The following is a 144,179-nucleotide window of genomic DNA, read 5'->3' as shown; positions in this document are numbered from 1 at the left end:
ATAATACCTAAGGCCAAAAAAATAATGCCATTACAAAACCTGTTATTTCCTTACCTGTAATGCTAATAATTTTAAAATGCTTGCGACATCATTATCTTCTAAATTTTCCTGGGAGAATATTTCATAAAGGGGGCCTTCATCTGGGTATTTCTCACTGTATGTAAACTTGAGGGTAGTCTGGACAGCTAAAAGCACAAAATAAGAGTTTGATATTAATGCCTTAAAATGTGAATGAGGTACAGAGAAATCAACGTCTTTGTTGAGTCAGTAATCAATTTATAACGTGTCAATAAAAACAAGGTTACAGAAAAACAAGAGTTAAAGAAAAACAAGAGTTGTACTCTTTTAAAAGCCTCTTTACAATGAACAAAAGGCACTGAGTATAACATAGAAAAAGCACTGTCTCAGGCTCACTTTTAGGCCGCCATGAAAGCCAGTTCCCAGGCAGAAGACTTGGCCTTACCCTTGGGGTCTGTACTACCATCCTCACAATGCCAGCACAGGTTGCTAATGGGTTTCTAGATGACAGGTTGTGTGAGAAACTTTTAACCTGACCCATCTATGTATTCTCACTCACTCTTTTAGCCTGCGCCAATTCACAGATCTTGCACTTGCATAGGAGTGAGGTTCTTACAGGCACAGTGTGAGGTATCTATCTTTGCAGTCTAGCCTGGTGAGTTCCCAGTTCCACCAAGCTGCTTGCAACTAAGCAGGTGTACTAAACATTTTCTGTCAAAATTTATTAGCTGCAATAATCCTTTGTCTAGAGTTAGCATTTCTTGTAACTCGCATTTATTAAATCAAAACCTCCTGATGTTGATGATTTTAACTCAATCTAAATTTTTCTCCATGGGCAGGGAAGACACTTTAAAATTTGCCAGTTTGATATTTTGTTTTAATTTTTTGTGTATGATGTCAACAAAGAATTTTAGGAGTCAATGGATACAAAAGAGATTACAGTGTTTCTTTGGCATTTTTCATTTTTTTAACCTTTTTAATTTTATTGCTAAAAAAAGGTTTTAAAAAGATTTTATTGATTCTACTATGTGACATAATAGACATTCACTATAAAAAATTTGGAATACACTAAGGTAAAAATAAAATCAATAATCTATCATAAAGAAGAGATCACTATTACCATTTTGGTATATTTAAAGTATAAAAGTATTTTTTAAAAGATACTTTAAAGTATCTTTATGCATATATTTACATTTTTAACAAAATACTATAATTGCATGTTGCATTTGAGATTTTATACACATAAATATATAAATATGTATAAACAGATTATAAGTAACTGTATCCAACATCCTTGTGATTCAGATTTCAGTATTATCCCTCCCTCCCTCCCTCCCTCCCTCCTTCCTCTCTTTCTTTCTTTCTTTCTTTTTTAAGGTTTTATTTATTGATTCTAGAGAGAGGAGAGAAAGAGAGAAAGGGAGGCAGGAGCAGGAAGCATCAACTCATAGTAGTTGCTTCTCATTTGTGCCTTGACCAGGCAAGCCCAAGGTTTAGAACTGAGGGCCTCAGCATTCCAGGTCGATGTTTTATCCATTGCACCACCACAAGTCAGGCTACTTCTATATTAACCTAATTTTCAATTATATAAAATAGATTTAGTTATCAAATATTACCACTAAAATTTGTATGACATGGCTGAATTTTAGTTGACTAGTTTAACAGGAAGAAAATATCAGCTTACATTACATCTTTATCAAATTACAATATTAATTGAACTAAAGGTAGAAATGAACTTCAGATACTCCCTCCTACCTTCAACATCTGCCAAGTTTAAATTAATTTTTTTAATTTTAATTTATTAGTTTTATATCTGCTTTATTTAAATTCTTTATTTGCCTTAGTTCTATAATTGTCTAACTGGTTTTACTTGGTTTGATACATATATATTTAAATAACAATATCCATCCTAAAGAGAGAAAAACATGTAGATAGATGTTTATCCAGAATAATTTATAACAGCAAAAATCTAGTAAATAATCTAAAGTCCAAAGATGAAAAACAGTCATAGAAAAATAAGTCACTCAACTAAATACTACACAACCACTGAAATAAATAATATACTCGTGCTAAGTGTTGCTTTGGTCAAAAAAATCTCTTACCTTTTCTCGATCTGCTATATTGTTAATGTTTCTGTTTCACTTTTAAAAATGAAACCTATTGTGTAAGAATATATCTCACTGACTGTCTATTTCCCTAGAAGTCACGGTTACATAGTACACCAACCAGAAACATTCACACTAGTCCTAACTCCTTAGCTCCTGCACACCTGCAGTGCTACCACAGAATTACTGTAGCCTAAGTCACTAGAGTCCTAACTCCTTAGCTCCTGCACACCTGCAGTGCTACCACAGAATTACTGTAGCCTAAGTCACTAGAGTCCTAACTCCTTAGCTCCTCCACACCTGCAGTGCTACCACAGAATTACTGTAGCCTAAGTCACTAGAGTCCTAACTCCTTAGCTCCTCCACACCTGCAGTGCTACCACAGAATTACTGTAGCCTAAGTCACTAGAGTCCTAACTCCTTAGCTCCTGCACACCTGCAGTGCTACCACAGAATTACTGTAGCCTAAGTAGAATTCCTGAAAGAGAGGCTTAGAAAAACTGTAAGTATTTTTTACTAGACTTACTTTCATCATTTTCTCCAGCCTCAGATGTCACAGTAATGGTGAAGCTGGGAGGATTTTCTGATAATACTGCAAGAAAACAGACACAGAGGTTAAGTTATTAAGATGCTCTAAGGTAGATGCTTTTCCTCATTAGCCAAATATCACTACCCACTCAGGGAAACGGATCCCTAGGACTGAATTTCCATTTCCACAATTACAGACTAAATGAACATTCAAATGATAAAACACAGCCACCAATTTTCTATTTAAATCTCGGGTCGTCTTTAATCTGGAAAGAAATACTTATAATAGATAGCCTCCTAGAGTTTTATCAAGTCAATTAAAATAATTAAGTTACTTATCTTTAATTTAAAATATCCACCTATATATGGAAAATTACATTCTAAAAAAGTTCCCAAATGAAATGAAACCAAGTTTGATGTTTCTAATTAGAAACTACCCAATAAATATTCAGTATTTGCACTAATTTTTATACTGATATATTTGAAAATACAATTCAGAATCTCAATGCCAAAAATAAAATTTACATAAATAAGAAAGCTTTATGTATCATTTTATACCCTGATGTCTGATATGCTATTATTTGTTTATTATCTATTCCCCCATAAGAACACTATAAAACTCAATGCTGGCCTCTAAGGTATATCTTTTTTTAATTTTTATTTATTTATTTTTATTTTTTACAGAGACAGAGAGTGAGTCAGAGAGAGGGATAGACAGGGACAGACAGGAATGGAGAGAGATGAGAAGCATCAATCATCAGTTTTTCATTGCGCGTTGCAACACCTTAGTTGTTCATTGATTGCTCTCTCACATGTGCCTTGACCGCGGGCCTTCAGTAGACCAAGTAACCCCTTGCTGGAGCCAGCGACCTTGGGTTCAAGCTGGTGGGCTTTCCTCTCAAACCAGATGAACCTGCACTCATGCTGGCGACCACAGGGTCTCGAACCCAGGTCCTCTGCATCCCAGTCCGATGCTCCATCTACTGCGCCACCACCTGATCAGGCAATGCTGGCCTCTAGATAGTGCCTGGCATTATCTAGAAACTCAGTAAAAGAGATAAACCAATGGAATCAAAGAAGAAAAACAAAAACTAAGAAAACCTTCACTCAGAACCATTAGAAGAATAAACAAGGAAAAGTAAGCCACTATGAAGTTGCTGAGTAGCTGTGTAAAGCCTCGGCCTCACACAGGCCTGGAAAGCACTGGCCCATGTCAGGGTGACGTCAGGTCAGCAGGCTCTTTCTGAAACGAAAGAGCTGGGAGACCTCTGAACAAGTCACTATGGGAACTACTCAGCTCCTCCTCCTCTGGAACTTCTGAGGCCTTCATAAATATTCATTATCAATAAAAGTTTTGAGGTCTATGCCTTCATTTTAATTGAAGTTTAAAAGTACTTAGAACAACTATGAACCTCTATGATTACTTGAAAGGTGTTTGTCAGAAAGATAAAAGACCCACTGGACTTGTATTTAATGGCCTCAGGCAGAAGAGCCCAAGCTGAAAAAGTCCCTGAATGGAAATTACAATAAAGCTTTTATGATTGGCCTTACCTTATTTTTAAACAAACGTGTATAAAATATATTTAATGTATTTCATTCCTGTTTCTTTTTATGACCAATGTTAGCATTTACATGTCATGAAATGTAAACATTGCAACTATAGAAAGAAGGGTTCAATCCAATGACATTCCAACTTACTACCATTTTCTAGGACTTCATGAGGCTCTAAGTTAGGGATCACCTGGCGCCAATAACAACCGCTAGCATTTATTGAGCATAACTTTGTGTCTGTGTTGTGCGATGCATTTACATAAAGATCTGTTAATTCTCATACCCAAACTATAATTTTACAGTTACTATATTTCACCAAACTTAAAAGACCATCAAATATGAGATGCAGCCTATTTTATGAACCACTAAGAAAAAAAAGGCTGCTGGCCCTAGCCGGTTGGCTCAGTGGTAGAGCATTGGCCTGGCGTGCGGGAGTCCTGGGTTCGATTCCCGGCCAGGGCACACAGGAGAGGCGCCCATCTGCTTCTCCACCTCCCCCCCTCCTTCCTCTCTGTCTCTCTCTTCCCCTCCCACAGCTGAGGCTCCATTGGAGCAAAGTTTGCCCGGGCGCTGAGGATGGCTCTGTGGCCTCTGCCTCAGGCGCTGGAATGGCTCTGATTGCGGCAGAGCGATGCCCCAGGATGGGCAGAGCATCACCCCTTGGTGGGCGTGCTGGGTGGATCCCGGTCGGGCGCATGCGGGAATCTGACTGCCTCCCCGTTTCCAACTTCGGAAAAAGAAAGAAAGAATAAAAAAAGGCTGCAATAAACTATGATATATAATCAACTGTAAGACAAATTCATATTGCACAGATGTTAAAATGTAAAAATATGTCTTAGAATCAATTAAATATAGTATCATCCCAAATAAGATGTGGAAACTGAGATAAAAAGAGCTTTTAAATAATTTTCCCAAGGCTATACAAGTAATAACTGGTAGAAGTGAAGAGTTTCATTAAAAAAAAAACAACTCTTTTTTCTAGCTAAGAAATTCCAGGGAAATTATTTGAGTTAGGCTGTGAATTAAGGCATATTAGTAAACAGAGATGGAGAAAGGAATGTAGGAAAGTAACACAGTAGCAAGGGTGTAATGGTAGAAAAGCTTAAGGAATAAACAGAATAAGAAATTACTCGGCCCTGGCTGGCTGGCTCAGTGGAAGAGCGTTGGCCCGGTGTATATGGACATCCTGGGTTCGATTCCCAGTCAGGGCACACAGAAGCAGCCATCTGCTTCTCTCACTCTCCCTCTTCTCTCCCTCTTCACCTCCCACAGCCAGTGGCTTGATTGGTTTGAGCATCAGCCTTAGGTGCTGAGGATAGCTCAGATGGTCCCACCATGGTCATCAGGTGCTGAGGATAGCTCGGGTGATTTGAGCACTGGCCCCAGATGGGGGTTGCCCGTGTGGATTCTGGTTGGGGCACATGCGGGAGTCCTCACTACCTCCTATCCTCTCACTTAAGAAAAAAAAAAAAGAAAGAAAAAAGAAATTACTCCATTTGGTGGAAGTATGTGTAAGTGAGGTGAGTGAAGAAACTATGTAGTTGAAAACATAGTTGAAAGTTGTGAACAGTAATACGTTTGGTTTTTTTGTGTTTGTTTTCTAGCAGCAGTTTTATGGTCTGAATTGTATTTCTAAATATAGGATGATAAATGTAGCAACAGTGCATAAAATGGAAGGAGAGAAACGAGACTAGAGGCAGGATGAAACTAGATAGCTATTGAAATTGTCCTAGCAAAGATAATGAGGTTCTGAACTGGGTTGGCAGTGATGAGAATAGCAGGGGCATGGTGATGAATGACATTTTGAATCTGCAGGCAGGTATTAGTGGAGCCACTAACCAAAACAAGAAATACAAAAGAAAACTCAAATATGGTATACATTTGAAGGACACAGAATAGTTTCAGTTGGAAGTATTGAGTATGCAAACAGAAATGAGTAAATGGAGCTAAAGAGAATTGGGCTTGAATTTAATTTGGGATCATCCACAGAGGTGATAGCTCAAGCCATTAGACTAGAGGAGATCAACAGAGAGAAAATGGAGAGAGAAATAAGGACCAACACCAGCTTTTAAAGAATCCTAAATTTGGAGAAAAAAGTTAGGGGAGGAAATAAGGTCAGAGATTAAAAGAAAGCAGCAGCCATAAGAGGTAAAAACAAACTCAAGACTATTTTATTTGTGATCCACCTCAACTATCAAGATCAGGTCTGACACGACAGCGTCTACAGTGTGCACCTACAAATGTGTCTGCAATGAGTATGTCTGCGCAGCTATGTGGAGAGAAAATGGACAAGAACCCTTGGCCTGTAAGATCATGCCTGAATTCCTAACAGGGCCTTTGTGATCTAGTGCCTTCTCACTTGTCAAGTCTTGTTTTCCACAACTCCCACTTCTTACTTTATATTCTAGCAATACCAAGCCACCTGCCCACTGAACACATTTCTCTCCCTCAGAGTCATGCTTCTGCACATGCTGTGTTCCTGCCCCACGTCTCATTCATTTGTTAACTCATCTCCACTCAGTTCTCTGAAACAACTCACCTTTCCCTATGATCCAGCTGCATCCTACACACAGCTGCATGCAATAATCATCACATTGTGTTGTAAGCCATTTATCCAGTGTCTTTTCCCAATAGACTGGGCTTCTAACCATTGCAGATGGTAAATATTCGGTAAATGAAGATATGGGAATGGTAGAACATCTTTACTGCCTGACCTTGAGAACCAGAGAGAATAAGGAGTCAAGATGAACAAGAAAGAAGTTGATAAACCATTAATTCATAAGAATTCCTGATGAAAGGCATGTTCGGTAAAAGTATGGGAATGAAAGAATTGAAAGGCTACCAAGTTTATGGACAGAAAGAGGAATTTCAGAAGTCAAAATTTTAAAAATGGCATTCCCAAGGTGTGGTTATGTCCTCATCATTTAAACACAGTGGAATACAAAACTGTTCATTGATAAAGACAAGGAATTATGAAGCCAAATTAGAAGAATCAGAAACTAATATACCAAATTTCCGGTGAAGAGGATCTTATATTTCTAGCATTTATAAAGTGTTCCTATGTACATTATCATTATCACTCATTAAACAAATATGGAAACTGAGAGTTGGAGAGGTTATATGATTTGTCTAAGGACACAGAGCTAATAATACCCACTACACTAAGCAGCCATTACAGAGAAAAAATTATGAACCAAGAACAACAACAAATCAAGATACTGGAGAAAACTGCTAGTATTACCCCAAATCCACTCCCCCCTTCTTCCAGCCATACCATTTTTAATTGAGCACACTGACCACCCAGAATAAAAACTACATTTCCCAGCCTTCCCTTCAGTTAGGTCTCACCAAATGACTAAGTTCCAACCAATGAGATGGAAGCAAGTAAGTAGTTTGACATTTTCCAGGAAATTTCCGTAAGAAACAGCTGTCTTTTACCTTTTTCCCCCCCTTTAACTATTCTACTGCCTGACAAGGGAATGCTGCCAGCTTGACCATGAGGGTGACAGAGAACTAAGAAGCGTGGAGTCCCTGAGGAATTTCTGGACGAGAGCTACACAACTATCTCTGATTAATGCAAAGCATAAACTTTTACCTTTTTAAACCACTATTATTGGAAAAGGGTAATATTCCAAAGCTTGGAGATGACTAAAATAGGGATGGGAAAGTTACTTAGTTGGTCTTATAAAGATGAATGATTCCTATATTCTGATGAAGGAATAATCCCAGTTACGATGCATTACTGTTGGAGGAAGTAGAAGAAAGATTAGCCTTCCTAAAGATACCAGACTTCCATCATTAAAAGTGGATCAAATACTTTTGAGAAAAAGAGTAAGGTTGTAAGGCACAGTGGAATGAACCAATGGAGGGGTACGCTGTTAGGTGATATGGGGGCAGACGGACAGAATTAATGATTTTTCCAAAAACAGAGAAAATGGAGGTAGTAGCTGAAAGGTACACTAAAGGGATACAAGGTTTTCACAAAGAACCAGACAGTCTATATTAAATAATCCAATTGCTTCTTAGGAAATGTCTTAGAAAAACTGCTTTCACAAGATGACCTTTGCCCTATCTGTAAAATGCAATTATAAATGTGAAGGCTCACGATGCTACCTAGAGGTAACACAGCAAATACAGGATTATGTACTCCTCTTTGTAAGATGAAACAGAATTAAGGGAACCTGATTTTAGTTAGTCCAAAGCCAACCAATTTATTCTAACACAACTCTCCGTAGCCAGAGATTTTTATACAAAATGCAAATAATCACTTTCTACTACCTTAGCAGCACCTTGTCAAGTGAAGCACTATTAAAGGAGAATGTGTTATCAGGAGAGTCTGTTTATATTTTGGAAGACTGGTTCTTAGAAGGATTCGATCAATGTTCAGTCAAGCTACAGATCAGGTAAAAAAAGAAGAAACTGTATTATGATTTGTTATAATTCACCACAATCGCAACACTAGATCAAAAGTTCTTTGCATATAGTTAAGCAAACAATTCTGAGGTTAAGCTAGGTCTGTATGGGTAGACTACAGGACGGACGAATTGTGCCTCTTCAGCATCCTTGTTAATAATGATGCGCTTTAACAAGGCTTTTCCGTCAAGCCCTCAGCCATATCCACCCCAAAAAGTATACTGTACTTACTTCCTTCATCAATAGCATTGAGCAGCTACCAAAATATGACAAATCTAATATTAAGTGTGATTCAAAATGTAGTTAGAAAACTACCAATTTGTGTTCCTTGGCTAACTAACACAAACAATCTCTCTTTCTTAAACCTGGCACAAAAATATCAAAGCATAAAATCATCAACACAAAAACAGGCTGAAAAACAGTAAACCTTGCAAATCCTGAAGAATTTAAAAGATTGAACATAAAAATATTTTATTCCAAAGTCTTATGCCACTCCCTGAGAGGTTTCATAAACAACATGATTAATGAGTAAGGCAGAGTTCTTGAAGAACTATAAATTAGGACATTGCAATTGAATTTACTCATCATAAAGCTTGTAAGAACGCTGACAGGACTTAAGAGACTGACGGGCTCAGCTGATACAGCAGAATACTCCCATGCATCAATTCCTAAATTGTCTTTTATTACCCTGATTCAGAATCCTCAAGCATTCTTGCCTCTGACAAGAATTACATACACTGAACTATATCAGGGCCTAGTACAATAAAAAAAACCCACCAGATTGCTGTAGGGTTAAAAATGTATCACTTTTTATAAGTGCTTATATGCACAGTATTTAATGAGGGATACCTTATGTCCGAAGAAATGAAAAGAATAGCACATCTTATGCTTTCTTAACTATGCCTACACAGTGTTCATGCCTGTTACATTTCTAATGTACTGGGAATGACCATATGTCACAATTAATAAAATATCCAACAACTGACCCTATATTCTATTTTATTTAGACTTTGACATATAAGCAAGGATAGAAAAGGGAGCCAGACTCCATACACACTCACCCAGTTAATGACACTCTCAAACCCCTCTTCACTCATCCCCTTAACATCCTCACAGCACAGCTGTACTGCTGGTGAGAGAGAACATGAACAGGACTGGAGCTATACAGGGAGAGCTGAGAGACATCTGCCTGTTGGCAAAGCAGAACAAAGTTTGCTACCATTGCAAGCAGTGGTCAAAAGTGGAGCTAAGAAAACTACACTGAACAATGTAAGGGAGTGGGGTTGGAGTTTGAGTTTATGTGTTAAAATAACATACCTTACACTCTGAATTCTGACAGTCAATGATGGATGACACTCAAAGGAAGGTATAAGGAACAGTAAACCCACAAATATAAGCTCTACTCACTCTTAGTGGCTTTACTTTATCACTTCTCAAAAACTGAGTGTAATGTGGGAGAAGCCATATTACTAGGGCTATTCTGCATTTTAAGAATCATCTGAAGCACTGCTTAATAGAAAGTAATGATCTTCCTTTAAGTAATGAATTTCTCAATATTTTACATTAGTCCAACCTGCCAAGTTATCGTCTCTTCATCCTCATCCCAGCTGGAGTTAGATCCCATGACCCACATGTCTGAAGATGAAGGAACAGGAAAGGAGTTCCAGACCTAACAATTAACTCTTAGTACCGGTCCTGCCAGGTAATTCGCTGCCCCCCCCCCCCCACCCAAGCAAACCACCTGCCTCTCCTGGGCCTCCATTGCCTTGTTTGCAGCGAGAGGAGTCCCGGCTGGATAATGTCTAATGTCCTTTCCTGTCTGACAACCTGTAAATCTACAGTGGAACTGAACTTTGGGCTACATCATTCACTGGGCATTCTGCAAAATGCCAGGAAATAAGAGATTTTAAAAGAAGAAGAAAAGAAAAATGACACACTTCAGGGACAATACTACCTTCAAACTGATTCTGGGTAAACGCCACTCTGAATCCCATAAACTTTAAAACATCATCCGTAGGGAAACACTCTTCTACCCGAAGAAGGGTGAAAATGTGAACACTCACACCCTGGCGGCTCTGGGAAGATCACTCCCACGTGGAGCACGCTTTCGTGTCATTTCCACCTCCAGCTGCTGGAAGTTACACAGAAATCAAAGTGCCCCGCCTCAAATCCAGGCCTGACCCTCTCCAGGGACCTCGCCAGCCTCGCCCGGACTGTTAGCTTTCAGTGAACAAGCGGGTAAAAACAGTGGAGTTGCTCTAAGTGCCTCAACACTTCGGGAGAACTTGAGGAGAGTGTGGCGGGCGAGGTGGCCAAGCGACCTCGCCGTCCCTTCTCCGTCGTGGCCCGGGAGACCGGGGGCTGCGGCGGCTCCGGCCCACCCCACCCCATCCCGGGACGGCTGCGGGCCCGCGGCCGCGGCAGTCACCTGTAAAGGAGTCAGGGTAGATGGACTCCAGAGCCTCCAGCTCATTGCGCTGCTCTTCGCCGTAATCTGTCATCGTGGCCCTCGCCGCTGCCCATGGATCGCCCAGACACCCAGGCGGCGCGCTGCAGCCGCCGAGCCGGGAGAGCGGGCAGCGGCCGGACGGGCGCAGGCGCAGAGTCCCGGTTGGGAGGCCCGGGGCCCAACGCCAGGCCGGGCCTGCAGAGCAACAGCCCGGAGCCGGCCTCCGCCTGCTCCTTACTTCCGCGTTCGACTCGTGGGGCCTGGCCGGCGGGGCACTGAGCAGCCGCCTGTCCCACGCCCGCAGGGGATTGGGAGGGATGGTGAAGGCTCCCGATCTGGCATTCGTCACAGACACCTAGGCGCGGTCCCTGGGCTTTGCAGGGCCTGAGCCTGAGAAGCTCCTCCGCGCGGCATCGGCGCTCGATGTGTCAGGGCTGTACGTCTTCCCGGGTTCCGGGGCGGGAGGGAGTCCTTGGTGCAGGCTTGAGCACGCGTCCGGGAGCTCCGTGGTTCCTGGCTGCGGGTTTCCCGCTGGGGACCAGCTGGCCTGGTGGGGCGGACAGACGCACACTGTATAGTGGGCTAATGGTTGGGTGCAGGTGCTTTGTACGTTTCTCTAATCTCCAGGATCCTTCTGTCCCGCGGGAGCTGGGAGGGACGCCCAGAGCACGGTAGGGCCCAGTGGGCAGAACGCAGAATCTCTACTGGTGGGTCCCACGAGTCCGGAAGGTTCGACCCGACTCCTGAATAGCTACTCGGAGTGAATTGGAGGAGAAATCGTCCCCAAGTTCGGAGACCTGGGTTCTGTATTCAGATTCCTAGGCTTCACTTTCAAATTTGTGAAATCAACACGGCTGGACATGGATTTAAAGACGTCTGTGATTGGGTATTTCTATGAATTGATGAAGGAGGTGTAAATAACAGCTTTGGTAACCATTGTAAGAGTATCACTACCCCTGAAAATGTCCAGAGCCATTGAGTTGGGAGAAAAAAAACTAAGGAATATATTTAAAATATATACATCTGTCATCTCCAAGTTCATCGCATCAATTACAAGGAAAATTTATAAAGAATTATAATGGCAAAAGCTAAGCAAATGGCTAAACATGTTACTTAGAAGAATATTAAAGAACTATGTTTATAATAAAGGGAGGTGGTTAAGTCAAAACGGGAAATAAAAATATTCCAACATTAGAAGATTTTTCACTTTTTTATATTTTTGTTTTGTTTTCTGTATTAAGGCTGGTTTTACATGTGTAGTGGGGAAACAATTTTTAATAAAGAGGCCCCCCCAAATAAAGACAATAAATAAAGTCCTTAATGACACTGAAATTTTCTCTTTCATCTCATTGTTCTAAAACAATGTCACATGGACCAGAAAGTGGTGAGATAGTGATCAAATTCTGGGTCTATTTGGAAAGTAGAGCAGTCAGGATTTTTTTTATTATTATTATTCATTTTAGAGAGGAGAGGGGGAGAGAGAGAGAGAGAGAGAGAAAAGGGGGAGGAGCTGGAAGCATCAACTCCCATATGTGCCTTGACCAGGCAAGCCTAGGGTTTTGAATGGCGACCTCAGCATTTCCAGGTCGATGCTTTATCCACTGCACCACCACAGGTCAGGTGAGCAGTCAGGATTTGATTTGAGTTGTAAGAGAGGAGTCAAGGATGGTTTTTGGCTGAAGTGAGGGAGGAAGGACTCAAAGGGCTGATTGAGAAAGTTTGGAAAAGTAGCAAACCCCAGCTGTAAACCCCTTATCAGTTCCCTGAAATAACTTGCCACATAGGCAAGAACAATGGGGATACATGAATAGTCAAGGACAAAGGGTTCAAACCTCCTCTCATACCCCCTCCCTTCCTGGAGACACAGAAGTCAGGTAGGTCTGCAAACAAAGAAGTCAGAGAAATCAGGCACTTGTCACATGAAAGCTGAAGCTGTAAAGGTATATAAGATGTAAGAACTCTAACTGGGAAGCTTGTGTTTTTGGTGCTACTAACTTCATGTGCTCTGCCAGCTACTAATAAATCCTTCTTCCTCCATCAAGTTGTCTGGGCGTTTTTTATCCATTTGCAGCTAATTCCTGCTATAGAAGAACTAACTCGAAAGATGTCTTTGGACCAAAATGATAGATGAGGATAAGAGAATGAGATTGGCAAGTGTTGGAGACCGAAAGCCAACAGGGTCTTTGCAGTTTAGATTTTTGGAGGGACAGAGGTGTGGGGAACTGGCTGTCAGCTGACAGTCTGCCCATCCCCCACCTCACTTGCCTGATTAAGTTGCTACGGCTAAGCTTTTCCCCACAACTTCTGACTGACTGTTGAGGTTGGTAAAGGTGATTTACATGCCCTTCCACACACCTCCATGTTAGCTGTGATGCTGGTTTATATTCATCCTACCCCCCCACCCATGTCCCCCAGAAAGACTGGAGGCAAGTTTCTTTTATCCTTTGTTTTGTGAAGTTAAGATGTTATGTATGGTGGGGGTTTTCTGCACTTGGTAAAATTCTTGGGTTGCCTTGGAAATGTGATCAGAGACCTCTGATTTGCTAATGGCCCACTTTGCCCTATAAATGAAACAAGAAGCAGGTGTAAAGCCTGCACTGTTCTAGCCCTCAGCATTGCAGAGCCCTCCCGAGCCCATCCTTTCACTTTAAGCATATTTTCTTAATTCCACGCAGTTCCCACTCAGGATCTGGAATTACTAGCCGTGCTGGTTTGCAGCAGACAAGGAAATCAATAACACCTTTAAATTAAAATAAAGTTTTCTAACTGATAATAACCTATCAAAGTAGATGCAGCAAAGCAACCTATTTAAGGTATACATTAGAAAAGGGAGGTTGATATTGGTTGTAAAATTTAATCCAGAAAATGAAGTACTCCTTTGTTTGCTTTGCTATTTTATTAATAGAATTTTGGTAAAACATTCTTTTCAACCCTGTTATATGTACACTGTAAAGCCTTCATATTTGAGAATGCTATGTTGTCACGTTTTTTTTTGTTTTTTAATTTTTTTATTTATTCATTTTTAGAGAGGAGAGAGAGACAGAGAGAGAGAGGAGAGAGACAGAAAGAGGAGAGAGAGAGACAGGGGGGAGGAGCTGGAAGCATCAACTCCCATATGTGCCTTGACCAGGCAAGCCCAGGGTTTTGAACCGGCGACCTCAGCATTTCCAGGTCGATGCTTTATCCACTGCGCCACCACAGGTCAGGCCTTGTCATGTTTTTTAATATTGAAGTTAATGCCTTAAAAGAGTTCCAGTGTGAATGTAATTGAGAACACACCCCAAATTTTTGTCATACCTACATAGGCATCATTAAGCAATTTTTAGTTGATCTCTCATGTATTTGGACAGTGACAGAAACCCTTCACAGAACATAGGCAAGTCCTCAACTTCCTGAAAATTGGATAATTTTTATGAGGTAAATGGTAATTTTTTATTTTATTTTATTTATTCATTTTTAGAGAGGAGAGAGAGAGGGAGAGAGAGAGATAGAGAGAGAGAGAGAGGAGGGGGGAGGAGCTGGAAGCATTAACTCCCATATGTGCCTTGACCAGGCAAGCCCAGGGTTTCAAACCGGCGACCTCAGCATTTCCAGGTCGACGCTTTATCCACTGCGCCACCACAGGTCAGGCTAAATGGTAATTTTTTAATGTTTCAGTTTTAATTTATAATTAAAGATGTTATAGGACAAGTATGATTCAATCCCTGCGTGTAGGCAAACAGTGTAGTGAGAATAACCATTGTGGAATCTGGAGCCAGAAGTGAGAAGCCCAGCCTTAGCCATTTACAAGCTATATAAGTTTGCAAAATCATTCTGATAGCCTGCAGTGATGTATATGAAAGCACATTTAAAATTTTAAAATACAGTATCAATGTTATTAAAAATAGATATAATATACTGAACCATTTTAGTTCTCTGTTGCTATTCTCTGCTCATCTTTATTTATTGCTAAAGAAAAATGTTCCTGACCCTGGCTGGTTGGCTCAGTGGTAGAATGTCGGCCTGACATGTGGAAGTCCTGGGTTCATTCCCGGCCAGGGCACACAGTAGAAACGACCATCTGCTTCTCCACCCTTCCCCACCCCCTCTCTCTTCCCCTCCTAAAACCATGGCTCAAATGGCCCTGGGTGCTGAGGATGGCTCCATGGCCTCACCTCGGGTCCAGAAATGGCTCAGTTGCCATGCAGCGGCCCCAGATGGGCAGAGCATCACCTGGTAGGGGGTTTGCCGGGTGGATCCAAATTGGGGTGCATACAGGAGTCTGTCTCTGCCTCCCTGCATCTCACTTAATAAAGAAAGAAAGAAAAATGTTCCCAAGAGATTTATATTAGATTGCATTCATCAAAGTTTCTTCCGCAGGTAATGCAAACTAATACTATTTTCTAATATTATCAGTCTTTAAAAAATATTTTAATGTTTAGTTTTACTTCTCTGTGCCTATGAGTTTTCTAAGCCATCTCACTACTCTCACAGGTACAGAATTGAGAATTCCATATTTAAAGGTTAATCTGAATTCTCAAACAGTTTATGTGGCTAATGTTTTTTTTAATCAAGTGTCTTAAAGACTCGTCAGCAGTTACAAATACAGCCATGTAAAATTCTAATTCCATACGCTCTTAATTATCACTTTTTCCAGCCTACTAGCCTTCCATTCTTCCTCTCTTCTCTCCTACACTTGGATTCAACACAGCAGCTAAAGTGATCCTGCGACAATGTAAATCAGGTCATGTCACTTCTTTGCTCATAACTGCCCCTGCCCTAATCTCAGATTACAGTTTTACAATATAAATTCTATAGTACCTGGCTCACTGGCCCTCACCAGCTCTTGTTACTACTTTGACTTTGTTGTCTCTATTTCTCTGTGGCCTATTCTCTGCTCCAACCACACTAGCTTCCTTGCTGTTCCTCAAATACACAAGGCAGGTTCTCCTAAGATCTTCGCACTCTTGGTCGTTTCTTCCTGCAGTGCTCTTCCTCTCATACCCACGTCCTACCTTCAACTCCTTCAAGTCTTTCCTCAAGTGTAACTGTCAGAGACTTCCCCTGATATCCTACATAAAATTACAGCACCGTTTCTCAGTACTACTACCTATCTCTTTTACCTTATTTAACTTTCTTTTGGCACCTTAAAATTGCCTTGGAATTATTTATGTTCTCATTCTCTCTCTCTCTCTCTCTCTCTCTCTCTCTCTCTCTCTCTCACACACACACACACACACACACACACACTCACGCATCTCTGCTTTGGATTTGAAAGAGACTGAGTGGGGAGGGAGAAAAGATAACAGAGGAGCAAAAGAAAGAAGAAGATGGGTGGCGCAGTGGGATAAAGCATCGACCTGGGACGCTGAGGTAGCCTGTTCGATACCCTGGGCTTGCCTGATCAAGGCACATATGGGAGTTGATGCTTCCTGCTCCTCCCCTTTCTCTCTCTCTCTCCTCTCTGAAAATTGAATAAATAAAATCTTAAAAAAAATTTAAGTTAAATCACTCTTTTGGCTTCTTGCAAGAAAAATTAGTGAGGCATTGAATTAGGGATACCCCTAAGGGTAAGCAGAGTCCTGGGCATACACTTTTTGTGGTGTGCCTGTCTATATAAGCAACTTCCTTGAAAGATGTATTTTTAAAATGTATGGGCCCATGTAAGATATAGTGACTTACTGATGAAGATTTAGAATAACAGACAAAGAGAGGTATTTAGGCATGTGTTTATTATTATAGTTATTTTAAAAGAACAAGTAGCGGTCCTGGCCGCCGGTTGGCTCAGTGGTAGAGCGTCGGCCTGGCGTGTAGGAGTCTTAGGTTTGATTCCCAGCCAGGGCACACAGGAGAAGCGCCCATCTGCTTCTCCACTCCTTCCCTTCTCTTTCCTCTCTGTCTCTCTCTTCCCCTCCCACAGCCAAGGCTCCATTGGAGCAAAGTTGGCCCAGGTGCTGAGGATGGCTCTATGGCCTCTGTCTCAAGCGCTAGAATGGCTCTGGTTGCAACAGAGCAATGCCCCAGAGGGGCAGAGCACTGCCCCCTGGTGGGCATGCCGGGTGGATCCTGGCCGGGAGTCTGACTGCCTCCCCATTTCCAACTTCAGAAAAATACAAAAAAAACCCCTCTGTAAACCTACTTTTGCCCCACCCTGTATATAGCTCTTCTTGCCTCTGCAGTATCCTGAAACCATTTATGTAATGCTGGTCACATGGTTACTCATTAACCTCCATCATCCCTCATGCTTTTCCTGTGTGAAACATGAAGACTGGCTTCCAATGGTTTTCTCAAAGGATGTACCCTCTTGTTGATGACCACAAATGTAAGTCTTACCCAAAGTATACAGGAAAATGGGAATGATCATTTGTCTTTATTCACCTTAAACTTACTATATTATCTTCCAACCCAGTCTTGTCACCATTGTTTTAGGCCAGGCATGGCCAACATATGGCCCGCAGGCTGGATCCGGCCCATGTAATGAGTTTATGTGGCCTGCGATTAAATTTTTAACATTCTCTGCTACTTTAAAATCTCAGCTACTCAGAAGTGGAAGCATCTTTGATTATTGGAAATCGAAATAGTTAAGAGGATAGTGATACACGGGAAAGAATTCCACATGTGACTAATCTAGAGTTAACTGCCAATAATTGGTCTAATGGATTTGCAATACTTCCTTATTTTTTTTAAAAATTCCACTATAAAGATTTACAACTTTTGTACTCATCTGTACTCGATATGACCTGTTTGATGTTTAGCGGCAATGTGAAACCCACATTCTTTTAGGCGGAGTCAAACCGTTATTTTTGTGGTCAAGTGTGCTGAATCACGTGGCATTGTAGCATAGGCAATAGCTGCAGTTGATAACTGAAAACGTATCCAGGCTGTTTGTAAAACGAAATAATTGTTTTATTTGCGATATAACCCCTTCAAGCTCAGTCTATTAATTAAGTATTGTTTCAATTGATTGCAATACAGTCTGGATATTTATACGGTATGTAATTATATTTTTATTTAAAAATATTTTAATTAAAATAATATTGTATATTAAACTTTTTTCATTCACTTACATTTATTCATAAACAAATTACATGATAGAACTTTGTTTACTTAAATGAATCGTTTTTGTATTTAACATTTTTTAATTTTAATATTTCCTTGGGCCTGTAAAAAAAGTTTTCTTTCTAATCTGGCCCAGGGGTAAAAACTGTTGGCCAAGCCTGCTTTAGGCTATCATCACTGAGTCCCTAGAATGGGATCTTTCGTTTTGGCTGTAATGATGTGACCAGCATTACATAAATGGTATTAGGATACTTACTACAAAGGCACAAAGAACTATCTACAAGGTGGGGCAAAAGTAGATTTATAGTTGTTTGTATATAAAATAATACAATAATAAATAATGATACAAAAATAAACTGTTTCAGGTACTCATAACTGTAAATCTACTTTAGCCCCACCCTGTAGTTTCCGTAGAAACGACAAAGAGCCAAGGCATTGTGAATAGTAAGGGCACTGCTGCTTGTTCTTTTTAAATAATTGAGGGAGCTATGAAATTAAGAGGAGGAACAGTGGTTTTTGCCACCAGCTGGGACAGGCGAGTGGCTCCATTCGGAGGCAAACTGCGCGGGACCAACCTGGGAGAGCACAGCCTGGGGGAGCTGCTTGATCAGAGGCGGGAGAGGACAGCAGTCTGAAGCGCCAGTTGTAAACCTGGGCGGACATACTAGACGCGCCACCCAGCCGACTTCCTAATCAGAGTCTGGCAGCCCGTGCGGCTGCCCACACCGGTTCTAGTGTTGCGACACACTGAGCAAGGGACCTGCCGCCACCCCGCGGGCTCGGGTGCTGTAGACGGTGTTGGCAGCCCTAGTCAGCACATCCAAGGCTCGCCAAGCTCTGGGAAGGCGGTCAGAGCGCCGGGAAAGGAAGAGACTGGCCCAAGCGGGCCGGTCCTAGAAGATTCCGAGAATGAGTCAAAACGCGGAACACCCTGAGACCGACAGGCACTACTGAAGTACATACTAAATTTTATTATTTTAGCTCTTCCAGCAATTACTTGGATGGTTTTTTCTTTAGACTTTATCGTCCCCATAAAATATAGATCTCATAGGATCTATTAAATCATTATTGGAGGGAGATTACTCTTTTGTACGCAGCTTTCGCAAGTTCGAATTATCTCGAAGTGAAAGACAGGCAGGCATAAACTTATCAATAAAAAGCCGATTACTCTTCATATATTAAGTATATAGAATCAATAAAGTACTACATAGATCCAGGTGAACCACCTCCCTTTGGCGTTTGTTTTCTCACATTTCCAGTGTGTAAAGCCAGTATCTAAGGCCAGGGCCACTATCACAGCTGCCCGGCCCATGCAGGTTCGCATTGGATTCGGACAGTCGGTAAAGAAACAGCGGAGCCAAAAACTGATGGGCCATAGTCTTTAATTCTAGCTTGCACCCGGCGGGCAAGTAAAAATACACACTGGGCTCCAAAACCCAGTCACACTCAGTGCTCACAAAGCCACTGACTTATTCGAGTTTCCTAAATCAAAGGTTTCTAGCTCACCAGACTTATTCACCTCTGTTCCCCATCTCCTTCCTTATCCCAAATACAAACTCTACACAAATTGGCATCTCACTCAGCACTCCACCATCTTGGCTGCTTCTCCTGGCCTCCTCCACGTGGCCTTTCTCTGCTCTCCTCTGCTCTCTCTTCTAATGATAATCTCAGGAACCAAGAGAGCAAACTCCCGTTTTGCCCCCACTTTATACTGTAGCTTCACAACCTCTAATCCAATATACAAAGTAGGGAAGTCTCTAATACAAAGTCACCTCTCTGAGGCATGATTGGATTGTACCACCTCACATCAAAAAGGGTGGGAAAGGCTTAATCCCAAAACCAAGCCCCAGGCTACAAGGATTCTCAACACACATTAATATCACCTGGGCGACGGCCTCCATCTTTAACAAAGTGAGCATAATACATTTTATCTGCCCAACACAGTGGAATATGTCCACATTATGAAATAGTCTATAATATTCTGTTGATGTCACTGACTGGCAACTATAGAAGAAAAATACATTAAAATATTTTTATTTGTAGTTTAGGCTAAAACATCTATGAAAATATGTAAAATATATATTCAGCTGTTCTCTGTGCGGTAGATCATCCTAAAATATTAGGCAGCATTGTGTTTTATATGTTTATAAAATATTATTGTAAAGCCAGCAGCCAGGGCCACTATCACAACCGCCTGGCTCATGCAGGTTCACATTGGATTCGGACAGTCGGTAAAGAAACAACGGAGCCAAGAATTGGTGGGCCATTACCTTTAATCCTAGCTTGCACCCGGCGGGCAAGTAAAAATACACACTGGGCTCCAAAACCCACTCACATTCAGTGCTCACAAAGCCACTGACTTATCCGAGTTTCCTAGAATCAAAGGTTTCTAGCTCACCAGCCTTATTCTCCTCAGTTCCCCATCTCCTTCTTTATCCCAGATACAAACACTACACAAACTGGCATCTCACTCAGCACTCCGCCATCTTGGCTGCTTCTCCTGGCCTACTTCACGTGGCCTTTCTCTGCTCTCTGCTCTGCTCTCTCCTCTAATGATAATCTCAGGAACCAAGAGCCCAAGCTCCCTTTCTGCCCCCATTTTATAGTGTAGCTTCACAACCTTTAATCCAATATACAAAACAGGGAAGTCTCTAATACAAAGTCACTTCTCTGAGGCATGATTGGATTGTACCACCCCACATCAAAAAGGGTGGGAAAGGCTTAATCCCAAAACCAAGCCCCAGGCTACAAGGATTCTGCCTGCCTTTAGTCCTCCCCAACACACATTAATATCACCTGGGCGATGGTTTCCTCGTGGGCAGTGTAATCTAACAAAGTGAGCATAATACATTTTATCTGCCCAACAATTATAGATATATGTATTTATTTTCTAGGAGCAACATTTTTTTCTAGGGCAGAGCATTAGTGCATATAGAGTCAGTCATAGAATGCTCGTCCTAGAAATTACCTTGAGGTCTTAATTCAGAGGGTGTCATTCACGACAGGCTTGTGGGGTCAGAAACTCCTGAAATGTGTTGGTATGTATTTCCTATTACCGTTCTAACAATTCCCATAAATCTAGTGGCTTAAAACAATGCACATTTATTGTCTCGTAGTATATATTTCTTCCTGTTCTGACCCACATCAGACAGGTCCCACTGGGTGTAAGTCACGGTGGCAGCAGAGCTGTGCTCCTTCTGGCAGCTGCAGGGGAGAATCTGTTTCTTTGATTTGGCTCATGACCCCCTCCTTCTTCAGGGCCAGTGTAAAGCCAGGAGGCACGGCCAGGGCCACTATCACAGCAGCCTGGCCCATGCAGGTTCGCATTGGATTCGGACAGTCAGTAAAGAAACCATGGAGCCAAAAACTGGTGGGCCATAGCCTTTAATCCTACCTTGCACCCGGCGGGCAAGTAAAAATACACACTGGGCTCCAAAACCCAGTCACACTCAGTGCTCACAAAGCCACTGACTTATCCGAGTTTTCTAGAATCAAAGGTTTCTAGCTCACCAGCCTTATTCTCCTCAGTTCCCCATCTCCTTCCTTATCTCAGATACAAACTCTACACAAACTGGCATCTCACTCAGCACTCCACCATCTTGGCTGCTTCTCCTGGCCTACTCCACGTGGCCTCCTCCCGCTGCTGGCTCTACTCTCTCTGCTCTCTCATGCTAACCTCAGGAACCAAGCGCCAAGTCCCGTTCTGCCCCCATTTTATAGTGTAGCTTCACAACCTTTAATCCAATATACAAAATAGGGTAGTCTCTAATACAAAGTCACTTCTCTGAGGCATGATTGGATTGTACCACCCCACATCAAAAAGGGTGGGAAAGGCTTAATCCCAAAACCAAGCCTCAGGCTACAACAATTCTCAACACACATTAATATCACCTGGGCAACGGCCTCTTTAACAAAGTGAGCATAATACATTTTATCTGCCCAACAATCCACCCCTATGCTCACTTTACTACCCACCAATTTACATCACCAGCATCCCCGTGCAAGGAAACTAGCACATTACACAAGTTACAACAGCAAAAATCATACAGTTTCAACAATTACAAAGGTACACTTCACCAGTCTCTGAGCACTTTGCCCAAAGCGCAAAATGTCCTCGGCCTATGGGAAAAGTTTCCCGGGGCAGGGGAGTGCTTCCAGCAAAGCCACCCCCCACCCCCATCAGGGTATTTCACATTGTCCAAAATCCGTAATTCGTTAAGTCCATACAACAAAGGAGCCAATGCCCACTCCGGTCGTAGTCCAGGAAACCAGTCCACGCACATGGGGCGTCAGCCACCCCCCTCATTCCTGCCATCCTCGCAGGTCTTACACTGTCCCAAAGAGGGGCACGTGGCAATGGCAGTCAGCATTTCCATCTCTGCTCCGGATAGCATGTCCAGCCCTATGTCCCCAAATCGCAAACCTACCGGGGCCATAGTAGGTGCTCCTTCCAGCTGGGCTTCCATCTTCTGGGGACTGCAGATCACAACTCCAGCCCAATTCTCCTCATCCTCCAAAGAGGAACTGAAAACACCAACTCCTGCTGCCAGGCTCAAACCCCGGGCTGCCGCCGCCTTCTGCTCCGCAGACCTTGCAGCTCCGGACCCGGCCTCAGCTTCAGCCTCAGCCCTGGCCTCCTGCCGCTGCTGGCTCTCCACAACATCCAGGGCAATCTGCAACTCACGAACCTCTGAATCCTCCTCCAGCGTTTGCTCCATTTCCAGGCGAATCACGAACACCTGGTTGGCCTCCTCCTCCAGCATTTCCTCCAGCTCCAGGGTCAGCATCGGTTTCTCCTGCGTTTCCTCCATCTCCTTCCGCTGCTCGGTTTGCAGGTCCCGGGCAGCCTCTTCCACAGAGCTCTCAGTTTCCTCACGCATGGCTGTAAAAATCAGCCAGCCTATGGTCCCCAAAAGGACAGCCATGGGGAACCCTAACACTAGCCAGTCCTCTACTCCACCGCTCAAAGGCTCCTTGCCGATCTGTAACGAATCCTGCCACAGACTACGCTGTAAAGCCAGAAGCCAGGGCTAGAGCCACTATCACAGCAGCCGCCTGGCCAGTGCAGGTTCGCATTGGATTCGGACAGTCGGTAAAGAAACCATGGAGCCAAAAACTGGTGGGCCATAGCCTTTAATCCTACCTTGCACCCGGCGGGCAAGTAAAAATACACACTGGGCTCCAAAACCCAGTCACACTCAGTGCTCACAAAGCCACTGACTTATCCGAGTTTCCTAGAATCAAAGGTTTCTAGCTCACCAGACTTATTCTCCTCAGTTCCCCATTTCTCCTTTCTTATCCCAAATACAAACTCTACACAAACTGGCATCTCACTCAGCACTCCGCCATCTTGGCTGCTTCTCCTGGCCTTCTCCACGTGGCCTCCTCCCGCTGTTGGCTCTATTCTCTCTGCTCTCTCATGCTAACCTCAGGAACCAAGAGCGCAAACTCCCACTCCGTTCCCATTTTATAGTGTAGAAATCCAAACCCTTAATCCAATATACATAATGGGGAAGTCTCTAATACAAAATCACTTCTATGAGGCATGATAGGATTGTACCACCTCACACCAAAAAGGGTGGGACAGGCTTAATCCCAAAACCAAGCCTCAGGCTACAACAATTCTCAACACACATTAATATCACCTGGGCAACAGCCTCTTTAACAAAGTGAGCATAATACATTTTATCTGCCCAACATACGCCAAATGTAAAGCCAGGAGGCACGGCCAGGGCCACTATCACAGCAGCCTGGCCCATGCAGGTTCGCATTGGATTCGGACAGTCGGTAAAGAAACCATGGAGCCAAAAACTGGTGGGCCATAGCCTTTAATCCTACCTTGCACCCGGCGGGTAAGTAAAAATACACACTGGGCTCCAAAACCCAGTCACACTCAGTGCTCACAAAGCCACTGACTTATCCGAGTTTCCTAGAATCAAAGGTTTCTAGCTCACCAGCCTTATTCTCCTCAGTTCCCCATCTCCTTCTTTATCCCAGATACAAACACTACACAAACTGGCATCTCACTCAGCACTCCGCCATCTTGGCTGCTTTTCCTGGCCTACTCCACATGGCCTCCTCCCGCTGCTGGCTCTACTCTCTCTGCTCTCTCATGCTAACCTCAGGAACCAAGCGCCAAGTCCCGTTCTGCCCCCATTTTATAGTGTAGCTTCACAACCTTTAATCCAATATACAAAATAGGGTAGTCTCTAATACAAAGTCACTTCTCTGAGGCATGATTGGATTGTACCACCCCACATCAAAAAGGGTAGGAAAGGCTTAATCCCAAAACCAAGCCTCAGGCTACAACAATTCTCAACACACATTAATATCACCTGGGCAACGGCCTCTTTAACAAAGTGAGCATAATACATTTTATCTGCCCAACAGCCAGTAATAGCTAATTTCTCAGGCATCACCCCCACTGTCTTTGACACTCCTGTTGCCACTTTGCCTACTCTCTGACACTGATTGTTGGTCAAATAAGTTTGTAAACATGATATATATGTTTGCTCGCTTGTGACTTATAATGGGTGTGGGGGACAGGCTATAAGCAGGCCAGGTTGTTGTAGCCTGAGGTTTGGTTTTGGGACTAAGCTTTTCCCCACACCCTTGACTGATTGTATGATCTGGGTGGTGCACTATCATGAGAAATCCAATTATGCCTTGGATAAGTGACTTTGTATCGGAGACTTCCTTGTTTGTATATTGGATTAAGGGATTTTGGTTTTCTACACTATAAAGTGGGACAGACCAGGAGCTCAGACACACAGTTCCTGCTATCACAATTGCAGGGGCTCCCCTGATCCCTTGCCCTTCATGGGAAGAGCTGGTTTTCTGCTTTTCCCTTGTCTTCTTTTGTGGTTTGCCTGTCTTGGTGAGACACCAATAAATAGGATGGCCCCCCATCCTCTGACTCCGCCATTTCTTTATCGTCTGCCCGAATCCAATGGGAACCTGCATGTGAATGGTCACGATGATGGCTCCTGGCCTTACACTGATTCTTCCTGAGACTTTCTTATACGGACTCTCCTGATTATATCGGGCCCACCCGGACAATATCCCCATCTCAAGAGCCTTAAACTTCACATCTGCAATATCTCCTTTGCCATATGTTGGTCAAATAAGTTTGTAAACATGATATATATGCTTGCTCGCTTGTGACTTATAATGGGTGTGGGGGACAGGCTATAAGCAGGCCAGGTTGTTGTAGCCTGAGGTTTGGTTTTGGGACTAAGCTTTTCCCCACACCCTTGACTGATTGTATGATCTGGGTGGTGCACTCTCATGAGGAATCCAATTATGCCTTGGATAAGTGACTTTGTATCGGAGACTTCCTTGTTTGTATATTGGATTAAGGGATTTTGGTTTTCTACACTATAAAGTGGGACAGACCAGGAGCTCGGACACACAGTTCCTGCTATCACAATTGCAGGGGCTCCCCTGATCCCTTGCCCTTCATGGGAAGAGCTGGTTTTCTGCTTTTCCCTTGTCTTCTTTTGTGGTTTGCCTGTCTTGGTGAGACACCAACAAATAGGATGGCCCCCCATCCTCTGACTCCGCCATTTCTTTATCGTCTGCCTGAATCCAATGGGAACCTGCATGTGAATGGTCACGATGGCGGCTCCTGGCCTTACACCATAGAAATTATAAAGTAACAGTTACAAGTTCCAGGGACTGGAACATGAACATCTTCAGGGACGCCATCATGGTATGCAAACTCTGAGGTATGTGAGCCTGTGTCTGTGTGCGTGATTTTTCAGGATATTTCCTCGAAATAGGTTTGCCCAGAATGGCTCTTCAAAGGGGTCCATGACTCAAAATAGTTTAATCTACCACTCCCACAATTTACTCGCCCTCCCCATCTCTTGTAAGAAATCATTAAAGTCCTAGAGAGATTGATTTGTACAAGAGCATATGAATGACAAGAGAGTGTGATTGCCTGATCTTCATTTCAACCCTCCATAACCATGGTATATTGGAAACAAAGGGATGGATTATAGAGGTGTTCTGCCGCTCCCTGAATAAGAACAAGAATATCTGAGGTTCCTGGTCAAGCCTGTAGTCTGTGGCTAATGGAATCAGTGCTACTGGCTGTTGAGTAGCTCAGATCCAAACTTGTGCCTCGGTGAGCATGGAAAAGTCACTTTGCTAAGAAGCACAGTGCCCTGAAGGTGAATGAACCCTTGTATATGCAGATACAATGGAAGTGGAAAAAGAGGGACTCAGATGTGATATGGCATCTGATTGCTGGAACTCGGGATAGTTTAGTTATTCATTGAGAAGGGTAGGAGAATCCTCTTAACACTTATAAGGCCCTGGAGATTCTATAGTCTGCCTCCTGTTGGCTGTATTGCAGCAGAGTACAGGATCAGACCTCAGACTATAAGGACTGCATTCTGGCTCCATTACTTATAGGTATGTGACTTTTGGCAAATAGCTTGACTTCTCTGTATCTCAGTTACCTCCTCAGTAAAATGGGGGAACTCATTTTTGAGGGGTCAGATAGGCCTAGATTCCATGTTTCACCAGTTATCTAAAGAAATATATCAATAAGAAAACACTGCATTTGTATAAGACTTTACACAAAATTCCTTCACATTCTCAATATTACCTAATCTCATGTCAGAAATTCATTTTATAATATGTGAATCTGCTCATCAGTTTGTTATCAGCAGTAAGCGGGATGATTTGTTTAAAGTAACTGGCATATAGTAAACACCATATTATTTTTGCTACTACTACTATCAGCGCTACAGGCGGGTGCAGCCACCTGTCTGGACCACTGGGGCACAGCGGAGGACACAATACTTGAAACCCATTTCTTACTGAAGTTTGGGTGAACTGAGCTAAAGAAGTTTGGTTGTACTTGGTGGTTAGTATAGAAAAATAATTCAAGCGTGCGGAGGACCCGGGTTCGATTCCCGGCCAGGGCACATAGGAGAAGCGCCCATTTGCTTCTCCACCCCTCCGCCGCGCCTTCCTCTCTGTCTCTCTCTTCCCCTCCCGCAGCAAGGCTCCATTGGAGCAAAAGATGGCCCGGGCGCTGGGGATGGCTCTGTGGCCTCTGCCCCAGGCGCTAGAGTGGCTCTGGTCGCAATATGGCGACACCCAGGAGGGTCGCAACATGGCGACGCCCAGGATGGGCAGAGCATCGCCCCCTGGTGGGCAGAGCGTCGCCCCCTGGTGGGCAGAGCGTCGCCCCCTGGTAGGCGTGCCGGGTGGATCCCGGTCGGGCGCATGCGGGAGTCTGTCTGACTGTCTCTCCCTATTTCCAGCTTCAGAAAAATGAAAAAAAAAAAAAAAAAGAAAAATAATTCAAGTCCAGACTAATATAATTTGTCTCTGGAAATGCCATCCATTGATCTTTGGTCCAGGGGGTCACAGTTACAGTCCTGTGCCCCGTAGCTAGCTCAAGGGGCCAGTTGTGTAGCTGTCTACTCTGAGGACAGCCTGCTCTTTCATGACCAGACCTATATATTTTTAAAAAAATTTATTTATTGAATTTTAGAGAGAAGAGAGAAAGGGGAAGGAGTGGAAGAGTGGGAAGCATCAACTCATAGTAGTTGCTTCTTGTATGTGCTTTGAACCAGGGTTTTGAACCAGCAACCTTAGTGCTCCAGGTCAATGCTTTATCCACTACACCAACACAGCAGACCTAAATTTTGGTAGACTTGTTTAGAAGCTAAAATTGTATCTCTATACTCTATATTTTGAGGTTAACAAACAGCTACCTAATATTATAGTTAAAAGACCTTTGGTTTGCCCTGATATTTCAAAGTCTTAAAGTAAATGTGATTTCCTTTTGTGCTAAAAAACAGAATGCAAGAAAATACTTGTAAAATCACATTGTTGTTTTTTATTATAATAATGCATTAGCATTTAAAAAAAATGGAATTGGAGATTGGGAACTGAGAAAGGAGGCAAAGAAGATGATGAATATAAGTTTTTTATTCTGTGATTTGAAAACAAAGAATGCTGACTAAAACATGTCTGAACACTGGGGTGGTGTTTGTCTCCTGGAAGGAGGAAACTTAATTGTGGTGGGGCGATGAGGGAACTGACAGAGCTGAAGTTAAGAAATGAGCAAGTCTGTATGTATGCCAGCCACAGAATTTGATGTAGTAGACAAAAGAATTTGGGAGCACAATATAAGGTTGTATTAGTGCTTAATTGATTTTAATTGTATGTCTTAAAATTACAGTAATTATTTAAACATGAAGAGGAGAAAGTACAGTGTTTTTAATAGAAAAAATTGTCTCGCCTGACCAGGTGGTGGTGCAGTGGATAGAGCATCGGACTGGAATGCAGAGGACCCAGGTTTGAGACCCCGAGGTCGCCAGCTTGAGCGCGGGTTCATCAGGTTTGAGCAAAAGCCCACCAGCTTGAACCCAAGGTCGCTGGCTCCAGCAAGGGGTTACTCGGTCTGCTGAAGGCCCACGGGTCAAGGCACATATGAGAAAGCAATCAATGAATGACTAAGGTGTTGCAAGCGCAATGAAAAACTAATGATTGATGCTTCTCATCTCTCTCCGTTCCTGTCTGTCTGTCCCTGTCTATCCCTCTCTCTGATTCACTCTCTGTCTCTGTAAAAAATAAATAAATAAATAAATAAAAATAAAAAAAAATTGTCTTACTGGTTGTGGAACAAAAGAGTACTCTGGACAAAAAGAAAAGGCTACACATTTATTTTTTATTTTTTTATTTTTTAATTACAGTTTACATTCAATGTTATTTTGTGTTAGTTTCAGCATAGTGGTTAGACAATCATAGGTGTTACAAAGTGATCCCCTGATATTCTCAGTACCCACCTGGCACCATACATAGTTATTACAATATTATTGACTCTATTCCTTATGCTGACTTTGACATCCCTGTTACTATTTTGTGACTACCAATTTGTACTTCTTAATCTCTACACCTTTTTCACCCAGCTCCCCCACCCCCATTTTCCAGTAACCATAATTCTGATCTTTGTGTCTGTAAATCTGTTAAAGAGTTTAATATATTTAAAGTGGATGTATACAATAAAATCTCAAGAATGTGTCCCATCCTTTATTCTTCACAGATGGCATAAAACGATATGAAGCCATGGGGAGGAGCCAAGGAATACTAAGAATTTTTTTCTACAAAACTATAGTGGAAGGTCATGATTAAATGGTTCAAAATTTAAATTGTGTATTTCATATTCTGAAAGAGTTTCCTGCAGAAAGGGCTATCGGAATCTAGTGGAAAGAAAGTTTCCTGGTGTTAGTATTGTATCTAAACAACTCCTCTTTCTGAAGATATAGTATTAACTTCATACACTTTGATTTTTGTTGTTACAACTGAAAATCTTACTAATGAGTATTTACTGTGGTATATTCCCTGAAAACAAATAGAACAACTCTGAGCATGATGAAAAGTGTTCATTTAACTAGTGTGTCTCAACATAAAGGAGTTTAAAATTTTTTCAGATAAATGGAACCATAGAATTTTAGAGCTAGAAGAGACCATAGAGAACACAGTGGATGTGACCTGTATTTACATAGCTCATTTATACCAGAGCCAAACAAGGACCCTAGTTACCTTCTATACTTATGTCTATTGTTTTAAGATCCCTCTTGTAATGTTAAAGAAGTACTGTACATAGAGTTAGGTGACAGAGCAGTATAACTTCCCTTGGTCACTTGTAAAAATATCAGTACATTAATATTCTTTCAAAAATGGAATGCCAGCAAATGTCTCTAGAGAAAACTCAGAATCAAATTCAAGGATATTTTTCTTCAAGTAGAAACAACCTGGGCCTATTACTGTTCCAGAAAATATATGTTTTGACCTATATACATATAAACATAAACATAAAAATCTTACTAGTTTTAGAAGGAACCTTAAGAATTTATCTACTCATTTCCTTGCCTTCCAGCAGGTAAGGTCTATTATCCTTATTTTATAGAAAGATTAACTGAGTTGCCCAACAAGTAATGGGGAGGCAGGAATAGGACCCCTATCCTGGCAAAGTACTACATGCAATATGAGTCTCTCATTAGTTAAAAAAATATTGGTTTCCTTAAAATTATTTTTTATTTGTTTTTGTTAAGTTCGAGGAACCCATAATTTCACACAAAATAGACTCTTCCATTATTATGTAAAATTAGATTACCAGGCAGTTGATTTTTGGACAAGTTGTCAGGTCTTCCTGAAAGTGAATCTTGAGTGTGACCAGGCAGTGGCACAGTAGATAGAGCATTGGACTGGGATGCAGAGGACCCAGGTTGGAAACTCCAAGGTTGCAGCTTGAGCACGGGCCCACAAGCTTGAGTGCAGGGTCGCTGGCTTGAGCGTGGGATCCATAAGACATGATCCCGCGGTCGCTGGCTTGAGCCCAAGGTTGCTGGCTTGAGCTAGGGGTCACTCGCTCTGCTGGAGCCCTCCAGTCAAGGCACATATAAGAAAGCAATCAATGAACAACTAAGGTGCCACAACAAAGAATTGATGTTTCACATCTTCTCCCTTCCTATCTTTCTGTCCCTATCTGTCCTTCTCTCTGTCTCTGTCTCTGTCATAGAAAGAAAGAAAGAAAGAAAGAAAGAAAGAAAGAAAGAAAGAAAGAAAGAAAGAAAGAAAAAAGAAAATGAATCTTGAAAGTTAGCTTGACTATTGGCAATTGGTCCACGCCCAGTAAGCAATCACTGTTTTGCTTTAAAAAATAAAAGCCGTGCTTTTGCTTATTTTGACCAGTGAACCAGTTGTTTAAGTGAATGTGGCAAAAAAATCAGGCACCAGACAGGACATATATCAGAAATAGTCAAGATAAATTAGAAAACTGTCAAATATTAGAAGTACAAAGGCATGCAGAGAAAAGTCAGGCAGGTCTCCCCTTTTGGAGTTCTAGGTAATGAATATACAAATATAGGTGACAGTTGTGCTTCCCTAAGTGGATTTTGAGTGCAAAGGTGCAAGTTGATAATAAAAAAGCACAGATGGTGTCTCTCTAGTGGAGCACAGTGGCGAAGCTTTATAAGCATAGCTATAAAAATGCTCCTAGTATGGAAGTGCGGCAAATAACATTTATGATACTAATGATGATATATCAATGCATCATCTTCCGCTGGTGATGGAAAGGTGACTCAAGACCTTCCTCAATGGGCTCTCCCTTACATGTCACCAGTTTAGTAAAAGCACTTTATCCTGGTTTCCAATAGGTCAGACATGTAAGCTTGGAGGAAGAAGCAGTAAAATGATTCTGCATATAGAGGTAGAGAAAAAAGAAAACCAGAAGTTAGAGACAGGGAAATAGCAATGCAAGACATGAAGTGCAGCCCTGGCTGGTTGGCTTAGCAGTAGATCATTGGTCTGGTGTGTGGATGTCATGGGTTTGATTCCTGGTCAGGGCACACAGGAGAAGTGACCATCTGCTTCTCTACCCCTACTCAACCCCTTTCTCATTCTTTCTCTCTCCTCTCCCTTCCCACAGCCAGGGCTCAATTGGTTCATGTGCATTGGCCCGGGGCACTGAGGATGCCTGGAGCCTCTGCCTCAAGCACCAAAAATAGCTTGGTTGTGAGCATGGCCCAAGATGGGCAGAGTATCGGTCCCCAATAGGGGTTGCCAGGTGGATCCCAGTCGAAGCACATGCAGGAGTCTATCTCCACTCCTCTCACTTGTAAAAAGAGGAAAAATAAATAAGATATGGGGTGCAAAGAAGAAGAAGAAGAAGGGAGAAGGTAACATTTATTAGCCTTATTTTATGAAAGGCAATGTGCTGAGCATTTTGCTTACATTACCACATTTAAGCCTCACAACAGCTCTGTGAGGCAGCTACTTTAACTACTGGGTAGTTAAAGTAACAGAACAAGATTCAAATGTTGTTGTAATTCCAGATTTCATATTGTTTTAATAAGACTGGTATAGGCATTATTAGACCATCAATGAAATTTCAAAAAAAAAGAGATAGGCACAATTATCAAACAAATTGATTTTGGAAATAGTATTTTGGGTGGACTTAATGTAAACAAATAGAAGAGAAAGAAAAAGATGACGAAATTACATTGGCACTCCATCATCATAAGAATTAAGTATGTGTTAAGCAACCTGAATTGCGCAAGGTGCTATAATCAAGGTTTTAATTCAATACCTCCTGACTTGCTTTCCTCATTAGCCTCATCCACCTGGTCTCCCAGGAAGCTATAGTGACCTTGCAAGTCTCCACCCATACAGAGAAGACTGGGTGTTGAGATATCTTTCCAGTCCTGACACGAAGGAATACGGATGTGTCTGACATCTTCATTTCCAGGAATGAAGCCAAACAGTTTCTTTATGCGCTGCATGATGAGGAGGCGTGAGTGTTGCTCTGCAGCTTGTTCAAAGAGCTCCCTCTCGTTGCAGAGGTGGTTGGTCCAGTAGCAGTGCTGCAGAGAGGTAAGGGGAGAGCAGCACCTCACCAAGCTGTAGGAGACTAGAGCAGCGATGGTTGCCAAGGTGACCAAAATCCAGCCCAGCATCTTCACGTAGTTATTTAAAAGGAAAACATAAAACATCAATGCATTGCATATTCAACAAACAGCTATAATAGAAGGGATTCTTACAAAACTAAGAACTGAACTGTGGGCAAGATATTTGAGGGTTTTTTTTAGTTATTAACATATTAACAAGGTATTAATCATTTGATATGGATATGGGTGTGATGGAGGTATGGGCCCAACCATTTCAACTTGGTTTTTGGATTGCAAAGGATTTTGAGCAGTTAACTTGGAATGGATTCTAAGTGTTACCCTTGGATTAGCAGGCACTATAACCCACCAGTTACCCTTGCATGAAGGTGAGTAAGGTATGTTTTTTGCTTTTGGCTCAACCTTACTTTTCGACCATCAGGTACAGGCCTATGCATTTTCTGGGGCCTTAATAAGTATTTGATAATGACAGTAATGAAAATGATGATATGATAGACAATAATGATAGCCTCCTAAGGTGTTTTCAATAATATGGCAACAAGTATTTATTGATATTTCTTCCTGAGTTGCTCTTTCCTTTAATTTTGTGACTAACGAAGAAAGTCAGTGAGCAGATTCTTACATCCCTAGATGTATAACACCTTCTTGTTTCTCTTTCCATTTCCTTCCCCTTCAAATAGTCATTTACTGACTAGTTTTATGGCTTGTTTTTGAAATATACTTTGAAAGGAAAATGAACTTGATTTTATTTCTAACTATTTAGTTTTCACCATTAAAGGCTGTTTTCTACTCTTACAATCCTTTTTTTAAAATTATTCTTTTCCCCCCAATATTTAGCGGTTGTTGTGTAAAGTGAAGGGAAGCCAGCAGTAGGCAGCCATAGTCAGGAGGAGAAGGCCTCTCCCACGGTTTGTGATTCACAAACAGACCTGAAATTACCAGCAGGTGTACAGAGTAGAGCTGCTCTCTGCTGTACTAAAACCTACAGTAATTCTCAGCATGATTAAACTTAATAGAGGTTAGCAGGGGAGGAAAGGCCATTTCAGCTGCCCATGAATTCATCAACTATCATTTACTGAGCCCCAGGTTTACCTCTACCATGTGCTATGTGTGGTGCTTGGTTGTGGGACTCAGATGTGCATAATTGTAGACACATTCATTCTTTCCGAGGTCTTTAAGCCTTAAAGAGAGAGATAAAAAAGCAAGTCAAGCCCTGGCCGGTTGGCTCAGCAGTAGAGCTTCGGCCTGGCGTGCGGGGGACCCGGGTTCGATTCCCGGCCAGGGCACATAGGAGAAGCGCCCATTTGCTTCTCCACCCCCCCTTCCTTCTCTCTCTTCCCCTCCTGCAGCCGAGGCTCCATTGGAGCAAAGATGGCCTGGGCGCTGGGGATGGCTCCTTGGCCTCTGCCCCAGGCGCTAGAGTGGCTCTGGTCATGGCAGAGCAACGCCCCGGAGGGGTAGAGCATTGCCCCCTGGTGGGCAGAGCATCGCCCCTGGTGGGTGTGCCCGGTGGATCCTAGTCGGGCGCATGCGGGAGTCTGTCTGACTGTCTCTCCCCGTTTCCAGCTTCAGAAAAATACAAAAAAAAAAAAAAAGTCAAGTCATATGGTAAAATATAATAATTCTTGATACGTGTAAACATAGGACCTAAGAGAACACAATGGAAGAGAAATGAGCTTGTTTGAAGAAGAAGAAGAATATCAGGGAATACTTCTCAGAGGAGGTAGCTCACACTTGTATAAGGTCTACTGGAAAGTTCTGTCCGTTTTTGGAATAAAACAAAATACAAATTTTTCTTACCGTCAATAAACTTTATTAAATAATATAATTACCATTATTATTAATGATTTCTTGCCAGCGTGAGGGCAATTTGTATATCCCATTTTTGAAAAATGTTTTATCTTTTTGTTGCGAAAAATTGAACCAGTGCTTGTTTGATATCTTCTTCATTTTTGAATTTTTTGCCCTTCAAAAAATTTTGTAAGGACAAAAACAAGTGACAGTCGGAGGGTGCTAAGTCCAGGGAATATGGTGGATGTGACAGACATGCTTCTGTAGCATTTCTTCCTTATTGAAATTTGTAAAAATTACAGTAGCTGTAAATGAACTTTATTAGTAGCCATGGGTACACTATCACTTCACACATAAGACTAACGTGAATCAATTTTGTTCTAGTTAATTTGCTACGTCAGTATGTATACATTAAGTGATAAAAATAGAGAGGCACACATGCACCAAATAAACATGTGCTTACGTGTCGAAACTTGTTGTGATAGAAACGGACAGAACTTTCCGGTAGACCTTATATTATTAAAGAGGAGTTCAACAGATGCAGGAAGGTGAGGAGAGTTCCAGTAAGGGAATAAGACAGAAAAATAAGAGCATAAAACGGTGGGAAAACCTCAAAAATTTGGATTCACACTATCCGAGGAGTCATGTGAGAAAGTGGTAGGGGCCAGATGTTGAAGGACCCCGTATGTCACGCCAAGAATTTAGATTTGTACTTAGGCTGGTAAGATATCATTAAAGGACATTATGTGGGGCATGCAGGAGAAGGCTCATCTGAAATTACATCCAGAAAACGAATTTTGACCTGTGTGTAGAAGGTGGATTAAAATGGAATGAAACAAAGGTTAGGAAGATATTTTAGAAAGAGGTGTGGGTAGAGAAGGAACTTGAATTTGATCTTGTGGTCAACCCAGAATAGTTCAGTTGAAAGATATTGTATATTTCTCAAATGAGACTGATGTTTAAGATAGTTGCAGAAGGTGGCCTGGCAAAATGGGAACAGCATCATCTCTGAATATCTCAAGTACTCATCGATTATCTCTATGAACTTATGAAAGTTACATAAACTCTTTGAGCTTTGGTTTCCTCATCTGTAAAATTAGGTTGATTATACTTGTCTCTTAAGACATGAGGATTTGAATTAAGATATGAATTATATAGTATGTGATGAACATCTAAAAAAATATTGGTTTTGTTGTCACTAAATTAAAAACCCACTGTCTGAGAGCACTCAGAAATGTAAAATCATCTATCTTTTCACGGAAAGCTGTTATTATTAAATGAAACATTTTATTTTAACTAAAGAAAATGCCACCATTGTGTATTACATCTTAGTTTTTCTTACGCAAGGAAATTTTCTAAAGTTAAAAATTCCCCATTGATTATTTGACTTCACCTTTTTTTGGTGTGTGTGACAAAGACAGAGAGAGACAGAGAGAGGGATACATAGGGACAGACAGACAAGAAGGGAGAGATGAAAAGCATCAATTCTTCTTGTGGCACTTTAGATGTTCATTGATTGTTTTCTCATATGTGCCTTTGGTGGGGGGTGCTACAGCAGAGTGAGTGACCCCTTGCTCAAGCCAGCGACCTTGGGCTTTAAGCCAGTGATCCTGTGGTCAAGCCAGATGAGCCTACACTCAAGCCGGTGACCTCGACGTTTCAAACCTGGGTCATCTGCGTCCTAGTTTGACGCTCTATCCACTGCGCCACCGCCTGGTCAGGCTCACTTATATTTTAATATTCACAAAGTACCTCTGACTGAGATTTAGCAGCAGTATAAAAAGATTGAGACAAAGCCTATCTTAATGGGGTTTTTTATTTTGCTTAATCTGGACCATATGCAATGATGCAGTATTCTGTGTGTTGATAGAAATTTTTTTATTTTTAGCTGAACATCATTAGTACTTCTAAATTTTGATAACGGAAAAGTGATAGGTCAAAAATGTCTTTACAATAAGTAGTTTAAGAATAATATTTTTACTCTATTGCAGCGGTTTGAAATTTTGTGGGTTTTTCCCCTAAATCCCTTGAAAAATTTGATGAAAGCCAATGACTCTCTACCAAACTGCATTTTTACACTTTTTATATTAAATACAGAAGCACATTAGGTTCAGGCCTTCCTCTCACCTCTCTCATCCCACTCCTCACACAAACCTGTCTAAGGACAATAAATTTAAAACCATCATTGGAGTTTATTTTTCACTATATTTAAGCTTCCCATCATTTTAGATAATATTTTAATTTATAAGAATGCATATTTAGGAATACATATGTAGCAAGATGAAATATAGTAATATGGTTATAATAATTTAAATAATAATATCTAAAATTTATTGTTTTTGTAGATATAGATAGTGGACACAGTACTGAACACTTTAGCTATATTATTAGTTCATCTATTCCTCATAGCAGCCCTCTGCGGTAGAACCCACTAATATCCCCATTTTACAGCTGATAAAAGTGAAACTTGGAGAAGTTACACTACTCACTTAAGGTTTTGCAGGTTAGTAAACAGCAAAGCAAGACTTAAACCCAGGTCTGTGATCCCAAAGCCCAATATCCTAAGCGTATTTCTACAGCTGCTCGGTAGAAATCACTTGGATAAATGGCATCTGGTTTGTGTTCTATAATCAGACAATATGAGAAGCAGCAGAAATGGGAACTGTTTCCGGTGACCGTAACTAACGTGGGAGAGGATAACAGAAACATCAAAATAAAAAGCAGGCACTTACTTGTGACTGGTATCTGTGCAGTAGAGCTACTTCATCTCTTACCAGGATCAAGTCAGACGTAGCTGATTGGCAACATGGAAACCCAGCTAAGATTTCTTCCCGTTTGCTGCCACTGATGTTGTCAAACACGGGGTAATGGTCCACGGATACAAATTCACTTGCAGCACATTCGTAGTAGGTGCCTGTCATCAGGGTCGCCGCCAGCCAGGTCAGTGGAGCGACGAGTGCCCTCCCGGTGATGCTGAGGAGCCGAAGGCAAGCCAGCCTGCGCTCCAGGAGGCCGATTCTGCGGCGCGGACCGGCACAGCTGCAGCAGTATTCACTGGACATTGTCCATGTTTGGCTTCTCAGAGCGTAGCCAGCAACCAGAAGGATCAAGGCAGGAATGACTAGGAAAGCAGAACCATAATAGAAATTTTTCCCAACCTGACAGGGACATCTGAATGTGAAAGAGGAGAACAGCTGTTGCCCACCAATAGTCAAAGCAGCAATTAAAGAATTGATCAATGTTCCACTTCTCTGTAGAGAAGACACAATATTGTTGAGATCTGGGCCCATCATTCAGAAGCTCTTCCACAAATCAGCTTATAGCCCTTTCTGATCATTAGACTCCTCCAGCTATAACCATTTTATGGGATCTTACTGGTTTAACTGGTTGTGTCTGCCGACCCAATATCCTTACATGTTGAAAGGATTCTAGCATCTTTCCTTGTGCACCTTGGGAGTCCTGACCTAATAAATGCACTTCGGATTACAGCTGGAAGAAATTGAAAGCGAGGTTCATTTGGTATGAGTGACAGGGAAAACTTCTTCAGTGTACCTTCCTACTAAAGAGAGGATGGTTGCTTGCAAAGCAAACTGCTGCCATCATTCCGTGTGCTGCTTTGTGTCACACAAAATGCTCAGCACCAGTAGATAGAGCATTGGAAACAAAACAGAGATTTGTTACCATAAAATTGTGGCATAAGAATAATGAGAACTATTGAAAACTAAGGTGATCCTAAATTTAGGGCTGTCTGGAGTGTCTATAACCCAAGAGTTCTGCCAGAAGACCCCAAAAGCTTTCCCAGAAAGAGAAGAAAGAGGCTTGGATACCCCTAAAGTCAAATCACAACAAAAGCATTCCAACTTTGCAAAAAAAAAAATCTATTTGTATTGAAAGAATCTAATATAATAATATGTTGCTTTATAAAGTTGCAAATTTGTATATCTTTTTCTATGAAATTGTGATATTTGGGTATTAATAAAGTTATATATTTATAAAGAAGAAATAAAATGATCAAATATGTAAGATGTTTTTTATTTTTTAATCAGCAAATATTTTTTGTATACCTTCTATATAAAAGCCACTGGACTAGGCTTGGTTGGGCTTATAAAAGGTGAATAAGATATATATTTCTGTTTTCAAAGAAATTCTAAACTGGGCATGTTTAAATTCATAATTAGTGACTCAAAACATAATGATGAGAAATTCACATAAAGTGCAATACAAAAAGGCAGAGAAATATAATATTTTAAAAACCAATTAAAGAAAATAGAGGACAAATTAAGGTTCTGTTTAATAGAAGTTCCAGAAAAAAAAAATGAAGAAATAGACAGAGAAGCAATATTTGAAGAGGAATAACAGAATTCTGTAGAATCAAAGAATGTTCCCACATCAGAAAAGTGTTAGATGTTATGAACAGTGTAAAGATAAATCCACATAGCCTGACCAGATGGTGGCGCAGTGGATAGCACATCGGGTAGAACTGGGATGCAGAAGACTCAGATTTGAAACCCTGAAGTCACTGGCTTGAGTGCAAGCTCACCAGATTGAGCATGGGGTCACTGGCTTGAGCATGATATCACAGACATGACCCTATGGTCACTGGCTTGAGCCCAAAGGTCACTGGCTTGAGCAAGGGGTCACTAGCTCTGCTGGAGCCCCCTGGTCAAGGCACATATGAGAAAGCAGTCAGTGAACAACTAAGGTGCCACAATGAAGAATTGATGTTTCTCATCTCTCTCCCTTCCTGTCTGTCTGCCCCATCTGTCCCTCTCTCTGTTTCTCTCCGTCTTTGTCACACACACACACACATACACACACACACACACACACAAGATAAATCCATATATAGACACAGCTGTGTCTATTGCTGTGATGTCTACTTTCCCATTATAGCCAGAGAGTTGAGTCATTGTGACAGAGTTTGTATGGCCATAAAGCCTAAAATATTGACTATCCAGCCCTTATTTCAAGTCTTCATAGCTCTGCTATAGAGCCATGAAAACAAACTAATTAGACTGGCAGCTATGGCTATGTATGGATCTTGACAAATAACTTTGAAGGAAAAATTCAAGCTGTAGGAAATGTGTAATAGGATACACTGTAAAGGTTTAAGATAAAATAATATTACATATTCTTATGGTTAAAAACATAAAATTTAAAGGCATGCATAAGAATGATAAATATAATTCTGGGTAGTGGTGACCACTGAGGAGGAAAGAACAGGATTAAAGAGGGTGCAGGATATTTCAACTGTGTCAGTATTACTTTATTTCATAAAACAAAGTCTGAAGTGTACAGAGCAACATATTCAGTAGAGCTTGGTAGTAAGTACCGCATCTTCCTTACATTTATAATTTTATATTTAAAAAATCAGGGTAATAGAGTATATGGGGAGTAAGGAAGTAGAGAAGGAAACTGTGGATCATTCTTTTGAAGAACTAGGTAAGAAAGGTTGGAGCACTGATTGAGTAGAAGTCACTGTTGGGTGTCAAAATCCTGCTGTAAAAGAGTATGTTGATGACAAATTCTCAATTTCTTATTGTTGTTTACCATCGGAAGAAATAAGGACTTCATGGGCAGTACAAGTATATAACTTGCCAATGATTGTGAATGATTACATCTATAAGTGATCAATTTTCTATTGGGTTTTATAGACAAATGGTCTTCATGTTAAAGATAGCTTGCTGTCACCTGTCTAGCCAACATATAAAATGTCTGTTGAACAGGTACCCACCAGCTCATTCACTGAGAGCATGCTGGCACATGGGTGAGGGAAGTCAGGTCTGAGAGCCAGCTCTGTCTCAGGGGGGGTGAGGGTGCCAAGCAAATCAACACGTTTTATGTAAAGAAATTTGGGTAGCCTGACCTGTAGTGGCTCAGTGGATAAAGCATTGACTGGAAATGCTGAGGTCGCCGGTTCGAAACCCTGGGCTTGCCTGGTCAAGGCACATATGGGAGTTGATACTTCCAGCTCCTCCCCCCTTCTCTCTCTCTGTCTCTCTCTCCTCTCTCTCCCTCTCTGTCTCTCTCACCTCTCTAAAAATGAAGAAATAAAAAAAAAAAAAAAGAAATTTGGGTAAAATAAACACCAAAAGCAGCCTTAAATAGAAAAAAAAATCACAAACTAATAAGCTGCTAGGCAGATGTTGTGGCAGCTGAGAGTTTGTGTACGGTCTCAGATGGTGATCTTCCGACCAACAGGTTAGTAGATGTCCTCCTCTTTAACCGTCTCCTCAAGTCTCTACTCAGCTGCCAGGTACCTCCCAAAGGACGAGTACAGGCAAGTGTCCCAGTTTACCATTTACTTGGGTTGATTGACAAGGCAGTGCAGATATGACCAGACTAAACAATGCATTATATTTCCAACCCCAGCTGCGAATTCAGTCTTAGGATGCCAAAAGAACTCTTTAATAAAAGAGGAAAAATTTCTTTTCTGTGTTATTTTAAAATGGCTTTTCTTTCTAGTTTGCTGCCAGGGCAGACATTATAGATTATCTATGTGTTTGAAGCAACCTCTGTGTGTTATTCTATTTAAGTGAAGGGTGGCTTCACATAAAAAGAAGCTTGGGGGACTCAAGGTTCACTTTGGTCCCAAGAGCTGCTGAAGGCAACTGGATGTCCCAGAGCCATGCCTATGGCTGTGCTTGTGCCGATGGTGCTTTGTGCAGTAAGTAGTCCTGGCAGGGCCCTGTCCTCATTCTGGAGGTAGAGCTGACTTCCTCTGAAGTACCCATGATGCTCTGAATTCTCATGGTGGCCCTGATGTCATCATACCACAGTCTTTAGAGTTTGGTAAAAATTGATTCCTGTACTATCTCTCTCCTTCTGTCAAGTACATGGTATTTTTCTATGTTTTTTTAGGAATCTCCAATGCAAAACTCAGAATTGCCCCCAAACTGGGCCCAGCAATATGTTGTTACCATGCCCTACTAGCTTTTGTGAATCTAAACCCTAAAATATTTTTTGTAACATAAAGTGTGTGCAGTAAAAAAAAAATTTTTTTTATTTGGAGTCACTAAATTTAGCCCAAATCCCTCTTTGTTGTCTATTATCTAGCTAACATGGAAAAAAAATTCTTAACCTCTCTGACATGTAGATTCCTATCCTAAAACATGGTAATGATTATAGTACTGACTCCTTTTACCAACTAGTTGAATTAAAATCAGAAAAAGAAAACCATGTTGTAAACTGTAAAACTGTAAAGTTTATATAAATATAAGGTGCTATTAAACTGCTTCTGCAAAACCCCCCACACGCTACAACCCAGCAAAACTAATTTTCCTGAGAATGAGGTCATAGAACACAGAACCTTAAATATTGTAGAAACCTATTCAATAGATTCAACTTCAAAAATAATCTATAGTAATTATTGTTTATATAGTGCATTATAATATGCTTCATAGCATATATTATCTCTTTGATATTCACAATTATTCTGTGAGGTGGATATTATTATTACCATTTTGCAGATGTGGAAACTGAGCCAGAGAGCAATAAAATGGCTTTCCCAAGTCACACAGCCAGTAAACGGTAGATCTGCCGCTTAGCATAAGCCTCCCAAATCCTCCTAGGTCTTTCAACTACACCACATTCTTCAACGTCGTCAGTAGTCTGTCACTTTATAGCAAGAATTTTCCAGAACACATAGGGATAATTGACTCAAACTGTAAGAAGTAGGAAACGACTTTCTTTAATTAAGTTTTATGCTACTATTCTTGGAAACATTTTGATCCTCCACACCCTGCAGTTGTCAAGATGAGAGGGATTCTTGTTTCAACTTTAAATATCTATACTTCTGTATAAAGAGAGCTTTCAATAGCCAACATCTCAGAGACTATCAAAAGAAAGCTAAGGGCTTTCTCTATCTGCCAGAATCATCATACATTATTAAACTATATAGAATACCCATTTTGAGCAATAATTTTATAAGAAAATATCAGCAACCAAAATTCTAGCACTTCTTCAAACTACTGGTTCTAAATAAAATGTTACCAGATATAGTTGAATTTTTTAATCACACAAGATGGTGTCTGTGATGTCAATTTTGGGGGGGATAATGTGATACCCATTAGAGTTGATGTGGTCTGTACCCAGGATTTTGTGCCTAGAGATTGCTGATCCTGTCTTGAGTTCATATAACAATCAATACAAAGACTGAATAATGCTAACATTTAGATCTATCTTGGATTATGAAGCTTTCTGTTTGTGATTTTAAAACAATGCCTTGGCAGGAGAGCAAAACACCACTCTTGTACTCCCTTGGGCTAAAGAATTTTCAGTAGATGGTGCTTCCGTCTGACTTCCCACTCTCAGCTTTTATGCCTCTAGATTACAGCTCATCTTCATAAAGAAAGCAGTACTTACTTGCTCTGCGGCGAGGTACGTGGCTACGCACAGTCCTGGTTGTGACTGTCCTCTTCAGTTTAGCAAAGAGCAAAAGCAGTGGAGTGCACAAGTTGCACTCGTGTCTCAAAGCTTGCAAACACAAAACAAAGCCAAGGGAAAGAAAGCGAAAATTTCATTCTTCTATCAAGCACTATGTCTCGCCCTGCACACAGAAGACCAGAATACCAGAAAATAGTAAGATCTTTTTATAAACATGTTCTCAAGTGTTTTAAGTGATTCCTAATTTATTTTGAAAGGTAATGCTGTAAGTAGAGTTTTTCAGTGGCTCAAGGGAGTGTTTAGTGAAATGAATCCTAAATGACACCTCTGGGAATAGTTACAACCTCTTACTCACTGTAACAGAATAATCATTTCTTTATTCATATCCCATGGTCTTCTTTGCTGACTGGTTATAGCTGAAGTGTCAAATTTTTCTTGTCTCGGACAGAAAATATGAAAAGATTAAGCAATTCTTTGTATTTTCCACATGTAATTTGTTGCATTTCATACTTCATGAAATAGAAAATGAAAAGCATAGAAAATAGTTGATTATATATTAAAGTAAATAGAAATATATCATATAAAACTCAGTATTAAAAGATTGCCTTCAAAAATATATTCCTTAGTCTTAAGTGTAAGGGGTTATTATTGTAATTTGGTATGTGCTATTATATTTTCTATATATTTATAGTACAGAGTTATTTGTTTAAATAAACTCAATTATTTACAGATTAGATTGGGATATTCTTCTTTAATCCTCTCTTATTATAGTTTTAGGCTTTCAGAAGATACATATGTAAAAGCTCATTATTAAATTTAAAGCTCTGTTAATTATTTCAGGAGACTAATAAGCCTTGCATAAAATTTAGTAATTTCAGCCGTGGGTACTAAAAGTTGTATGACTAACCCATTCACACTCCAGTTGGATATACCTACAGATGTCCCTCTGGCATGCTAAGATCTTGATTTATTTTTAAGCGGGTCTCTCAAATGCTAAAAATAAAAACTGTACACAGTTTATATTATATCTAAGTCACTTGATAAAAATGCATATTTATCTTGATATAGCCAAAAACTCCTGAACTAGTTAATGGTGTTTTGTTTTTCATACATGAAAATACTTGTTTTAAAAATTGATATAAGTTATTTTGACCTTTCTTGTAATAAGTTATATGAACTTGAGACCTTACTGGACCGGTAGTTCAAGGTACAGCCTTTGGCCATGAAGCAGAATGGAGAAAATTGGCCTTTATGGGTATATTGCATTAAAAAGTCACCTGGAAGTGAAATATAGTTAGTATTAACCCATCAAAATGAGAGAGAGAGAGAAAAGAAAATTCCATCATTTCAGCTTGACCTTAATTATAAATGGACATAGTGCTGGGGCTGTGGCATATAGATAGCGTATAATTTTATCTCCTTTTAAATTCTTTTGTTTTATTGCTAGTGATAACACCGTGTTATCATCATCACCTCTCTCTCTCTCTCCTTCACCTTTGCTTATTTCTATGTTGTGGTATTGGCACGTAGCAGTAATTTATTTTCTGCTGTGGCTCCTTATATATTAGGCAGATATTTCATATATAGGCATTCATATATTTATGATTAAGTTCTTGGAAAACTGAAATAAGAACAAAACTAAAATTCAACACATGATGACCTTTCCTTGATTTAACAATATTTTTATTTAAATCACTTCCTTTAGATTCTTCGTTTCCTGGTAGAAATACTAATGCATTTGTTACTTTCTTATACCTGAATTAAATATAATAGTGTCCTTAATGTAATATCAATTAATACATATGATGTATATTCTACATACATTTATGACATTTTGATTTATATTTTTCAACATAGATTATGTCTATATGTGTTATATAATATTTAGAATCTATTCATTTAAAACTTATTTAGTGATAATATACATAAATATTCTATTTGATTAAAAAATTGTCATGCTATAGACCTATACATAATAGCGAGGACTCAGGTGGTATTAGACCAATTTTGGAAGTATTTGGATCAAAATTATATAACATTTTATAAATGTCCCTTTGTTAAATAAATAATAAATAATTTTATTGGTTTGTTGACCCTTTCTGCCCATAATTAAAAAAAGATATTGGACCTGGCCGGTTGGCTCAGTGGTAGAGCGTCGGCCTGGTGTGCAGAAGTCCCAGGTTCGATTCCCGGCCAGGACACACAGGAGAAGCGCCCATCTCCTTCTCCACCCCTCCCCCTCTCCTTCCTCTCTGTCTCTCTCTTCCCCTCCCGCAGCCCAGCCGAGGCTCCATTGGAGCAAAGATGGCCCGGGTGCTGGGGATAGCTCCTTGGCCTCTGCCCCAGGCGCTAGAGTGGCTCTGGTATTGACAGAGCGGCGCCCGGGAGGGGCAGAGCATCGCCCCCTGGTGGGCAGAGCGTTGCCCCTGGTGGGTGTGCCGGGTGGATCCCGGTCGGGCGCATGCGGGAGTCTGTCTGACTGTCTCTCCCCGTTTCCAGCTTCAGAAAAATACCAAAAGAAAAGAAAAGATATTAAGTACATATTATCAGGCTTTGTTTTTCTGTATATGTCAGGCTATCCAAGATACCTAAGCATAGAGGTAAGGGCACCCCTTCTAACCTGGAATCCACATTTGACTTTCCATAAAAATACAAGATTATGCACAGAATAAGATAATTTTCAACAGTGACAATCCTTCCTACCTCCCTGACCGACCCACCTCTACTGCAAACGTGCCTTCTTCTGTGCACGCAGCGGTGACTGCTGTCTAAGGGGAACCTACAATCCCAGGCTCTGCCACCTGCTGGCTCACTGGGCAACTCACTCGTTCCTCCTGAGGCCCCATTTCCTCTTCTGCAGGACTGAGAACATTGGGATAATGTCTCCTGTCCTTTCTTAGATAGTATTCAATGATAGATGCAAAACAGAGACTTTTTAAAATGGATTGATTGCACTTTGTGTTTTCTGTTTCCTATAGTTCAACATACATATTTATGTGAAGCCAACTCTTAATTATCCTCAGTTTTAGTTTTAATTTTTAATTTACTCTGAAAACAAGACATATTTTGGATCTCTGTAAGGAAAGTGCAAGTTCTTCTGTTTTTTTTTTCTCTAAATATAAAGAAAAAAATCATGAATCTACTGCTACAGTTGGGTTTATCCCAATGGTCCTCCTGGCAGATCTGGAACCCATTAGGGAGTATGCAGACTCATGAGAAGTCTCACCAGCCGTTTCTTCCAACTGAAAGCATGGGCAGCATATACCAAAGGCCATTCCAGAACAATAAGAATTTATATTAGCAATTAATATTTCTTTAGAAACTTCCTCCATGAAAATATGCTGGAAGTTATATAACACAAATGAATGCATAGAAAGAGGTTCTCATGTTAAGAAATTAATTTGATTTCATAGCTCTTTCCCACCCTTCCAGTAAGGTATTCAAATGTGAGTTCAATGGAGGGTGGAAGAGTAACACGTGATCTGGAAAGCTGCATCCGACTAAAAGATAGTCTATTGTTTGTAACTGCCTATAACGTGATCTATCCATTTTTTGTCCAGAATAAAGATCTCTTTGTCCTCACCTATGGAGCTCTGGTTGCCCAACTGTGTAAGGATTATGAAAAAGATGAAGATGTGAATACATATTTGGATAAAATGTAAGTAGAAGTCTTTCATTCCTGTGGAATGAGAATTGTTTCTTAACATCCTTTGTACATTGTCCACCTCTAATGATTTCTCTTGCTCCATTTCACCAGTACTTCTATTTTAATAAATAACATCTTAAAGAAAAGATATAATTTCTGCCAGATGACATCTGAGTTGTCATAAAGTAATAGGAAGGGACTTCTTTTCCCAAGAATATTAAGCGTGGAATGTTTTCTTTGTAGTTGGAAATCATTTCTTTGCTAGTTGCTTATAAAGAAGGTGGTAAAATGAAATTTTTCTTTTAACATGATGGCTCATCAAATTTGATTCTTTACATTAATTAGTCTTCTGTTCTAACTTAACTCCTTCTTATATAAATATATGCTTACATAAGCATAGACTGTCTGTGGAAGGATATAAAAGCTGAGAGAATGAAGAGAGAGGGGATTATGGGTAAAAGGCTGATTTCCTTTTCCCTAATTATTGTTTGAATGCTCTTACAGTTACTACACTTTACTTAAAAATGTAGGAGAAACCCACTTCTTCCTTTAAAATAAAGTTCATTCTACTTGTCTTTATCAATGGAGATTCCTTCTGTGCAAATTCAGCCTTTAAATTTCTCAGAATAATTATATGGATATCAGATTTTTGTCCAATGATAAAATATCTGTCAACATTTTTAAAACTCTTAATATGGATCCTAAAAAGAACAATAATAAAAAAATCTGTATTAGTTAGAAGATTTTTATTAGGTTGAATGGGAAATTCAGCCTAGTTGAGTTGAGCATTTTAGAGCTTTTTAAAAGGGTTCATTGTATTTTCATTTGGAATACAGAAAGAAACATAAAATAAATATTAAAATTTTGTTTTATTTTGTTTTTTTTTCTTTGTTTGTTTTTTAGGTGATGGGGGGAGATAGTGAGGCAGACTTTCACATGCACCCTGACCAGGACTCACCCAACAACCCATCAGGGACCGATGCTGAAATACCGAGCTATTTTCAGTGCCTAAGGCTAACGTGCTCAGACCAACTGAGCTAACCTCAGCACCCAGACCCATGCTCGAACCAATCGAGCCACTGGCTGCTGCAGGAGAAGAGGGAGGGGGAGAGGAGCAGATGGTCACTTCTCCTGTCTGCCCTGACCTGGAATTGAACTTGGGACATTCATACCCTGGGCCAACGCTCTATCCACTGAGCCACCAGGCAGGGCCTAAAGTTGTTGTGTGTTTTTTTAACCCTTGGTTTTCTCCCTGTCTACCTGTTTATTCTTCTATTAGAAAGTTCTTTTTAATTGTCCTGTATTTATTTTGATCCATGTTTATTTGTTTTTTATTTCCTTGATTTCTTCTTATTAGTCAGGGGTGCATCCTCAGCTAAATTGTCTGTAAAAGTAAGAGCTGCTTAAACTATTTTACACTTAGGTCATACTTAAACATGTCATTAGCATTTCCAGAAGTTACACCATTTTATTTAGCTTATGTTAAATTTGCACTCTAGAACATCTGTACAAATGAAGTAATTCACTCATTTGACTAAAAAAAAAATACTTCTGCTTAGCTACTATTTGAGGACACATTTTAACAAATATAAATGAAATATTAGTTAAAGAATAAAATTTGAGAGGCTGCCGAAATGACTTGCCTTAAGAAAAACAATAATTCACATTTGGCTATCTTTAATAGCTTCTGCTGAGAGCATCTTACATTTTTAATTTGATATATAAATAAACAAAATATCTACTTTGCAGGAGCATACCCTTTGACCAAAGCAATATATATTTGAGCAAAACACTGACCATAATATTCTGGCTTCCCATCACTGTTCCCAGTGGCCAAGCCTGTATATATGCATAAAAATTAGAAAACACAAGAAAATGTTTTTTTTAATCCTGTTATAACTATTTCTGTAAAGTATGTATGTATGTATGTATGTATTTATTTATTTATTTTTTGTATTTTTCTGAAGCTGGAAACGGGGAGAGACAGTCAGACAGACTCCCGCATGCGCCCGACCAGGATCCACCCGGCACGCCCACCAGGGGCAATGCTCTGCCCACCAGGGGGCGATGCTCTGCCCCTCCGGGGCGTCGCTCTGTCGCGACCAGAGCCACTCTAGCGCCTGGGGCAGAGGCCAAGGAACCATCCCCAGCGCCCGGACCATCTTTGCTCCAATGGAGCCTTGGCTGCGGGAGGGGAAGAGAGAGACAGAGAGGAAGGAGGGGGGGGTGGAGAAGCAAATGGGTGCTTCTCCTATGTGCCCTGGCTGGGAATCGAACCTGGGTCCCCCGCACGCCAGGCCGACGCTCTACCGCTGAGCCAACCGGCCAGGGCCTGTATTTATTTTTTTAAAGTCTATTCTGTGTGAACTTCCTGTTTAGAATCACAAAACATTTTTCCTGAAAGACAAGTAAGCTAAATTGAATGTTGCTATCCGCTCAGAAGTATAAGTAGAATATCTCACTGCTTAATGAGTAAATGAGCACTCTGACATCAAATCTGTCTCCCCACAACCTCCCAGTCTCCAAATTACACCCTCCCCCAAGCTTTTAGACCCTGTGGAGTGAACATTGCCTCTACAAACTGTGGTGTGTTTATCTTGTTGGGTCTTCTGTTGTTCCGTTCAAATTGTTTCACTTGTCTACTTACATGTTGCTGTGAAATGAAAAGACCAATTTAGTGTTAGCGGTCTGGCAAAGGCAGGCTTATTCTTTTTTATTTCCACCATTAAGTTCATACTTTCTCAACTAGATTGAAAGTTCTTCGGTTGATCTTGTTGAGAGTGTCCGCTCAGCCATGTTAGCCACAGACTCAGGTCACATCTCAATAAAGTGTTTTCACAGTTATGCTTCTTCAAGTACTACTCACACTATTTGTTGTAAGGTAGAGCTGATATAGATGCTTTCTCCCAAGTCCCATAGATTCAGTTTCCCTGAAATGAAAAGTTAGTTTTCTAAATTTGGCTCTTTTTTCTTTTCACTAAAATTCAGAGTTCTAACTATTGGCATCTACACTGGCAACAAAAATTATTTCTCTATTCCCCTCATCCTCTCCTCCCAGAGACCATCCCAGATGTGCCTGCCCTCCTACCATGGTAACTCTGCTGAGAGAAAAGGAGCATCCAGATACCACACCTGTAGCAGACAAGTTAGCTACATCCTCATTCTGTTTCTGTCAACAGCTAATAATGAGGAAGTTACTTGCTAATGAGAATTATTGGGCCACAAACACCAACCAAACTTCTTTACCTTTAGTGTGCACTATCAAGTTTGGCTCAGCCTTGACTCCTCCAATTCCTTTGTTTGTAGACTAGTTAATATTCCCTGGATATGTTGTTGTTTAAATGTTATTTCCAGACCACGTTCTTTTCTTCGCCCACAGGGGATATGGCATTGGAACACGGCTGGTGGAAGACTTCTTGGCTCGATCTTGTGTGAGACGATGCCGCAGTTATTCAGAAATTACAGACATAATTGCCCAGGTAAGGACATCTTTAGCTCTGTCAATGTGTTTCGTAAATCTTTGATTCATCCTGAGTATGGTGGTTTTCTGCTCTGATCGAACAGCTTCCATCTATCTATTGTTACGTGCTAAGAAAGAGGATTCTGATCAAAAAGCATTTTATTTCAACACAGAGATAATAAAGCTATTGTGAACAGAGAGAAATGCTTCCAGGCATTTAAGCATCTATTGATTTTTCTGACCAGATGGTATGTGTGGAGTGTATGTCCCACACTGGGGAAAATTGTTTTGAGAAGGTCAACAGAAGGGAAGTATATATAGTAGGGCAACCTTATAACATACATGCCCCCAAACAATTACTTAATGTAACTCATTTTTAGCACACAGAAGAAGATAATCTTTGGCTGCCTAAGAGAATATTGTTGTTGTAGCCGTTTCATTTCAGGAGCAAAGGTTTCCCAATAGAAAAATAAAGCTTCTTATAAATGTATGTGCTCTAAGAACTCTCACAGCCCAAATATCCAAGAGACAACTTGGAATCATCATCTGGGACTAGCTCAAATTTCTGATATAAGATGAGACTGGAAAATGCATCTTTAGCCAGAATTCCTTTCATCCGCAGGCCCATGGTTGTTAACTAAGTGTTGTTCATTTGTGAGAGACGTAGGAGGTATGTGTGGGTATGAGATATTTATGAGGTCCAGGTATGCTGCCTCCAGGTTCTCACAGCCGACCGATTTAGTTAGACTCAGTCTTCTTTCTTCTAGTGACCCTTAATGCTTTTATACATTGCCATAGTGGTTCTTCACATTAGTAGCAATATTAATAGTTCTACATAGCAGTTTGTGATTTTAAATGCAGATTTACATGTTTTTTTGTCCCATCTTTACAGTATTCCTGTGCAGATGCTGAAGTTGGGGTTCTTATCCTCATTTTTTAGATAAGAAAACTGACTTCCAGAAAGAGTATGATAAAAATAAATACTAGTAGATGTGGGAAAATTGTACATTAAAAAAATCCAAATGAAAGATTTTCTTACTTATTGTTATTCTTACTTTTATTATTTCATGGCTAGCGAATCACGTGGTTTGAAATAAGATCTAGGTTTTCTAGTCGTAACGTAGTGAGTTTACCACACTACTAAACAAGCTAAAATTTTTTTTCTCTTTTTGTATTTTCAGACTATAACTAAGACCTTGAAGCAATAATTTGAAAAATGAAATAGTTTTTCACTAATCTATCCTATGGGTAATTCTATAAGAGTATTCACTATTTTAATGGAAAGTAAATATTAAAAAATATAAATGTAGATGGCTGTGTCCTATTTCTGTAAAAAACGCCATTCAGATTTTGATGAGGATTGTGTTGAATCTCTATAGATTGTTTTTGGTATTGTGGAAATTTAAAAAATATTGTTACTAAATCCATGAACTCAGGATATCATCCCGTTTGTGTCTAATTTCTTCCATCAGTGTTTCATAATTTTCAGTGTATAAATCTTTTACTTCCTTAAATTTATTCCTAGGTATTTTATATTGTTTCCTTTAAAAAAAATTTTTTTGGATAGTTTTTTGTTAGTGTGTAGGGCACAACTGATTTTTGTTTCTTGATTTGGTATCCTACAACTTTTCTGAAATCGTTTCTTAGTTTTAACAGTGTGTGTGTGTGTATGTGTGTAGTCTTTAGGGTTTTCTACATCTAAGATCATATCATCTGCCAAAAGATATAATTTTACATCTTTCTTTCTGGTATGGGCACCTTTTGTTTCCTTTTCCTGCCTAGTTGATCTGGCTAGCACTCCCAGCACTGTAGTGAGGAGTGAAGCTTTCCATTTTTTCAGCATTGAATATAGCATTGGAGAAAGGACGGTTTCTTTAACAAATGGATCTGGGGAAACTGGACACCCATAAATAAAAGAATGGAATTTGAACATTTTTTATATTACAATATGCACAAAAATCAACTCAAAATGGATCCAAAACTTCCACTCTTACACAATTTTTCTTCTTACCAAGGAAGAGGCTATTCTGTCAGCCTCACCCTTCTCTGTGCAGGGGGGTTGTCTCCTGGTTTTACACTGTCCTTCAAAAGCCTAATTTCCTTCCTCCCTCTTAATAATTTTCACTTCTCCAGAAAAATGTTCTTTTACATGTGGGAATGATATCACCCAACACAGGATTTTAATACAGATAAAAGGGCAGGCTTTAGTTATGCCTTCACCCACTGATGCTTAGCTTGTAATTAGCAGCTTTCATGAAAAGATTTGGCCTTTGGCAGCATTAGCTCATTAATCCTGTAGAGGAGGCAGGTGTCAAATTTTAAGAGTCGATTTCATAGAGAAGGGGACACGGGCAGAGGAAGTTTACTGTGGTCACATCCTGCTGTGGAACATAGCAGAGTCAGGAATAGTAATTAATGGTTGTGACTGTTGACTAGCAGCCCTCTCAGACCAAGCACTTACACTGAACACTATCATCTTCCTTCTTGAGTGCTTCGTATCTATATCCTGTGGCTTCCACAGAACCATGATCTCTGTCCTGGTTCCAGAGAAGGGAAGAGAGGGTGGAATTAGAGTAAGAAGAAGAAACCCGTGTTCGGATGAGTGAAGTGAGTTGTCTAAGAGCTAGTTAGTGAAGGACTGCACCTAGGAATGTCTCCTGACCTCATACTGTGCTCTCCACTCCTCTGCCTCTGGAGGAGGACATTCTGTAAATTCACATAGTAATAACATTCGCCTCTCATGTTTTCCCTCAATTTTCTTTTTGCTAAAGAGAAGGTAACTGTCACCAAGCCGCTGACCATTTTTTTCCCACTGGCTTTAGACCTCAAATTGCGCCATCTAGTGGTTTGAAAATAAATCCCATGACAAAGGCCAAATCATTCGTCAAAAAAACAGTTTTATACAAAAAAAGAGATGATAAGCTAATTCTAAAGTCATATTCCTGCAACATGAAAAAGTACCCATTTTTAATTTATTTTATTTTTGAATTACCGTTCACATTTAATATTATTTTCTTTTAGTTTCAGGTATACAACATAGTGGTTAGACAATCATATACTTTACAAAGTGCCCCCAATATTTCAAGTACCCACCTGGCAAAAAGGTATTTATTACTAAATTGTGATTTTATCATATACAAGTCTACTTTCTGTGGTGATTACCTCAAAACATAACAAATTTTAAATAAGACATAAATTTAAATTGCTAGCACTATGACATATTAAAAATGTTAGTACTATAGTGATTTTCTGAAGAAAAGCTCAAAGTAATTCCCACATATTATCTCTTTTTTCTTCACAAAAGACCGTATATTATTAGGCGCCTTTTACTGATGATATAATTGAGACTTTGATGACATCACTATAGAAACATTAGAAAAGCAAGCTTAGATTTTTATCTTCTGACATGATTCCAGTGCTTTTTAAAAAGAAATAATAATTATTATTATTTAAAATATACCTTTGAAGATTTTCTTCTATAATGGTCATTGTTTTGAGAGAAATGTAAATGTAGAATTTTCAGTAGAGTCACCAGCTTGAGCGTGGGATCATAGACATGACCCTATGGTCTCTGGCTTGAGCAGGGTTCACTGGCTCAGCTGGAGCCCCCCCCACCATGGTCAGGGCACATATGAGAAGCAATCAATGAACAACTAAAGTGATGCAACTATGAGTTGACGCTTCTCATCTCTCTCCATTCCTGTTTCTTTCTTGCTCCCAAATAAATAAATAAATAAACAAATAATATAATAATCAAAATGATCATAAAGTTTAGGTTTGACGAGAACCTTTAAAATGTTGCCTTTTAAAAGTAATTTAATCACAAGGAGCTCTGATCCTCATCAGCTTCAGAGCAGTAGTCTAACCAAATTCAATGTGGTAGAGATGAAAAGATAACAGTCTACATCCTGCTCAGCCACATTCCCCCTGTGTGACCCTGAAAAAAGTCATTGAACCTGACTGAATCTCAGTTTCCATATTTGTCAATTGACACCTCTTTCTGCTGAAGTTCTCCTGAATTTCAGGTATTGCTTTTTCTTGCTCAACTCTGGACACTGAACTATAATTATAAATAGTTGAGTCACCTGGTTGTAGCTTCCAAAGTCTTGTTCAAAACTTTCAGACGTTCCAGTTACTGACAGTGTTAACAACTGGTCAGCCGAACACGGACTCTTCATCAAAGCTGGGAAAGCTCCTTCTTGGCAGGCCGATGTCATTATGACGGTTGTTCGGAGTGGTATTGAGGGCTTTATAATATTTCAGTATAAACATCACATCATTGGTATTTTTACAGTAGAATGAAATTTTAAGATAGAGAAAAATATCATATAAAGTATATTTAAAATATAAAAGTACTTTTAAAACTTGAAATTTTGTTCTTTAGGTTAACCAGTTGGAAAACAATATATTGTACATATTGGAAATTCTGGAAAGCAAAAATGAGATTTTTTTGGACAGTATAAATTAAAACTTTAGCTTAATTGATACTACAATCAATGCCTATTTTGGTGAGTGATATAAAATCAATAAAATAATTCAAAGGAAATGTTTAAAAAAGGCAAAGAAATGAAAACGCTTAAAGCAGGAAAGGAAACCTAAATGGTGAATGTTGTAAGCGTGGACTCTGGAGCAAAGGACTGAGGAATATAATCCAGGGAGGAATCTAAGTGACAGAGGGATTTCTTAAAACTGGAGGAATCATTCTTATTTATAAAGTGCTCCATTTAAGATCAGAGTTAAGTCTATAAATGCTGCGGACCAGCGCGGCTAGTAATTCTGGGTCCTGAGGGAGAACGGTGCGGAATTGAGAAAATAGACTCATGGAGAAAAGAGGATGGGATCGGGAGGCCTCTTCAGTGCTGATGGCAATATCAGAGAGAGTGAGCCCCAGGTCTTTGCTTTATTATACAGTGGTACCTTGAGATATGAACAGACCAACATACAAATTTTTTTAAGATACGAGCTGCGACTTAGTCCGTATTTTTGTTCAAGATCCGAGCAAAATTCCAAGATACAAGTTGTGATTCGGGAAGCTGTGGCTAGTTGGTGCATTGGCACACTGGTCCAGTATCGGCAGTTTGATATACGTACTAGTTGACTGACTTATGAGCTCAGTTACAGAACGAATTAAATTTGTATCTCAAGGTACCACTGTATAGCATAAACAATTAAAACCTTTAATCCAATATACAAATAGGGAAGTCTCTGAATACAAAGCCACTTATCTGAGGCATAAATTGGATTCCTCCTAAGAGTGCACCACCCTACATCATGCAACAGTCAAGGGTGTGGAGAAAAGCTTAGTGTTGAAAAGATCTTAGTATTAAAAGGGTGGGAAAGGCTTAGTGTTAAAACTAAACCTTAGGCTATAATGACTTTGCCAGCCCACAGCCCGTCTCCCACATATAAAGAAGGATTCCAGCAAATTATACTGGTCATATTTCTTTTGTCCTAATTCTAATCTGAATGTACAAAACTGCCATAGCTGAATTTAATAGAAGTGATTCAAATATATTGAAGCCTAAAACCCCCGAGCCACTTTAAAGGATTGGCAGCTCCATGGCCATAGACTTGCAAGCTCCATACAGGTTCGTACTCGGAAGCGCTGTTTTAATGCCTCACCCTGGTCATTCCTATCTGATTTTATGAGACATTTTCAGAGGGGTGTGCTGCCTCCTTTGAGAATCAGTGAGCGTCTGGTCAGAAGACAGAAACCACACGATCATTTTAACAAGCAAGGTTTAATATAAAAAAAATTATTAACTATTTATGGGGGATTAGCTACTAAGAAAGAAAAAAGTGTTTAAAGAATACCCTAGTGCCGAGAGACAGTACCCAAAGAAGGAACACATTTTGCAGGGTTCCTTATCCAATGCTGGTGTTCGAATGTCTCTGAAGAAGGTATGCTTGTAGCCTGCGGAAGTTGGAAAAGACCTCTTGATTCCCAGACTAAGACTGACGGGCAGGGAATTATGGATCAAAACGAATAAGCAGGAAACCCTCACTAGAGTGTAAACAGAGGCGGATTAAGGTCGGTTGAGGCCCCGGACACACAAAAATATTGGGCCCCTTAAAAAAAAAAGAGAGATAGGGAAAAATAAAAATACATGTTAACCATATTTTTAAATACATAAAAAATATTAGATACTTTTAATATTAAAATTGCACATATGAGACCAAACTAGGTGTTGTTAGAAAAAAGTGTCAGGTCGAGGTTTTGTGGCGCCCTTCAGAAGTTGGGGCCCAGGGCGCGGGTCCAGTGCGCCCATCTGGTTCGCCCGCCGTTGAATCCGCCTCTGAGTGTAAGTGGCTGAGGCTAGCAGAGAGGGAACCATGGATTGGAACTGGCCAGCTGGGCAGTAAGTTCCACGGGGTATCCTATGCACTGCCAGCCATTTCCAGCAGGAGTAAATCAAGAAAAGGAGCTCTAGAGCCAGAAAAAGAAGTACCTTCCTTCTGCTCTAGCTCTATGGAGACTTCTAACAGCAAGGGAGAAACATTTGCAAGATCTAGCTTCCGTGTTCGAAGCAAGGCAATGTTTGGAGTTTGGAGCTGATAGGCAATAACCCACCAATCAACTCAGAGGCCTGAGCTGTCCTGATTTTTGTACATTTCTATGGCCGTTTTGTATTTTGGTGGCCTTGTGTTTGACCCTATCTAAACAGCTTGCCTACACAGGAACTAATCTCACCTCTAAGTGCAATTTAGAATTCCAAGGAAGTGAGGTGCAAGGCAAACGGCAGGTTGGCACTTAAGCTACCACCCAGTGAAAGGTGTACTGAGAGCTTGAGTTCAGTCTTATAGCCTGTGCAGTGGCCTTACAGGTTTTACACTGATGAGGTCCACTTTCTGAAATGTTCATCGATCTTAATGTGAAACTTAGTTTGCATTGTCAGAGACAGAAATTTCAGTGTCGAGATGCCCAAGTGAACATGAAAAGACAACCTTGGAAAGGTAAGGGAGCTCACGATTAACCTTCCTTAGAAAATCTTTATTATGATGATAGACCAACCTTAGACTGCATTTTAGGTTTTAATGCAGTGACGGGATTTGGCTAGTTCGCACCAGTTCAGCAGAACCGATAGCTAATTTTTTTTATTTTTTACAGAGACAGAGAGTGAGTCAGAGAGAGGGACAGACAGGGACAAACAGGAACGGAGAGAGATGAGAAGCATCAATCATTAGTTTTTCATTGCACGTTGCAACAGCTTAGTTGTTCATTGATTGCTCTCTCACATGTGCCTTGACCGCAGGCCTTCAGCAAACCGAGTAACCCCTTGCTGGAGCCAGCGACCCTGGGTTCAAGCTGGTGGGTTTTTTCCTCAAACCAGATGAGTCCGCACTCAAGCTGGTGACCTCGGGGTCCCGAACCCGGGTCCTCTGCATCGCAGTCCGACACTTTATCCACTGCACCACCGCCTGGTCAGGCCCGATACCTAATTTTTGTTGAGTTTGGTGAACTGGTTGTTTAAATGACACTTGTAATCTGAGTTCTCTAAAGTGGGCGCCTGGGCAGCTGCCGAATGTGGAAATTTCAAATTTACCTTCTTTACTCTTTTAAAGTTCATCTGCCCAACAGCATATTCTAAATACCCGTAGTAATGGTCATTCTGTCCATAGGTGAAAAAAATCGCCAGTGAGGACACCAATCAAGAAGCAATATAAGCCCTGGCTGGTTGGCTCAGTGGTAGAGCATCGGCCTGGAGTGCGGGGGACCCGGGTTCGATTCCCGGCCAGGGCACACAGGAGAAGCGCCCATTTGCTTCTCCACCCCCCCCTCCTTCCTCTCTGTCTTTCTCTTCCCCTCCCGCAGCCAAGGCTCCATTGGAGCAAAGATGGCCCGGGCTCTGGGGATGGCTCCTTGGCCTCTGTCCCAGGCGCTAGAGTGGCTCTGGTCGCGGCAGAGCGAGGTCCCGGAGGGCCAGAGCATCGCCCCCTGGTGGGCAGAGCGTCACCCCCTGGTGGGCGTGCCTGGTGGATCCCGGTCGGGCGCATGCGGGAGTCTGTCTGACTGTCTCTCCCCGTTTCCAGCTTCAGAAAAATACCAAAAACCCCCCCCCAAAAAACCAAAAACAAAACAAACAAACAAACAAAAAAGAAGCAATATAAAAATATCTTAAATAACAGTTTTATTGTTTTCTCTCAGGTACTATTTAATATTTTTTCATTAATATTTTAAAATTTTCTTATAACAATCTAGTTTTGTGTACCTCTTTTATTGTTCTTATTTAAGTATTAAATGCATGAAATAATAAACTACTTTTTCCTATGTCATTTTTTTATACTTAAAACGATCATTAGGGCAGAGAATCAGTTGTTAAAAGTACAGTATTTGCCCTGGCCGGTTGGCTCAGCGGTAGAGCGTCGGCCTAGCGTGCGGAGGACCCGGGTTCGATTCCGGCCAGGGCACACAGGAGAAGCGCCCATTTGCTTCTCCACCCCTCCGCCGCGCTTTCCTCTCTGTCTCTCTCTTCCCCTCCCGCAGCCGAGGCTCCATTGGAGCAAAGATGGCCCGGGCACTGGGGATGGCTCTGTGGCCTCTGCCCCAGGCGCTAGAGTGGCTCTGGTCGCAACATGGCGACGCCCAGGATGGGCAGAGCGTCGCCCCTGGTGGGCGTGCCGGGTGGATCCCGGTCGGGCGCATGCGGGAGTCTGGCTATCTCTCCCTGTTTCCAGCTTCAGAAAAATGAAAAAAAAAAAAAAAAAAAGTACAGTATTTGAATCCTATCTGGTGTTAATGTTTTAATCAGTCTGTAAAATACAATTTTATTATGCCTTGTGCCTATTGATCTTCCAAAAATTTGCTGGTGACCATCTTTTTCTGTATCTATTTCTTTTTTTGGTAATAGTTTTTTTTTAATTGATTTTAGTTTATTGTGTTTACATAGATTCAAGTGTCTCTTTGAATACCCCCCCCCCCCGGACCCCTGTGTTCCCCTCAACATCCTCCTTGCTCCACTCCCCACAACGCCCTCCCCCCTTCCCTCCAGGATTTGCTTTCCTGCTCTCTATAACGCTGTGTTATGTATATATAATTTCATTAATCTCTTTCCCTTCTCTGATCCCATCTCTCATCCACTTTCCCTCTGTCCACTTTCCCTCTGGTCCCTTTGATCCTGCCTCTATTCTGTTCTTCAGTTCACATTGTTCATTGGATTCTTCAAATGAGTGAGATCATATGATATCTTTCTTTCTCTGCCTGGCTTATTTCACTTAGCCTGATAGTTTCCAGGTCCATCCATGTTGTTGCAAAAGGTAAGATTTCCTTCTTTTTCATGGCCACATACTATTCCATTGTGTATATGAACCACTGCTTTTTAATCCACTTGTCCACTGATGGATACTTGGGCTGTTTCCAGATCTTGGCTATTGTGAACAATGCTGCCATAAACATGGGGGTGCATTTCTTCTTTTGAATCAGTGATTTGGTGTTCTTAGGATATATTCCTAAAAGTGGGATGGTGGGTCAGAAGGCAGTTCCATTTTTAACTTTTTGAGGAATCTCCATACTGTTTTCCACAGTGGCTGCACCAGTCCACATTCCCTTCAGCAGTGCAGGAGGGTTCCCTTTTCTCCGCACCCTCTCCAGCACTTATTATGTGCTGTTTTGTTAATGAGTGCCATTCTGACTGGTGTGAGGTGATATCTCATTGTGGTTTTAATTTGCATTTCTCTAATGATTAGTGATGTTGAACACTTTTTTATTTGCCTATTGGCCATCATATGTCTTCTTTGGAGAAGTGTCTATTCATTTCTTTTGCCCATTTTTGATTGGATTGTTTATCTTCCTAGTGTGTTGATATATTTATATCAAAGTTCTTTTGGTTATTAATCCCTTGTCAGATGTATTGTTGAATATGTTCTCCCATTGTGTGGTATGTCCTTTTATTTTGTTCATATTGTCTTTAGCTGTGCAAAACCTTATTAGTTTGATATAGTCCCATTTGTTTATTCTGTCCTTTATTTCCCTCACGCATGGAGATAAATCAGCAAATATATTGCTGTGAGAGATGTCGGAGAGCTTACTATGTTTTCTTCTAAGATGCTTATGGTTTCACAGCTTACATTTAAGTCTTTTAGCCATTGTGAGTTTATTTTTGTGAATGGTGTAAGTTGGTGGTCTAGTTTCATACTTTTGCAGGTAGCTGTCCAATTTTCCCAACACCATTTGTGAAAGAGACTGTCTTTACTCCATTGTATGCTCTTACCTCCTTTGTCAAATATTAATAGTCCATAAAGGTGTGGGTTTATTTCTGGGTTCTCTGTTCTGTTCCATTGATCTATTGCCTGTTCTTATGCCAGTACCAAGCTGTTTTGACTACAATGGCCTTGTGGTATAACTTGATATCAGGAAGTGTGATACCACCCACTTTATTCTTCTTTTTTCAAGATTGCTGAGGCTATTCATGTTCTTTTTTGGTTCCACATATATTTTTGGAATATTTGTTCTATATCTTTGAAGTATGCCATTGGTATTTTAATAAGAATTGCATTGAATTTATAGATTGCTTTGGGTAATATGGACATTTTAATTATGTGTATTCTTTCTATCCATGAACACGGTATATGCTTCCACTTGTTTGTATCTTCCTTGATTTCTTTTATCAATGTTTTATAATTTTTCGAGTACAAGTCTTTAACCTCCTTGGTTAAATTTACTCCCAGGTACTTTATTTTTTGTTGCAATACTGAAGGGGATTGTTTTCTTAATTTCTCTTTCAGACAGTTCATTGTTGATGTATAAAAATGCCTCTGATGTCTGAATATTAATGTTATATCCTGCCACCTTGCTGAATTTATTTATCAGGTCCAGTAGTTTTTTGACTGAGACTTTAGGGTTTTCTATGTACAGTATCGTATCATCAGCAAATAATGATAGTTTTACTTCTTCTTTTCCAATTTGGATGCCTTTTATTTCTTCTTCTTGTCTGATTGCTGTGGCTAGGACTTCCAGGACTATGTTGAATAAGACTGGTGAAAGGGGTCATCCCTGCCTTGTTCCTGATCTTAAGGGGATTGCTTTTAATTTTTGCTCATTGAGTATGATGTTGGCTGTGGGTTTGTCATAGATGGCATTTATCATGTTGAGGTATGTAAGATGGCCACAGAGTAGGCAGACATTCCAACTCCCACCTCCCAGAGCCAAAGTGGATTACAACTTAATTTTGAGAACAGTCATCTTGTAAGACCAACTTTGGACTAAACTAAAAGAATTCTGTATCTATTTCTATTCCCCATCTAACTAGAGCAAAAATGTTTTTTACAAATAATGGGAATAATGTATAGTTTTTTTGAGCCATGGAAATACACACAACTTTTATTTAATACTCTATAGTATTATCCAGTAAAAGTATCTCATTTCTGGGAAATTTTATTTTCCCATCACATCTGTCAACTTTTCAAAAGGAGAATAATTCCAGGCATTCTTATGGTTTGGCTCACTGTGCCATAGCAAACCAGAACATTGTGGACATATGTTACATGTTATTGAAGTGAATTTTGAAAATGTTTGAAGATTTATCCATCTACACACTGTTGCTTTTCCTATTATTTCCAGAAGAGGGCAGTAGTCCACATTCATCTCCAAATTAAAGATTCCTACTTTTTCCTTCCCACTTTAACTCCCACCACCTGCAGCACTCTTATTTCAAGCAGTATTTACTACATTAAACGTCCAAACGTATCCACTTGTTCACAGTAACAAATGCGCAATAACAAGATTTGGACTGCAGTAGAACTCTGAACAGGAACATATCTGATTCTTATTAAATAACAGCAAATTCATCTTGATAATTTTATTGAAACCCTTTATTTTTCCACTGTTTTTTTCTTTCTTAATTAAATGAGAGGTGGGAAGACAGACAGACTCCCACATGTATCCCAACCTACATCCACCTGGCAAGACCCCTACAGGGCAATGCTTTACCCATCTGGGATCACAGCTCTGTTGCTCAGCAACCAAGCTATCCTAGTGCATGAGGTGAGGCCATGGAGTCATCCTCAGTTTCTAGGGCCAACTTGCTCGAACTTTTCGAGCCATGGCTGTGGGAGAGGAAAAGAGTGAGCGAGAAGGGGGAGAGGGTGGAGAAGCAGATGTTCACTTCTCCTGTGTGCCCTGACACACACACAACATCTACATTCAGGCCGATGCTCTACCACTAAGCCAACTGGTCAAGGCCTATTTTTTCCAGTATTTATATGATTGTAGAAAGTCTCAAGAGAGGAGGAAGATTCATTCTTACTACACTAAAGTCAACTGTGATTACAAAATATAAGCATTAAATAGGAATCACATTATTAGATATCACATTTCCCTTAACCTAATAGGCATATATCTCTTCCAGTTTATTACAAGGGTGAATAGAAAATACAATTATACCTCTTTCTGATCTAAGATCCAAAAAAGTCTTTTTAGTTACACAGAACTGTATTTCATGGTTTCCAAACACATTTATAATAACTGTTTTATTAAGAGAAGTTAATTAGAGATCAAATTAAACTTTTCCATTTATTATAATTAATATATGAAATATATTATGAAATTTATCCTGAAGCCAAATTACATTAGCTAAACTCCTTTAGGCTGCTGGTCTTTGGGTTATGTCAGGTCATAGGGGTTTATTGTAAAGGTATTTTGGGAAGCAAGGTGTTGCGTAAACATCTGTGTTTAGGTTTGCTCGCTTTTATTTTGCACTGGCGTGGGGGGGCAGCGCCATGTGTGTGTGGTCTACAGAAGGCTGTGGTGCTTGCCCTCAGGGTGGCAGATTGCAAGTTGCGGGTTGCCTTCCTGCTTGGGAGGGGCCGTTGTCTGCTAGTGTTCACTGGAGAAAGGTTGTTTTCCCAACCTGTTTTTCGGGAGAGTCTAGAGAGAGAGAAGGAATGCTGAGGGGCTTGGGAGCCCTGAGATTTTGGCCCTGCCTGTTTAGCTGGGGAGTGCTGAGGTTGGTGGGGGTCCTGTCAGTCCAAAGGGTGAGTCTGGAGAGGGAGTCTGGGTTGTGGAACTGGAGACGGGGTCCGGGCTTGGGAGCCCTGAGCGAGAAGGAAGTGGTTTTCCCTGCATGTTTGCTGGTCCACTATTAAGGGACTTTAATGAACGGAATGGCCAACCATTTTCTGGCTCCACTGTTCTTTACCATCTGCCTGAATCCAATGAGAAGCTGCGTGACCATGGTGGTGGCCACTGGCCTTACACAAGGCTTCATGGAAGAAGAGAAATTAGGAAATTCTTCAGTGTATCTTGTCATCTCAGGGGCAGGCATTTGTGGTCCCCTACCTACTTCAGTCCTTTATCATTTTGGTGACTTGGCTATTCTCTGCTTATTTTGCTTATGCAACGACTTGCTAATATATTCTTTAATAATTTTTTTAAGTTGTTCAATTACAGTTGACATATAATATATTCGTTTTAGGTATAGAACATAGTGGTTAGATGTTGATATACCTAATGAAGGGATCATCCCAGTAAGTCTGGTACCATCTGACACCATACCGTTCGTAGTTATTAGAATATCATTGACTATATTCTCAGTGCTGTACTTTATATCCCAGTGACTGTTTTAATCACTGGCAGTTTGTACACTTAATCCCTTCCCCTTTCTGTCCTTTTTCTTTTCTCCACCTCAGCTCTTCAGCTGCCTCAGTTTCTCTGCCTTGTGGCTCCTGCTTGCTTTCTTTTCTCCATGTATTTTTGTCCTCTGTCCCATCATCCAATCTGTGACGCTCTCTGTGTCTCATATGTAAATTTCCAAAAAGATAGTCTCTGTCTAACCTGTCCAGTCAATCAGTAGCTCTCTGTGGGACAGAGTTTTCATGCTACGCCAGCTCAAGGCCTGTAGCCAACCTATGGACTGATCGCTGGGGCTCTCAGGCGCCCCTTCTAGTTCATCAGCTGTGGCCAGAACAGCAGGGTAACAAGACATAGAACGTGACTATTGTAAAAAATCCTTCACATAGGAGATTTGGGGATGACAGACTTTCTGAGATCTTCTAAAACAGGGCAAAATAATTGTTACAGGCCTTGTTCTATCTGTCTAGAAAATTAGTAACAGTAATTTATGAGTCCTACTTTCCCTACGAGCCCTCTGCTCACGGTATTCATCTTATTGATGCTGGTATTTGTTTTCCTTTACCCGAGAGGCTAGAATTCCTGTATAGACTAGTGTAGCAGGATCCGTTTTACATGCTAATTGTAAGGCATTAAAGTAGAAAGAATTGTCTTTGCATTTTGCAGATAATAATCAAGAAAGCAAATCTTTCAAACATATGTTTCCCATAGGAAGCATTCTAAGGGAAACCACATATTTTATAGCATGAGCAAGAGTGGGACAGACATTTCTCAGAACAGTAAACTCAGACAGACGCTTTGGTGGTAAGGGAGATAACCAAATTTTCCTAGGAAAAATGTACCGTGGTAGACAGTATTAGATTTTCTTTTGAATTTCTTATAAAGAAATCAATCAGAAAAATTTGCTCTGCTCCTCCAATCCTAGGGGGCTTTTGCTTTTGTTTCTCCTTTTCTAAGTCTTTTTCAGTCCAGGACTTGATTTGACACGTGAACAGGAAAGCTGCCCAGGTCAGTGGAACGAGCACCAGCGTTCCATTTGGAGACACCAGCCTGTCTGAGGTCTTTCTCTTTCTCTTAAGAACAAAACAAACAGTTCTGCTCCTTATAATTCTGTAGTTTGTCCCCCCCCCATTTCTTTTTTTCTAATTTTATTTGGCTTTTTTCATTTTCTAAACCTGTACATTTTAAAAAGAAATACTTTCCCTAAAAATCATTATATTTCACAGTTTTGAGTATTAACCTAAATGTAATGCACCCAGTACAATGCACAGCACTTGAGTTATATCGACAGCATAATTCTATACACAAAACAGGAGGCAGTTTTGGTTGTTTTTTTTTTTTTTTGTTTTTGTCCATTTAATGATCCTTCTTTTCTCAGACAAAAATTTAAATCTCAGTTTTAAAATTGACCATTTGCTCCCCCCTCCTCCATGCACACACAGACACACACACACACCCTTCCCTCTGAAACACAACTTACTTTAAGGGATAGACTAAGAAATGCAGCCTGAATGTCAAAAAATAGAGGGACACCTGGACCCTGTTCACCACTGGGCAATTTCTGCCCTGTGTTAAATTCTCTCTACCGTGCAAAACCGGCTTTTGCTAAAGATCCTCTCAACACGTGACTCATTCGTGCTGCTTTCAGTGCATTAGAGCTGGAAACATGTCACTGCCAAGCCTCGCTGTTGGCACCTGCAGATGACCATGTGCCTTCTTTCGCCTTCTGGGACCCGGAGAGGAGGTTCTGTGAGCCCCCACAGATACTAATGGAGGATGACTTCCACTTAGTTCAAATCTACACCACCTCAGGCAGCTCAGTGCTGTACCCAAGATATCTGCTAGAAAATCCCTACAGAGCAGGGTGGGGAGTGGGGAGAGGGGTTAGGGTGACCACCACTTACTTCACCTAGTCAGTCAATAGTGTGACTGGGTTAGTTACAAAGATCCCTCAGTCCTAAAATATTTCCTATTTTGTCACTCTCTTTTTTTTTTCATGAATTTTTATCTTTATTTTTTTTGGTTTTGTTTTTTAAGATTTTTATTTATTCATTATAGAGAGGAGAGAGAGAGAGAGAGAGAAGGGGGGAGGAGCTGGAAGCATCAACTCCCATATGTGCCTTGACCAGGCAAGCCCAGGGTTTTGAACCGGCAACCTCAGCATTTCCAGGTTGACGCTTTATCCACTGCGCCACCACAGGTCAGGCTCTTGTCACTCTCTTGTAGGAAAATAATTTGCAAATAGATGTTTGAGGATTTAGCCATTATTGTATATGCTTCCCACCCTCACCCAGAGACGAAAGCAGGAAACTGAGGTTCTAAAATGGTAGAGTCCTCAGAATCTAGGTTGGATTTGGGAGCCAGGCACTCCTAGCCATGTGACTCCCACAAGGAGCTGAAGGGGTGGGAAGAAGCCAAGGAAAAGGCTCAGCCATTCGTCTGAAGGGTCCCGGCAGACCTGTGAATACAAATGCACAACCAAGAGAATAGCAACTGGGACCAGGTCACAGAGAGCAGTTCTCAGCACAAAGGAGGCAGGGTTAGATGCAAGGGTTAAAGCACTATCCTGCCTTATTCTCAACAACTTCTTAGGATGACTGCTTCCTTTAATCCCTCAATGAACAATGGATACTAATCAGATAAAGCCTAACAGAGAACATTTCTCTTTGCTATTCATTAGCGTTTTCCAAAGGTTAACTCACAATTTAGTGATAGGAGCCTACTGAACTGTTTCCATGTTTTCCAACATATGATATCAAAATAAGTGGGAGCCCTTGGTAAGCAGGGATTGAATTCCACAGAAGTCACAGCACAACACCACACAGCATTCCAAGGCGTTGGCCTCACAGCTGGCTGAATGGCAGGCCAGTTTCCTACTTAGTAGCATTTGTTTTTTTGAAGCGGGTAATAAGAGAGTGGCAGAATTAAAAGGAAAAAATCATCCTTTATACTTATAAAATTCTCAATATTTAAGAAATGATGACTATTAACAGCAAAAACAATTTATACAATATTTTGAGAATTCTTACCATTTGGGCTAAAATTATGCCAGATAGATTATTAAAAATAAGAAACTCGTTTAAACAAACAACCATTTAGGTTTAATTCTCTCTTCTGAACAGGCGAGAACTGCCTTATATAAACACCCACACACTTGAACCATTCCCCCTGGTGCCTCTGGGACAGAGAGAGGAAAGCGTAGGAAGTTTTCTTTTGTGGAAAAGTGTGTATGCTTAGCCACAGGGCCTGGGAATGTCACATCAATTACTTACGGCAGAGTTCCACTATGAAGAAAAGGCATGTGCAGGAAAATTACCCTTAAACTTTTATTATGACTACATTTGTATAACATCATTGTTCCTCTTGCAGAAAAGTATCTCCAAAGGTTCAAGTCACCTCTCCTTATGTTCATTTTGCACTTCTTATGATTGGGATTTAGAGAAAGTCTGACTTCAAGGAGATGTCTTTTCAGTGTGTGTGTGTGTGTGTGTGAGAGAGAGAGAGAGAGAGACAGACAGACAGGAAGGGAGAGAAATGAGAAGCATCAATTCTTCATTGAGGCAGCTTAGTTGTTCATTGATTGCTTTCTCATGTGTGCCTTGACCCGAGGGCTACAGCAGACCAAGTGACCCCTTGTTCAAGCCAGTGACCTTGGGCTCAAGCTGGTGAGCCTTGGAGATGAGCCTGGCTCATGCCAGTGACCTCGGGGTCTCGAACCTGGGTATCTCCGCATCCCAATCTGATGCTCTATCCACTGCGCCACCACTAGGTCAGGCAAGGAGGTGTCTTGTCTTCTTGGCACTATGATGTTCCAGGAGAAACTTTGTTCCTATTGCTTAATTTTTTTTTTTGTATGAAACTAATCTTGCCCTGGCCAGTTGGCTCAGTGGTAGAGCGTCGGCCTGGCGTGCAGGAGTCCCAGGTTCGATTCCCAGCCAGGGCACACAGGAGAAGCACCCATCTGCTTCTCCACCCTTCCCCCTCTCCTTTCTCTCTGTCTCTCTTCCCCTCTTGCAGCCAAGGCTCTGTGGCCTCTGCCTCAGGCGCTGGAATGGCTCTGGTCGCAATGGAGCGACGCCCCAGATGGGCAGAGCGTCGCCCCCTGGTGGGCATGCCTGGTGGATCCCGGTTGGGTGCATGTGGGAGTCTGACTGCCTCCCCGTTTCCAACTTCAAAAAAATACAAAAAAAAGAAACTCAGGAGATACTGACTTAAAAATAAATCTAAGTGGATTTGTTGACAAAAGAATGTCCAGCCTATAGTAAAGTCTTACAAGAGTTTATTTAAGCCAAATTTTGAGGCTATGCCCACCCAGAAGCAAAACTCAACAGACTGAGAAAATGCTCTGGAGGATGGGAGTTTTTTTTGTTTTGTTTTGTTTTTTTGTGTTTTTTTTTGGAGGATGGGAGTTTTGCAGATGATTTTATACATTAGACTCAAAGAAGGAGGCATAAAGAGGGTTACATGGAATTCATTGGTGGTAGATTAAGAAGATGGGAGGAAAGCAAATTGGGGAAATATCTAGAATTGGACAAAAACCAAAATGGAGTAACACATACTTTTTTTACATTGGTGGGTACAGGATAGTTAATGATTAACATTGTCAGCACATGGAGATGGTATGTGGGAACAAGATAACAATGAGAGGTTCTGTGTTCCCGAGCTCTGGGGCCTACCGTTGTAGGAGAAGAAAATGACTGACATTTCAAAGGCACCTTACCCTAGACGCATAAGAACAGTGGTGAGAGCTCACGTAAAGTCAAGACTGACCTGTGCTATGGAAGCCACAGGCCTGGATGGGATGACCGTGTAGCCTGCCCTGTTAGGAGTTTGTTTTCAGAACAACTTGTGTGCTTTCTTTCTGTCACTGAGCTTGTCAGGCCTGCCATGTGGCCCCCTTGGCAGTTTTATTATATAACCCCCTTTTCATTCATAGATTTAAAATAGCAATCACTCTGGGAGCATTTTATTACTGTAACTTTTTAAAATATTTTTTGTGGTTGTTTAATTGCTTATTTTTAAAAAATTATTTTTATTTATTTATTCATTTTAGAGAAGAGAGAGAGAGAGAGAGAAGGGGGGGGGAGGAGCAGGAAGCATCACTCCCATATGTGCCTTGACCAGGCAGGCCCAGGGTTTTGAACTGGTGACCTCAGCGTTCCAGGTCAATGCTTGATCCACTGCGCCACCACAGGTCAGGCTACTGTAACTTTTTATAATAAAATGTCTTACGAGGAGATGAAAACTATTGAGGAAATATTCTGGGAAATAAAACCCCAAAGGATTCAGAAGCAAGATCTGTCTGGGCCTAAGGGTTCAGAGACACCTTGGAAAGGCCAGCCAAACTCTGGGTCATCCTGCTTGTGGGTCATCCTCATTCTCAGTTTGTGTCAGAAGTGAGATTTGTCCAGACTTTCCCTGACCTCATAGTCTCTGTCTGGGATAATGGTTATTAATCCTGCGCCATACAATAACCTGAAGGTTTCCCCCACAAAGTCCTGGTGCCCAGATCCTACTTTTAACCAATTAAATCACGGTCTCTGAGGATAAGGTCCACCGCAAGAACTTTCCAAATGCTCCCCACGTGATCTTAATGGGTAGCCATTGTTCTACAGCAGAGGGCTTCAAACTGCACTCCTTGGCGCTGCGGGATGATTGCTGTGGATGTCGTGCAGCACGCAAGGGCCACCACTCCTCCAGGCCTCAGTCCAGGCTCCCCAGAGTTACCGCTCATTTTACCTCTTTCCAGTGTCTCCAAGAAAATAAAGTGTCATTGAAAAAAAAGTAGAAAACACTAGAGAGATATAGTAAAGAATAGTCTTGATTGAAACCGAGCCCACCCTACCAGCGGCTGGGATGATTAGCTCAGCTCTGGAGCAGGGGTAGGGAGCGAAGATGTGCTTGTCTGCCAGAAGACTCACTTCAAAGAAGATAAATACTGATTAAACACTCGTTAGTAACTGCACATGTCTTTAACTGCTTGACTTCATATCCAGGGTCAGTGAGATCCACCCACAGTTAGCCAATTATTTAAGGAAACAAACCTTTTAAAGATGTTTATTACTATCCCTCATATTCCCTCCATGACACAAACAAAGGACCAACAAAACCCCAGGGAGAAATAATCTTGTGCTGATTCCATCAGCAACCATTGTTATCATAGAAGTCCATTCCGAGTAGGAATTCCATGTTGTCACAATGCAATTAATAACTAGGTTAAGTATTCTACCAAAGGATGCATATATTTTGAAGTATTGTTCTTAAACATAATTACTTAATGTCACCTGCATTTAGACTTTTCTTATTTTTCTATTCCTTGGAATGATCCAGAGAATGTGATTGGGTAAATTAATTAATTCATTTTAATCTCAGTTTTCACTACAATTTAAAAGTTTTAAAGATTTTTCTTGAGCATTGGTGTGGCTGCAGGAGCAGGACATCTGAAATTAGGAATGATAGCTAGTCATATGGACAGATGAAAATGTGGGCACTGAAAGATACAGAAATTAAAGTTTGGGGCTAGTATAAATAGTTGATAAACTTTCTATTGCTGAAAATTCCTTCTTCATCACTATCATTTTTATCTCAGGAAATAAAATAATAAAAAATAAAACAAGGCCCTGGCTGGTTGGCTCAGTGGTGGAGCATCGGCCTGGCGTGCAGGAGTCTTGGGTTCAATTCCCGGCCAGTACACACAGGAGAAGCACCCGTCTGCTTCTCCACCCCTCCGCCTCTCCTTCCTCTCTGTCTCTCTCTTCCCCTCCCGCAGCCAAGGCTCCATTGGAGCAAAGTTGGCCCGGGCGCTGAGAATGGCTCCATGGCCTCTGCCTCAGGCGCTAGAATGGCTCTGGTCACAACAGAGCAACGCCCCAGTTGGGCAGAGTATCGCCCCCTGGTGGGCGTGCCAGGTGGATCCCGGTCGGGTGTGTGTGGGAGTCTGTCTGCCTCCGCATTTCCAACTTCAGAAAAATACAAACAAACAAATAAATAAAATAAAGAAATAAAACTGATTAATGAACTAGAAGTATACTTTGAGCATAACTGTCCCCAAAATCTAGAAATCCAAGGTGAAAAAGCTGTGTGGGATGGGAAAGAGCTCAGGGGCCGAGACAGAGGCCCGGGAACTTGGTTGGAGACAGACATCGCTTCCCAGAAGTACAGCAGGAAGCCAGTTGACTGATAATTCATGTGCTATTTGCTATAAGATTCAGGACAACAGTTGAAGAGAACTCTGAGATGTACCAATTCACCGCACTGATTTTAAAAATGAAGAAACGTGGTTTTTTATGGTTAAGTGAATATTTGAGAATACACCAACAGAAGTTGAATCAGATAAATTCAGGTGCAAATTTAGTCACTATCTTTTACCTGTGGCTTAACCTTAACCTTTTTTTTCCCTTTCTTTTTTTTTTTTTGTGACAGAATCAGAGAGAGAGATAGAGAAAGGGACAGATAGAGGACAGACAGGAAGGGAGAGAGATGAGAAGCATCACATCTTCATTGCAGCTCCTTAGCTGTTCATTGATTGCTTCCTCAAAAGTGTCTTGACCAAGAGCAGGGGCTACAACAAAGCAAGTGACCCCTTGCTCAAGCCAGCAACCTTGGACTTCAAGCCAACAACCTTTTGGCTCAAGCCAGCGACCACGAGGTCATGTCTATGATCCCATGGTCAAGCTGGATGAGCCCATGCTCAAGTAAGGCAAACTTGGGGTTTCGAACCTGGGTCCTCTGCATCCCAGTCTGACTTCTATCCACTGTGCCACCACCTGGACAGGCAACCTTAACCTTTTTGAACTTTAGTGTTATTTATAAAAATAAAAAAGAGTAATATCTCCTTTCCAGTATACTTGTGAGTTTTAAATATGTCAGATGTAAAGTATCAAGCATGTAATAGATTGTCATAAACATTAATTCTTCTTTTCTTCAGTGGAAAAGTAAAATTTAGAATATGAACTCTTCTACAGCTAGACAAGTGTTTTTTTTTCATAGCTCAATTTTAACAAATAAATAAACATTAAGCAGATTTCCTTCCAGTTTCAAATATGACATTTTATATTTGTATTAAGTATGTTCCAACCCACAAAATGGATTAAACTAACCTAATGCTTTCAATCAAAACCCTACTCCTGCCTGACCTGTGGTGGCACAGTGGATAAAGTGTTGACTTGGAATGCTGAGGTCACTGGTTCAAAACCCTGGGCTTGCCTGGTCAAGGTACATATGGGAGTCGAGACTTCCTGCTCCTCCCCCCTTCCTCTCTCTCCCCTCTCTGAAATGAATAAATAAAATATTTAAAAAAACACACAAAAAGAAACCTCTACTCCTGGCCCTGGCCAGTTTGCTCAGTGTTATAGCGTTGGCCGGGCATGTGGAAGTCCCAGGTTTGATTCCCAGTCAGGGCACACAGAAGAAGTGCCCATCTGCTTCTCCACCCCTCCCCCTCTCCTTCCTCTCTATCTCTCTCTTCCCCTCCCACAGCCAAGTATTCATTGGAGCAAAAGTTGGCCCGGGCGCTGAGGATGGCTCTGTGGCCTCTGCCTCAGGCACTAGAATGGCTCCCGTGGCAACAGAATGACGCCTCTTGGTGGGCATGCCTGGTGGATTCCCATTGGAAGCATGCAGGAGTCTGTCTGGCTGCCTCCCTGCTTCTAACTTCAGAAAAGTACAAAAAAAAAACAAAAAAAAAACCACACCCTAAATCCTACTCCTAAAGGAATAACTCCGAAGCCACTGGCACTTGCCTCACTTACCAGTAATGTGGCCTCCTTCTTGGGTTACTCTCAGTGCTTAAGCTCAGCCTCAGCAGCTCAGCTTGCCCTTTCACTTTTCCTAAAATTTCATTATGGTTCAGAACACATTTTGGGGTTTGTTAAGGCTTAGCCAGAAGCCACTGCTAGAAATACCTGCTGTTGGCTTCTCAAGGCAGCCTGGCTCCCGTGGGAATGCTGGGCAATGATGTGATTGCCTGGAATATATAACCATCAAGGCAGCAACCACATAGAGGGGAACAATCGTTATTCTTGCAGCTTTTGCATACGAGGTGCATATACAGACCTACTGCTCCTCATTACTTCTCTCATGGCTGAGAGGCTGCAAATATAAAAAAATCAGGGATTAACTGACTCTGTTTTGGTTGCATTGGAGAGCAAAAGGAAAGGAGAGTGTAGGAATAGGTGGAACAAGAATTATTACAAAATTAACTGAGTTTTTAAAAATTATTATTAGTGAGGATCCAATAGGAAGATAGCAGTGGCTTAGTTCTGAATCCAAAACCGTGAGGATTCTTGAAAGTCATACATCAGCCCTAGCCAGTTGGCTCAGTGGTAGAGTGTTGGCCAGGAGTGTGGATGTCCTGGGTTCGATTCCCAGTCAGGGCACACAGGAGAAGTGACCATCTGCTTCTTTGTCCCACTCCCTCCTCTCTCTCTCTTCCCCTCCTACAGCTATGGCTCAATTGGTTCCAGTGAGTTGGACTTGGGCGCCAAGGATGGCTCTGTAACCTTTGCCTCAGGTGCTAAAAAAAATGGCTCCACTGCTGAGCAATGGAGCAATGGCCCCACATGGACAAAGCATCACCCCCTAGGGCTTGCCCCATGGATCCTGGTCCGGGCACAGGTGGGGAGTCTGGCTCTCTGCCTTCTCTTCTCTCATTGAATTGAAAGAAAGAAAGAAAGAAAGAAAGAAAGAAAGAAAGAAAGAAAGAAGGAAGGAAGGAAGGAAGGAAGGAAGGAAGGAAGGAAGGAAGGAAGGAAGGAAGAAAAAAAGAAAGCAAGCAAGCAAGCCTGACCTGTGGTGGCGCAGTGGATAAAGCGTCGACCTGGAATGCTGAGGTCGCTGGTTCAAAACCCTGGGATTACCTGGTCAAGGCACATATGGGAGTTGATGCTTCCTGCTCCTCCCCTTTTCTCTCTCTCTCTCTCTCTCTCTCTCTCTCTCTCTCTTCTCCTTCTCTCCTCTCTAAAAATGAATAAATAAAGTCTTAAAAAAAAAGAAAGAAAATCATACAGAGCAACAACAACAAAAAAGGAGAAATTAACAAACTCTCTTTTCTTGAAACAAAAGAAAATGTTTGTAATTTAAAGATAAAGAATCCTGTGAGAATATAGGCAAAAACATTATGTTAGTAATAAATCAGGATGGCATTGGCATTCAGTTTTTCCTTAGCAACTTTCAATTTAAAGAGACAATAGAGGAACCCTTAAAATATATTCAAGTAGAGAAAGTATGAAACAACTAAGATGTCCTACAAATATAGAACAAGCCAAGAATTGGAATATGTAAGAATTTAGGGAATAGCATTCATTTTTTTTCACTTTTTATTTCTTTTTAGATTTTATTTATTCATTTTTAGAAAGAGGAGAGAGAAACAGAGAAGAGAGAGAGAGAGAGAGAGAGAGAAAAGGGGGGAGGAGCAGGAAGCATCAACTCCCATAGGCCTTGACAAGGCAATTCTAGGTCAATGCTTTATCCACTGTGCCACCACAGGTCAGGTGGGAATAGTAGTTTGAGAACCTTTACTGAGAATGATACTGGAGGATAATTTTCAGGCAAGCAGGAGCTGATTGCCAAAACCTTAGCAAAATAACTGAAGCAATTGTATACTTTATTTTATTGCATAACTATTACAAAAAATTTCAAGCATACACAAATATAAAAAGAGTATGTAATAAATTCCACGTACCTACTACTATTTCAGGGGTCGGGAACTTTTTGGCTGAGAGAGCCATGAACGCCACATATTTTAAAATGTAATTCCGTGAGAGCCATACAATGACCTGTGTACGTTACACATTATCCAATAAAAATTTGGTGTTGTCCCAAAGGACAGCTGTGATTGGCTCCAGCCACCCGCAACCATGAACATGAGTGGTAGAAAATGAATGGATTGTAATACATGAGAATGTTTTATATTTTTAACGTTATTTTTTTTATTAAAGATTTGTCTGTGAGCCAGATGCAGCCATCAAAAGAGCCATATCTGTCTTGTGAGCCATAGGTTCCCGACCCCTGTACTATTCAGTTTCACTGAGTATCATTATTTTGCCTACCTTGTTTCATCTTTCAGCTTTCACCCCTTCTTTTGTGCTGACACATTTTAAGACAATTCTATATTATGTCAATTCACATATAAATATTTCAATATGCATGCCTATCTGGTTAAGACTTTGTTAAAAAATATAAACCATTATGCTATTATCATATATAACAAAATGAATAATTCCTTAAAATCATCTAAAACCTATTTAACACCCATTCATATTATCCTAAATATCTCAAAGATACCTTGTTACAGTTGGTGGGTTCAAACAAGACACAAATTAGGCCCACAGGTTGCTTCTGATTGTTGCCTTTTATGTCTCTTTTATTCTCCTTTTTTATAATGTCATTAGTCTGTGGAAAATTGAGTCATATGTCAAATAGAATGTCCTATATTCTAGATTTACTTGATTGCATCTTTATTGTGTGAATTAGCTTATTTTCTTTTGCCCATGTTTCTTGTAAACTAGTAGTTAGGTCTAAATACTTGATTAGAGTCTTATTTAATTTAATTTTTTATTCTTAGAAAACTATTGCACAGGTGGTACTGTGGACTTACTCTGGCATTGCGTCACATTGGGACACACATGATTTCCAGTTGTCTTATTTTTAGAGATGCCAAGATCGATGAGTGGTTCCAAGTTGCATAGTTCTCATCCCATCTTGTTTTCACCTAATAGTTTAGAACTCACTATTTATTGTCTAGACCCATTGTGTCATTAGGGGTTGCATGGTTATTTTCTAGTTCTGAAAAGCTCTACAAACAATAAAAAAAATGTAAGAATCAGTAAAGTAGAAAGGTGTAAAGATATGCATAAAGCATTAGTATTTTCATGTACTCAACATCACTTAGAAACCATAATGGAAAAAAATAAACCTTTTACAATAGCAGTAAATAATACTTAAAAAATACATGAAGTTGCATAACTTTCATGATAAGAACTTTAAAATATTCCTAAAGGACAAAAGGTACCTTGAATAAGTGGGAAAATAAAGAGGAAAGCATCTCATGTCCTTAGATAGGTGGATATCTGATTCAGTAGGTCTAAGGTGGAGCCCAATATTCCCACTCTCTTCAGGCCTGCTTCCCCAGCATAACCTACTTTCTGCTTTAGAGCAGTTGTTCTCAAGATGTGATCCCTGGGCCAGCGCAACACCATTACCTGAGAACTTGTTAGAAATGCAAATTGCCTTGCCACACCCCAGCCCTACCAAAAAGGACACACTAGTGGTGGGGCTCAGCACTATGTGTTAACAAGCCCTCCAGATGATTTTGACTTGATCTAAAGTTAGAGAATCACTGCTCTGGTGCTTCTCAAATTTAAGTTGCATGGGAATCACCTAACATCTTGTCAAACTGCAGACTTGAATCACCAGGTCAGGAATAGGGTCTGATTCCGCATTTCTAACTAGCTCCATTGTGTTGCTAATACTGATGGTCTGAAGACAACACTTTGAGGAGCAACACTAGATGACCGATCTGTTTCTAGCTTACTGAAGGCCACTCTATCCCATGTCCTCTATTATCATTTTGTCTTAGGTTTTAATAACAAAATATGTCACTCCTCTCAGTTGTTTCATTTAAAACAGAATTTAACCCATAGAAATGTGTTTATTTCAAACCAACTTTAACCAGAAATAATTAAAATGAATCTTGGGCTTTGATGGAGCTGTCTTAGAGAGGTACCTTTTCAGCATCTATCAAATCATGCCATAGAAGCTGTGGTGGGATCCAGCCGGTTCGCACTGGTTTGGCAGAACTGATACCTAAGTTTTGTTGAGTTAGGTGACCTGGTTGTTAAACTGGCACTTGTGATCAGGGTTCTCTCTAAGGTGGGCGTCTGGGCAGCCGCCCAATGTGGAAACCACAAATTGACATTCCTTACTCTTCTTTAACGTTCATCTGTGCAACAGCACATTCTAAGTGCCTGTAGTAACGTTCATTCCGTCCATAGTTGAAAAAAATTTGATGAAACTATGCTTGTAATATTAATTTATTCATTTCATAAAACTCATTATACCTTTGATGAAATACTACATTTTTATTCCCTCACGTTTCTTACTTGAGTAAAAAAATATATAACATGTAAAGAGAAAAAGTGCCAAACAACCAGGGGGTAACAACTTGTATTGTTCTTTTGTCAGGTAATATTTAATGTTCTTTCATTAATATTTTAAAACTCTTTCTTATAACATAATCTAGTTTTGTGTAACTACTTTATTGTTCTTATTTAAATATTAAATTCATGAAATAATAAAGAACCTTTTGGTATATCATTTTTGTATACTTAAAATGGTCATTAGGGCAGAGAACTGGTTGTTTAATTATTTGAATCCCACCACTGCATAGAGGATATAGTGCTAACTGGAACCTAGAGAGGAAAAAATATTAAGAAAAAGCCTATGAATAAGGAGAATCTTTATATAAATCCACATATAAATTCAATTTATTAAAAAAGAGAAATTGCTCTCTTTTAATATATTCTCATTTTAATGTGTTACTGTTCAGTCTGTCTATTGCTTCATAGAGCCTCAAAAGTTAAGTTCATTGTTTCCTGGGTCAAGGATTTAGACAGGACATAGTGGGAACTGCTGTGTAATGTCTGCAGCCCCGGATGGAGCGACTCAAAGTCTAGATGCCTGGAATGGCTTCACTAGGAACAGAGTTCTGGGGTCTTTGTTCTCGCTGTCAGTTAGATTTCCTGGTTCTTCTCCATTTCATGTCTACTGGAATGTCCCAAATGGCTCTTCACTCACATGTCTGGCACTTTAAGCTAGGGTGACTGGAGCAGATTGGGTGGGCCAAACCTCACTACTCTCTCTCTCTCTCTCTCTCTCTCTTTCAGAGCTGGCAGGGGGTCTTAGAGTAATTGGAATTCTTACATGGTGACTTGCTCCCACCAGGCTGAGCATTGCAAGAGACCAAGGCATAAGCTATAACACTTTTACAATTTGGCTTCACTTCTGCTACATTCTATTGGTTTGTTAAGGCCAGATTCAAGGGCAGGAAAATAAGACACCATTTCTCAGTTGGAGTCCTTGATCTATATTTAGTTCACCATGGTTAGGTTTTATTAAAATAAAACCCACATGTACCAAAGATGCATGGAAGTTGGTTTGAGTAGAGTTAATGTAAACGCAAAAAATGCTAGCAGTAAAACCTTCTTAAAAAGTTCATACTGGCTCAAGAGAGCCCATGGTAGCATCACTTTCAAATACTGCACTCAGTGACTCCGCCTTGGTATCTTGAAATTACACTATAAAAACATAAACACTTTAACTCAAGGCTTTTTTTGTGTGTGATGCTGTTGTTAAATATTTATCATACCACTGTTTGAAACTCAAATAATATTTCAAATATTGCAACCTCACTGTCCCCACCTTCCACCCTCCCATCATCTATACACACACACACACACACACACACACACACTCTCTCTCTCTCTCTCTCTCTCTCTCTACCTGACCCTGAACCTCCACGTTCCCAAGGATATATGTTCCAGGCCCTAAACATATAGGGTGTTTCCCACAATTTGGAATAATATTTCATGGTAATAAGGAGTTCATTCCCAGAATTTCCCAACTAAGAGAAAAGAACTCTTGGTGATATAAGTTGTGAGCCACAGTATAAATATATACCTCTTCCTTAAACATCAACCCCATTCAGAGATTTGGTGGAATTTGTACCATATATATGTGTGTGTGTGTGTGTGTGTGTGTGTGTATACATACATACAGTGGTACCTTGAGATACGAACAGACCAACATACATTTATTTATTTATTTATTTATTTATTTATTTATTTATTTATTTATTTATTTTTAAGATACGAGCTGTGACCTGGTCTGTATTTTTGTTCAAAATCTGAGCGAAATTATGAGATATGAGTCATGGTTCAGGAAGCTGCAGCTAGTTGGCGCGTTGGCGCATGGGTCCAGTTTGATATACGAGTTGACTGATTTACAAACTCGGATACAGAACGAAATTAAATTTGTATCTCAAGGTACCACTGTGTGTGTGTGTGTGTGTGTGTGTGTGTGTGTACACACACACAAATGTGGATTTATTATGTTGTAGAATGGAAAATTTGCACTATCTCTGATAAACAAAACTTGAAAAAATTTTCCCATGAGCATTGCTTTGGGCAATTTCCCTAGATCTCCTGTCAGGGCTGACTGACCCATTCAGCACAGTAGGCACTGTGCTTAGGGCCCATGATACTTGTAGGGGCCCACAAAATTGTTTTAAATTTCTTTTAAAATCTGAAGAAAATAAATGAAATTTTAGGTTAAAAATATTTTAATACATAATATACATATATTTGTCTTTATAGCAATATAGTCATGAATGTGTGTGTGTGTGTATTTTTTTAAATGTAGAAATGAATCCATGAAGACAAAAGTACCTAGAGTCCACAAAAGTCATAACACAGCCCTGCTTACAGGAGAATACTTTCATTGTATGTTGGAAACATGTGAAAAGGTCTGAATTTTAGGCGTTATATTCTTTTGCTGTTATTTTTGAGAACTAATGTTTCCAGATTCTAAGGAAATAAATTTCAAATGGTAGAATTTCGTACATCCTTGAAAAGCAGTAGGATAGATTTATAGAACAGGTTTTCTGCTGACTACTGCAGATCCCACTGTGTACAGTCATTCATTAAGAATACCTGGCTTAGTCATGAGTCACCACTTCTACCACCAGATGCCATGACCAATATTTACATAAAGTGGCTGACCCACTCACGTGAAGCTTGCTGTTGAATCATAACACCTTGGAACTTGGGGCCATCGAGCCCAACCCCTAACCAATGCAAGAGCACCTTTGTTTCCCTCCTTGACAAGTCACTCAGCAGTTTGAGCACATCCTGACACTGTCTGCACTTGGGAGCTGCAAAGCTGCTTCCCTTAGTATTACTGCCTTATAAAGAAACAGAAATGTGAGAAAACACAGATATCCCCAGGTTGCTTTTGATGCCATAAGACAATGTCAGAAAAATGTGAACCCTTGGACATCATGAGTCAGTGATGACCGATGAGCTACATTTTGTGGGCAGTACCCACAAGGACCATTGTGGTCTCATCTTCCTCAGGGCTAAACTCCAGACCATCCTCCACCACCTTGTGGAGGGTGCTGTAGTGTTGCTGGCTTTGGTGGAAAGAATGCAGTGCTGAAGCAGCCTCCCAGGCAGCAAAAGTAGGCATGGGGAAGACCTCTGGCCTCCTGTTTTCAAAGAAGCATTTCAGATTTCTTTCACTCAGCCTGTTGGCGTAGTCCAGGAATGTATTTTCCAACTGCTCCTTCTCCTTTTGTGCATATGTCTTCCAAAAACTCAGCTGAAGGTGACTAACTTTAGATCGGCAGCGAGTATAACAAGTGGTGAGCAGAGAGAAAAAAGATGCTGAACAAATCAGGCACCAACCTAGAATCTTAGAAAGAAAAAATTGTTGAAGACATGTAAAAGCAAAACCACTTCTCAGGGAGCTAGGGTGATATTATTGGGAAGTGTATGGCTAAATTAAAACCATAGTCAGCGCCACAGCTTAGTTGAAATTCTTCATCATAATTTTTTAACAGTAAAACTGAAGTTTGAGTTTATTTAATTATTCTCCATCCTATCCACCTTTCCGTATCCATTGCTGGTCTGCAAAGAAATAACCAGAAGGCAGGCAAATAGAAAAAAGCAAAAGGTATAGATTATTCAAGAATGAGGTAAACCAAGCCCTCAAATAGTGTTAGCTATCAGAGGGGGAAATTCTGTGCATGGGTAAATATGGTCATCTGACCACATGACCAGTTTCTTACCCACATGTTTACCAGCACTGATAAACGCATATATGTGGCTAGTGACTGATTTTCCCATGTTCTATTGCTTACAGGGAGCAGCAACCCTTTCTGAGAGAAATATCATTACGCATTATGCAATGATGAACTGATCAGATATAATACAATAAGTAAAATGAAACTGCAAGAATTGAAAGTCTGCATAAAAGCTGAGAGAAAAAATGCAGTCATTGGAAACCTTCAGGACTAGTGGTTCTGAATTTCTGAATTTTGATGATCTGAGAGAACCAATCCCACTCTGAATACAGACTGGTTCAGTTGGGGGTTTTTTCCTCCCTGAATATTAAAAGCAGAACTCTAAAAAGTTCAACTTGTCTACTAAACTTTTTTTGTTGTTCTAATTATATTTTTTGGAATGGGAATTAATTTCATAGTTTGACAACTAGCAGAGCTCTTTCAAATTTTCTCTTGACCTTTCAATGAAATGACTCTCAGTAATTCTCAGTGAACGGACCTGTTTGAAAATAGAAACAAAAATCTGCAAGTGAACCCATTCAGACCATAACAGAACTACAAATACACTGTAATGCTTTAAATCAGAGCTTCTCACATCCTGGCTTAGACCATAGAGTCATTGTGAAGGTCTCAGATTCCATGTGAATGCCAACTATGGATTTAGTTAGGTTTAAATCTCAGCATTCCCCTTGCTGTGGCTGTCCTCTCTCTGCCTCAGTTTTCTCAATCGTATAATGGGGGTTACCTACCTCAGATGGTAATTTTGGGAATTAAAATGAGATGATGTAGACATACGAATGCATTCAGTAAGTGTTAGTTAGCTATTACCACATACTTTTATTTTTCAAATGCATATGTTGTATGTAAAAGCATTACTGAACTCATGGTATCTTTCTGTCATTATGACTAATGAATGAGATCCGCCTATCATTGTGTGAAAGTCCTATTCACCTTTAATAACTTGTGGTGGGCTACTTCAGAACTTCCTTTTTTCTTCATCCTCTACCTTCCTCTTTCCCCAAAGCTAGGCCTCCTGCGGGCCAGTAAGCCATCTCAACTCCATATCTGAGCCAATTCTGCTTGAGTTTTAAACTATTCCAAGTGTTTCAGACTATCCCTCTCCTCCCCCACCCCCTGGAAATGCCCTTAGCATTGCCTTGCTCTCACCTGAGTACTGAGCACTGAGCCCTTTTGTTCTTCCCCAATTCATGGTATCCAGAATCAAACTAGACATAGGGAATGATCCCACCCCAGTCTTCAATAGGACCCTTCCCCTTCTGCATGAGTCTCCTCCCTCAATCCTTGGCAGTTTCCTCATCAATTTAGAATGATTACCCTGTGCCAGCAGCTTTATGCCCACTTATGTCCCTTATCTCTATACCTTCCAGCTGCCCTCCAAGGTAGGTGTTAGTCCCTCACTAGAGGAGTCAGGCTCAGAGAGGTCAGGTCACTAGCTCTAGGTCACATAGCTGGTAACTGGTAGAGTCAGGACTCAAACCCAAGATTAGCCAACTCCAAGGCCAAGTTCTTTCTACCACTACACTCTACCTTCCTTAAGAAAAGAGCACCATCCAGCTGGATTTTTTATTTCTCTGCCCCACCCATGGAGGGGACACTTTTCTCACCTTCACCCACATGCCCAACTATTAGTCTGGACTGTTTGCTGCTTCTGCCTATCTGAACTACTGTGAACACCTGCTGTTGATAAGTTCTACTAGTGCACACCCCTCATGCATCCTCCCCTAGGAATCAGCCCCAGGTCCTTTTCATTCCGCTGGAAAGTAAACAGGTCAGTGGGCCCAGGCTAAGCAGTATGTGCATGATTTCCTTGTGTTATTGTTTGGAGAAGAAAGGTTCACACAGTGATTAAGTGTTTGGATCTGGCACTAACTGAATGGAACCTGGTGCCTGGGGACACAAATCATAAATCACTCACTGTGTCATCATATTCATAATTAGCACCTTCCTTCAACAAAAGAAGGTAGGTGTCTGGGATCCTGGCATGTTTTCATCTAAGATGTGCTTTACGCATTACACAAAAGACTTTGGGATTTGTTTGGGCTTATCGGTTTATGAAAACTATATGACAGTACCACCAATCAGTTTTGGAATGCATGATTTTAAAAACAGACTTTGCCTTGATGTGTTGTTGTAAGCTAAGTCCTCAATGAAAAGGGAACATTATGTTATTTTCAGCGCATTTATTCTGAAACGAGTAGCATTGCCGAGCAGCTGTGGATCAGTTTGTCTACTCCTACTGCTTGTTTTGGTTCCTTCCACTCACAAGTAGAGGAGTTCAGTCTTTTCCTGAGGCCGAGACAGTGCTTCCCATCTGGATTTGCGCTCATGTGTCTGGAAGGATGACAAGCTACTTCCCCACGTCAGTTGGGTAAAGCTATGATTTCCTTCTGTTAAATCAAACAATGCCCCAAATCTTGAGCTGCCAAAGTAACATAAGGCTTCCTCAGCTATACAGAATGAAGAGCCTCGGACGCAAGCTCCCTGGAGATTACGATCGCTTTTCACAGAAGACTGCCAGTTCCTACGTTATGTTGAGAGGGGAGAAACCAGAAGAATGCAGGAGAAGGAGCCTGCAGGAATGACTGGCTCAGCCAGTTAAAGATTATCCACACCTTTAACTCTCACAGAAGATCTTTAACTGATCTAGAGACTCTTACAATACTTACAAGAGAAACAAGATCTGTAAATCGATAGGGCCAGGGTCCAGAAACCCCTTCCTCTGCCCTGCCGAAACTGCCTCACACCACCTTGAGCCACGAGGTGCACGTAGGACCTGACACAAAGGTATCGCGCGCCCCTTGCATGGACACTGTAAAAGGTACATAAGATGTAAGAAATCTAACTTCGGGGAGCTCGTGCTTTGGTGCTACTAGTCTCACGTGCTCCATTGGCTACTAATAAATTCTCCCTCCGTTAAGTTGTCTGGGTGCCTATTATACTCTGTTTGCGAGACATTTCTTGCTACAATATGATAAACTCTTCTCAGTCCTGATGATATTTATACAGAGAGATAGAAGTTGCCAGAAATCATTCAAGGGGATCTCGATAGTAATTATTTTATATGTAACTTTGCAAAGTATTAGCTCATTTGGTTCAGCTATTTTTAAATAGATGCATCTTTGTGTGTGGTTATTATTATTTCTTTTCTTTCAGAGAAACCAGTTTGAAAATAAATAATTGATAGAAGGAAGTAGTTTCTAATTACATCTCTGGCCTTAACACTCAATTATGAGTTCGTATCAACGCATTATTTATAAACTCAAACCCAGAGAGATTGTTGTAAAGTACTGAAGTATTTACATACCGGAAGCAGAGGCTATTCTCTTTTCGGAAATATAAAAGACAGTTGAATCAGCTATTTTACCAAGCCATCCAAACTCTAAAAAGCTTTTCCTGAGATTCTCTTAACACTGCATCAGGTTCCAATTTCCATTTTGTAGCAAAACGTTCTAATAGGATTCAGACTCAGCCCCGGCTGGAAGGAGAACTGAGAGACTATGTCATGCTGGGAGAAAAAAGGCAAGTTTGTCTTTTTTTCTTTTTACCTGAGACTGGGCTTGCAGGGACAGCTTCAGTTCTTCACTGTCGGTGGCTGTCATGCTGGTTTTGCCACATGATACTTTGTGAAGCTCTCCCCAACACTCTTTGGGCTTGTCCTTGCAAATCAGTCCCAGGAGTCTTGAGCTCTTTGTCCCACTCATGGCACATTCATAAAACGTCCCATTGAGCAACGCCACAGACAGCCACATTATGGGAGCCACCAATGCGCTCAGAGTGATCTGCCCCAGGACATAGAAGAAGTGGCAGCTGTTGCCTCTGGGGAAAATTTTCCTGGGATTCACGCAGCAGCCTGTGAAGAGTTTCCACGACCTGTTGTTTAGAAAGAATCCCAGGATCAGCAAAACCCAGGCAGGAGCAAAAAGGAAAACCAGCCCATACACCACGTTCTCAGTGCTGCAGGGGCACTTGAACGCCACGAGGGAGAAGAGGCGCTCACTCCCCAGCGTCAGCAGAGCCATAAAGCTGTAGCCTATGACCGTTTTCTGGTGAAGGACGAATTTTAAAATCCCATTGAAAGCATCCATTTTGGAGACAGATAAAGAGGAGAAATGCTTTGCCCTTATTTATTGGCAGAGCAGCTGTGGCCGTGGCCCAGGCTGGAGCTCTTCCTTCCTTGGAAACAACAGTCCTCCTCCTCAAACTGCGCTGGCCAGCTAAGGAAACAATGTCATTCCCGAGGAATGAATATTTCCCAATCGTGTTTAGACAATGCCTCCTACTGGCGGGTATTGGGCCCTGAATCTAGAGCCAAAACACTGAGGATTTCAGTTGGAAGTGTGAAGTTCGCATTTCTGTTATTTTCATGTACTGAGAATCTGAAAGAAATTCTCACTCATATAAATAATAGACTAGAAATTTTCCATCCAGAGACATCAACATTACCAGAAATGGATTTTAGCCATTTCAGTCCCCAAGTCTGACATTTCCTGCTGGTTTTTTTTCTCTTGCTACTTGACGTAAGAGCGGGAAGATTCCCTTTATAACCTCTTAAGCTGGCTGGTGTCTGAGACTTGAAGCAAATGTCAGGAATTGGGCTGTTTGAAATTTATACGGAAAAATTTAGGGATCCTTTGGGTTTCAAATAAAAGAGTGAGAAAAGCCCTCATCGTCTCTCTCCTAGGCTATTACAGTCATCTCTTGATTGTTATGTCTGCCTGTGACCTCATGCCCCACCCATCCTTCCTAAATCCACCCTCCACACTGACACAAAGGAGATCCTTCTAAAACAGAAATTTAATTCTGCTTTAGCTTACTCATGGCTTTGGGCCTCCCCATGGTCCACAAGTTGATAAATGCCAGCTTCCCACAAGCCTTATCATGGTATTTTTTTTTTCTTTTTTCTGAAGCTGGAAACGGGGAGAGACAGTCAGACAGACTCCCGCATGCGCCCAACTGGGATCCACCCTGCACGCCCACCAGGGGCAACGCTCTGCCCACCAGGGGGCGATGCTCTGCCCCTCCAGGTGTCGCTTTGCCGAGACCAGAGCCACTCTAGCGCCTGGGGCATTGGCCAAGGAGCCATCCCCAGCGCCCGGGCCATCTTTGCTCCAATGGAGCCTTGGCTGTGGGAGGGGAAGAGAGACAGAGAGGGAGGGGGGGTGGAGAAGCAAACGGGCGCTTCTCCTATGTGCCCTGGCTGGGAATCGAACCCCGGTCCCCCGCACGCCAGGCCGACGCTCCACCGCTGAGCCAACCGGCCAGGGCCCTTTAATCATGGTATTTTGTGCCGATGATATGTTCTTTCTACCTGAAAAGCACCAGCCCACACCCCCCACACATACTTTTTTCACCAGGCAAACTGTCACTCACTATTCATGAGCAGGTAGAAGTTATTTCTGTTATTATTTCCAGGATTGTTTCCTAACACAGGTTGGGGCAAAAGTAGGTTTATAGTTATTCATATAGAAAATAATATAATCATTAATAAATGCTAATACAAGAATAAACTCTCTGTTTTATGTAGTCACAACTGTAAAGCTACTTTGCCCCACCGTGTATAGAATAATGTATGTATACTTGCAGGACTTATGAAACTGTTACAGTTATTTGGTTAATATCTATAGCCCTTTTTTGACTATCAGCTCTTATAAAACAGGAACTATATTTTATTAACTCGTGTTCTGGGTCTAAACATGGTGTCAAACACAGAACAGATGCTCAATCAATAATTTGTTTTTCAAAGAGTTCCTGAACTCCACCCTGTGTCAGGCACTGTACTAGACAGGCTGTGCTCATTGAATAAAGGACCCTTAATGAGAAGTACTTTTAATTAGATAGACTTTGAGAAAATTATTTCCATGTCTTTTCTATACTGGTGTTAATTTAAAAATTAAATTTATTAAGGCACTTGAAAGTAACATACCAAACTGACACATTTCCCATTGATAACCCGCAAATTCCAGGACTGTGTTTTGTGGAAAGAAAGGGCCTTGAACTATAGGATCTATAGAACTAAGGTATAGTACAGCCTTGGCCAGAGCACTTCACTTCTCTGATTCTCAGTTCAGTCATAGTGAAAATGAGAATGAAACAGAAATCATCTTCATGTTTTTCTCCATTACCATCATGTAAAAATGTTTAAACCTTGGAAAACAGGAGGCTTTTGTGAGAAGTGACTTTATGACTCATTTACCTGCCTTTCTTTGCTTCTTGTCAGAGATGGTCATCCTTAGTGATATGACTCCCTATTTCCCAAAACACACTCTCTAAAAAAATTTTTTTAGATTTTATTTATTGAACAACCTCAACAATCTAGGCTGATGCCTTATGCACTGTGCCACCAGAGGTCAGGCCCAAAACAGACTGTTGAATCTAATCTTCCTGTAAGTGTCCTTTGCTCCGTCACATTCCCGGATGGCAGCTGTGCTCCTTCCAGTTCCGGATCTTATCTTTCACTAGGCTGAGTGTGACAATTATCACACTGGTATGTTGGTGATTAGTCATATTTTAATTATCCACCTTCCTAAAAAATATTTATCTTTGATTAAAACAGAAGTATTTATTGATTTTAAACAGAGAAGAAGGAAGAGAAGAGGAGACAGAAAACTCCTCCTGCTCTTGTATGTGCCCTGACCGGGGCGGAACCCACAACCTCTGCACATCGGAAGGATGCTCTAACCTAGTACTAGTCAACCTGGTCCCTACCGCCCACTAGTGGGCATTCCAGCTTTCATGGTGGGCGTTAGCGGAGCAACCAAAGTATAAATTAAAAGGTAGATTTAACTATAGTAAGTTGTTTCATAAAGATTTATTCTGCCAAACTTAGCGAAAATCTGACATAAAGTAGTTGGTAAGTAATTATTATTATATGCTTTAACTTGCTGTAACTCTGCTTTATAAATTTTATAAAGTAAAGTTACTTCCCTACTTTATAAATCACCATTACTGTAGAACCGGTGGGCGGTTAGAAAATTTTACTACTAACAGAGATACAAAAGTGGGCGGTAGGTATAAAAATGTTGACTACCCCTGATCTAACCAAATGAGCTGTCCATTCAGGGCAAGGATATTTATTTTTAAAAAACCATTTTGAAAATAATGCTTAACTCTTTCATAAAGTCCTGTCATTTACACAGAGCTCTAGTTCCTTAAGATGTTCCCCTAAAACAAAAGGATCTGGACTTGCACTAGTCACAGGGTCAGTACATTTCAAAGCTAAGTGTGAGCCCAGACTTCCTGACTGCAAACTCCACGTGCTTCACCATACCCCAGCCCTCCTGGACAGGGTATTTGGCTGTCTTATTCATGAACATTTGTCCTAGACCAAGGTTTAGTAATTTTTTCCCTTCTTTGTTAGGTTGCCTTCAAGATGTACTTGGGAATTACACCAAGTGTGACCTGTAACAATTCAAGCAGAAATGAATTCTCCCTGATTCTGGACAAGAATCCTCTGGTGGAGTTTGTGGAGGAGCTCCCTGCGGGGCGGTCATCCCTATGCTACTGCAATTTACTCTGCGGCATTATCAGAGGTGCCCTGGAAATGGTAAAGCTTGTACTTCATTTTTTCCAGGCACATTTGTTATCTAGGGCTGGGTAACAAATTATCCCAGAACATAGCAGCTGAAAATAATAATGTTTATCATCTTACATGGTTTCTAAGGTCAGAAGTCTGGGAGCAGTTTAGCAGGGTGTGTGTAGCTCAGAGCTCCCACAGCTTACTGCAGCTGCAGTCAAGCTACTGGTCAAGGTGATGGTGTCTGAAGCCTTGACTGTGGCTAGAGACTCTGCCCTGAAGCCTGCTCCCATGGCCCCGGTGCCTTGCTGGCCATTGGCTAGAGGCTTCACGAAGTTCCTGGCCAAATAGACTGCTCTGTAGATCTAATCACAACAGTGCTGCCAACCCTATGCAAAGTGGGAAGGGACTTACCACCTGAGGGTGTGAGTAGCAGGAGGCAGGGATGATTGCAGGCCATTTGGGAGGCTGGTTTCCACATCTTAATTATTTAGTGATTTAACTAAGACAATTACTAGCATCTGCTAAGAGGCAGGCACTGACTTACTAATAGGTCCATGAAACAGTTGCTGCCTTTCAAGAATCTTCTGTTCTGTAGAGAAATCAGGTATGTGAAAATGTGTGACTAAAGCCTATGGGAGGACCTGGGCTGGGGTAGATGGAAGGTCAGGGAAGACTTCCTAGACAACTTGGATCTGGCAGTTGCAGAATAAACAGGAACTAGGGGAGGTGAAGGCCTTGGGGAGGGGGGGAGGGGAAGTAGTGCTCCAGGTGGGAGAAACAGCATGTCCTAAGGCCCAAAAAGAATGTTTTGTTCAGGGAAGAAGGAATTTAATTCATTTACTATGACTGACATGTAGATCAAAAGAGAGATTATCATGAGACAAGAGATTTAAATTTTTTATTTAAATTAGGAGAGGCCTGATTTTAGAAAAGGGATTCATATGACATGTTAGGAATATGATTTTTGTATTGAAAAAAGCAGAGACACATTATAGGTTTGTAAACAGAGAGATGAGAGTTTGAAATTGGTGTTTTAGGAATTTCATTCCTTTGTCAACAAACTGGAAGTGTACAGGCAAGGACCATGTTGGAGGGAGGGCAGAGTAGTTAGGAGGTTGATCGAGGTAGCCTCAAGAAAAACCAGGTAAGGCCTGATGATAGGAGTGCAGACAAGACCAATTTCAACAACGTTACCAAGGTAGAACAGATTGAAGATTAGGTAATCAGTTGACTAAAGGGACAAGGTTTAGAAAAAGACTCAGGAATTATTTTTAGGTTTGTGAGAAACCTATAGGGATAGTTGTGCTACTAACCAAGAGAGCAAAAGCAGGAGATGTACATTTGGGGATGGGAGAGAAAAGGGAGGGGGTTACTTACGCAGCTGCTGGGATTGAGGTGTCTATATACATACAAGTGATATCACTAAGCAGTTGTTACACCTCTCTGGAAGTCACAGCAAAATGACCGAGGAGGCACTGGAATTCTCAAGCAGTGTGTAGAGGGAGCAAAGAATAAAAAAAATGGGTCACAGATGGAACCCTAGGAAACAACAAACCATAACAAGTAAGTTAAACAGAGAATACAAAGGCTGTAAAAGATACCAAGAGGGAGCAACCAAAAGAGGAGAATATTTCAGGAAAAGGAGCGATTAGCAAGACCAAGTACAGGAGAGGCTAAGAAAAACAAGACCTGAAAAATAGTCACCACATTCAGGGACCAAAAGGTCAGGAAGGGCTTTGGTAAAAGCTGGTTTGGGAAAGTGAAGGGAGAAGAAGACAATTTGTCAGAGGCTGATGAGCCAAGGGCAACTTAAGCAGAGGTAATAAGCAACAGTCTTATATTTGCAGAAGCTTAGCTATTTAGAATAGTGAGAACAGACAGTAGCCCAAGGCAAGGCATGTGCTGACCTACCCAGTAATGAAGCATGCATATAATTTTTAATTATTTGTGATAATTAGAGGAAAGACATAATGGCATGTAACCCAGAAGAGTAAAACAGTAGAGATAATGTATTAGTCCCACGGATCTTCCACACTTCTACCCTACCATTTTTTAAAGCTTGCCCTACAATCAAAGGACAGAAAATCAAGAAATGGGAAAGGAAGAGTTCTGGGAGTTTATGGGATGAACCATAAAACAACGTCGGAAATAGGATAAAGAAGTCTCCATCCTTCATGGAGCATCAGACCACATGTGGCCTAAATATCCAAATAGCCTCAGTGTATTTTCCTTTTTATTTTAATTGATTTTCTGTTAAATTTTTACAAAGACAAGAAAGATCTAATAAGGAATAAAGTGAAGGTGAATTTATCTTCTGTATGTCAAAATGTGGTCTATATCCTTCTTTTGGGTGGTGGGCATCACAAATGCATGGTTTTTGCACCCTCTGTGAGCTCACTTGAGATACCAAGGTCTATGATTTAACGAGTCCAGGCTGGTTGGCCAAAGCATTCTTAGTGGGAGAGGAATGAGTCAGGTAAGGTTATAATTAATATAAGCCTCAGCTTTCCCCCTTATTATTTGCTTTTATTAGGTACTTCCACTTATTTGTTTTCTTTATCCCAATGACTTAAAATAGCTGAATGGTATTCTATTGAGGGTAGGTCAGCAATATCATGCTGCTCTTAAGTCAGTATGTTTTAATGAATAGTAAAGTTAGCCCTTAAGGCTTACTTTAATGTCTGGGAAATGGGCTATGATTTAGAGAGAAAAGGAAGGCCTCTGCATTAAATATTCATGTCTGTCATTTCAACCTTTAATTTTATACTCATAACTTATTTAGTCTATATTTTTTCAAAACTCTCAAAGCCATAAGTAATTGCTAAGTATCGTTTGAATAGGTGATTATGCTATTTAGCAAGGACAGAATGATTTATGGCAAGTCGGTTGGAGAAGAATGGTTTATGACTTCATTTTCCTTGGAAGTTCTGCTTGCTAGGCACATTGAGTCAAGGCTATCTTTGAGTTGGAAATCTCTGTTCCTGTTGAGATGGATTCATAATTCACCTCTGTGAGCCAAACTAGGCTCGGGCCCAGGTCTCTGGGCTTGCTCCAGACTCATCCAAGCTGGGCTGGCCTGGACCGCCATTCTCTTTGCAGACACACTCCAGAGCTCACACACCACTAGACCAGTGGTTCTCAACATTTCTAATGCGTGACCCCGCAATACAGTTCCTCATGTTGCGGTGACCCCGCAATACAGTTCCTCATGTTGCGGTGACCCCAAACCAAAAAATAATTTTGGCGGCTACTTCATAACTGTAATTTTGCTACAGTTATGACTCGGAATGTAAATACCTGATATGCATTATGTATTTTCCAATGGCTTTAGGTGACCCCGCCGGGGTCGCGACCCACAGGTTGAGAACCACTGCACTAGACCATCTCTGAAGGACAGACACACAGTGAGGGGTCCTTCGTCCACAGAGCAGGCTCTTTTTTGTCATTCTATAAGGAAAGGCAGGTCTTTATAGTGTAAAAAAGATCTGAAAAAGAAACAGAAAAATGTAGTAAGTTTTCTTTTTTAACCTTAATGATTTAAGCCCTTTTTTCTTTCCTAGGTTCATTTGGCTGCTGATGTTACATTCTTGCAAGACAGACTAAAAGGCGACAGTGTGACAGAAATAGGAATAACATTCCTTAAAAAGCTAGATGAGAAAAAATATGGACGGAAAAAATGAAGACTAGTAGGCAAAATGCCACAGGCTGACCAGATGAGGAATTAATATTAGCTAAACATATACAGCCATTGAAATTTTGAATCGCCTTCTAGCATGAGCTTTAAAAGGATTATAAATCAGCCAGAAATTTGAAATGCAGTACACTAGGATATAAAGCTGTTTTTTTTCTTTTGCTTATAAATCACACACTTTTGACCTCATGTCAAGATTTCATATACAAATAACTCCTCTTAAGATAGAAAACATATATTAGAGAAATGCAAATCAAAACTACAATGAGATACCACCTCACTCCTGTTAGATTAGCTATTATCAACAAGACGGGTAATAGCAAATGTTGGAGAGGCTGTGGAGAAAAAGGAACCCTCATTCACTGTTGGTGGGACTGTAAAGTAGTACAACCATTATGGAGGAAAGTATGGTGGTTCCTCAAAAAACTGAAAATAGAACTACCTTATGACCCAGCAATCCCTCTACTGGGTATATACCCCAAAACCTCAGAAACATTGATACGTGAAGACACATGTAGCCCCATGTTCATTGCAGCACTGTTCACAGTGGCCAAGACATGGAAACAACCAAAAAGCCCTTCAATAGAAGACTGGATAAAGAAGATGTGGCACATATACACTATGGAATACTACTCAGCCATCAGAAATGATGACATCAGATCATTTACAGCAAAATGGTAGGATCTTGATAACATTATAAGGAGTGAAATAAGCAAATCAGAAAAAAACAAGAACTACATGATTCCATACATTGGTGGAACATAAAAATGAGACTAAGAGACATGGACAAGAGTGTGGTGGTTACCAAGGGTGGGGGGGGGGGAGGGAGGACATGGGAGGGAGGGAGGGAGAGAGTTAGGGGGAGGGGGAGGGGCACAGAGAATTAGATAGAGGGTGACGGAGGACAATCTGACTTTGGGCGAGGGGTTTGCAACATAATTTGATGACAAAATAACCTAGACATGTTTTCTTTGAATATATGTACCCTGATTTATTAATGTCATCCCATTACCATTAATAAAAATTTATTAAAAAAAAAAAAAAAAGATAGAAAACATGGACTGCACATATTACATAGTCCAGACTAAGAGATCTATTTGTTTCATCGATTTATGGTAACAGAAAGAAAAAACCACTATGTCACCGATATAGCTGGTACATTTATCTCTTCTCATTGAAAAAAAAGAATAAAATTATACAGTATAGAGTTCACTATGTATAGTTTCTAGATACTGTACATTGCATTCTCTATAGAAGCAGTTCCATTTCTAGCAATCTCATATTTTTGAAAAACTGTGTATATGATTTTTTTTCATATATTGGTTTGTCTTATAGTTCCAGGCTCCTGAAGCTACTCTTGATTTATAATTAACAAAGCAAAGCTAATTATTTGGATGCTAATTCTGAGACATTTAAAAATAGCATTTAATTTATTCAATTTTTAGATACCATATTTCCTCATGTATAAGATGCATGCTTTTTCAGAAAAAGTTGGGGTCTAATAACTTGGTGCGCCTTATACAGTGGTGGTAGTTTTGTTTTTTGTTTTTCTTTCTTGCATTTCCCTCTTTTTTGTGCTTGTTTTTGTGCTCATTGTTGTAGATATTTTTATTTGCGTTTCCAATTTTTTCACGCTTGTTGTCTTTGCACTCATTGTTTCACACAATATATTGTTACCAATATATTATGGTAAGTTATGTTTTGCCACGTTCTGCCCAGAAATGGCTCAGAAAAGATTATCGTACAGTGATGAATTCAAGTTAAAAGTGATCCAGTTTGCAAAAGTGAATGGAAATCGTGCTGCTGAACATAAGTTTGGTCCTACTCCAACTGAGAAGTCAATCCGAGACTGGCTACGGGAAGAAGAAACCCTACTGAAAACACCACGGCAGAAGAAGCCCATGAGAGGCAAGTCAGCAAAATGGCCTGATTTAGAGAGGGAATTGAAGATATGGATTGAAGAGCAAAGGGCAATTGGAATTCCTGTGTCCACAAAGATGGTTCAGCATGAGGCAAGAAAAATTGCTGATGAAAAAGAAGTTACTGATTTCAAAGGAGGACACAATTGGTGCTTCAGGTTCATGAAACAGAATGGACTGAGCATACATACATGCACCTGACCTGCCCAAAAGATGCCGGAATGCTATGAGCAGAAGGTCCTTAATTTCACCGTTTTGTCATTCAATGTCGGAAGACACATCAGTTTGAATTGTGTCAGATTGCAAATATGGACAAAGTCCCCCTTCAATTTGATGTCCCAAGTAACAACAGAACTGTTGATAATAAGAGGGTGAAAACTGTCACTGGGAAGACGAGTGGACACTGAAAAGAGCCATTATATAGTTAGTTGTTCTAGCTTGTTGTGCTAACGGAAGCAAGCTGATTTTCAAATGCAGAACAATGCCGAAAGAAGACATTCCTCAAGGAATGATTGTGCATATTCATGACAAGGGTTGGATGGATCAGGATGGGATGAAGATCTGCTTTTAGAAGTTTGGAGAAGGAGACCAGGTGGGCTCTTATGCAAAACTGCCCTATTAGTGCTTGATCAGTTTAGAGCACACATAACAAAAACACAAAGAAGATTGCTACAGAGCAAAGAAAACACAAAAAACACATACACACACAAAAAAACTTACCATTATACCTGGAGGATTGACATCCCAGCTCCAACCACTTGATATTGGCATTAACAAACCCTTCAAAGCTGCCATTAGAGACAAATGGAACCCATGGATTAAGTCTTCTGGGGACAATTTGACACCAGCAGGAAGAGTGAAGAAACCAACTGTAGGAAATGTTTGTAGCTAGGTGAAAAAATTCTGGGATAATATCAAGATTGAGGTTGTTGTCAAGTCATTTAAGAAGTGTGGCATTTCAAATGCCATAGGTGGAACTGAGGATGAGGCAATATATGAAGACAGTGATGAGGACACAGATAAGGACAAACTAATGGATGGGCGTTTTGACAGTGATGAGGAGTTGTTTGCATTTTATGGTGAATAAAACTTGAGTTCAATAACTTTATGTAATACATTTTTAAAAAAAATTTCGGGCCCCAAAATTAAGGTGCATCTTATACATGGGAGCATCTTATACATGGGGAAATACAGTAGCTGGCATTTACCAAATATTTTCCTTTTCTCATGAAATGTTAGGCCAGGAAATCACTAAAATGAAAGGTAAATAAATGTCTTTTGTGAATACTTTCTTACCTCAAAGCTTATTCAGTTAGAACTTTTACTATCATTTTCATCCTCTACAAAGCTTACAAGGTATATTTTGTCAGTGATCAGAATGTATTTAAAATTCCAAAGGTACTGAATTAAATAAACAATAATCTTTACTAGACCATCAGCATACAAAGGCAGTTCAGAATCTACTAGATTTGCAGAGAAATCAAATTATAAATAAAAGTTACACTTAGTATAGTACCATGGGTTAAATCTGCTATGAGGGATCCGGTCTCAGGAGTCTCAAAATAAGGCCTAGTTCTGCTTCTAGTGGCTTCAGCTGGTGCTGACTAGTGGCTGATCTTGGTTATGGTGTATAATCTCTCCACCCCACTCTGTTTCTGTTTCTCTCTTTCTGATTAAGAGGATAGAACATGGTAAATATCCAAATTATGTCAAAGAATAAATGACATCAGTAATCACTGAAACTCCACATTTTGGGGTTTTGGAAGAATATGGGTAAATCGTTTGTTCCATGCCCAGGCAGCTGTCTCTTCAGAGGGATGTTGAGGTAGGTATTGAGGAATAAATAGGGTCACTGGGGCTGCTATGACATCAATGGGAGGACCTTCAATCCAGTTCCACAGAAGACCAGGGGTAAACTCTGGAAACCTCATCGATGCAGAGATCTTTGTTATCTTAGAAAAGCTCAAGAGAAGGAAAGGTTTAGGGTAGAGAGACGGTGTAGTGTTTTCCAGTGGCATCACCAGATTGTTGCCCAAGCTGTTCACTGAGGAGGCCTGCCTTTTACAGAGGGAACGTTGCCAAGAGTCCCAAATCCTTCCCTTAGCAGCCTGTATACTTACTGATTTTCTTCTCAGATCTCCTGGTTCATCTATTAGTTATTAGAAGCCTGGATCTCATTAGCAGTTGGAACGGACTATTATGAACAATTGGAAAGTTCCCTCTTCTTCCTGTTTATAAAGGACCAAGTGTCTTTCTGAAATTTCTTTCCTTCCTTCTCTATTCCTGCTTCCACGTCTTTTATTTTACTTATGCTTTATGTAATGGATTTTCCCCCCTTATTTTCCAAGTGAGAGGAGGGGAGACAGAGAGACAGACTCCCGCATGCACCCTCACTGAGATTCACCTGGCAACCCTGGTCTGGGGCCAATGCTCTGCCCATCTGGGGCCAGGCTTACAACAAAGCTATTTTTAGCACCTGAGGCCCAGGCTTCACTTAGCTATTCTCAGCTCCTGGGGATGCACTTGAACCAACCAAGCCACTGGGAGAAACAGAGAGGAAGAGAGAAGGGGGAGGGGGAAGGGTGAAAAAGCAGATAATCATTTCTCCTGTGTGCCCTGACCGGGAATTGAGCGAGGGACATTTGCATGCTGGGCCAACACTCTACCACTGAGCCAATGGGCCAGAGTCGCATAATGGATATTTGTTGGCATTCTCTATCTTTTTAATAGAATGACTTTTCTGTTCAGGTGCCTACCATTTTATTTAGCAACTCTCTGCTTCAGGGGTAGTCATCACCGGGGGCACAGTGGCTCATTTGCAGTTTAAAACTACCTCCTGGACAGCTGGATATAAGCCAGTGAGGTCATGGCATTCCCCAGACCACAATCATTGCTGCTGACATGGGGGTGGGGAGGACAAGGACGAGGACAACTGGGCTGAAGAGAAGAAAGGCCTGCTGTTACGTAAACCAATACATTTACTGTAGTCTTTGAGAGAGTAGAGTTGGGTTTCTGCTAGAGTAATGCAACCAAGTTCATTGCATTATAAATATGTGATAGATAATTTTGCAGCATATCAAAGAGTATCAAAGAGAACTTTCATTACTACACTTTCACCTAGTTTTATAGTCAACAAAATAAAATTTGGGTTTACAAGGGCTCCTCTCCTCGCAGAGAGGAAAGGGTTCAGAAGGGAGGAAATGGAAAGTTGCAGTTATACTTTGCATCTGCTCAGCACACAAGTCCTGGAAAAGGGCGATTACGTAGTGAGAAGGCATTTTATATCAGTGCACTGGAAGGTCGTTAAAAACAAACAAACAAAAAAAACCAACAAAAAGAACTTCATGCATTTCAGGTTCTTGCTTCAACTATTTCCAACGAAAACTTAAACTACATTTTAAGAGTCACCTGAGAAAAACAATAGTCACTTGAGGGTTCCAAAGACAAAGCAGTCCTCTGATTTCTAGAGCCAGCCAGTGCCTGAATCTTCCAGGCAGCAGATTGCATTTAGTGACTTGCTATTTCAGTGTCGTGTGTGAATCACTAGACTTCAATTATCTAAAAGATGAAATTCTAATTCCCAATGTTCTATACACTCTGAACAGTATAACTGGAAATGCTGCTTTTTTTATTTTGAATTCAACTGAGATTTTTACCAGGTACTAGGCACATTCATTTTGTGGTATGTTTCTTAATTTTTACTACAACCTGTGAGGCTCTAGATAACAAAGAAAGAGGCATTAGAATGGGAAATTACAAAGGAGCTAAATTTGCTAGTATTTTAAGTGCATTATGATGGGGGGCTGGTGAGTAAAGGGAGTTGGCAGCGGCCCCTGAGTGTCCACCTTGGGTGGTGGGGTGAGGGCCCCCAGGAGACAGAGCCAGTGTAGGAAAGAGACTACTAAGTTTGGAATATTTGGGGACTGAGGTGGCTTTGAAACATCTAAACAGCACCAGGAGCTCAGAAGAGAGGTCATCAGTATGTGGCTGACAGTAAAGGCAGTGGGTGTAGAAGGCAACACCTGGGGGGAGAATGGACTTGAGAAAATCTAAGTAGCAAACAATAGAATCCAGGGGAAAGGGGAAACCCACCATTGAAGAGGCAGCAAAGAAAGAAGGGCACAGTAAAGCCAAACTTGCTGTTAAAGACAAAGACAGGAGAAACTGCTGACACTGAAGCCAAGAGAGCTTCAAGAGAAGAGAGTGGTTGGGGGTGTTAGAGACGCAGAAAAGCCAAGAAAGGGCTGTGTCACTTGATCAGGAAGTCTTGGCTCCAGAGCAATTTCAGGGCAAAAGGGAGGCAGAGGCCTCACTGTGGTGGACTGAAGTGTCAATAGGAAGTGAGATTCTGTGGATAGATGAATTTTGGAACTTGACTATAAAAGGAAACAGACATAAGATACTCAGTGGAAAGTTAGACTCATTTTACTTTTTAAGAATGCAGGCATTTGAAAATACAGGAGAGACGGAATGACTGATGAAGCAAGGTCGCGAGGAGGTGGGTGGGGGGATCCAGATCAGAAGAGAAAGAGTTGGCTCCGAACTGCATCAAGACATCCCCTCCCCTAAGGCAGTGGTTCTCAAACTTTCTGAAGTCGGGGTGCATTTAAAATCCTACAAATAATGGTAGGCTCACTATATACAAATTTTGAGAAATATATTATAATAATTAAGTCAAATATTAAAGTAAAAAGTATAAAGTCCAAGCATGCTTTTATGGTAATTAAATGAAATAAATATGACAAAATTAAATTTATTCTGACATTAAAAAACATTTTTATGCTATATTTTTGGAGTTGTGCTTTTTAGAATTCATAAAAAAGAGGGGTTAAAAAATAAAAAAAGGACAAAATAGTTTGTATACATATAAGGATATGTATACATTCTTTTTTTTTTTTTTTACAGAGACACAATCAGAGAGAGGGATAGATAGGGATAGACAGACAGGAACGGAAAGAGATGAGAAGCATCAATCATCAGTTTTTCATTGCGACACCTTAGTTCATTGATTGCTTTCTTATATATGCCTTGACCAGGGGGCTACAGCAGACCAAGTAACCCCTTGTTCAAGCCAGCGACCTTGGGTCCAAGCTGGTGAGCTTTGCTCAAACCGATGAACCCGCGCTCAAGCTGGTGCCCTCAGGGTCTTCCGCATCCCAGTCTGACGCCACCACCTGGTCAGGCTATATATACATTCTTAGTAAGATTTAGTAAATTTGGCAGGTTCCGGCACAAATGTGTTAAGTGTTTTCATTCTTGTGTTTATGAGAAACATGAGCCTGATGTGTCCTTGCAATTTCTTCAATGTTTGGGCATATATTTGAAAGGCAAACTCTCATTTCCTTGAAGAATTCCTCTCTTTTTACTCTTAATTGTGTTGAGTGCAGAAAACCCCCACCATACATATCATCTTAACTTTACACCAAACAAAGGATAGAAGAAACTTGCCTCCAATCTTTTTGGGGAATGTGGGAGGTAGTGTAAATAATCCAGCACCACAGACTAACAGCCTTTTGCAGCCTATTCAGGCAAGTCAGGTGGGGGTTTGGGCAGACTGTCAGCTTACAGCCAATTCCCCACACTTCTGTCCCCCCAAATCTAAACTCCAAAGACCCTGTTGGTTTTTTGGTCCCCAACAGGCACATATTTCTCTGGAATACTATAGGGTGCACCTGGAAATCTTTTAGGGCACACCAGTGCACCCTGGCACACACTTTGAGAACTACTGCCCTAAGGCAAGAGCCATGAAGGGGAGAATGGCACAGATAGGAATGAGATTAAAGGTTTAGGGAAGGCCTTGCTAGAGCTCATGACTGTTGGCTCAATCTTCCCTGTGAAGCAAGATTCAAGGTATAGGTGGACATGGAGGTGGGCAGAGGGTAGATGAGATCCTTCTACTGCGGCCCACAGCTCATACTCTCAGCCGGCTCCCCTGGAAATAGAAAAGACCCCAGCTTTCAAGTTGAACAGTTCATATACAAGCCTGGGGAGAAAATACAGATAACCTTTAGTTTCCCTGTGCTTCAACAAACCAGCACAAGCAGGATGACATCCTGACTCAGAGCACTTACCTGAGACCACATTGAGGTAAGTAGGACTTCGACGGTCTCCAAGGGAAATAGGGAAATTTGGTTGTAGATCCTATGGAGCTCTTCCATGCATGGAGCAAGTTTGTGGCTACCAAGTTTCTCTAACTACTCCTGCATCTGGAAGCTGCTCCTGGGATACAAATAGAAATGACCACTGAGAAAATGGATTGCTAAGACTTGTAAAGAAATTTCCCCCCAAATGTAAATAAAATGGCTTTACACGCCATTGGGCAAGGTTTTCCAAGAGTTTACAGAATCCTGTGAAAAGCTAGTAAATTCCACTCTTGAAAAACCACCCCAGCAAAAGCAGCACAAAAGGTGGTCTCAGTCCGTAAACGTGTTCACAGACATAATTTTTATTTCTGTAGAGACGCTTAAAAACTGACAGAAATAGAAAAATTCCTGCCTCACTGTCAGCAGTCCCTAAAACCTGTTATCTATGAGTATCTGTAGCTGTCTAGGATAGTTCACACAATCTGGAAGAGATCCAGGTCTAAAGAGGGTACGTTTCATCCCTCCTGAGAGTTGAAAAATCGCCCTTTAAACTTTTCTGAACACCTGGTGGGTGGAGCCCCTCATGAGGATGTCAAATAAAAATAAATGCATGGGGAGAAAGGAGCCCCAAACTTAGTATCAAATTTAGACAGCTCAATGGGCAAGTCTTTGCCAAAATTCAACGTCTACTCCAACCCAATAGTTGATTAACATGATATTTCTATGCAGAGACCAGCCTGCTGTCTCTTGGGAAAGATTTGTTCTCTAAATTAAATGCAACTGAACAAATTCTCAATGATATGCCTGTTAATTCTTTTAGAGGTAGAAATATTTCTGTTGAATGTGTCTTGAAGACCATGCAAAAACTCTGAAAGTCCTATCCAGTTCTGTGATGACAGACTGTAGAAAAAGCTATAAAGATAAACGTTTAGGACAAAAATTGGTCTTGGAATTTATCTAAAGTATCCTACTTTGTAAATTAATGAAGTTACTGAGAATGGAAAAGTTAATAATGATGTCTTGTGGAAGACTCCAGTGAAGAGAAAATTGATTAAACAATTATTAATATATGGAATGATTTTTTTTTTATTATTACAGAGACAGAGAGAGAGGGACAGATAAGCAAGAAGAGAGATAAGAAGCATCAATTCTTTGTTGCAGTTCCTTATTCTCCTTAGTTGTGCATTGATTGTTTTCTTATATGTGCCTTGGGGAGGGGCCTACAGCAGAGCGAGTGATCCCTTGCTTAAGTCAGCAACCTTGGGCTGAAGCCAGCAACCTTGGGCTTCAAACCAGCAAACTTTGGGCTCAAGACAGCAACCATGGGGTCATGTCAATGATCCTATGCTCAAGCCAGTGACTCTGCCCTCAAGCTGGTGAGGCTCCTCTCAAGCCGGATGAGCTCACGTGCAAGCCAGCAACCTCAGGGTTTGGAACCTGGGTCCTCTGCGTCCCAGTCTGATGCTCTATCCACTGCGCCACTGCCTGGCCTGGCTGGATTTGCTTATTCTTATAGAGACACAGGCATGCTCTAGTACCCAACACTTCTCTATTTTTTAAGATCATGCCTGTTTTTTCCTAGAACTAGAATTGTATATAATAGATGTAAAAGGGACCCCAAAGTGATCTAGTGCACTAAGGAGACCAATTGCCCTCCTTTGGGGAGGACAGTCCTTATTCTGTAAGTTCTGTCCCCCCTTGAAAAGTGTCCTCCTACATGTCCTCCTTTTTGATATTGGAAGACTAATCTGTAAATGTCCATATTTGATCAATGCAGAGTTGATCCATTGCATGTGATGTGATGTATTCGTATCTAAATGAGTACTTTTTTCTTATAATTATTATTAAAAATTACTAGGCATGTAAGCATAATTACAATATAAAATACTATGAATGTTTTTATTATGCATTTATCATTATAGTGTATTATTGTTGCAATAAATAAAATGTTTCTTTTATTTATGATATTGTTTTCTTCAATTTATTTTGTCCTCCTTTTCATTGTAAAATATAATAGTTGGTCATCTTAATTTAAGTGCACCTCTTCCATTTACAATTGAGGAAACACCTTGCTTGGCATTTCTTCACTTTAGGACAGGAGAGGGTATCACCTAAATCAACATGGCCTGCTTTGTTTGACTTTTCCACTTCTAGTTGGACCAGCCCTAGGTTGGGGAATAAACAAACAGGGATGAAAATAAATTCACGTTGCCATCAATCTGGCTGTTAGATTGTTCTTTACCAAAATATTTTCTAGTAACTTATAGATTTAAATGTTTGAATAATATTAACTTATTTCATTGAACAAAGATGGATGAATAATTTTGTTTACTAAACATCTGATTCTTTCTTTGGTTTCTGGTTGGATGAGTGAGCAAGTCAAGGGGTTAACAGTTCACAAACACAATAGCATAGTGTGGTGGTGCATTAGCGCCCTCTAGCACATGTCTGGGTCACTGCGGTTTAAAAAGAAAAATGTAACAAACGAAAATGTTTGAAATACTGTGCTGGGTTCTAAATACTATCTCACTTTAATTCTCACAAAAATTGTATGACATTTGTTGAAACAATTTTTTAAGGAGATAAAACTCATATGCAATGTGGTGAGGACTGTTTCAGGTGTGAGAAGAGAGTTGTGACAGGGTGAGACTGACTTTATTGAGGAATGCAATGATAAGAAGTCCTGGCTCTTTGGGAGCTCTCAGATTAGCAGGGTAAACAGAACTCTGGAAAAGAATGTGGCAATAAACACATTAAGAACTTATTGTAGCATTATTATTTCTTTAGTGGTGTGGGAGCAACAAAACAGAACACTAACTCTGCCTGGAGTTTCTTTTCTTTGTTTTTTTGTTCTTGTGACCGAGTCAAAGAGAGACAGAGAGAAGGACAGATAGGGATAGACAGACAGGAAGGGAAAGAGACGAGAAGCATCAATTCTTTGTTATAGCACCTCAGTTGTTCATTGATTGCTTTCTCACACGTGCCTTGACAGAGGGGAGGGGGCTACGGCAGAGCGAGTGACCCCTTGCTTAAGCCAGCGACCCTGAGCTCAAGCTGGTGAGCCTTGCTCAAACCAGATGAGCCCACGCTCAAGCTGGTGACCTTGGGATTTCAAATCAGGGTCCTCCACATCCCAGCCCAAAGTTCTATCCACTGCACCACCACCTCGTCAGGCTGCTTGGAGTTTTTGAAGGAAAGTGCCTTTAATGGAGAGATGACAGGACTAAGTATTAAAGGAAAAGAGTAGTTTTCCAGGTGAAGAACAGAGAAATGTCATTCAAGGCAGTGAGTAATAAGAGCGAGTGAGAAGGTGTAGAAGTGAGGAAGACCATGATATGTAAGTTCAGGTACTGTTAGGGGGTCGGTGATATTGGAAACTGAGACGCAGGAATGGAACAAGACTAGGACGAGCTTCTGTGCCAACAAAGGGAGTATGGAACTTGTCCTCTTGACAATTAGAAGCCTTTAGTGTTTCCAAATGGAAAATAATGCAATTAGATAGCTTTGTTTTCTAGACTTTTAAGTTGAGAAATATGACATATAGGCAGAAAACTACTAAAACAAATATACCATAGAAAGCATAGCTATAAACCTTACCCTTACCCTTGTATAAAAATATAACACTGAACAAGCTACTACTCCCCCCACCCCAATCATAATCCTATTCAAGTCCACCATCTTTGTTATTCTTAATCACTATTTTGTTTTCCTTTGTGGTTTTATTACTTTTGTATACATCCTCAGAAAATAAAGTATAGACTATTTCTGACTTTCCTACAAATAGAATAATATTGAATATATGTATACTTGTGTTAGATATCTATCACTCAACCTTCTGTTTAAGACTCATTCATGTATTGCTTATTGCTGTAGCAGCATTTATTTATTTTCATTGTTGTATTCTCTAGTTTAAATATTTCACAGTTTATTTTGTTTGCTCTTATTGAATATTTGTTCTTTGATTTAAAAAAAAATTCTTGCCTAATGCAAACAATATTGCTATGAACTTTTGTATCCTGTATCCTGTTCGCACATGCCTAACAATTTGTGAACATATTCAAACTCCTTTTTATGGAAGTTGAATGTGATAAGACTGTGTGGCATAGCAGAGAGGGGTGAAGTACTAAGGGTCTGGTCAATGGTGGGATTCAAATGATTTAACAACCGGTTCTCTGCACTAATGACCATTTTAAGTATAAAAAAAGATGTACCAAAAGTAGTTTATTATTTTATGCATTTATTACTTAAATAAGAACAATAAAAGAAGTATACAAAACTAGAAAATGTTATGAGTTTTAAAATATTAATGAAAAATATTAAATAATGCCTGACAAAAAACAATAAAACTGTTATTTAAGATATTTCCATATTGTCTCTTGATTGGCATCCTCACTTGCAATTTTCTTCACTTTTATCTGAGCATTGTCGGCTGTGCGATTTCCACATTGGGTGGCTGCCCAGGCACCCACCTTATAGAGAACGCAGATTACAAGTGCCATTTTAACAACCAGTTCACTGAACTCAACAAAAAATTAGGTATTGGTTCTGCTGAACCGGTGCAAACCAGCTGAATCCCACCACTGAGTCAAGTCCACTTTTAGTGAGGGTGGGGAGAGAGGTCCCATCTGGAAGACAGTCAGACAGAATAGAGCACCCACAGGCAACCCTGAGTTTTCTATTTTAAAAGACTGAGATCCTTACTGACTTAAAAATTCTGGAGCAGAAATACATTGTAAGGGGCAATGAATTCAATTTTGTGTTTGAGGTCACTGCTGGACACACAAGTGAAAATAGCGGCTAGGCTATCAGAAATGTCTATAGAACTTAGCACAGGGAGGAGCTAGAGATGAAGATTTGGAAATGGTGACACACAGTTGGTTTTCAAAGTTATGGGAGGAAAGAATGACGATAATGGACAATACTTTTTGAGTATTTATTATGAGCTAAAGCACTATTCTAAAAATGTTATATGTATCAACTCATTTAATCCTCACAAAAACCTAATGAAGCCAGTAATAATATTTTCTTTTTATGTATGAGAGAATTGGGGCACTGAAAGGCCAATTAGCATGCCTGAGGTTGCACATCTGGTCAGCAGTGATTCCAAGAGGACATGTATATGGAAAGGATTGGACTCTAGTGAGTATCAATATTAATGGTTGGAAGGAAGAGAAGCCTGGGAAGAAGCCTTAGATGAATAGTTATTGAGTTAGGCGGAGAGTCAGAGAGTGTCATTCATAGCCAATTTAAATTAATTTAATAAGGTAAGTACTGTAGATGCCTGTCACTACTGTAGGAGGTCAAATGCCAAAGATGAGTCACAGATAGTGAAGCTCTGAGACTCAGTGTCAACAAAACCTATTCAGATTTGGTTCATTACTTCTAAGAAAGAAAGTGAAACCTTTTTTAAAAATGTAATAAAATATAGAAAAACAATTATTTTCCTTTGGTTGCTGTTTACAGCTTAAATAAACATCCCTCTCCCTTTAGTAATACAGTTACGTGTGGATATGGGAAGATAATGAAGAAAAGGGAAATGTAGTGAGGAGGGGGAGTGCCCCATATCAGACATCTGCTGTGTAAACAAGCTGAGCCAGCCAGGAAGGAGGGCAGGAGGGGGTTGTAGGAGAGTCCCTGCTCCACCAAGGCCAACAGCTCTGCCACCCCCTCTCTTTGGCTTGGTGACTCTGATGAAAGGGGTAGCAGTGGGTGTCCAAGTGGCCCTTCAGCTGTGCCTGAAACCTGTCCCATGGCTCTATCATCTCCCGGGTGTTGCCCTGTTTCTCTCTAGATAGACTTAGCTATTGTTTGTCACAAGGCTGGCATTTGAATTGTCATGGAATAGCCATTTAACAAATGACACTTCTGTGCCAAGGTAAAGGTCTGATCTTTCTTTCTGTTTATGCCTCCGTAAGAGAAGCTTTTACAAACATTCCAAAATCTTAATATATTGATAATAATATTTTCCAGATTTCTAAATATATTACAGGAGGTCCTCCGGTTATGACAGTCTCAACATACAACGTATCCAATTTACAACACTCACTCCCATAAAAACTTAAAAATATTGAGGCGTGAGTATTTCAGCTTACACCATTAGCATTGTACTTAATTGGACCATGCGGGCAAAGTAGTTTGGTTGTGCGTGGTGGAAGAATACGTAGTAACATGGCATATGAGTGAGGGAGTTGGTCCCTTCCAGTGGGCAAGCCAACCAGAGGAATAAAAATAAGGAATTTTTTTACACTCATTTTTTGTCATTTTTTTTATTATAGTCCAGTATACAGTACAATATCTTTATGTCTTTTTCCTTTTTCTGTGCCTTATTTGTGTTTTTATGTTCTAGATTATGATTTTACAACTGTGTTATGATAGGAAAGTGACATAGGGTAGGGTATGTTTCTACTTACACCAAAATTGGGTTATGTCACTCTCATAGGAATAGATCTGTGTTGTAACCCGAGGCCCCTCAGTACATAGCTTAAGCAATATATCTACAAATCATAACACATAGAACAGTATCCTTTAAGATTAAAAGTGTTACACTTTCTAAATTTATTTGTTAAATTTGGCATATAAAGCTCTGTCTTGCACATGGTAAACACTTAAAAGATACAAATCTTCATTTGATTTTACTCATCTAGGGGACTCTAGGGGACAAGATTGACACTTTGCTAGAATCTAGCACGTGTGTTCTAACCAGTGCCAGACCATTACTCTGAGCTCTCAAGAAAGCTACAGAGAATGCTATTTGAGAATCATCTCCCTTAAAGATGACTGCAAGAAACTATGTGAATGTATATCTTCTTTCAAGAGTTTATGCTCTAGAATAACCAGGTGGTGGAACAGTGGGTAGAGCATCGACCAGGGACTCTGAGCACCCTGCTTTGAAACCCCAAGTTTGCTAGCTTAAGGCCAGGATCATAGACATGACCCCATGGTAGCAGGTTTGAGCACTGACTTAAAGCCCAAGGTCGCTGGCTTGAGCCTAAGGTTGCTGCTTGGACAAGGGGTCCACCAGTCCAGGTGTGTATGAGAAAGCAATTAATAAAAAACTAAATTGATGCAAATACGAGTTGATGCTTCTCATCTCTCTCCCTTCCTGTCTATCTCTCTCTTCTAACTCTCTAGTGCACGCGTGCACTGAAAAAAAAGAAGAAATGAGTTTATCTTGATTTCTTTACTAAAAAATGTCCTGTGGTTTCTGAAACCACTGATAATAATAGTGTTGAGAAACAAAGTAATACAGTAAAAACATAATACAACAAAACCCATAAACATTGACTTTCTAATGTGCTTAACATGAGGATCTCTCATTTCTTAAAAACTAAGGTAGATTGGCATTTAGCTGTGGATTTTCAAAAGTACAAAGGTCTTTCAAATATTATTTTGTCTCCTCTCAGAGAAACTTCTTGAATCCTTTCTACACTACTACTATTTTATTCAATTTCCACTAAGGACTAAACATCTGAGCAATAATTTCTCAGAACAGAGTTGGGTATAAAAGGCTTGGTAATCTTCAATAGACCCAGAACTAGAACCTACTGCTGCAAAGGTGGTGGGGTGGATGCCAGGGTGTTAGACTCAACTGCAGGTGCTCGGAGGAAATTTGGACTGTCAGGCAGGACCCAGTCTCTCAGGTCTATGGAAACATGTCAGAAGGATGGAATGATCAATAGTGTCTGTAGGATCCATGATTGGGGAGCACAGTGGTGGTAGCCCCAAGAGTTGATGTTGAGAGATACAAGTTGACAGGATAATACGTCAGGATGTAGTTCTCTCTGTAATGAGTTTCAGGGATAAGACTATAATCTACATATTCTGGTGTATAAAATCCCTAAACTTGACCTCAACCTGCAGCTGTGCCCTCATGATGGCCAACCTTCCTTCTCACCTTTAATACTCCCAAATCTATACTTTCCTTCAAACAAAAGATGGCCAAGCTCCTGGCATCACCCCAGAGCCCTGGTCATTCAGATTTCTGCTTAAACACCCCTTCCCCCTGGAGGATTTCGCAGGACACTCTACCACATGATTCTATTCTAATTATCTGCATAAGCTTGAGGACTTTCCCATCATTATCTACATTCTCTCCATTATAATGAGTTATATCTAAATGAAATATATACACTCAACGAAAGCAAGATATCTGTCTTATTCTTGCTGTATCAATAATCCCAGTCACATAAGAGGTAAGAGAAGGAAGGTTTATTTGTTTTGTTTTGTTTTTTGGAAATGTGAGATTACAGAGATAACAGAACAGAGGTGATTTCCTTCAAACATTCAACTTTGCTGCAAGTGTTCAGGGAGCCTGGCAATACCTTGTCTAATCTCAGAGAAAAGAGCCTCAACTGTTCTGCATGACAATGAGGACCCTGATCTAGGAACTGCTTCTGAAGACACCAGAGAGCAAAGCTATTCATCAAAGTGCTATAGAATGGTGGGCTTGTGCCAGGCACTGGTGGTGAGAGGTAAGTAAGAAGGTATCCAGTTGGATTAAGAAAAGAATAATATATTCCTTGCCCTTCTCTAAAAATTCACTCAGTTCCTTAGGTTACTTATTCTTCCTAAATAAATAAAGCAAACCTATCTGAAGGGAGCCAACAGGAACGGGTTCATTGTGACCTGCCCACCCAGACTCCATATCCAGACACCCTCCTTGGAGTGAGGTGGACAGCTAAGGGCACACCAATTCTCTTAAGGTAGTAGAGGGTTGCTGAGTCACCGAATACAATCCTTGGTCTAAAACTCAGCATTCATTCAAATGCTTAAATTGTGTACAATAATTTTTTGTTGTCTAATCCTAAAGTTGTAATGTGAGAGGTGATCTCTCACATTGAGTATTAATTTAACAGGCACACACTGTTTGTAAAAATGCTTTACATATGCTGCTTATTTACTCGACTCAACTGCCTTGAAAAGTGAGCACTATTATCTTGATTTTACAGATGGAAATATTGAGTTTCAGAGGTGTTAACTTATCACACACACACACACACACACACACACACACTGCACCTAACTTCAAAGGCCATGTTCCCTCAAGTACCTCACCTTGCTGTAAAACCACACAAAATGAGGCTCATTTTCACAGAAGTGGTTAGTTTGTGTCAGAGAAATGGTGCTTTGAGAAAACTGAAGGTGGAGGAAACAACATGTTAGTTAGATGTAGATGCAGTGGACCATTTTCTTTCATCCCAGTAGTATTTTTGAACAACCTTGTGCCCCTCACCACCCACCACTGATCAACTTGGTGGTCAGTAAGAATTTGACACTACTCCAGATACCAACAGTGTAAGAACATACCTGAAAGAAAAAGAAAAGGCAGAATCAATATAATATATTTAGTCAAATGTCCTTTATGTCCCGTGGGAGATCAGGCAGAGGAGACAATAGCCAGGGTGAATAAAACTGGGGGTTCTGTTCAGAAGAGGGACAGAGAGGGCACAGACATCAGGGATACCAGCACTGGAGCTGCACTTTATTGTGAATTAGCTTATGAAAAGAAAACAAAAATCTACCTTTAAATAATGTTTCCCATAAATGAGCAGGTGTTTTTGGTAACTGGTCTGCCTGTGACTCGGCTCAGGAAAAAGGAGGCTGCATTAGAGAAGTTTATGTTTTTTCTCATTTTGCCCAAGTAGGAAGCGTTGTTTGCATTGGGCAGCTGTATTGACGAAAAAGGGGTGAGGAAAGTGTCCTGGTTTGTTGTCAGATGGATGGACATAGAGGTTCCAGTAGAATAGAGTCAGTCCTCAGTCAGAGCTCATGAAGCTCATCATACAGCAGCCCTGGGAAAGGAGGTCAATGGTGTGCGTGGTTGGGCCGGGTTGTCAGCCAGGGCTGGTTGGTTTGGTTGAAATAAAGCGACAGTTCTCAAGGCTAGAGAAGCCCTGTTCTCCTTTCTTGAAGTTGCCTCTTAGCAAAGTAGTAAGCCCCAGACCAGAGCCCACCAAGAGTCAGAAGAGGGGAAGCAGGACAGCCAAGAGGCTGAAACATTCGAGTCTGTCTGGGACACTCTAAATAGTAAGAAAATGCAGAAGTTCCTGGGTTTGATCACCAGGCACCACCGTGCGCTGGGCTATGGTCTGGGGACTCTGCTGACTGCGGGCGGGGAGCCCATCTTCTCCACCGTGCTGTTCCAGTGCCCCTGCAGCGCCACTTGGAACCTGCCCTACGGCCTGGTGCTCCTGCTGGTCCCCGCGCTGCTGCTCTTCCTCCTGACCTACGTGATTAGAGCTCGCTCGTGGCGCCCCCTGACCTGCTGCTGCGCGCGAGGCGACGGCACCGGCTCCGACACCGGCGGCAGCGGCGAGCCGGACGCCCGCACCTGCTGCGGCCGGGAACGGAGCGGGCTCCAGGTGTGGGCGCGGCTCAGCGGGCCGGCTGCGCTCGCGCCCCTCACCTGGGTGGCCGTGGCGCTGCTCGGGGGCGCCTTCTACGAGTGCGGCGCCAGCGGAAGCGGCGTCGTGGCGCGGTTCCTGTGCCAGGGCCGCGACTCTAGCTGTATGGACCAGCTGCCGCTGGTGCCCTGCAAGAAAGCCCCAGAGCCCGCGGTGCAGGACCTCCTGATGGAACTCAGGGCCCAGTCGCAGGTGAGGCGCTGGCCTTGGACGCGGTGGGGAGGAACGGAGATGGGCGATGGGCTAACGCAGGCACACCTGGTGAAGTAGAAATCGGTGCCCTTTTCTCAGATACCTAAGACAAATTAGAATGGTTTCTTGCTTCCAATGAGCTAACAAGCAAATGGAGGAAAGGCACTTCATTTAGAGCAGGGGTCTCAAACTCGCGGCCCACCCGAACAATTTTGTGCGGCCCACAGACTAATTCACGAAGTTCAAAATATTTTGGATAAAATTAAGTAAGCCTAGGGGCCTACTTGTATTTTTCATTTCTCTAGCATCCTAGCTAGATATTAGCTTAGTTAACAGCAGTTGTGATGCGAACTACAGTTTCTGGTCGTTTTGTGACACTGAGTAAACTGCATGTACGATTGTGCTTGTTGTACTGATTTTTTTTTTTGTTTTCAGCTGCAGTGAGAAAAGTGTTGCGTAACAGTTGCCTTTCTAGACCTAGTGCGGCCCGCCCAACGGCTGTGATCTTGCTCTGCGGCCCACATGCTGAGTTGAGTTTGAGACCCCTGATTTAAAGGCAGCTACCTACTCAGTGCCAGCCAGGTACGGCGCTAGGTCCTTACATTGGTCTCCTGCTTCTTTATAGCGAACACAACGCGTCTAGGTCAGGTGGTTTGTCCAGCCATAGGTAGGCAGAATTGCTACAATTAAATAGTAGGTCTGCCTGGCTCTAAAGTCACCACCTCACACTGTTCTTTGGAATATAAAGCTCAGAGGTTCCTGAAAACGAATGCTTGCTTCATTGGATGAGCCGATAATCCTAGTTTTGAGTTTTAGCAGAATGACATATGCGCATCTCCCTGGGCCCTCGACCTGACTTGGGAAATGACTGACTTGCAGAGCAAGCAGTTGTACTGAGGAGCTCTGGAGGTCACTGCCATTCTTTGAAGAGATTAAGACCTAAACTGTTACTTGTTCATCATGACTGCTGAGTATTTAAAACTTTACCTGAGGACTATACATGCTAACTTAGTATTTTTCTGTGTTTTCTTAGATAATGGGCTGGATGCTAATAGCAGCTGGTATCATCTTCTTTCTATTTATTACATCTGTCACGCGATGCCAGTCTCCAGGAAATTATATGCAGTGGAAATTTTCAAAAATCTATATGGAACAGGAAGATAAGATTTTCAAAAGAGAAGCCCCCAAACATGCAACCAAATTGGCAAAGAGACATGTTAAATATTTCTTTGAGAATGCAGATCCAAAGGCAAAGGAAGGCTTTACCCCAACCAGAGAAGACTGGCAGCAGATTTCACCAACATACAGTTTCAATGTAAAGACAAAGAACCAGTATTACAGCCTGTTGCACAAATATGCTTACGGAAACGGGAGGAGTCACTGTAATCAATCATCTGAAGGAGATAGAGTGAATCCTGTTCTTAAATTTGTAGATACTCCTGGTTTAGACACCGCGTCCGGTATAGACACCACTTCCTGTATAAACACCACTTGCAGAGGAAGCACCTGTACTGAAGTGTGACCTAATAAATTAAGAGCAAAAAATGATTCTTTTGAATTATTTCTTCATTTCAAAAAATAAACATCAGTATTATTTATGGTGGCTTCTTTTTCTTCTTCTTCCTCTTTTCTTTGACTTGCCAATTATGGCAAGGGATAACAGCTCACAGAACACAATAGTCTACTGTGGTGATAAATTAGCAACCTCCAGCATGTCTCAGTCACTACTGTTTAAATAAATAGAGAATGTAACTGAAACTAAAATGTTCCAAATACTGTGCTGGGTTCTTTATATTATCTCACTTTAATTCTCACAAAAATTTTATAACACCTGTTGAAACAACTTTTTTTTATTTGTTTTTTTGTTTGTTTGTTTGTTTTTATGTGAGAGGCAGAGAAGCAGAAAGACTCCTGAATTTACTCCAACAGAGATCCACCAGGCAAGTCACCTTTGGGGTGGTGCTCTGCCCATCTGGGCCCGCTGCTCCGTTACTCAGCAAACAAGCTATTTTAGTGCCTGAGGTGAGGCCATAGACCCATCCTCCTTGGCCAGGCCCAACTCGCTCAAACCATTAGCGTCCTGGCTGTGGGAGGGGGAGAAAAGGGGCCAGGGGTGGAGAAACCAATGGTCACTGAATAAAACCTAGGACTTCCACATGGTAGACTGATGCTCTACTGCTGAGTCAAACGACCAGGGCCTGAAACAGTTTTGTGAGGAGATAAAGTCATATGCAATGTGGTGAGGACTACTTCAGGTGTGAGGAGAGAGTTGTGGACAGGGAGAGACTGACTTTATACAGGAATGCACTGATAAGAAGTCCTGGCTCTTTGGGAGCTCTCAGATTAGCAGAATTATGAAGAGGAATGTTGCAATAAGCACCTTAAAAACTTACTGCAGCATTATTATTTGTTTAATGGTAGGGCAGTAACAAAACAGAACTGCTTACTCTGCCTGGAGGTTTTGAAGGTGGCTTCAATGAAGAGATGACATAGAACTAAAAATTAAAGCAAGAGAGTAGTTTTCCAGGTGAAGAACAGAGAAATGTCATTCAAGGCAGTGAGTGATAAGAGTGAGTGAGAAGGCATAGAAGTGAGGAAGATTGTGATATGTAAGTTCAGGTACTGTTAAGGGGGTCAGCAATGTTGGGAACTGGGATGAATGAATGGAACAAGAATAGATAAAGCTTCTGTGTCAACAAAGGGAGTATGGAACTTGTCCTCTTGACAAATGGGAGCCTTGAGTATTTCCAAGTGGAAAATAATGCAATTAGATATCTTTGTTTTCTGGATTTTTAAGTTGAGAAATACAGCCTATAAGCAGAAAGCTACTAAAACAAATATACTATACAAAGCATAGTTTTAAATCTTACCCTTACCCTTTTATAAAGATATAACACTGAACAAACCACTACTCCCCCTACCACAATCAAAATCTTATTCAAGCCCACCATCCTTGTGATTCTTAATCACTATTTTGTTTTTTTGTTTGTTTTTTTTTACAAAATTTTTAAATTAAATTTAATGCAGTGACATTGATAAATCAGGGTACATATGTTGAGAGAAAACATCTCCAGATTATTTTGACATTTGATTATGCTGTATACCCCTCCCCCAAAGTCAAATTGTCTTCTGTCACCTTCTATCTGGTTTTCTTTGTGTCCCTCCCCTCCCTCCACCCCCTATCTCCTTCCTCGCCCCATCCCCCCCACCCCCCCTTACCATCACATTCTTGTCCATGTCTCTGAGTCTCATTTTTATGTCCCATCTATGTATGGATTCATATAGTTCTTAGTTTTTTCTGATTTGCTTATTTCACTCCGTATAATGTTATCAAGGACCATCCATGTTATTGTAAATGATCCGATGTCATCATTTCTTATGGCTGAGTTAGTATTCCATAGTATATATGTACCAAAGCTTTTTAATCCACTCATCCTCTGACGGACACTTGGGCTGTTTCCAGATCTTGGCTATTGTGAACAATGCTGCCACAAACATGGGGGTGCATTTCTCCTTTTGGAGCAGGTCTATGGTGTTCTTGGGGTATATTCCTAAAAGTGGGATAGCTGGGTCAAAAGGCAGTTCGATTTTCAATTTTTTGAGGAATTTCCATACTGATTTCCACATTGGCTGCACCAGTCTGCATTCCCACCAGCAGTGCAGGAGGGTTCCCTTTTCTCCACGCCCTCGCCAGCACTTATTCAATGTTGTTTTATTGATGAGCGCCATTCTGACTGGTGTGAGGTGATATCTCATTGTGGTTTTAATTTGCATTTCTCTAATGATTAATGATGTTGAGCATTTTTTCATATGCCTATTGGCCATCTGTATGTCCTCTTTGGAGAAGTGTCTATTCATTTCTTTTTCCCATTTTTGGATTGGATTGTTTGTCTTCCTGGTGTTGAGATTTACAAGTTCTTTATAAATTTTGGTTATTAACCCCTTATCAGACGTATTGTCAAATATGTTCTCCCATTGTGTAGTTTGTATTTTTATTCTGTTCTTGTTGTCTTTAGCTGTGCAAAAGCTTTTTAGTTTGATATAGTCCCAATTGTTTATCCTTTTATTTCACTTCCTCGTGGAGATAAATCAGCAAATATATTGCTCTGAGAGATTTTTACACGCCAACAATGAACAGTCAGAAAGAGAAATTAAGGAAACAATTCCCTTCACTATTACAACCAAAAAAATAAAATACCTAGGAGTAAATTTAACCAAGGAGACTAAAGACTTGTACTCGGAAAATTATAAAACATTGATAAAAGTAATCAAGGAAGATAGAAACAAGTGGAAGCATATACCGTGCTCATGGTTAGGAAGAATAAACATCATTAAAATGTCTATATTACCCAAAACAATCTATAAATTCAATGCAATACCAATTAAAATACCAATGACATACTTCAAAGATATAGAACACATATTCCAAAAATTTATATGGAACCAAAAAAGAACACGAATAGCCTCAGCAATCTTGAAAAGGAAGAATAAAGTGGGTGGTATCACACTTCCCAATATCAAGTTATACTACAAAGCCATTGTACTCAAAACAGCCTGGTACTGGCATAAGAACAGGCATATAGATCAATGGAACAGAACTATTTTGTTTTCTTTTGTGGTTTTATTACTTAGGTATATATCCTAAGGAAAAAAAGTTTAGACTATTTCTAACCTTCTTACAAATAGCATCATACTGTATATATTCTGTGTTTGATTTCTATCACTCCACCTTATTTTTCACTCATTCTTGTTATTGCTTATTGCTGTAGCAGCATTTATTTTCACTGTTGTATCATATTCTCTAGTTCAAATATTTCAGTTTATTTTGTCTGCTGTTCTTGAATATTTGTTCTATGATTTTAAAAAGAGATCAGATCTTGCCTAGTGTAAACAATATTGCTATGAACTTTTGTACCCTGTATCCTGTTCACACATGCCTAACAATTTGTAGAACATATCCAGACTCCTTTTTCTGGAAGTTGAATGTGATAAGACTGTGTGGCATAGCCTAGAGAGGGGTGAAGTACTAAGGGTCCAGTCAAAAGTGGAATTCAAATAATTTAACAACCGGTTCTCTGCACTAATGACCGTTTTAAGTATAAAAAAAAGATATACCAAAAGGTAGTTTATTATTTCATGCACTTATTACTTAAATAAGATTATGTTACAAGAGTTTTAAAATAATAATAAAAAATATTAAATATTACCTGACCAAAAAACCCAGTAAAACTGTTATTTAAGTTATTTCCATATTTCTTCTTGATGGGCGTCCTCACTTGCAATTTTCTTCGCTGTTGTCCAAGCATCATCAGCTGTGTAATTTCCACGCTGGTACAGGAGCCCACCTTAGAGAGAACCCTGATTACATGTGCGGTTTTAACAACCAGTTCACTGAACTCAACAAAAAATTAAATATCTGTTCTGCCGAAATGGTGCAAACCAGGTAACTCCCACCACTGGTTCTGGCCCACTTTTAGTGAGGGTAGGGAGAAATGACCCATCTAGAAGACAGTCTGAGACAGAATAGAGCACCCACAGGTGACCCTGAGTGTTCTAGTTTAAAAGACTGAGATCCTTGCCTGACCAGGTGGTGGCGCAGTGGATAGAGCGTCGGACTGGGATGCAGAAGGACCCAGGTTCGAGACCCCGAGGTCGCCAGCTTGAGTGCGGGCTCATCTGGCTTGAGCAAAGAGCTCACCAGCTTGGACCCAAGGCCCCTGGCTCCAGCAGGGGGTTACTCGGTCTGCTGAAGGCCCACGGTCAAGGCACATGTGAGAAAGCAATCAATGAACAACTAAGAAGTCGCAATGCGCAACGAGAAACTGATGATTGATGCTTCTCATCTCTATCCATTCCTGTCTGTCTGTCCCTGTCTATCTCTGCCTCTGTAAAAAAAAAAAAAAAAAAAAAAAAAAAAAAGACTGAGATCCTTAACTGACTTAAAAATTCTGGAGCAGAAATACATTGTAAATTCTATTTAGGGGTTGAAGTCACTGCTAGAAACAAGAAGCAGAAATAGTGGCTAGGCTATCAGAAATGTGTATAGAACTTAGGACAGGGAGGAGCTAGAGATGAAGATTTGGAAATGGTGACACACAGTTGGTTGTCAAAGTCATGGGAGGAAAGAATGACGATAATGGACAATACTTTTTGAGTATTTATTATTATGACAGTCCTGACATACAATGTTTCAAGTTCACAATGCTCACTCTCATAAAAACTTTAAAAAATTGAAACGTGAGTGTTTCAGCTTACACCATCAACGTCGTGCTCAACAGAGTATGTTAGTGAAATAGTTTGGTTGTGCTTAGTGGAAGAATACGCAACAACATGGCATATGAGTGAGAGAGTTGGCCTCTTCCAGTGGGTAAGCCAACCAGAGGAGTAAAGATAAGGAATTTTTTTACATTCATTTTTGTCATTTTCTCTGTTACTACAGTCCAGTGTATAGTATATTTATGTCCTTTTCTTCTTTCTATGACTTAGTTGTTTTTTTTTATGTTCTAGATTATGATATTACAACTGTGTTAGGATAGGTAAGTGATATAGGCTAGGGCAATGGTTCTCAAACTTTTTGAAGTCAGGCGCATTTAAAATCCTACCAATAATTGTAGACACACTATATACAAATTTCTGAGAAATATGTTATAATAATTAAGTCAAATATTAAAGAAAATACATAAAAAGTCCAAGCATGCTTTTATGGTAATTAAATGAAATAAATATGACAAAATTAAATTTATTCTGACATTAAAAAACATTTTTGTTACATTTTTTGAGTTATGCTTTTTAGAATTCATAAAAAAGAGGGGTTAAAAAATAAAAAAATGACAAAAAGTTATATTTTTATATATATAGATACATTCTTATTAAGATTTAGTAAATTCAGCAGGTTGTTTTTTTATTCTTGTTTTTATGAGAAACATGAGCCTAATGTGTCCTAGCAATTTCTTCAAAGTTTGGGCATATATTTGAAAGTCAAACTCTCATTTCCTCTTCAATACATTGAAGAATTCCTCTCTTTTTACTCTTAATTGTGTTGAGGGTAGAAACTCCCAATTCACATAAATAGGATGTTGAAAATTGTAGTAAAATGTTCAAAGCTTGTTTAGATATTGCTACATATTATTCTTTTATAGAAATCCAAAAGGCTTCAAGAGACAATTCCTTATGTGTAATCATCAATCCACGATCAGTGGATATAGCTGCCAGTTCTTCTTCTTCTGTTAATGTTAAACCAAAATCACTTGAAGCTTCTGTGAATGGGTTTCGAATCCAATCGTATTGTTCAGTGTTAAGTGATGGAAAATGCTATAAATTAAATTCTGCCCGTCAGCCTTCAAGTCCTATTTTATTTACACTTAATTTTTGCTCACTTCCAGAATTGAATTCTTCAATATCACACTTTTTTTTGAGAAATCTATCCAATTTTGGGGGTGTATTTATCTAAAAATAATGTAATGATGTGTTAATAATAAGTATAATAAAGATGTGTTAACAAAAAGAGCAGTATTTTTGTAATGAAATGGTATAATAGAGAACTATATTTATTTTTATATCAGGGCATGTGCCACAAACCAGTGCAGCTAGTAATTTCAGATATTGAGTGGAACCTGTGAGGAATTAAAAAAATATGCGGAATTAAGAAACTACGGGGTCAGGAGGGCCCTGTTATTGCTGTTGGCCAGAACAAAACACACCCCAAAACCAGATCTTGCTTTATTTATAGGGCAGAGTGAGGCCATTACCAAATCTTAACTTTACACCAAACAAAGGATAGTAGAAACTTGCCTCCAGTCTTTCTGGGGAACATGGGGGGTAGTGTAAACAATCCAGCACCACAGTTTAACAGCCTTTTGCAACCTAATCAGGTAAGTGAGGTGGGGGGTTGGGCAGACTGTCAGTTTACAGCCAATTCCCCACACCTCTGTCCTCCAAAAATCTAAACTCCAAAAACCCTGTTGCTTTTTGGTCCCCAACAGGCACACATTTCCCTGGAATACCATAGGGCGCACCTGGAAATCTTCTAGAGTGCACCAGTGTGCCCTGGCATGCTCTTTGAAAACCACTGGGCTACGGTGTGTTTCTATTTACACCAAAATTGGGTTATGTCACTGTCATAGGAACAGAACTGTGTTATAACCCGAAGCCCCCCTATACTTAGCTTAAGGAATATATCTACAAATTATAACACACGGAACAGTATTCTTTCAGATTAAAAGTGTCACACTTTCTAAATTTACTTGTTTAATTTGGAATCTAAAGTTCTGTCTTGCATGTGGCACTTAAAAGATACAAAACTTAATTTGATTTTACTCTTCTAGGTGATACTAGGGCAGAAGATCGACACTTTGCTAGATTCTAGCAGTTGTATCCCAACCTGTGCCAGACCTTTAGTCTGAGCTCTTATGAAAGCTAAAAGAATGCTATTTGAGAACCATCTCCCTTAAAGATGACTGCAAGAAACTATGTGGATGTGTATTTTCTTTTCAGGAGTTTATCATCTAGACTGATTAAGTTGTGGCACAATGGGAAGAACGTCAACCAGGGACTCTGAAGACCCCGATTTGAAACCCTGAGGTTGCCAGCTTGAGCCCAGGATCATAGACATGATGCTATGGTCGCTGGATGAGTGCTGGTTTAAAGCCCAAGGTCACTGGCTAGAGCCCAAGGTTGCTGGCTAGAGCAAAGTGTCACTGACTTGGTTGGACCATTCCTAGCCCAGGGACATATAAGAAAGCAATCAGTGAACAACTAACATACTGAAACTACACGTTGATGCTTCTCATCTCTCTCCCTTCCCATCTATCTCTCTTGTCTAACTCTCCCTTGCATGTGCTAAAAAAAAAAAGAAGAAAAAATGAGTTTACTTTGATTTCCTTACTCAGAAATGTCTTGTGGTTTCAGAAACCACTGATAATAATAGTGTTGAGAAACAAATTAATACAGTAAAAACATAATACGACAAAATCCATAACATAGGTTTTCTAATGTGTTTAACATGAGAATCTCTAATTTCTTAAAAACCAAAGTAAATTGGCATTAAATTGTGGATTTTTAAAAGTGTAAAGGTCTTTCAAATATTATTTTTTCTCCTCTCAGAAAAAATTATTGAATCCTTTCTATACTACTACTATTTTATTCAATCTCCACTAAGGGCTAAGCACCTGAGCAATATTTTCTCAGAACAAAGTCAGGTATAAAAAGCTTGATAATCTTCAATAGACCCAGAACTAGAACCATCTACTGCTCCAGAGGTGCTGGGGGTGGAGGCCAGAGTGTTAGACTCAACTGCAGGCGCCGGGAGGAAATGTGGACCATCAGGCAGGACCCAGACTCTCAGGGCTATGCAAACATGTCACACGGGTGGAATGATCATCAGTATTCATGGGATCTATTATTGGGGTGCACAGTGGTGGTAACCCCAAGAGTTGGTGTTGGGAGACACAAGCTGACAAGATAAATAGGTCAGGGTGGAGTTCTGTCTGTAATGAGTTTCTGGGCAGGACTGTAATCTACATATTCTGGTCTATAAAAACCCCAAACCTGACCTCAACCTGCATCTTGGCCCTCAGGATGGACCACTTCCTTCTCACCCTTAATACTCACATCTCTGTGTTTTCTCTCCAACCACAGATCGCCAAACTCCTGGCACCCCAGAGCCCTGGTCATTTACATTTTCGCTTAAATGCCCTCGCCTCCTGGAAGCTTTCTTAGGACACTCTACCACATGATTCTATTCTAATTATCTGCAGAAGCTCGAGAACTTTCTCATTATTATGTATATCCTCTCCACTTTAATGAGTTCTATAAACCCAATGAAAGCAGAATATCTGTTTGTCTAGTACCTGTTGTATTCAATAATCCCAGTCAGATGATGGGCAAGAAAGGAAGGTTTTTTTGTTTTTGTTTTCTGGAAATGTAAGATTAGAGAGATGCCAGAACAGAGGTGATTTGCTTTAAATATTCAACTTTGCTGCAAGTGTTCAGGGAGCTTGGCAATACTGTACCTGGTCTAATCTCAGAGAAGAGAATTCCAACTGTTCTGCATGACAATGAGGACCCTGATCTAGAGACAGCTTCTGAAGACACCAGAGAGCAAAGCTATTCATCAAAGTGCTATGGAATGCTGGGCTTGTGCCAGGCACTGGTGGTGAGAGGTAACTAAGTAGGTATCAAGGTGGCTTAAGAAAAGAATAATACATTTATTGCCCCTTCCCTAAAAATTCTCTCAGTTCTATAGGCTACTTATTCTTCCCAGATAAATAAAGCAAACCTATCTGATGGGAGCCAACAGGAACTGTTTCATTGTGACCTGCCCACCCAGACTCCATATCCAGACACCCTCCTTGTAGTGAGGTGGACAGCAGAGGGCACACCAATTCTCTTAAGGTAGTAGAGGGTTGTTGAGTCACGGAATACAATCCTTGATCTAAAACTCAGCATTCATTCAAATTCTTAAATAGTGTACAAGAATTATTTGGTATCTAATCTTAAAGTTGCTATTATCATGATTTTACAGATGGGAATACTGAGTTTCAGAAGTGTTAACTTATTACATGTACACACACACACACACACTGCACCTAACTTCAAAGACCATGTTCCTTCAAGTATCTCATCTCACTCTGGAGCCACACAAAGTGAGGCTCAGTTTCACAGAAGTGGTTAGTTTGTGTCAGAGCAATGGTGCTTTGAGAAAACAAAATGTGGAGGAAACATGTTAATTAGATGTTGCTGCAGTTGAAAATATTTTTTCCTTCAGCAGTATATTTGAACAACAATGTGCCTCTCACCCACCCACCACTAATCAACTTGGTGGTCACTGAGTAAAAATTGGACACTCCTCCAGATATCAACAGTGTAAAGACATGCCAGAAAGAGAGAAAAGGCAGAGTCAATAGAGTACATTTAGTCGAATGTCCTTTATTTTCTGTGGGAGATCAGGCAGAGGAGAGAATAGTGAGGGTGAATGAAGCTGAGGATTCTGTTTTGAAGGGTAACACAAAGAGGACAGAGATTAGGGTTATCAGCATTGGAGCTGAGCTTTGTTGTGAATTAGTTTATGAAAAAGGAACCCAAAATCTGCCTTTGAATACATTCGTCCCTTGCCATATTGCAGTTCACTTTTCACAGTCTCACTGTTATGCGGATTTTAAAATTGAATATATCTAATTTTCTAGTGCAGATTTTTTTCTATATTGTGGGATTTTGTAATATATAGGTATTTTTATATATTTATTATTTTAATCATTTTTGTGGTAAAATAAGCATTTTCTAGCCTAAAAAATGGAAAAAAATATAAAATATTAATTAAAACATAATAAAAGAATATTAAATAAAAATAATCATTATCTTCATCATTCACGTTGTAGTATATTCACTGGTGAGTACCCATATAGAATTTTTTATGTTGTTAAAGTTAGGTAGGTTGGAGAGTATAGAAAGTGTTTAGGAGCATAGGAAATGTTTACAAGAGTTTGGGAAAGGTTAATAACAGTGTGGGAAGGGTTTATAATGCCTTAAAATATATAATAATAAAATATATATAAAGTCATTACTTCGTGGATTTTCACCTATCACAGGGGATCTGGAACCTAACCCCCGCAAGGGACCACTGTAATGTTTCCCCATAAACGATCAGGTTTTTTGGTAACTGATCTTAGTGGAACTTGGCTCAAGAAAAGGGAGGCTACAACAGAGGAGTTTATGTTTTTTCTCATTTTACCCAAGTAGGGAGTATTGTTTGCATTGGGCAGCTGTATTGGGGAAGGAGAGGTGAGGAAAGTGCCCCGGTTTCTTGTCAGAAGGGTGGACACAAAGGTTACAGTAGAATAGAGTCAGTCCTCAGAGCTCATAAACTGGAAGAGAGCTCATCATACAGCAGCCCTGGGAAAGGAGGTCAATGGTGCGCGTGGTTGGGCCGGGTTGTCAGCCAGGGCTGGCTGGTTTGGTTGAAATAAAAAAGCGACAGTTCTCAAGGCTGGGGAAGCCTTTTTCTCCTTTCTTGAGTTGCTTCTTGGCAGAGTACAAAGCCCCAGACCAGGGCCCACCAAAAGCATTTGAGGAGTAGGCCAGACAAGAGGCAGAAGCACCAGGGTCTGTCTGCTGCGGTCTAGGTAGGAAGACAATGGAAAAGTTCCAGGAGGTCCTGGACATGATCACCAGGCACCACCACGCTCTGGGATATATGTTCTGGGGACTCTGCTGACTGCTGGCGAGGTGCCCATCTTCTCTACTGTGCTGTTCCAGTGCTCCTGCAGTGCCACCTGGATCTTGCCTTATGGCCTGGCACTCTTGCTGGTACCCGCGCTGACGCTCTTTGTCCTGACCTACGTGATTAGAGCTCCCACGTGGCGCCCGCTGACCTGCTGCTGCGCGCAGGGCGACAGCAGCGGCACCGACCACGATACTTGCTGCGGTGGGGATCAGAGCGAGCTCCCGGTGCGGGCAGAGCTCAGCGGGGCAGCTGCGCTGGGTGGCCGTGGCGCTGCTCGGGCGCTTTCTACCAGTGTGCGGCTAAGTGGGAGCTGCGTCATGGCTCGGTTCCTGTGCCAGGGCCGCGACTCCAGCTGTATGGACCAGCTACCGCTGGTGTCCTGCAAGAAAGCCCCAGAGCCTGCAGTGCAGGGCCTCCTGATGGAACTCAGGGCCCAGTCGCAGGTCAGTCGCTGGCCCTGGACGCAGCGGGGAGAACAGAGATGGGCAATGGGACTAACGTGAGCACACATGGTGAAGTAGAAATCGGTGCCCTTTTCCCAGACACCTAAGACAAACTGGAATGGTTTCTTGCTTCTAATGAGCTAACAAGCAAATGGAGGAAAGGCACATCATTTAGAGGCAGCTACCTACTCAGTGCCAACCAGGTGCGGCGCTAGGTCCTTACATTGGTCTCCTGCTTCTTTATAGCGAACACCATGCATCTAGGTCAGGTGGTTTGTCCAGCCATAAGTAGGCAGAATTGCTACAATTAAATGGGTCTGCCCGGCTCTAAAGCCATCACTTCACGCTGTTCTTTGGAATATAAAGCTCAGATGTTCCTAAAAACGAATGCTTGCTTCATTGGATGTGCAGATATTCCTTATTTTGAGTCCTAGGGGAGTGACATGTGCACATCTCCCTGGGCCCTCCACGTGACTTGGAATATGACTGACTTGCAGAGCAAGCAGTTGTACTGAGGGCTCCGGAGGCCACTGCCATTCCTTTCTCTTAAGAGATTGAGACCTAACACTGCTGCTTGTTCATCATCATGACTGCTGAGTAGTTTAAACTTCACCTGAGGATTTAAATACTAAATTAGTATTTTGCTGTGGTTTTCCTAGTATTTTTCTGTGTTTTCAAAGATAATGGGCTGGATCCTGATAGTAGCTGGCATGATCTTCTTTCTGATTATTACATCTGTCACCCGATGCCAATCTCCAGTGATTATATGCAGCAAAAATTTAAGAAAATGTATATGGAGAACAGAAAATTTTCAGAAGTGAAGCCCCAAAATATGCAACTGAATTGGCAGAGCAACATGTTACATGTTTCTTTGGGAGTGGAGATCCAAAGGAATACTATACCCCAAGCCCATGTGACTGGCAGTAGATCTCATCACTAAGAAAAGCGAGGAGGCCCTGGCCGGTTGGCTCAGTAGTAGAGCGTCGGCCTGGCGTGTAGAAGTCCGGGGTTCGATTCCCGGCCAGGGCACACAGGAGAAGCGCCCATCTGCTTCTCCACCCCTCCCCCTCTCCTTCCTCTCTGTCTCTCTCTTCCCCTCCTGCAGTCGAGGCTCCATTGGAGCAAAGATGGCCTGGGTGCTGGGGATGGCTCCTTGGCCTCTGCCCCAGGCGCTGGAGTGGCTCTGGTCGCAACAGAGTGACGCCCTGGAGGGGCAGAGCATCGCCCCCAGATGGGCAGAGCATCGCCCCCTGGTGGGCATGCGGGGTGGATCCCAGTCGGGGGCATGCGGGAGTCTGTCTGACTGTCACTCCCCGTTTCCAGCTTCAGAAAAATAAAAAAAATAAAAAAATAAAAAACCAAAGAAAAGCGAGGAACCAGTACTACAGCAGTTGCACGAATACATGAACAGAAGCGGGAGGAGTCACAGCAATAAATCTTCTGTAGATACTCCTGTCATAACAACTCCGGTATAAACAGCATTTCTTCTATAAACACCACTTGGGTAAGAAGCAGTTGTACTAAGGTGTGACCTCATAAATGAATAGAAAAAAAGGGTTCTTTTGAATTGTTGCTTCATTTAAAAAAATTAACATCAGTATTGTTTATGATTGTTTCTTCTTCTCTTTATTTATTTTAACTTACAAAATATGGCAATAAGAATTTTAGATATGAAATAAAAATTAAAAATTTTACTCCTTTATTATATTAATTATTTAATAAGAAAGTGAGGTTACCTTGACCAGGTTGTGGCACAGTGGATAGTCAACCTGGGGCACTGAGGTCCCAGGTTCGAAACCAGCTTGAGCGCCATTTCACTGGCTTGAGCATGGAATCACAGACACGACCCCCTGGTCAGTAGCTTGAGCTCAAAAGTCGCTGGCTTGAGCAAAGTGTCACTGGCTTGTCTAGAACCACCCAGTCATGGCAGTATGAGAAAGCAACAATTGAGCAACTAAGGTGCCCCAGAAATCTCAATACTCCCATCTCTCTGTCTTTCTTTACAACACAGCAACCAAAGCAACTACAAATTGATGCTTCTCGTCTCTCTCCCTGTTGGTCTCTCTCTTCTCTCTCTAACTCTCTCTCATGTGCAAGCGCACATGGACACACTAAAAAAAGAAAAACATAGTTTATCTTACTTTCTTTACTGAGAAATATCTTGTGGTTTCTGAAACCACTGATAATGATAGTGCTGGGAAATAAAGTAATACAGTAAAAACAAAACAAAACCAATACCCATTGGTTTTCTAATGTGCTTAACATAAGAATCTTTCATTTCTTAAAAACTAAGATAGATTGGCATTGAATTGTGGATTTTCAAAAGTACAAAGGTCTTTCAAATATTATTTTGTCTCCTTTCAGGGAAACTTCTTGAATTTTCTTTTTACATTCTGTTTCCACTAAGGGCTAAACATTTGAACAATGTTTTCTCAGAACAGAGTTGTGTTTAAAAGGCTTGGTAATCTTCAATAGACCCAGAACTAGAACCAACTACAGCTCCAGAGGTGATGGGGGTGGATGCCAGAGTGTTAGACTCAACTGCAGATGTTAGGAGGAAATTCAGACTGTCAGGCAGGACCTAGACTCTCAGGATTATAGAAACATGTCACAAGTGTGGAATGATAAACAGTATCTATGGGATCCATAATTGGGGAGCACATGGTGGTAACCCCAGGAATTGGTGTTGGGAGACACAAGCTGACAGGATAAATAGGTCAGGATGTAGTTCTGTCTGTAATGAGTTTCTGGGCAGGACTGTAATCTACATCTTCTGGTCTATAAAAACCCCAAACCTGACCTCAACCTGCAGCTCTGCCCTCATGAATGACCACCTTCTTCCTTCTTTCCCACCCTCAGTACTCCTATCTCTATGCTTTCTTTCCAACTGCAGATCGCCAAGCTCCTGGCACCCCAGAGCCCTGGTCATTCAGATTTCTGCTTAAATGCCCTCTCCTCCTGGAAGCTTTCTTAGGACACTCTACCACATGATTCTATTCTAATTATCTGCATAAGCTTGAGGGCTTTCTCATTATCTATATCCTCTCCACTATAATGAGTTATATCTCAATGAGATATATACCCCCAGTGAAAGCAAAGTATCTCTCTTGTTCTTGTGGTATCCAATAATCCCAGTCACTGAGGAGCAAGGGAAGGAAGTTTTTTTGGTTTTGTTTTTGGAAATGTAGGATTACAGAGATGATGGGACAGAGGTGAACTGCTTCAAACCTTCAATTTTGCTGCAAGTGTTAGGGAGCCTGGCAGTACCTGGTCAAATCTCAGAGAAGAAAGCCCCCAACGTTCTGCATGACAATGAGGACCCTGATTTGGGGACAGCTTCTGTAGACACCAGAGAGCAAAGCTATTCATCAAAATGCTATGGAATGGTGGGCTTATGCCAGGCTCTGGTGGTGGGAGGCAACTAAAATGGTATTAAGTTGGACTAAGAAAAGAATAATACATTTCTTTCCCCTTCTCTAAAAATTCACTCAGTTTTGTAGGCTATTTATTCTTCCCAGATAAATAAAGCAAACCTATCTGAAGGGAGCCAACAGGAACGGGTTCATTGGGACCTGCCCACACAGACTCCATATCCAGACACCCTCCTTGGAGTGAGGTGGACAGCAGAGGGCACACCAATTCTCTTAAGGTAGTAGAGGGTTGCTGAGTCACCGAATACAGTCCTTGGTCTAAACTCAGCATTCATTCGAATTCTTAAATTGTGTACAACAGATATTTGTTGTCCAATCCTAAAGTTGCAATGTAAGAGGTAATCTCTCACATTGAGTATTAATTTAATATGCACACACTGTTTGTAAAAGTGCTTTACATGTGGCACTCAATTTACTCAGCTCAACAGTCTTGAAAAGTAAGCACTATTATCTTGACTTTACAGATGGGAATACTGAGTTTCAGAGGCATTAATTTATTACACACACACACACACACACACACACACACACACACACACTGCACCTAACTTCAAAGGCCATGTTCCTTCAAGTACCTCACCTTGCTCTGGAACAGCATAAAGTGAGGCTTAGTTTCACTGAAGTGGTTAGTTTGTGTCAGAGCAATGGTGCTTTGAGAAAACAGGTGGAGGAAACAACATGTTAATTAGATGTAGCTGCTGTTGAAAATGTTTTTTTCATTCAAGTAGTATTTTTGAACAACCGTGTACCTACCACCTACTCACCACTGATCAACTTGATGGTCACTTAGTAAGAATTGGACACTCCTCCAGATACCAACAGTGTGAGAACATACCTTAAAGAAAAAGAAAAGACAGAATCAATATAATAAATTCGAATGTCATTTATGTCCTGTGGGAGATCAGGCAGAGAGAATAGTCAGGGTGAATGAAGCTGGGGGTTCTGTTCAGAAAGGGGGCAGAAAGGGCACACACATCAGGACACCAGCACTGGAGCTGGGCTTTGTTATAAATTAGCTTATGAAAAAGAAACCAAAACTCTGCCTTTGAATGTTTCCCATAAATGAGCAGGTTTTTGGTAACTGGTCTCCTGGGATTGGGCTCAGAAAAAGAGAGGCTGCAATAGAGGAAATCACGTTTTTTTTCCCCTCATTTAGCCCAAGTAGAAAGCATTGTTTAGATTTAGCAGTTGCATTGGGGAAGGAAGGGTGAGCGCTGGTTGGTTTGGCTGAAATAAGAAAGCAAAAGTTCACAAGGCCAGAGAAGTCCTCTTCTCTTTTGTTGAAGTAGCTGCTTAGCCGAGTAGAAATCTCTAGACCAGAGCCCCCCGAAACCATTCCAGGAGCGGGCCAGCCAAGACGCAGAAGCACCCAGGCCTGTCCGCTGCGTTCTGGGTAGGGGGAAAATGGAGACGTTCCGGAGGATGCTGGAACACACCACCAAACACCACTACGCCCTGGGCCAGGGTCTGGTGACTCTGCTGACTGTGGGCGGGGAGCGCATCTTCTCTACGGTGGTGTTCGAGTGCCCATGCAGCGCCAAGTGGAACGAGGTTTACGGCCTGGTGTTCCTGCTGGTACCCGCGCTGGTGCTTTTCCTCCTGAGTTACGTGGTTAGAGGTCGCACATGGCGCCTGCTGACCCGCTGCTGCGCGCGGGACACCGGCACCGGAACCGGCGGCAGCAACGAGCCGGATGCCCGCACCTGCTGCGGCCGGGGGCAGAGCTGGTTCCCGGTGTGCGCGCTGCTCTTCGGGGAGTCAGCGCTCGCGCCCCTCACCTGGGTGGCCGTGGCGCTGCTCGGGGGCTCTTTCTACGAGTGCGCCGCCAGCGGGAGCGGCGTCGTGGCGCGGTTCCTGTGCCAGGGTGACAACAACTCCACCTGTATGGACCAGCTGCCGCTGGTGCCCTGCAAGAAAGCCCCAGAACCTGCAGAGCAGGTCCTCCTGAAGAAACTCAGGGCCCAGTCTCAGGTGAGGCGCTAGCGCCGGGAGTGGCGGAAAGGAACGGAGATGGGCGATGGGCTAACACAGGCACACCTGGTGAAGTAGAAATCGGTGCCCTTTCCCCAGACGCATAAGACAAACAAGAATGGTTTCTTGCTTCTAATGAGCTAACAAGCAAACGGAGGAAAGGCACTTCATTTAGCGACAGGTAACTTACTCAGTGCCAGGTACCGCGCTAGGTCCTTACATTGGTCTCCTGCTTTATAGCGAAAACAATGAGTCTAGGTCAGGTTGTCCAGCCATAGGTAGGCAGAATTGCTACAATTAAATGGGTCTGCCTGGCTCTAAGCCACCACTCCACACTATTCCTTGGAATATAAAGCTCAGAAGTTCCTGAAAATGAATTCTTGCTTTTTGGATGTGCAGATAATCCTCGTTTTTGAGTTCTAGGGAAGTGATATGTTGGCATCTTCCTGAACCCTCCACGTGACTTGGAATATGACTGACTTGCAGAGCAAGCAGTTGTACTGAGGGTTTCGGAGGCCAATGCCATACTTTTCTCTTAAGAGATTAAGACCTAACACTGTTGCTTGTTCATCATCATAACTGCTGAGTAGTTCAAACTGTACTTGAGGACTTTTCATACTAAATTATTATTTTGCTGTGTTTTCCTAGTAGTTCTCTCTGTTTTCATAGATAATAGGCTGGATCCTGATAGCAGCTGTTATCATCTTGTTTCTGATTATTACATCCATCACCCGATGCCTATCTCCAGTAAGTTATATGCAGCTGAAATTTTGGAAAATCTATATGGAACAGGAGCAGAAGATTTTCAAAAGTGAAGCCACAGAACATGCAGCCGAATTGGCAAAAGAGAATGTTGAATGTTTCTTTAAGAATACAAAGCCAAAGGAATGCTTTACTCCAAGCATGGATGACTGGCAGCAGATTTCTTCACTACATAATTTCACTGCAAAGACTATGAAACAGTACTACAGCCCGTTGCACAAATACGCTGATGGAAAAGGGAAGAGTCACAGTACCAAATCTTCTGAACAAAACAAAACGGGTCCTGATCCTCACTCTGCAGATTCTTCTGTGTGACAACCACTTCTGGGTCATGACCTCATGAATGAATAGAAAAAAGGGTTCTTTTGAATTATTGCTTCATTAAAAAAATATTGATATTGTTTATGATGCCTTTTTTTGTCTTCCATATTATGGCAAAATGGAATTTGAGCTGAAATAAAAATTTAGAATTTTACCTTTTTAGCATATTAGTTATTTAAAAAGAAAGTGAGGTTAGCCTGACCAGGTGGAGGCACAGTGGATAAGTCATCGACCGGGGACACTGAAGACCCAGGTTCCAAACCCAGAGTTCACCAGCTTTAGCATGGGATCACCAGACTGAGCACTCAATTTGCTGGCTTGAGCATGAGATAATAGACATGAATTCGTGGTCACTTGGTTGAGCCCAGTGTTTGCTGTGTTGAACAAGGGGTCACTAGCTTGGCTGGAGCCCCCCGGTCAAGTAACATATGAGAAAGCAATCAATGAATATCTAAAGTGACAGAACTATGAGTTGATGCTTCTCATCTCTCTCCCTTCCTGTCTATCTGTCTGTCTCTACCTCCCTCTCTTGCTAAACAAATATACATATATATATACATATATATATATGTGTATATATATATATACACAATTTTTTTTTAAGTGAGGTTAAATGATTCACAGGTGACAAACTGGAACTAGATCAGGGTCATTTTTTATTGAATAATATTGCTGCTTTCAAATGAAAGGGTTTAGTAAAAAAGTGAAAGAAAAATTGAACTTCAGACCTTTCTTTTAAGTTATCTGATGTTAATTTCAAAGTCACTTTTTTTGCTGGAAACACCTTGTTAAGAACTTTAAAATACTGGCATTTTATGTCTCTAATATAATAAAACAAAGACACAGTATTTTATCCTGAGAAAGAATGTAAAATTTTTTAAATACAAAATTTGAAGAACTAGTTTAAGATAATTATGGATATACTTGTCTTTAGTTTGTAGAGCAGGGGTCCCCAAACTTTTTACACAGGGGGCCAGTTCACTGTCCTTCAGACCGTTGGATGGCCAGACTATAAAAAAAAACTATGAACAAATTCCTATGCACACTGCACATATCTTATTTTAAACTAAAAAAACAAAACGGGAACAAATACAATATTTAAAATAAAGAACAAGTAAATTTAAATCAACAAACTGACCAGTTTTTCAATGGGAACCATGGGCCTGCTTTTGGCTAATGAGATGGTCAATGTCAGGTTCCATATTTGTCATTGCTATAGCCATAACAAGTGATACGATGCGCTTCCAGAGCTGTGACACGTGCATTCCGCGTCACCGGAAGTAGTACTGTACGTGAGCAACGCTGCACTTTGCGGCGCCACCACATACAGCGCTCCTCTCACTGACCACCAATGAAAGAGGTGCCCCTTCTGGAAGTGTGGTGGGGGCCAGATAAATGGCCTGAGGGGGCTGCATGCGGCCCACTAGCTGTAGTTTGGGGACCCGTGTTGTAGAGTCAGAAGGAAACTTTTAAAGCTGTTTATTATGGTGAGTTTCAAATACATACAGAAATAGAGAGGATAGTATTATGAACCTCCATATAGTCATTACATAGCTTCAGCAAAATGGGGAAGATAAACCCATACCATACAAGTAAATATAGAAATACAAAATGTGACCTGATTTGAATTATAGGAGGAGGGGTTTGGGGGGAGTCTGTGAGAAATGGAAATCTGCAGAGTGGGAGAAGAACATTTCCATCTGCAGAAACAGTATGTGCAAACGCTGAGGTGACAAAGGTCTCAGCTGAGTTGGAAACCTTAAAGGTAACTGGAGGAAAAATGAACAAGGGACAGATTCTGGAGCCCCTTGAAGTCATGCACGGGACTTTAGGTTCATTCTATGAGCATTTTAGAAATATTGACCTGCTTTTCTTGTAGAAAAGAAGAATGGCAAGGGGAAGAGAGAGAGCTAAGGTGGACATGAGGGACTAGTCAGGTGGCCACTGCAGTGGGAACAGGCGGTAGTGAACTTGAACTGGGTTGATGGTGATGAATAGAGGAAAAATAAATAGATTCAAGGTAGATTTTGAATATAGATATGACAGAATGTGTTGATGGAAAAGGGTGCAAGGATTTATTGAGAACAAGGATATCTATAGATGAATTCTGTTACTTGATGACATCAGGATTTTTCAGGGGACATTAGATTGCAATTTCTGTCCAGCCAACAAATTTATAGCTGCTTTTTACATTTAAAAAATGAGATATGAAAACTTTAAACTGTAAAACAGTTGATCACTGATTATTTTTAGCCCTTCCTCCTCTCTTGGAAAATCATTGTGCTGGCCTCTACTTGCTCTTTGTCATAGAGGGTCATTCGGATACCCTGCTGTCAAGCGTCACATATATCAAGACAGTTGGCAACAGAAACTGCATGATCAGTTTTCTTTCATTTCCTAATGAATACTTTTGAAAACCAAAGTATATCTACTTTCATTTTCACTTCCTTTTGTTCATTTCCCAATTTCTTTTATATATTTTTATATTTTCCTTTCCTTACTTTTTTTTTTTTTCTGGTCAACCATTTATACTTATGTAAAGCCAGCATCCACGGCCACTACTACAGCTGCTTGGCCCATGCAGGTTCGCATTGGATTTGGACAGTTGGTAAAGAACAGAGCCAAAAACTGGTGGGCCATTATCTTTAATCCTAGCTTGCACCCGGTGGGCAAGTAAAAACACACACTGGGCTCCAAAACCTATTCATTCAGTGCTCACAAAGCTACTGACTTATCCAAGTTTTCTAGAATCAAAGGTTTCTAGCTCACTAGCCTCATTCTCCTTTGTTCCCCATCTCCTTCTCTCTGCACAAACTCTGCACTAACTGGCTTCTCTTTCAGCATTCTGTCATCTTGGCTGCCTCTCTTTGCCACCACCTTGGCCTTCTTCTGCTCTCTGCTCTCTAATGCTAATCTCAGGAACTGAGAGAGCAAGCTCCAGGTCTGCCCCACTTTATAGTGTAGAAATCCAAACTTTTAATCCAATATACAAACAAGGAAGTCTCTGATACAAAGTCACTTATCTGAGGCATAATGGGATTCCTCATGAGAGTGCACCACCCCACATCAAAAAGGGTGGGAAAGGCTTAGTCCTAAAACCAAACCCCAGGCTACAAGGATCCTGCCTGCCCACAGCCTGCCCCCAACACACATTAATATAATCATGCCCATCCCAAGCAAGAAGGGCAACCAATACTATCACCTGGGTGATGGGCTTCCACATGGGCAGCACCATCTTTAACAAAGTGAGCATAATATATTTTATCTGCCCAACAATTTACATCTTCAATAGTATCATATTATCTCCATTTTGTTGACCTGTGCTCTGTTCAAGACTCTTTCCCAGTCTTGAACAATTACTGCTAAAGTATACATGCTTACCATAAAAATATGGTCCTGACTGATTGGCTCAGTAGATAGAACATCAGCCTGGTGTAGGGACGTCCTAGGTTCAATCCCCAACCAGGGCACACATGAGAAGCGACCATCTGCTTCTCTTTCCCTCTCTCTCCCCCTTCCCTCTCTCTTGCCCTCTCAAAGCCTTACAGCCAGTGGTTCGATTGGTTCAAGCACTGGCCCAAGGCACTGAGAATAGCTCATTTTGACTGAATCTCGCTGGAGATGGTGGTTGCTCGGTGGGTGGATCCCGGAAGGATCCCGGTTGAGGTATATGTGGAAGTCTATCTCTTTACCTCCCCACCTCGCACTTAAAAAAATAAAAATATAGGCCTGACCTGTGGTGGCGCAGTGGATAAAGTGTCGACCTGGAAATGCTGAGGTCGCCGGTTCAAAACCCTGGGCTTGCCTGGTCAAGGCACATATGGGAGTTGATGCTTCCAGCTCCTCCACCCTGTCTCTCTCTGTTCTCTCTCTCTCTCTGTCTCTCTCTCTCCCTCTCTCCTCTCTAAAATGAATAAATAAAATTAAATTAAATAAAAAAATAAAAATATAGTGGTAGAAAACTGTGTGAAGTAAAGAGTAAAATTATTTCATTCTTTTGCAATATATCTGTTGGTCAATTAAGTTTGTAAATAAAGATATATATATATATATATATATATATATATATATATATATATATATATATATATATATATTTGCTCGCTTATAGTTTACATTGGATGTGGGGGACAGGCTGTAATCAGGCAGGATTTTTGTAGCCTAAGGCTTTCCCACCCTTTTTGATGTGGGGTGGTGCACTCTCATGAGAAATCCCATTATGCCTCAGATAAGTGACTTTGTATCAGAGACTTCCTTGTTTGTATATTGGATTAAAGCAGGGGTCCCCAAACTACGGTCCGCGGGCTGCATGCGGCCCCCTGAGGCCATTTATCTGGCCCCCGCTGCACTTCTGGAAGGGACATCTCTTTCTATGGTGGTCAGTGAGAGGAGCACATTGACCATCTCATTAGCCAAAAGCAGGCCCATAGTTCCCATTGAAATACTGGTCAATATGTTGATTTAAATTTACTTGTTCTTTATTTTAAATATTGTATTTGTTCCCATTTTGTTTTTTTACTTTAAAACAAAATATGTGCAGTGTGTATAGGGATTTGTTCATAGTTTTTTTATAGTCTGGCCCTCCAACGGTCTGAAGGACAGTGAACTGGCCACCTGTGTAACAAGTTTGGGGATCCCTGGATTAAAGGTTTGGATTTCTATACTATAAAGTGGGGCAGACCAAGAGCTTGCTCTCTCGGTTCCCGAGATTAGTATTGGAGAACAGAGAGCAGAAATAGGCCATGTGTGGCAAAAAAAAAAGCAGCTAAGATGGCAAAATGCTGAAAGAGAAGCCAGTTAGTGCAGAGTTTGTGCAGAGAGAAGGAGATGGGGAACAGAGGCGAATGAGGCTGGTGAGGTAGACACCTTTGATTCTAGGAAACTCAGATAAGACGATAGCTTTGTGAGCATTGAATGAGTGAGTTTTGGAGCCCAGTGTGTGTTTTTACTTGCCCGCTGGTGTAAGCTAGGATTAAAGATAATGGCCCACCAGTTCTTGGCTTTGTTGTTTCATTACCGTATGTTCAAATCTAATATGAACCTGCATGGGCCAGGCAGCTGTGATGGTGGCTGTGGCTACTGGCCACACATTTGGCATAGTTTGTGGCAGGATTTGATACAGTTTAGTATGGAGCGACCACCACCTTTGAGCGGTGGAGTAGAGGACTGGCTGCTGTTAGGGTTCCCCATGGCTGTTCTTTTGTGGATAGTAGGCTGGCTGACTTTTACAGCTATGCATGAGGAGCCAAGAGCTCGGTGGAAGAGACTGCCAGGGACCTGCAAACCGAGCAGTGGAAGGAGCTGGAGCAAACGTGGGAGAAAGAGATGCTGACCCTGGAACTGAAGCAAGCACCAGAGGAGGCTGACCAGGTTCACGAGATTTGCTTGGAAATGGAAGAGCTGCTGGAGGAAGATTCACAGGTTTGTGAGTTGCAGATTGCCCTGGATGTTGTGGAGAGCCAGCAGTGGCAGGAGGCCAGGGCTGGAGCTGCAACACCTGCTTAGCAGAAGGCGAAGGCAGCCTGGGGCTCAATTCCGGCAGCAGGAGCTGATGTTTTGAGTTCCTCTTTGGAGGATGAGGAGAATCAGTCTGGAGTTGCAATCCACAGTCTCCAGGAGATGAGAACCCAGCTGGAAGGAGTACTTACCGAGCCCCTGGTAGGTCTGTGATTTTGGGACATAGGGGTGGTTGCCATCATGCTCTCCAGAGCAGAAATGGAAATGCTGACTGCCATTGCCAGATGCTCCTCTTTGGGACAGTGTAAGACCTGCCAGGATGGCAGGGATGAGGGGGTGTGGCTGAGGCCCCATGTGCATGGACTAATTTCTGGACTATGACCGGAGTGGGCACTGGCTCCTTTGTTGAATGGACTAATGGATTTTGGACACTGTGAATTACCCTGACGGGGGTGAAGTTGGCTTAACTGAAGGTCATCCCCTGCCCTGGGAAGCTTTTTCCATGGCTAGAAAGAAGTCAGAGGACATTTTGCACTTTTGGCAAAGTGCTCAGAGACTGGTGAAGTGTATCTTTGTAATTGTTGCAATTGTATGATTTGTCATGTTGTTGTAATTTGTGTAATGTGCTTAATTTCCTTGTGCAGGAGTACCTGTGCTTTAGATTGTGAAGTGAGCAAAAGGGGTGAAATGTTGGTCAAATAAGTTTGTAAATATGATATATATGTTTGCTCGCTTATAGTTTGTATTGGGTGTGGGGGACAGGCTGTAAGCAGGCCAGGTCATTATAGCCTAAGGCTTAGTTTTAAGACTAAGCTTTTCCCCACACCCTTGACTGTTGCATGATAGGGGGTGGTGCACTCTCATGAGGAATCCCATTATGCCTCAGATAAGTGACTTTGTATCAGAGACTTCCTTGTTTGTATATTGGATTAAAGGTTTTGATTGCTACACTATAAAGCGGGGCAGACCTGGAGCTTGCTCTCTCAGTTCCTGAGATCAGCATTAGAGAAGAAAGCAGAGAAAGGCCATGTGGAGGAGAGGAGAGGCAGCCAAGATGGTGGAGTGCTGAAGGAGAAGCCAGTTAGTGTAGAGTTTGTGCAGAAGGAGATGGGGAACAGAGGTGAATAAGGCTAGTGAGCTAGAAACCTTTGATTCTAGGAAACTCAGATAAGTCAATAGCTTTGTGAGTGCTGAGTGAGTGAGTTTTGGAGCCCAGTGTGTGTTTTTACTTGCCCACCGGGTGCAAGCTAGGATTAAAGATAATGGCCCACCAGTTCTTGGCTTTGTTGTTTCATTACTGTCTGTTCGAATCTAATATAAACCTGCATGGGCCAGGCGGCTGTGATGGTGGCTGCGGCAACTGGCTTTACACTCCAGCTCCAGGGTCAGCATCTCTTTCTCCCATGTTTGTTCCATCTTCTTCCACTGCTCGGTTTGCAGGTCCCAGGCAGCCTTTTCCATAGAGCTCTTGGTTTCCTCACACATGGCTGTAAACATCAGCCAGCCTACAGCCCCCAAAAGGACAGCCATTAACAGCAGCCAGTCCTCTACTCCACCACTCAAAGTGGTGGTGGCTTGCCGCGGACCAGCGCGGCTCCAAATAACGGTGCAGAATTGAGGAAACACACTTTGTCAGAACAAAACCGATGGGACCGGGAGGACTCCTCAAACAGCCTGGCAGTATCTGAGTGCCTCATAGCTCCAGTTCCCTTTATTATATAGACATATGCAAATCAAGGACCCTGATACGAAGTTGCACATCAAAGGCTAAGACAGGAACTCTCCCAAGGCAAAAACAGGATACATTAGTGAAATTTACAAACATCTGAAACAAACAAAGAGTCAGAGGAAGGGCATGTATATTGCTTCCTGCATCCCAAGGAAGGAAGTGGAGTGGGTGCAAATACTCAGCATCAAAGCCAAATATGGAGATGGAGGGGGGAGAACTTAGCCCCCTGCCAAGCCTCGAATCTATAATGGCTTTTTGCCATTAACGGTCCACAAGAGTGGCTCCATACCAATCTGATTGGAATCCTGCCACAGACTACGCCAAATGTAAAGCCAGTAGCCGCGGCCACCATCACAGCCCTCTGGCTCGTGCAGGTTCGCATCTGATTTGGACAGACGGTAATGAAACAATAAAGCCAAGAACTGGTGGTTCATTACCTTTAATCCTAGTCGCACCCGGTGGGTGAAAAATACACACAGTGGGAAAACACTTCCCTTTCCATTTAGGGCTCCCAAAGCCACTGACTTATCCGAGTTTCCTAAAATCAGAGGTTTCTATCTCACCAGCCTTATTCACCTCTGTTCCCCATTTCCTTCTCTTTGCACAAACTCTGCACAAACTGGCTTCTCCTTCAGCACTCTGCCATCTTGGCTGCTTCTCCTCTCCTCCACATGGCCTTTCTCTGCTCTCCTACTGCATGGGCTCCTCTGCCCCATTTTATAGGTAGAAATCAAAACCTTTAATCCAATATATAAACAAGGAAGTCTCTGATACAAAGTCACTTATCTGAGGCATAATGGAATTCCTCATAAAAGTGCACCACCTCACATCATGCAACAGTCAAGGGTGTGGGGAAAAGTTTAGTGGTGAGAAAGTCTTACATTAAAAGAGCAGGAAAGGCTTAGTCTTAAAACTAAGTCTTAGGCTATAATGACTTTGCCAGCTTACAGCCTGCCTCTCACACCCAATGCAAACTATAAGTGAGCAAACATATATATCATATTTACAAATTTATTTGACCAACAAGTGGTAATAGACAGAAAGCATTATAAAGAAGTAAACAACTGAGTATTTAGGAGAAAAAAAATATTTTTAAAAGGAGAATACTTTAAGAGGCATTGGAAATGCCAGAGGTTGGAGAACTGTTACCCTTATTGAGATGTGTGGGAGACAGGCTGTAAACTGACAAGGTCTTTGCAGTCTAAGGATTAAGCCAAAGGCTAAACTGTTCCCCACACCCTCTGATAGTTTTTGCTCCTTGAGGCAATCTATAATACATGCCCTTCCTTTTACCCTTTCTTTGTGGAACTGCTAATTATAATGTTATGCATGATGAAAGGTCATGCACTTTTGAGAAAGGTCCTGTTTATACCTCAGATATGTGATTTTGTATCGGAGACTCCCTTGTTTTGCAAACAGCTTTGTTTTCTGCACTATAAAATAAAGCTGACTGGGGGTGTCTGCGCTCTTTAGGTCATCACCTACAGAGACCTCCTGATCACATCCTTTGTCTCTCTGTGTTTATTTCTTCATCCCCCACAATTCTCCTTCAGGATCTGGTCAATTATAAGTCACATTAGTTCCGGGCAGAGATGTAAGCTTTGAACAGAGACTTGAAGGGTGGCCTGAGCAGTGAGGCAGGGGAGAATCATTGGCCATGAGGTCAGAGAGGTAAAGGAATGGGGAACAGATCATGTAAGGCCTTCGGGTGATTGTAAGGACTTTGGTTTTTATTCTGAATGAACCGAATAACCACCTCACACATTCTCTAGAACACCTAAATCATCTGCTGAGTCAGACCACTGGACACTCGGGGATAATCAACAGAAGGCAAGATGATGCTAAAATAAAAAAAAAGAATTGATGCTCTGTAAGGCCAGGAGCCGCCATCGTGGCCATTCACATGCAGGTTGGCATTAGATTTGGGACAGTCAGTAATGAAACAATGGAGCCAAGAACTGGTGAGCCATCATTTTTAATCTTAGCTTGCACCTGGCAGGCGAGAAATACACAGTGGGAAAACACTTCCCTTTCCATTCAGGGCTCTCAAAGCCACTGACTTATCTGAGTTTCCTAGAATCAAAGGTTCCTAGCTCACCGGCCTTATTCACCTCTGTTCCCCTTCTCCTTCTCTCTGCCCAAACTCTGCACTAACTAGCTTCTTCAGCACTCCGCCATCTTGGCTGCCTCTCCTCTCCTCCACGTGGCCTTACTCTGCTCTCCTCTAGCATGGGCTCCTCCTAGAACGTAATCACTCTTCTCTCAAACAACGTGATCTCTCTTCCTTTTAAAACCTTTTGGCTCGAAAGCCCTCCCTCAACACACATTAATACAATCACACCCATCCCAAAGCAATCACCTGGGCAACGGGCTTCTATGTGGGCAGCATCATCTTTAACAAAGTGAGCATAATATATTTTATCTGCCCAACATGCTCCCTTTTAGACTATAGATGTCCACAGCCCTGGAATTGGGGAATGATGCCTAAGACCTAATGGAATATGTTTATGTTGAATTAAAGTCTGGTGGGAAGGGTATGTGTGTACATGTATATGAATTTTATTATGGTACCTTGTATACATTTTTAATTGTTTTGTTAGAATATTACTTAAGAAAACTTAATTTGATAAGATTATTGATAATGTTCAGAAGTGAATTTATATATTCCATAGTGACAGATTGCTTTTAAAACTCTGCAGCTCACTTTCAGTGACTCTCCTTGTCAAGTTAACCAATGCCCTCATGTTCACTGTCAGCTTTTTAATACTGTATATTCATTTTCAGTCATTCAAGAAACACCTAAACATATATTGAGAATACTTGCTACATGTGGAAGTCTTTATAATATCATGTTAAGAACTCAGTCACTGGATACTAAGTATACTTACTATGTGGCTTATAAACAACAGAAGCATATTTTTCACAGTTCTGGAGGCCGGAAGTCCAAGATCAAGGCACTAGTAGATTCTGTGTCTGGTGAAGGTCATAAATGGGGAATTTTCTGCTGTGTCCTCACATGATGGAAGGGGCAAGAGAGCTCTCTGGTGTCTCTTTTATAAGACACTTTTTTTACTTTCTAAGCCCATCTCAGTCATACTTCCTCCACAGTGCATTCCCAACGACAGCAGTCTACAGTAACATCTTCTTCTCTGAACTCTTACGACTTCACCTGTCAAACTCACTGTAGCACCTGATCATACACCTCCTTGTAGCCTATTAAAACTGTGTTTTCTTTTCCCAGCATAATTTTATGCCTTATGATGAGTTTTGAAAAGAATTATCTTGCAAATGCCACAAAACAGCAACAAGTGAGATAAAAACAAGTTGATAAAAACAAGTGAGAAAAATTAAATATTTTATTATTTACTAAGAAGAAAAATTTTAAGTATTATAAATATTTCTTGCAATTCTAAGGTACAAGGTACATAACCATAGATAATAAATCAATAATAAGCTGCATTTCGGTGATTACATGATCATTCCCAGACTTTAAAACCATGTGTTCATAACTCAGATAATTGTCTTGTTATATATTGGTTTTTTATGCATGACACTTCACTTCACAAAGACAGATTATAGTATAAGAAAAACAATAATATAAATATATTTAATATTTTTCTTATATTTAGTAAAGAAACAAAATTTATGTATAAGGCAAAAGGTTTTTGTTTGTTTGTTTTTCATGGTGTACTTACCAACAACTTGGGTTATTGATGTTCCACAGAACACAGTTTGGGAAACAGTACTTCAGATAATTGGGGGCAGATAGAAAATCAACTGTTGTTTGGTTTACCTCCCAGAATTTTTATGTCACATTGTCTATCCAAAAAGAGCAACTTGAATAAACTCAAGTTTGAAACCTGGTCAAACTGTTGGGCAACTTATTTCAATGGCCAAACATGTTGACAGATCCATAGGGGATTCATTAAACAATAATTGATTCCATGGAGACCCAGACAATCATGTCTCTAGGTATCTTTTTTATTTTTTTTATCTAGTGAGAGGAGGGGAGGCAGAGAGACAGACTCTTACATGAACCTTGACTGAGATCCACAAGGTAAGCCAACTAGGGCGTGATGTTCTGCCCATCTGGGGCTGCTGCTCTGTAGCTCAAAACCGAGCTGTTTCAGCACCTGAGTTCTTGGAAATTAATAATATTATAGCAGAAATATAAAATTCAGTAGAAGGGTTGAAATATAAACTTGGAGAAATCTAGTAGGTAGAAAGTATGAAGATAAAGAGATAGAAAAGTAAAGGAAATTAAAAGTCTAGTCTAGGAAATCTAACATCCTCCTAAATGAGAGTCCAGGAGAAAGCAGAGAAAACAAAAAGAATAGGATAATACATCATCAAAAAATAATTCAATGTGTTTCCTCCCCCCCAAATAATATGGATTTCCAGATTGAAGATTTAATGAGGTGATCAGCTCAGTAGGAGGACACAGACCCACAATGAGTCACACCGTGGTACAATTTTGGAACACTGGAGAGAAGATTTTTTCATAGAGAAGAAACAGAACAAAAAAGCAAAAATAAAATGGCATTGAACTTTTGAAAAACAACTGGAAGCTGGATGAAATGCCTTCACAAACTTGATCTCTGATTCACTCGTCATCAGGAAGTTACGAGAAGATGCGCTCTTCCAGGGGAGAGTGGATACCAAGCAAAGAAAGGCATAGGAGTGAGGAAGCCAGGGATCCCATAGAACAGATGAGAAGGGAATCTCTGAGATGATAGTGAAAGGGAAAGACAAAAATGACAACTCAGCTCTCCAAATTAACATTGACCCAATATTGGTTAGCCAAGGATTAGAAAGGAAGAAATTTAAAATGTTAACTAAATAATGCATTTCTAAATATTTACTTGGAAAATCATTGTGACCTCTTTCAAATAGTGTGTGATGGTTTTAAAACATGTCTACAGAGTCTTTGAAATTTCTTCCTTCAAAAGATAGAGATTAATGCCCTCCCTTGATTGTGTGCTGGACTCAGTTACTCACTTTTAATGACTAGAAAAAAGAAGTGGAAGTCATAATATGTGTAATCAAAGCCTAGATCACAAAAGGTGTTGCAGCCTTCTCTCTCTCTCTCTCTCTCTCTCTCTCTCCTTTGCCATGGACCAGCGCGGCTCCTAATAACATACTTATCAAAACAAAAACGATGGGACCAGGAGGACTCTTCAAAATGCCTGGCAGTATCCAAGTACTCCATAGCCCCAGTTTGCTTTATTAAATAGCCATATGCAAATCAAGGAAGTCCTTGATACAAAGTTGCACATCCAAGGCTAAAACAGGAACTCTCCCAAGGCATAAACAGGATGCATTAGTGAAATCTACCAATATCTAAAAACAAACAAAGAGTCAGAGGAAGGGTGTGTAAATTGCTTCCAGCAAGTCAAGGAAGCAAGTGAAGTGGGTGCAAATACAGCCTCACAGCCAATATGGAGGTGGAGGGGGGAGAACTCAGCCTTTTGCCAAGCTTCGAATCTACAATGGCTTTCTGCCACCTATGGTCCACAACATATCCCCCTTTTCTTTTCTGTCTTTAATTTGTGTGCTGAGCTTTGCACTCATCTGATTTCCTAGTTTCCCAGATTCTAATTTGAGGGTAGATTAAAAAAATACAGAACAAACACAAAATTAGTATAACCAATGCTAACAGATACCCAAACAAACATTCTAATACATTACAGTGATTAAAGCCTTTAAGCAAATTCTTGGCCAATATAACAAGAATCTATAAAAAAGTAATGTCCTTAACATGTTCACCAAGTCGAAGTTGGCACCAACACCATTCCAAATTTCTGCAAATGCAACCCAACCCCCCAGTTCAGTCCATTAGGAGCTGTCACAGAAGCAGGAGTCCAGGAAAAGTCCACATCCAAGAAAAGTCCACATGGCACTGGAATTGTTGTCACACTTCTATACTCTGCAGCTAGTGTCAAAGTCCTAATGACTGCTGCTCCCAGCTGGCAATGACCCAGGTAGACTGGAAAAGCCATCTGCAGCATGCATGAAGATGGAGCTTCCATTTTCTTTAAACTGGAAAGATGAACCCAGGGGGCCTTATACTGAAGCTTTACAGCCATGGAGTGGTGAGGAGAACCTTGGGATACACTAAGCTGGGTGGCAGAGGTAAATTTGTAAGTTGGCAAAAAAGGAAAAAAGGAGCTCTAAATTAGGAGTAGGTCCCAGCCTAAAATATGAGTGGGGCATTGAGGCAGGAGGAATAAAGGAAACACTATATATTAAACAAAGCAGCAGAAAATAGGACTATCAACACCCACAACAGAGATCTTTGAGGGAAGCATAAAAACCCTGAATATTCAGGCAAGACATAGTTAAGTGGCAGTTGTGCAAGTGAGATCAGTTTACCTGCTTCTTGGAAGAAATACCCTAGGCTTGTCCACAGTGTCATAGATGGGGCCGATAGCCCTGGGCACCTTCAGCCTTCAGTGGCAAATCCCAGCATTCTGGGCAAGGTTAGGTCACAAGTGGCTGGAGCAGAGCTGGAAAAGACTGAACCCTCCCTTAGAGGGAAGCCTACCTTCCAGTGTCCCTTCTTGCTCACAGCAAAGGCATGTAAGTCTGGCAGGCTTTAGCTCAATGACCTTCCTTTCCACTATTGAAGCAAAGCCCAGATGGAATCCTATGAGACCCCTTTGGGGCGCTGGGGCCTTTAAGGGTGTATCCCAAGAGCTGGTATTTCACCTGATCTCTTTTGGGCCTTCTGCCTCTTGATACCTTAAAAGCCATGTTCAGAAGATATTGCTGAGTGGTTTGAGGATCCCCATCTACCTATATAAACTTATTCTGTATATCTGGAGCTATTTGGAAAAAGACAAAACAGTGTTATTAGCTGGATCAAATAAAAGAAGGTAGAAGTTTGCAGGAGAAAAAGATTTGGCATCTCCTGTTCATCAGCATTCAAAAGAAATTTTTTAAAGATAAGGTAGATTTGCAGGAGTTCCAGAATATGACTCCCCCTTTTATATATATTTTTAAAATTGACCTTAAATATTTGCTGGGTACACTTTTTTTTTTCATTTTTCCGAAGCTGGAAATGGGGAGGCAGTCAGACAGACTCCCGCATGCACCTGACCGGGATCCACCCGGCATGCTTTGCCCCTCTGGGGAGTCACTTTGTTGCATCCAGAGCCATTCTAGCGCCTGAGGCAGAGGCCACAGAGCCATCCCCAGCGCCCGGGCCATCTTTGCTCCAATGGAGCCTTGGCTGCGGGAGGGGAAGAGAGAGACAGAGAGGAAGGAGAGGGGGAGGGGTGGAGAAGCAAATGGGCGCCTCTCCTGTGTGCCCTGGCCGGGAATCGAACCCGGGACTCCTGCACACTGGGCCGACGCTCTGCCGCTGAGCCAACCGGCCAGGGCCTTTGCTGGGTACACTTTAATAATCTTTGACTTTCTTATAAAAATTGTAAGAAATGCCCATAATTTGAAAGGTCTACAAAATATAGTAAATGCCTTTTTTTTTTTTTACATATGTAGGAGTATTGTGAGTTTTAACCAGTTTAGAAAATCCAATAATAAAAAATGCATACAAACAGTGAGCTATAACATGCTTAGCAGCCTCTCCTGTTCTAGCAGAGGCTACTATAAATCCAGAATAAGTATCCGGTGTAACGTGAACAAAAGATTGTTTGCCAAATGAAGGTATATGAATAGCATCCATTTGCCAAAGTTGTCCTGGAGTCCTCGAAGGTTAACTCCAAATGAAGGGACAGACTGTAGTATAGGACACCTTGGACAAGATTTAACAATCTGCTGTGCTGTTTCCCGAGAAAGTTGAAA

The 144,179-nt window shown here is 41.1% G+C and overlaps 6 protein-coding genes, 1 non-coding gene and 1 pseudogene across 7 annotated transcripts in view; 5 read left to right on the top strand and 3 right to left on the bottom strand.

The window, feature by feature from the left end:
- Window positions 1-11,310, bottom strand: part of RWDD1 (RWD domain containing 1) — a 22,630-nt gene extending 11,320 nt beyond the window's left edge. The window contains exons 1-3 of the mRNA XM_066248374.1: window positions 11,044-11,310; window positions 2,650-2,715; window positions 55-185 (exon numbers count right to left, since the gene is read on the bottom strand). Coding sequence (XP_066104471.1) covers window positions 55-185; window positions 2,650-2,715; window positions 11,044-11,116 — 270 coding nt within the window. The 5' untranslated portion in view covers window positions 11,117-11,310. The remainder of the gene's footprint in view (window positions 1-54; window positions 186-2,649; window positions 2,716-11,043) is intronic.
- A 20,888-nt stretch (window positions 11,311-32,198) lies between these two features.
- Window positions 32,199-37,615, bottom strand: CALHM4 (calcium homeostasis modulator family member 4). The gene is made up of 2 exons (XM_066248489.1): window positions 37,058-37,615; window positions 32,199-32,585 (listed from the first exon to the last, which is right to left on the bottom strand). Exons 1-2 carry the CDS (start codon window positions 37,613-37,615, stop codon window positions 32,199-32,201), a joined length of 945 nt encoding a protein of 314 aa, XP_066104586.1.
- Window positions 37,616-42,863: 5,248 nt separating this feature from the next.
- On the top strand, window positions 42,864-91,434 carry TRAPPC3L (trafficking protein particle complex subunit 3L). Its single transcript, XM_066248163.1, has 5 exons — window positions 42,864-42,905; window positions 46,271-46,368; window positions 49,736-49,835; window positions 87,596-87,781; window positions 91,315-91,434. The coding sequence occupies exons 1-5, from the start codon at window positions 42,864-42,866 to the stop codon at window positions 91,432-91,434; spliced, it is 546 nt and encodes a 181-aa protein (XP_066104260.1).
- On the top strand, window positions 57,482-57,557 carry TRNAS-GGA (transfer RNA serine (anticodon GGA)). The gene has a single exon. It is a non-coding gene; the product is annotated as a tRNA-Ser (tRNA).
- CALHM5 (calcium homeostasis modulator family member 5) lies at window positions 78,260-84,400 on the bottom strand. Its single transcript, XM_066248020.1, has 2 exons — window positions 83,784-84,400; window positions 78,260-79,847 (listed from the first exon to the last, which is right to left on the bottom strand). The coding sequence occupies exons 1-2, from the start codon at window positions 84,321-84,323 to the stop codon at window positions 79,458-79,460; spliced, it is 930 nt and encodes a 309-aa protein (XP_066104117.1). The 5' UTR covers window positions 84,324-84,400; the 3' UTR covers window positions 78,260-79,457.
- A 17,874-nt stretch (window positions 91,435-109,308) lies between the features above and the next one.
- On the top strand, window positions 109,309-111,569 carry LOC136316301 (calcium homeostasis modulator protein 6-like). The gene is made up of 2 exons (XM_066248288.1): window positions 109,309-110,042; window positions 111,076-111,569. Exons 1-2 carry the CDS (start codon window positions 109,482-109,484, stop codon window positions 111,562-111,564), a joined length of 1,050 nt encoding a protein of 349 aa, XP_066104385.1. The 5' UTR covers window positions 109,309-109,481; the 3' UTR covers window positions 111,565-111,569.
- Window positions 111,570-122,172: 10,603 nt separating this feature from the next.
- On the top strand, window positions 122,173-125,679 carry LOC136316445 (calcium homeostasis modulator protein 6-like; annotated as a pseudogene).
- Window positions 125,680-127,314: 1,635 nt separating this feature from the next.
- Window positions 127,315-129,269, top strand: LOC136316203 (calcium homeostasis modulator protein 6-like). The gene is made up of 2 exons (XM_066248065.1): window positions 127,315-128,107; window positions 128,777-129,269. Exons 1-2 carry the CDS (start codon window positions 127,541-127,543, stop codon window positions 129,182-129,184), a joined length of 975 nt encoding a protein of 324 aa, XP_066104162.1. The 5' UTR covers window positions 127,315-127,540; the 3' UTR covers window positions 129,185-129,269.
- Window positions 129,270-144,179: the final 14,910 nt, after the last annotated feature.

This window comes from Saccopteryx bilineata, chromosome 12, assembly GCF_036850765.1.
Source record: "Saccopteryx bilineata isolate mSacBil1 chromosome 12, mSacBil1_pri_phased_curated, whole genome shotgun sequence".
In the NCBI taxonomy this organism is placed as follows: domain Eukaryota; kingdom Metazoa; phylum Chordata; class Mammalia; order Chiroptera; family Emballonuridae; genus Saccopteryx; species Saccopteryx bilineata.
This window is presented reverse-complemented; position numbering and strand designations above follow the sequence as displayed.

Bases quoted from the DNA above. Each gene is read 5' to 3' on its own strand.
- CALHM4 (XM_066248489.1), bottom strand. From the start codon at position 37,615: ATGGGCCCAGATCTCAACAATATTGTGTCTTCTCTACAGAGAAGTGGA. The intron at 32,586-37,057 runs GTAAGTGCCTGC...AACTACGTGAAG, and splicing joins TGCACAGATACCAGTCACAA to ATGCTGGGCTGGATTTTGGT.
- TRAPPC3L (XM_066248163.1), top strand. From the start codon at position 42,864: ATGTCTCGCCCTGCACACAGAAGACCAGAATACCAGAAAATA. The intron at 42,906-46,270 runs GTAAGATCTTTT...TTTTTTGTCCAG, and splicing joins GACCAGAATACCAGAAAATA to AATAAAGATCTCTTTGTCCT. The intron at 49,836-87,595 runs GTAAGGACATCT...CTTCTTTGTTAG, and splicing joins TTACAGACATAATTGCCCAG to GTTGCCTTCAAGATGTACTT.
- CALHM5 (XM_066248020.1), bottom strand. From the start codon at position 84,323: ATGGATGCTTTCAATGGGATTTTAAAATTCGTCCTTCACCAGAAAACG. The intron at 79,848-83,783 runs GTAAAAAGAAAA...TTTCTTTCTAAG, and splicing joins CCCTGCAAGCCCAGTCTCAG to ATTCTAGGTTGGTGCCTGAT.
- LOC136316301 (XM_066248288.1), top strand. From the start codon at position 109,482: ATGCAGAAGTTCCTGGGTTTGATCACCAGGCACCACCGTGCGCTGGGC. The intron at 110,043-111,075 runs GTGAGGCGCTGG...GTGTTTTCTTAG, and splicing joins AACTCAGGGCCCAGTCGCAG to ATAATGGGCTGGATGCTAAT.
- LOC136316203 (XM_066248065.1), top strand. From the start codon at position 127,541: ATGGAGACGTTCCGGAGGATGCTGGAACACACCACCAAACACCACTAC. The intron at 128,108-128,776 runs GTGAGGCGCTAG...CTGTTTTCATAG, and splicing joins AACTCAGGGCCCAGTCTCAG to ATAATAGGCTGGATCCTGAT.